This window comes from Callospermophilus lateralis, chromosome 10, assembly GCF_048772815.1.
Source record: "Callospermophilus lateralis isolate mCalLat2 chromosome 10, mCalLat2.hap1, whole genome shotgun sequence".
In the NCBI taxonomy this organism is placed as follows: Eukaryota; Metazoa; Chordata; class Mammalia; order Rodentia; family Sciuridae; genus Callospermophilus; species Callospermophilus lateralis.
In genome coordinates, this window is record NC_135314.1 from 3,457,674 (window position 1) to 3,599,470 (window position 141,797).

Sequence of the window (141,797 nt, forward strand, 5' to 3'; positions counted from 1 at the left end):
AATCCCCTGCGTCCCCTGAGGTCGGCTCAGCCCAGAGCCGTCACCAGGGTTGCCCAGCATGTTTGTTTTTGTAAGCTGAGGGCAATTTATGATTCTCCAAAAACAATATTTATGAGTCAGAGAGGCGTGAAATATGAGGTGGCTGGAGTGACAGGTGGATGGACGTCTGCTGCAGCTGAGGGCCCCTGGCCTCTCTGCCGGCACTCATTGCTTCTGGATAGTCAGAGGTCATGGGAATCCTGAGCCCAGGCCACCCTTGACCCTCAGTCCAGCTCTGCCTAGGCATCTGGGTGGGGGTGATTTTCCTGCCCTGAAAGGAGAAGCAGAACTGGAACAGGGATGGACTGGCCTCCCGCAGCCAGGACATGTCCTTACGGAAATTTAGCAGAGAGACATTCCTGGGAGCTCTGTATCCCGGCAGCCTGGCCACATGGCCTCTGTGCAATAAAGGGTTCACTCAGAGAGGTGAGGTGCTCAGACCCTGCCCACTCTAAAGGACTGCAGGGTCCTGGACTTGACCTCCAAGCCTGATAAGAGCGTGTTTGGACACTGGGTCCAGCCACCGCAGGTGGTGAGCCTGACACCAGGATTGATGGGATCAAGTGGTTTTCAATGCCTGAGGCTTTGGGCCTCTTTGGTGTCTGGGGTCTGAGAAGCTGGCCTCTATAGTAAACCTGGGCTTGCCTGGCAATGCTCCCTCTGGGTTGTCACACGTCACTGCTGGGACAATCAAGTGCTATCTGAGGATCCCACTAGAGAGGGACTGGAGGCCGAATCTGTCCTGGCCTCCTCCCTGTGAGCATTTCAGCTGCTGACTGTAACCTGTCCTTTGTTACAGAAGAGGGTGTCTTTCAGGAGAGTCGGCTGTCCTCAGAGTGAACAGGGGACCCTTGGCACACCCATCTCTGCCTTGAAGAGGCCCTGGCTGAGCTTCTGGTGGAACAGGATGCAGTTCGTTCCTGCCCTTCATGAGAGGAACTTGCCTCCAAGCTTCCCCGTGCTGTTTCCTAGAAGGGAGCAGGTAGCTTGGGCTGGAGAGTGGCCAGCGGGGTCCTGGTCTCCATGGCCTTCTTTCCCTGATCTGAGACTCCAGGTCCAGGCAGACTCAGCCCAGTCCCCAGAGAAGGACAGCAGCACTCTTGCCTGGTGTTCTAGGGCTCAATCCCAGGCAGCCTGATGCCCAGCTCTTGCAGTGAGCCAGGCCTCTCCAGGCCTATTTCTACCGTCAAGTTGGCTGTGGCCACCTGTCCTCCAGTCTATGTGCCTGCCACCACCTGTGGATGACCTGGGGTAAGGGTTAATCTGAATTGCCAACTTGATTGGAATTAGAGATGCCAAGAACTAAGAGGCTTCTGGATGTGTCAGTGAGGGTGAGTCAGGAGTGATTGGCATGTGGGACAGCCAACTGAAATGGAGACCCTCCCTAAGTGTGGGCAGCACTGTCCAATAGGATGGAGGCTTGGATGGAATAAAAGGTGGAAGAACAGGGGAGCAGCAGCAGATGCAAGCTCGATTCTTCCTGAGCGGGTTCTTGATCACTGCTGTGATCCTCTGAGGATGTAGGACTCCTGATTCTTCACTCCTCCAAAGGGGACTCCGCCAGTGATTCTCCAGGGAGTTTCCAAACGCCTTCAGTCTGAAACGGGGGTAGCACCGTTGGTCCCCCAATAACTTCTCCAGCAGCGAGGGTGCTGAACAAGGGCAGGTTCTGGACTGATCGGCACCAAGGCCCCCGGGACCAGCCACTGTGTTCATGCTGTGGCATCTTTAATAATGTCCCTCTGCCTGGGGGAGCAGAGACTTCTCTTGGACTGCGCAGCTACTGGTCCTCCAGCTCTCCAGCCTGCAGACGGCCACTCTGGACTGTCCAGCTTCTGATCGTGTGAGCCAACCTAATAAGTCCTCCTGCTATAATCATACTTCCGGTTGGTTCTGTCCCTCTAGAGAGCCTTGACCAATACACCTGGTGGCTCCTTTCCTCTGCTGTCTCTCTGGCTGAGGGGTGGGGTCACATGAGGCTGCACCTCCATGTGTGGTGTGTGTGAGCTGCCCAGCACACACGGAAGGTCACCAGATGTTAGTGCTAGAAATCTTGCCTGTGCCCATACCAAGGCTGGGTCTCACTTGCCAATCCCAGCTGCAGACCTGGCAGCTGACTGCGCTGCCTCTGAACAGGGTCCCTGACACCTGCCTGCCCCAGAAACTCTGCTGTTGGCTCTTTACCAGGTGGGGCGGCCTGGACACTTTCTGTAGGACACCCCTCCAGTGTAGTGCCCCCATGTGCCCTCTGACTGGGGGTGAGGCTTCTGCTGAGGACTGGGCTCTGCCTACAATCAGGCCATCCCCAGGCCTTCCTCACAGGGCTGTTCCACCTGGCCTCTTCTGGGGCAGGTAAGCAGGGGACAAGGCCAGGCTGATGTCCAGGGAAGGGCAGGGCTACCAGACAGTAAGCTCAGCCTGCACCAGGAGGTTGGACTGGCACCACAGTGTCACCCCAACAAGCTCCTGATGGCCCGACGCTCTGACGAGGGTGGTGACAGCTCCTGTGTCCACTACTGTGACCCTTTCCACAGGTCAGACCCGGAACTCAGGGAGACAAGGATAGTTCCTTCCAACACAAAATCTGTAAGAATGTGTGGCTAAGAATTCAGAACCGGTCAGCATGGGCCAAAGTGACCCAGAGCTGCCAAGGCAGTGGGGACTTGAAAGCCTGATGTCATCTGCTGTCAGTCAACAGTCAAGAGGTGGACCTGGGCAGGACCTGTGGAACCGTCTTTGGGATCCCAATAAAACTGGAGTGCAGGAGGGGCACGCCACCCCTCTCCTCTCTGGGAGGGCCTGCTCTCTCCCTAGAGAGTGTCCCTCTCCCTTTACTACCCCTTTGGTGAACCCATGCCTGTCACTCTGAGTGACATACCTTTGATCTTTCTGACTTGGTCACAAGAATTGGGGCTTAAAGGGGATCTTTGTGCTGTCTCAGTTTCCCAGGAGCCCCCAGCCCTGTAAAAGCCCCCCAGCAGCGAGGGTGCTGGAACAAGGGCAGGTTCTGGCCAGGTCTGTCACAGAGGGACAGGGGCAGGAAATCTCGGTACTTCGCCAGGCTGCCCTTTCCTAGAAATGGAGAGGGAAGAGCTTCCTTCCCTTGGAAACCCAGGCGGGAGAGCAGAGTCCACTGGCACTGCCCAGGCACGCGCTCCTGGTCACTCACAGTGGCTCAGTTGTACCCTCAAAGTCCAGCATGGCCTTCTCAGCTGTTGATAGGCCTCCCAGGCGCCTCCAGCAGAGACAAAGCCCAGCACCCAGCAGGCCTGAGGAACAATGTCAGACTCAGACAAGAGGCTCAAACCAGGCTTAAAAGAAGGAGAAACCCGGGCTGGGGTTGCTACAGAAACAAAGGGACCCTGCAGCCCTGGTGCAGACCCTGGCTTAGGGCTCTATCTAGTGGCCATCATGGAGAGTTGCAGCCAAGGCCAGAGGACAGCGAAAGGTTCCAGTGATTCTCCACCTCTGTGGGGCCTTCACCTCCAGCAGAACCTCTGCCATCAGACCCATCACCTCCATCCACCCCATCAGACCTTTCACCTCCATAAGACTCCACCTCCATCACACTCCATCTCCACCAGACCCTTGGCCACCGAGTGAGTCACAGCCTGAGATCTTGGGCCCAAGGTGGTGTCTGAGGGTCAGGACTTCCAGGGACACAGAACCCAGCAGGAAAAGACCCCCAGCCTCAGGGAGCCTGAGGACCACCTCCACGCCTCAGAGGTACTCTGCACTGAATATCCACAGAGGGCCTCCTTCCCTTCCCACGGGACAGAGGGACAGCAAGGATTCATGACCACGGAGTCCTGTGTGTGGGAAAAGCTGCTGTTTTAGTCAGTTCTTCCACCTCTGTGATCAACAGACCTGACAAGAACAATTTTAGAGGAGGAAGTTTATTTGGGGATCATGGTTTCCGAGGTCTCAGTTCAAGATGAGGCAGAATACCAGGGCAGAGGGGGACAGGGACAAGAAATCTTGGTACTTCACCAGGCTGCCCTTTCCTAGAAATGGGAAGGTGGAGGAGGACAGCAGCTCAGGACATGGCACCAGGAAGCAGAGGGAGAACTCCTCACCAGGGACGATATATACACCCCAAGGTCCACCCCAGGACCCCACCTGCCTACAGCTAATCCCTATCACGATTAATGTGCTGATTAGGTAAGACTCTCATAATGCAATCTTTTTTTTTTAACAATTGACTTTATTTATTTATTTTTTAATATTTGGCAGACACAACATCTTTGTATGTGGTGCTGAGGATCAAACCCAGGCCGCACGCATGCCAGGCGAGTGCGCTACCGCTTGAGCCACATCCCCAGCCCCTCATAATGCAATCTTTTCACCTCTAAACTTTCTTGCGTTGTCTCACATGGGAGCTTTTTGGGGACCCTTCATGTGTGAACTATAACAGCTGCATAACATCTCTGAGTCCTCAGCCATTAAGGGAGAATGCTCACACCCAAGGAATTAGCACAGGGTTGAGTATGAAGGTATCTGCATGGTCCCACACCATCTCCACTCTGTTATGGGGTGCCCCCAGGGCCACTCACTCTGGGAGGGCATCATCTGGGGAGTCTCCAAGGCCCTGAAGTTTGGTCTCATGGCGTTTCATTGCATAACCCAGGGTGACGTCTACATCAGAGACACCCAACCTTCCTCCTCCTTCTGTTTCAGTGCTCTCTGGGCTGGGTCCCTTGAGCCATGCCAGCAGAGTCTTGAACCGGAAGCTTTAAGCTAGACACAATGCACGAGCTGAGAATATCCCTGCAGCACCTCTGTGACTCGATGGTCCCAGACCCTCCCGTGTGGAAGCCACCTGAGCATGTGAGCATTTCCCTATTCCCCTTCCTCCCACCTGCTGGGGCTTCCCTGGCTTTACTGCATGTCGTGGTCACAGTGGGGTTTCTTCTGCTGGGTGTGAACACTTGGGAGCAAAGACTTCATCTCATTCTTCTTTTCTTCCGGATGTCAGTGTAAGAACGAGGCGTGGTAAGCGTTCCTTGGTTAGCTAGATGGCTGCGTGGGTGGGTGGAGAGAAACATGGACAGATGGATAGACAAGCAGGTGGAGAAAAGACAAGTAGGTGGGTGAGTGGGTGGTGGATTTTCGCAGGAGCAGAGACGCCTCTTAATGCTTGGTGATGGGCACATGTGGACAGTAGAACAAAAAGATGGACGGATGGATGGATGGATGGACAAGCAGGTGGATGGAAAGATAAGTAGGTGGGTGAGTGGTGGGTGGGTGGCCCCAGGATTAGAGGCACCTGTTACTCCTCAATGATGGGCACATACGTGGACAGTTGAACAAGATAGATGGGGGATGGATGGATGGACAGAAGGATGGGTGATCATTTGATGGATGAGTGGATGGGCCAGATAGGGACACCCCACAGCATCCTGCCCTCGCCTCTCAGCTCCTCCCAGGGCTCCCATCAGCTGCTGGTGGAGCGTCTCCCTTCCCCTGTGCTCTCTGGGGGCAGGGCTCAGCCTTGCTCTATTTCGTCCAGAACACTGAGCTCAGGGCCTGGGACACTGTGACTCTAGTGGCACCCCTCCTCCACAAAAAAAGTCTTAACTGGGCCTCTCCAGAGAGCTTCCCCAGGGCTGACTTTAGGACTGTCAGCAAAAGAGTCCAATGTGGATAAACTTCCTATTTTCCTGTTGCTCTATTTTACTTGGCCACTGGCCGGGAAGATACCTGCACTCCAGGTGCTGGACACCCCTTACTAGCTTTTCACAAACATGTATCCAGTATAGTAGTTTGTAGAAATGTGCAAACAAGGCATCTGGCCTTGAGCTGGGCTTCACAGAGATGTCTACATTTCTAAGATAAGTTACAAATGGGCTCCATGGTAACAGCTGGCAGGGGAGGGAAGAGAGGGGAGAAGCAGCTCTCCCCTTCTCAGGTGTGGGCCTTGAAGGGTTAACGTGCCCAGAACAGTGAGAGAAAAAGCTGCTTTATGTGAACTTCTGCAGACTGTGAACTTCTGAGCCCCTCCCCTTACACGCTGGGTATAAAGCTCTGAAACTCCCTGAACTTGGGGTTCAGGGGGATTGATTGATTACAGCAAAAGCTGTGCCCTCTGAACCTGGCTGCAGCCAAATAAAACTGTCTCCTGCTGTCTTGGGTGCCCTGCCTGTCTGTCCCTGCAATATGACTGCTCAGGAAGAACTTGTCAGAGACTTGGGTGTGGGAAGTAAGAAGAGGGGAGATGGAGTTTTCACTATTACAGAAAACACAAACAAACAGAAGTAGCGTCTTTATTGAAATTAAGTAAAAACTGAAGATGAAGGATGGGGTTTTAAAATAATATGCCAACTACTTTATCTGAAATCCACCCAGTCACAGAGCTCAATACCTGGGCTTCCTCGCTCTTTCCCAAGAAAAGCAAACGGCAAGGTCTGTGGTCATGCCAGAACCTGCCAGAACCAGCGATGAGCTCCTGGTCTGCGCAGGAGGCCGGCCGTCAGAGCACACCAAGTGAGCTGAGATGGAGAGGCCAGCACACCGTCACTCGGGTCTCAGCGTCGAGGCAACTTACCCTGCTTGCTCAAAACGGTCATCCACACACGTTAGCTACTAACTGTTCCTCTTATTCTGAGAATGCCCAATAAATCCAAAGGCTCCATTCCCAAATATTGCGTAGGAGTAAGAGTTGATTATATTCGGCAAACTGACTGTCAAGAATTGAAATCAAAGACCCTGTTATCATTCTAAGTTCATGGAAGGAAAACACGGAACTTCTAGATGTTAGCCTTCCAGCCAGTTCTACTTTGTTTCAAATAAGGGGGAAAGCAGTGTCTCTTAGCAGAGGGTAAAGGGGGAAACCTAGACTAATATCCTTACATTCTAGACCCATTTCCTTCTTTATGCATCTTATACCCTAAGTGCACACCTATCTACCCCTTCTCTGCCTCCTCCTAGAATAACAGGCACAACTCACCCTCCCGCAGGGTGGATTACATGAGAACATGGCTAGAACATGGCTAGAGCACGTTGCAAACATAGAAGAATGGTGTGCGTACGTGTGTGTATGTAACATCGTTTTTACTCACTAGGACGATTTTCATATTAATAGAGTACCTTCTGCGTTACTGTTTTGTAAATAAAAATGACCTGCTACGAAGGCGGAAGAAATTGTTAGAGTGTGTATACAGCTATTAAAAATAGCATGAGCAATGCATTTAAAAGATGGAGCTATTTGTAAAAGAGCTTCGCCAGGACTGTCAAGTGTCTCTGAAATGTGAAGAGCCGTGTGATTGACAGCATGCTGGCCGATGGCTTCAGTGAGCCAGGGTCACTTGGAGCAACTTGGATGGTGGGGGCCAGGAGGGCTAGGGATGTGCAGGTGGCTTGGGTGATGGAGGGGTGGTGTCTGGGCTGGGCTTGAGGGCCAGGGCTCTCCCAGCGCTCTGCCCACATCTCCAGCAGGACAGCCTCCTGAGGGCGGAAGGGCCGGCTGTCATCATGTCGGGGCTCTTCCTAATGCTGGCACAGAGCACCCCACGGAGTACACGCCTGCTAATGCTTGACTCACGGTGACCTGCGTGGGGAAGGAGGACACTGGTCAGCTTGCATGCCGGGAAGGAGTTCACAGAGTGGCCCCGGAGTCGGCAGGCTCCACACCACCGCAGGTGGAAATATTCTTTTGAAAATGTCCAAGCTGTTGAGTTCTTTCTTCCTAAAGAACGCAGTGAACACCCTCTGCCCAGCTTGCTGCTGCATTCGGCATTGTAGGTGCCCTCAGGCGGCCCCAGCACGAGGCAGGGGTGCGCAGGCTGCCTGCTGATGCTGTGCTCTGTAGAGCTGTGTTCAGATCCTGCCCAGGAGGTCCATGTGACAGACCAGAAAGGCATCCTCTCCTCAAAGCTCTGAATGTTTAAGTCACCGGTGTCCCACAGTAGGGGTCACACAGTGACCCATCCCTGCACAAAGCCTGGTCCCTGTGAGAGCAAGTTTTCAGGGACATCACTGAGAACAGTTCCTGGTGGGCCTGGGGTGCGCCCGACCCACCCTGGGGGAGGCCCTGGGCTGTTTCCCTTTCAATTCTCATGCTCCGCGTGTGAGTGGACTCGTCCCACTCCTTTACAGAGGAGGAAAATGAGGCACAGAGAGGCTTGGGAGCTTGCCCCAGGCGGCCCAGCAGGGGAGTGGCAGCACTGGGATTTGGGGCTGGCGCCTGGGGCTGCTCTCACCACCCAGCATCCTGCTGCCTCTGGACTCCTGGGGGCAGTGATGCCCCATCAGTCCAGCCCATCATTGATGTCCTAGTCCATGTCCTCTCCCTGGCCACTGAAGGTTGCTTTTCCAGGAGGAGAGGGTGTGTCTCCTCAGGGAGCCCCAAACGGGACCTGCCCAGACCTGCCCACTGCCAGGCCTACGTGGTCGTCACCCCGGGTGATGGGGGCAGGACACGGCCGTGGGTGCCTTACTCCACACCCACCTCCAGGTCGGCGGGCCTCCTATTCAGAAAACACCTGGTAGCTGAAGTTGTCCGCCTGGGTTTTGAAGCTGTATTTTCCAGTCAATTTCTGGTAGCGCATGATCAGAAAGGCCGCGGCCCCCGCCACCATGGCAAAGCCGGCCACCACGATGAGAACGATGTGGCCGGTCCCCAGGCCTGGCTTTGCACCCAGAGAGGCACCTGTGGGGTGAGACAGGCACGGGTAAGAGACCGCCAGGCCTGGAGGAGGCTCCTGTGGCCCAGCACTGAGCACTGCTGGGAGGTGAAGGTGTGTCCAGCGCGGCCCGAACGGCAAGTGCTGCCCGTGTCCGCCGCTTCTCAAAGCATGACCTGGGTTTGATGGAGCCGAAGCTGGCAGAGGTGAGGCCTGCAGGAGCCCATGAGCTGCCACACACGACCAGGCGGGTGCAAAGCCTGTGAGTGCAGTGAGCACAGCTCAGCCGCCCAGCCTCCTGGACATGCCCTGGCTGGGAGGGCAGAGCTGGCCGGCCTGGGCTGGGCCTGCCTGGATCCACCAGGCCAGAGAGAGGTGCAGCCTGCTCCTATCTGGTGGCCGCCCACGCACACCTGCCTCCTCCAGGAGGGGAGAACCCACACTCAGGGGGCTCAGACGCCCAAGTTTGCAGGGGCACTAGTCACAGCAGCCACAAAGCAGAAAGAGCCCTTGTGTCTCTCAACACATGAACGGGTGGGCCAGGGTGGTCCAGCCCCACAAGGGAACACAGCATGGAGAGGGGAAGCTGACTCGCTGCAGCAGAGATGAAGTGGACGAGTGACAGGCCAGGGCCACACGTCACACCGCCCGTCCACAGGAACTCTCTGGAACAGGCCCGACCACAGGCAGAAAGCCAGGGCCCTGAGCAAGAGAATGGAGAGACAGCTGGGGGGCAAGGAGTTGGCTTCAGGGGTGGAGCTGGGTTGAAACCCGAGAGGAGGTGGCTGTACCGCGTGGTAGAGGCACCACATGCCACCGCACTGTGACGTCAGTACCTCTGATCGGTGCTCTGTGGACTTTGCCACGCTGCCTGAGAAAGATGCCAGCTTCTGCCAGCCCTCAGCCACTCTAGCACCCCAGGGACAGACCTGACCACCTGCCACGAGGTGGCCCAGCCCGTGGGCACGCCATGAGCAGAGGTGCCCAGAGCAGGGTCACAGCTGCGGCCACATTCCCCTAACCCTGCCGGGGTGCCCCCGCAGCACAGCTGGACGGCGTGGCTGGGGATGAGCCCTCCTGGGAGGCCAGGGGTGATCTCGGGGCAATTGCCCGAAGTGGTTGCTGCTCTGGGGCTCCCACTGCACAGTGGGGTGGGTTGCTGTCGGCAGAGTTGTCCCACTGAGCTGCTAGGGCTCCCTCTGGGGTCCCCGGACAGCGAGCCAGCTGCAAATGGACAGCCATATCCCCCAGGAACAGGAACACTCTGGAACCCCCTGCCCCCTGCCTCGGCCCTGAGCTCCCAAGGAACTCCAGATTCCCAGGCCCTGGCCAGCCGTTTCCCTGGACAACTGCAGAGCTGACCCTACATTCAGATGCCAGGGGCACTAGAGTGGGCGCCTCCTTCCTCTTGGGCCAGGAGTGAGGGCTCCTCTTGCTGGTACAAAGGGGCCACATGCACCAAGGATGCTGGAGACCAGGACAGAAGGAGGCGGGCTCCTGCGAAGCTGTGGGGCCAGAGCCAGCCTAGAGTGTCCACCCAACAGTAGCCCCTGTTCCACTCCACTCCCCAGCTGGGTTTCTGTTGCCTGCACCCAAATATTCCTGACTGACCCACTAGGTCAGGCTGCTCAGAGTGGGGTCCTCAGGCCAGACTGCCCCTGGTTACACAGCCCGGGAAGAAGGGCTCTGGGTCCATGCAAGTCGTTAGAAGGGGAGAGCAAGCCCTTAGGAATGTCTGTCCCAATCTGGCCCATGCTTCGGCAGTGTGTCCTGTCCTCACCTCTTCAGCGGCACGCGGGTCATGCAGGCAGGGCGTGTGTCGGTGCAGGGTGCATGAGGAACTCAAGTAACTGCAAAGACACTGAACTACTAGGGCTTTTGTAAAGGGGACAGAGAGGGAAAGTGTCAAAGACCCTCCTATCACCTTCCCGAGCAGGCCCAGGAGGGACAGGCCTCTCCCAGCTCAGAGTCCTCCTCAGTCTGGGGAGGCCCAGCCTCCTCACTTCTGAGCAGCCTCAGTGATTGTTCCAGACCCTCCCACTGGGCTGTGTGTGCATGCTGTGACCATCAGCCTCCTACTCTGTCCACCACCTCTAGCGAGTGTGAAACAGGTCGGCCATCTACTAAAGCAATGGCCATCAAGATTTCCAAAAATTCTGATGGTGAGGGATTATTTGTGGGTAGCACACACCTAGGGAAGGACAGAATGGATTCTTCCTTACACGGTCACTACCCTGTGCCATGTGCTGAATTGTGCCACCACAAGACACCTCCAAGTCCCAGTGCCGCAGGGTGAGCTGGTCTGCAGGTAAGATGTGACTAGGGAAGGCGAGGACACTGGGATTGGCGGCCCAGCCCAATCCTGTGAGTGTTTTGCTGAGAGGATGGCCACGTGGAGACAGAGACACAGGGAGAAGGACACGGGAAGACAGAGGCCAGCCAAGGAACAGGCTGCGCCTCTGCCGGTCTCGGGACAGCCCTGCTGGTGCTGTGGCTCCAGACCTCTGGCCTGGAACTGAGAGAGGATTTCTGTTGTTTTAAGGCCCCCATACCCAGGAGTGGAGATTGTTCCAGCAACCCAGGACACAAGAAGATCCAGAGTGGAGTGGACCTGCTAGGAGCCAGCCCAGCTCCTTGGGAGCAGACAGCGGTGGCCCAAGAGGTGGAGCAGAGGGCAGCCCATCCAGGCAGCAGCGGTGCAAGCTCACACAGCCCCCATCAGGAGGCCGGTCTCGCCTCTTCCCAACAGTGGAGGTGATGGTGAAGGCAGAGATGGAGGAAGGTTCCGGAAGCCATCTGGCCTCTGGGCTCTCTTCACCCCTGCAGGCCCCCATGGTGCTGCCACTACATGCACTGTGGCTGGGTGGCCAAGTCCCCACTGCTGCGGGATTCTGCTTAAATGATTTTCTGTATGTCCTGTGGCATTATTAACCAAAGGGAAGCTAAGACTGCAAAGAGCAAGAACGATGAGCAAAATGGACCGTCCGAGACCTCGTTTTTGAGCTGACCTGTTACACTCTCTCTGTGCTGGATGTGCCAGTGCCCTGCTTCCCAGTTATGAATGGCGACAGCTACCGCTGTCCAGCAACTTAGACGGCCAGGCTCATTGTGAAGTGGGAGTTGTTATTATTCCCAGTGCACAGGTGAGGAAAATGGGGCTCAAGGGAATACCCAGCATGCCCATCACCAAGGGCCAAAGTCAGGAAGTCCACAAATCAGCCTCACACAAAGGTTTTGCTTCTCCTACAGCCCCATGGGACACCCACAACAACCTGATGAAGGCAGGACAGTTCACTACAACGTCCATCTTACAAAGGAAAAGCAGAGGGCCTGCACATAGTAGATGGATGAAATAGTAAATGTGTGGATGGATGGATGAGTGGATGGATGGACAGATGAGTGGATGGATGGACGGATGAGTGGACGGATGAGTGGGTGGATGAGTGGATGGATGAGTGGATGGATGAGTGGATGGATGGATGAGTGGATGGATGGATGAATAGATGGATGGATGGATGGATGGGTGGGTAGATAGATGATAGGTTGATGGACAGATGGGATTCAGGAGATTTAGTAATTTCCATAAGACTTCCCAACTCATACATCATAGCCTAACAATCATACTCAGTTCTACTAATTCCAAGTCCAAAATTTTTCACACTAGTTACTAGTTTCATACTAGTTTTTAAGGAGGGTGTCCCTGAAGTTGCCACCACTGTCCCTGGGCCTGTCACTGGCCAGAACTCACTCCTATGGACACACCTAGATGCCAGGGAGGCTGGGAACCAGATTCCCTCCCGGGAGCTGTGAGTCAGCTACCACCTGAGCTCTCTCACTATGGAAGGGAAGAGAAGAAAGTTGGGGACATCTGACGGTTTCTGTCAAATGTCCTCAAACAACAAAACCATTACTTTTTCAAAACAATCTGATCAAGCTGGTGCAGTAGCGCCCGCCTGTAATCCCAGCGGCTGAGGCAGGAGGTTTTCGAGTTCAAAGCCATCCTCAGCAAAAGCCAGGTGCTAAGCAACTCAGTGAGACCCTGTCTCTAAATACAAAACAGGGCTGGAATGTGGCTCAGAGATCAGATGCCCCTGAGTTCAAACCTTAGTAAACAAAAAAAAAAAAAAAAAAAAAAAAATCTGATAGATCACATTTAAAAAGAACTCATTTTCCTGAAAAACAGATTCTGAGACTACGTGAAATGTAATTGGCTGAGGAAGGTTTATACCGAGGGAGAACGGAAACACTGGGCTTCTTTTTTTGCATCTTCTGAATAAAACAGCTTTTTCACACACATAAAGAACTGGACACCACCTGTTTACAGCCTCCCCCTTGAGCCCCTTCCCCTTCACCCACCATATCTACCCAGGCCAGAAAACCTCCCTGCTCCCCACGGCCAGCTGAAAACAGCCCTGTTCAGCGGTGTCTGTCTCCAGCTCTGACTCCCCAGAGGCTGGTGACACGTGGAGAGCCATCCCGCTGGCTCACAGGGACCCAAGGATGAGCTCAGCCACCGCTGTTTCTGTGACCACGGGTCTGTTAGGAGACTCAAAGCTCCGCGTTTGGAAGCGGTTGCTCCCTGAGCTCCCTGCTGGTTAATGGGGTCTTTTCCTGTGGACTCACCTTGTGCCCGAACGAGGGGCCCCCAGGACATCTGCTGCTCTGCAGAGCCTCTACTGCTTCTCGGTGACCGGAAGTCACTGCAGCTCTGTTGTTTGTTTAAAGGAGAAAAGGTCAAAATTAGTGGTGCAACACCGTGGGGATTAACTCCCTCTCAGGGAGGGCGGTCACCTGGGAGAGTTCTGTCCTCTGGGTCATCAGGTCACTGGTGGGCAAGTCTAGACGGGGCATGGGAGCAGCGGGAGACCAGAAAGTGGCTCTTCCCAGGTGGGACGTGCCTGGGTCAGGAGGAGCAGAGCACACCAACCAGGGAGGTGGAGGACCCTGGCCCTTGGACCTTCCCACCAAAGTGACCACGCCTCAGGGGAGGCTGAGCCCCCATGCCTCCTCCAAAGGCTGCTGCTGTTTGTCACTGCTCCTCTTAGTGCCGCTGCCTGTGCTGGGGCCTTGGGCAGTCAGCTCACTCTGCCTGCCATGGGTGGCTCTGTGTCCCCCAAAAACGCTGACTCCTAAGCCCAGCGCATGTCACTGAGACCTTCTCAGGTTCAAGTGGCTCACCGGGCTCTAATCCTGTATGGCTGGTGTCCTTATGAAAAGGGGACACCTGGACACAGACAGACACGCACAAGGTAGAACCACGTCTCCAGGCCAAGGAAAGGCTGGGGCTGGGAGGGCCTGGGCAGAGGCTCCCTCTCGGCCCCAAGAGGGAGCAGGCCTGCCGACACCTCGAAGTTGGACTTCTGACCTCAGCTGAGACAGGGGGCTTCTGCTTCGTCCTCTGTCCTGTTTGTGGAACCTTGTTACAGCACCCCTGGAAATGAATGGATGCCCTTCTGAGGAGCTAGGGGAGACCTATGTCAAGGTCAGACCACACAGAGCACAGGACTGGGCTTCCTGCTGAGAGAAACTTGTGGCTGGTGACCTTCTCATGACTTTGGGGACCGAATGGTCCAGGTGGGCACCTGAGTGTACCCCCAGCACCTGTCACAGGGAATCGTCTGCTCCCCGTAGGACAGTCTACTGTTTGAGAAAAGGTGGCATTAACTCAGTTGGCGACATGGTGCTTCTTCTCTTATCCACGATCTGCCAACAGGCATGGGTGGAGCCCAGGAGCAAGCACATCCTCCAGAGGAGAGACGCCCCCGCACGTCGTCTGAACAAAAGGCCCACAGAGCCGGCCCTCCTCGGACAGCACGTAACCACACACGGGGGTCACTTTGCCTGTGACTGGTCTAGAGAACAGCTCTGAAACTCAGGACTGCAGAGCACCTTGCGAATTCAATGGTGTGAGGAAGGGAGACGTAAAGCTATTCACACTCCCTGCGAGAATGTTGGGCACAGGGAAGGGAAAATCTACCACTGCGTCTGATATTTGGTAATGTTCGTCAATGTGGAGAGTCCACACCAGGCTAAGGAGCACTTCTGCGCCTAAGTGTTCAGCTGGCCACCTGGGGGAGGGGCTTGGGCTGCTGGGACAGCTGGTGAACAGCACAGCCTCAAGGGTTGTCCAGCCAGCCACATACCCGAGGTGCCCAGCTCTCCCTGGGCCTCCGCTGCACTGCCTCCTTCCAACACCAACCTGCAGAGCCCAAGGTCCCCAGTCCCATGCCCCTGAGCCCCAGCTCTTATTAACAGAGCTGCTTCCTCACAACAATTCGAACTTGTGCCAACCGTAAGTCAAGGAGCACAGACACTTACTATCTTGCACGTGGCTCTGGGGGACTCCACGCAGACACGCAGCCTGCAGTGCAGGTAGACCACGGAGTTATTGATGAAGGAGAAGATTCTCAGCTTAAACTGGGCCTTGCTGGAGTTGCCGTTCTCGATCACACTGGTGTAGGTGTTGGGGACGGGGCAGCTGAGGGGGAAACGGGGCGTCTCAGCACACGCAGGCCCTGCTGGCCCCTCAGGGGGCTCCCTCGTGACTGTGTCTGTCTGCGTCCCCCAGGCCCCGTGGGAGTCACCAGGTCCTCTGAACCAGGTTGACATCAGCGTTGGCCTGGGAATTCCAGGAGTCCAGCAGGCGACAGGCCAGGCGGGCAGCGGGTGCAGCACCCCCTGAGCCCTACCTGTTGTTGATGAAGCTGAAAGTGATGGGGTCCCGGGCGTTGCTGGAGGGGGTGGCCCAGCACTCCGTGAGGACCACCTTGAGCTTGCTGTTCTGTCTGCAGAGCCCCACCTCGATGGTGATGTCTTCGCTGGTGGACACACTGCGGTTTGGAGGGATGGGAGAATCTCCGATGAACAGCTGCATTTCGGTGACAAAATTCCCAGCGCCATGGAGGTCCTCCAGGATGGCGTGAACGCTGCAGGAGGGAGCGGCACTCAGAGGGTCTTCTGCCACACCCTGACCCATGCTGCCTCCAAAAGCAACTCCAAAGAAGTGCAGAAATCGATAAGAACCCCTCAGTAGAGCAGATGGGGGCTGTGGGCACAGATCAGCCACCTGGGTCAGCCCCCCACCTGTGTTGGCAGAGACTCCTGGGCAGGTGCAGCGGGCAGAGAGCCTCACAGGAATGGAGCCCCGGGGTGCCTCGGGGAGGCTGGGCCTCCTTGCTGCTTGACGAGGGGTGCATACTTAGCTCCTCTGGTCAATCCTAAATTGGACTGAGTCAGGATTGGGGAAGCTGACAGTATTAATCAGGCCCCAGCCACTGTTTATTTATATAGTCAACCGCAAAGAAGGGTCTCAAATGGTTGAAACCATAAAGACCCCTAAGATCAAGGTGCTAGGGAGCAGCTGGCGCCGCGGAGTGGCCAGGGCGGCCTGACACTCACCCCCACTGTGGGGCGTAGCCCAGGGAAGTCAGGAGGTCATTCCGGAAGGCACAGTGGATGGGGCTGAGGATCTTCAGGTGGTGGATGATTCCCTCGGGGGACAGGTCATTCCTCAGCATGGTCCTCACTACAGTGTTTGTCACATTCTGGGTACAAACAGGGACGTAAGTGAGCTCCCAGGGTCCAGAAGGCTCCTGACTGAGCTGTAGGCCTCGGCTCTAGGTGCTGGGGGTTCTTTTTAAAGCTTACCCCCAAAAGAGTAAAACCCCTGATGACCGTTTCCTGAAGTAGATTGCCAAAGAGAGCAGGAAGCCTTGGCTTCTGCCTCCAGCCGCGTCCCCCCAGAAGCAGGCACAACCCGCCAACGGTACACAGTCCTTTGCATTGGTGCAGAGAAGTCCCCAGGGAAAGCTTGGCTCCTGGAGACCCTCAAAACCTCTTGAGAGGTCCTGAGCTTGGAGCAGGCAGGGATGATGGATTTCCCTTCCTCAGCCCTGAACCTGCTGAATGCAGCTGTCACACCAGGTGCTCAGCCGACTGAGAACTCAGGCCTCCATCTCCAGGCCCCTCCACTGTCCCCGTAGGAGACACTGACTTGGGGGGCACCAGCTGGCATATAAAGCACACCCACGCACCATGGTGGACACAGGCCTCTGCTGGTGGCACTTAATGCCTGCTCTGTGGCCAGTGCTAGCTTAGGCCTGAGAACCCGCCGCCATCTGCCAGGGCCGCCCGCTCACAGGAAGGCAGAGTCCTGGCTCAGGACGGGGCTGCGGAGAGCTGCCGGGCTCCCCTCAGCGGCCCACTCCCCACAGCAGCCCTGAGGCTGAGGCTGCTGCTCGCCTCCCTCCGAGACCCCCTAGATGAGTCTTCTTGAGTGTGTGAGTTGAGGGCTGGAGGGGGCGTGGGGGGTGTTCTCTGCAGCCACTGGGATCCTGCAGGTGGCTCCTTACCAGGGGCTTTGAGAAAACAGTCGTGCTGGACAGACACCGAGCCTGCATACATGCACACTCCGCAATGGCCTCCACTCTCCCGGCTGACCACACCTTCCTGCCCCTCCAGCCCACTCCACACCCACCACCATGTTGTCCCCTGAGTCTACCTCTCCTGTCTTTGTCCCCACCTGGCCTCCAGGGCCCACCTCACTGGACCCACAGACCTGCTGAGCCACCAGCCTCAGCCCTAAATTGGAAACACTCCTGGGCCCAGAGTCGGGGGACTAAGTGTCATTTGCACCTGCGACACCCAGTCTGCTCAGGTGTTGGGAGGATCAGGACGTGTGGCCCTCCCCACCTTGAATTGCTTTCCAGGCCTCCAAGGACAAAGCCCAGGCCCCTGGGCTCCTGCCCTGATGTCGGAAACTGCCATCTCTCGTCTGGCTTCCCTGGCAAGGACGTCCTTACAGCCCTCAGCTCCTCGGTCAGCTGCCGCACCCCTGCCACCGTCCCCTCCGTCCCACCCCTCACACAGCAGTCCCAGGCCTGCAGGGCAGTCCACCCTGCCAGGCATGCTGCCAGCCAGGCCCAGCAGCCGCTGGTCTGAACCACAGCTGACTCCCCTGAGAGTTTTCTGTCTCCTTAATGCCACCGCGGCCACCTCCCCTCACCCCATGGGACTACCTGGGCCTTCCCTTTCTAAGAGGAGACCCTTCCCAAAGGGCTCCCCTTGTCCAGTGCCCTCCCTGCCAGAGGCCCTTTCCCACCCAAAGCCAACACAGGCACCCAGTGAAGACGGTGGCCCTCCACAGGGCTGAGGAATGGCCCTGTACCCCGGCCCACCTGAGAGGGTCCCTGCACCCCTGCATCTTCTCTGAGTGGCCAAGATCCTGCCACAGATGGCACATTCCTCCAGGGGCCAACCCCACGCCTGGGCTTGGCCCTCGGTTGGACTCAGGAGGACCCAGCCCTTCCCCAAACAGGCTTCGTGTTGAAACGGAGAGAAGAGGGAGAGAGTGGGGGACACGTGGACATGGAGACCGCCTTCCAGGAAGCAGGACGTGGGCCCAGAGGTGCCCATGTGGACCCCAGGACCTCCTGGCCCAGAGTCACCCAAGGGGCAATGTGCACGGGGATGCGAAGGTCTGCAGCCCAGGAGGACACTTTCCCAGACCACGTCCCAGTGCACAGCCTTGAGGTCCCCGGAAGACCTGGAGCCATGTTCCTCTGACGGAGTCACTCTGACAAATGCCCACAGCCCCACCCCCACAATGGACATGCACACTCACCCATATACACACACTCACTGACAAGCTCAGCTTGCTTGCCCACGCTCACACTCATACATGTGTACAGATACATCCACACACAAACCACACACACACTCACATGTCAGCAACACACTCTGACATGTTCAACTCACACACACATAATTGTACATGGGCCCACCTACACCTATCTTCCCATTCATGCTCAGATTCATGCACACATTTACACACACCCTTGACACATGCAGCCATGCACTACAGACATGCACACTTGTGATGTTTACATGCATGTACATGCACACACCCACACACAAAACAAACTCCTACATTCACAAACATGCCCATTTGCACACACACATACACAGCTATGCAAATTTACATACATGCACACAGATACATGCTCACACGTGGATGTGTTCAGACACACACACACATTCAGCCACTCACACACAGGCACACCTGTGCACACCCACAGATGTATCAAACACATCCACACATGTGCACACACTCTCACACACACAGTCAGTGCCTGCACAATTTGCTACATTTTGGATTGGAACATCCATGTGTTGAAGGCCTGGTGCCAGCCCACGGTGCCACCTGAAGGGGTGGAACCTTGAGGAGGTGGGCCCCCAGGCAGGACGTGGGGTGTGCCCTCCAAGGAGGTGTTAGCACCCAGCCCCTTCCTCTCTCTTCCTTTGCTTCCCAGCTGCCACGAGGCAGCTTGCTCCACCATGCGCCCCCACCATAGTGTTCTGCCTCGTCACACGCCCAAGAACAACGGCCAGCCACAAACTGAAACCTCCAAAACCATGAGCCAAAGTAATCCTTTCCTCTTTTAAGTTGATTTATCTCGTGTATTTTGTCACAGTGACGGAAATCTGACTAATACACATACACTCATTCATACATGTCCATAGGCACATTCATATGCACATGTACACTCGTAAATGTTCCCATTACACACAGGCTCACCCACACATGTGCTCATACCTGCACACAGGGATGTTCATTCATATGTGTAGGCATAGTCACATGTATGCACACACGTGTGCACTCATGTACACAAACCCACATGCACAGGTATATTCTTACACATGCACATGCTTGGCACATGTGTGTATTCATGCATAGGTGTGTTCACTGTATGTGCACTCACATGCACTTGCATGCTCACACATATACACAGGCATATTTTCACACATGCACATGTGTGCACATGTGTATCTGTGCATGTGCATAGGCACATTCACTGTGTGCATATGTACACTCTTGTATGCTCACATATACACATAGGTGTATTCAGACCCACAGGCACTTGTCCACACTCACATTCCCACACGACACCTGGCTGTCCTGCCTCCTACTCCTGCCTCTCCCTTCTGCCTGCAGTGGGACAACTCTCTGAACCCTGACTCAGATGGACCCCAGGCCCTTTGCACCAGAACCCTGCAGGATGGAGCTCACATCTCCTTCCTATTTCTTTGGTGCAGGCTGGGCTGATCCTGACCTCCATTGCTGGGTTCCCTTGCTTAAAGTCAAACAGCTCAGCAGCCAGGGTCTTGCCTGGCCCCCCAGACCAGACGCCAACCCTCCCCATATTGAGGACCCGCTGACTCACAGACCCTGCACCCAAGTGTGCATTCCATGTCAGAACTTACACTTTGCACCAGGGTCCCGCACTCTCCCCAGCCGGCCACCAGGAGCACGTGGGTGCTGTTGCTGCTGCTCACGTTGCAGGAGGGCTGTCCCAGGTACAGGGAGGACTCGGGGATGGCCTCCTGCTGTAGGAAGCGTCTCTGGATGGCGATGGCCACCTTCTCAATCTCGCAGAGCACCCTGACTGCACCCGTCAGGTTCAGCCGCGGGCGCAGGTCCTGGGGGGTGGGCCTGTCACCTGGCCTGAGCGCAGCCCTGGTCCCTGCTGGTGTGGGGGGCTGCTCTGGGCTGGGGGCCTGGGTCAAGTTGCCAGGAGAGCTTCCTGCAGACACAGGGAGACCAAGGGTAAGGGCGGGCTTCCGGGGGGCTGACCTGGGTGGGCAGACAGCTGGGGAGTCACTACATCCTGCAGCAGCCTCACAGGGAACAGCCGGCTGAGCCACAGTGGCACACGGCATGCTGTGCCAGCCAGCTTTGCACTTTGCACAAGGGGTGCCTGTGGCTAGGGACCTCAGGGGATAATGCAGGGATGTGCCAAGCCTGTGGCAGGGAGTCACCTGTCCCGGAGGCTGGAGGCTGGCCACTAATGGGCCATGAAGCCTCCCTTCAGGACCTCATGCCCCTCACCCTGGATTCCCTCTTGCCCCAAACACTCCACTGGAACACCCACGAGAACCAGGAATCACGTCAGGCCTCCAAGGCGTGCATCCGTTCTCAGGTGCCAGGGAGGCACCCCAGGCCCCAGGCTCCAGTCAGCGGCCTCACACCCTCCTTCCCAGCCCTGCTGGCCCCTGCTGGCCTGGGGGTGACCTTCCTTCACTTCGGTGGGGCTCACCTGGTGCTCTGCAGCTTCGCCCCCAGGGTGTGGAGCAAACTGCTGCGGCTTCTCCAGCAGCCCCCACACACACCCCAGCACCTCGTCCTGCAGCCACCCGACTATGTGCTTGGACCTTGCCCACCTTCAACAGCCTCTCTTGCTCAGTGACCCCCCAACACACCCTGCCACGCTGCCCTCCTTGTCATGTGCCTCCTTAGCTGCTCCTTAAGACCAGCCCCAAGACTCCTCTTCCGCAAGCCCTCCCTGAGCAGGCTCTGGTCGGAGACAACTCGGTCTCTGTGCCTCCTGCTTCTACCCTAAGCAGAGCATGTTGCACTCACACCCCACGTGCACACAGGAAATTCGCCCCAGGACAACAAGCCCACTCATGAGAGTCCTTGAAAGAACAGATTGTGGGACAGTGTTCTGGAAAGGGGATCATGACACTGTCACCTTCGCAGGGTCTTCCAGAATATTCCACGTGGAAGTCTGGGGTGCCTCCCTGGCAGCTGCAGGTGAAAGACCCAAGGGTGTTCCGGCAGGATGTCCCCGGCACACAATCGTCCTCCTGCCTCTCACACTCGTCATAATCTGCAAGAGTTTAGGGAACAGAACAGGAAACATCGTGGGGCCCACGGGTGGCGGTAGGAGAGGCATCGCCAGGCTGATGGCTCACCACGGCCCCGAGGGGAGAGCAGGTCCTCAGAGGCAAAACTGAAACGACCCCAGGAGAGCACACCACATGCATGTGGCCAGCTCTGGAGGGCACGGGCTGCTGGGGTGGCGGGGAGCTGCTGTCGGGGCGTCTGCAGAGGCTGTCGTGCAAGGGGGAGGGTGCCAGCAAGGCAGGATCGTTCCCCAACCTCTGGAGAGAGCCAGCAGCCAGGCCCCCGATCTCCCTGCGCCCCAGGCCTGTGCTTCCTGCCCTTCCTCCTCACACTTGGCCACTTAGCTACTCAGCAGCAGGCCTGCTGCAGAAGTTGGGGGGAAACAGGAAGGCAGAGCGCAGAACCCAGCGCCCCCAATTCTGCGAGCTGGCTTATTTCCACCTGGTCTCTTAAGACAGACTCCAGGCCCCATGCAGCCCAGTGGTAGAGCACTTGCCTAGCCTGGGAGAGGCCCTGGGTCGCAGCCTCCACCGACACCAAGCATATTCTGTCTCTTTCCTTCCCCTGTCCTTCCAGCACCTTCCACCCCACCAAGCCTCGTTTCCATCATGGACAGCGGCATATGCCAGGGACATGATTTAGTACGCTTCCTACCCCAGGACTGTTGGAGTTCCAGCTCTTTGCTTTTAAAGTGACCCTGAAGATGAATGTGTTGTAAAAAAAAAACTGAGGGCTGGGGACCTGGCCCAGTTGGTAGAGGGCTTGCCTCACATGCACAGGCCCTGGGTTCAATCTCCAGCACCAAAAAAAAAACCAACAAAAAGATGGTCCCAACTGAGCCCTGAGAGTCCTAGAAGTGATGCTCCGAAGCCAAGGTGGAGGGACCCCTGTGCAGCACTTGGTGTCTACAGCTGACTGATTTCTGAGAAGGGGGAGCAAATTCCACCCCCAGCAACCCCTCACGCCTGCTCATGGCGCCTTCATTGGAACTCACACATTACATCACGAAGATTCTTTACGTGTCATTGAAGGTGACCCTCTTTGTCAGTCACTTGCGTCTTCTCTTCTCTATTTTCTCTTTGGGTCCCTGGTGCACCTATCTACAGGGTTCTTGCTATTTATCGTCTACTTGTGTGATCTCTCTGAACTTAGGATATCATTCCTCATCAGATTACTGAACATTTTTTGCTCACTTTATAATGGTGCCTTTATCTTGTTTGATGTAGAAGATTTGGGTCTTCAGGGCTGGGGCCTGACCCACTGATACAGCCTGGCTCAGCACAAGGCCCTGGGTTCAACCCCCAGCACCTTAGGGAAAAGAATTGTGTATTTATGTAGTCAAGGATTTCAGCCTCTCTTCTGGAAATCCAGTTTTCTTTGGTAAATTCTTCTCATTCCAAAAAGTCAGAAAATATTAATCCTCAATTAAGAAGTCTTCAATTTTTCATACATGTGACTCATAGCCACTTAATATTCCTTTTTTTTTTTTTTTTTTTGGTACCAGAGATTGAGCCCAGGGGAGCTTAACCACTGAGCCACATCCCAGCCCTTTTTTATATTTTATTTGTCCAATATTTGATAAGATATTGCTGAGCTGCTTTAGGACCTCGCTAAATTGCTGTGGCTGGCTTTGAACCTCAGCCTCCAGAGCCACAGGATTATAGGCATGAACCCCCGCCCCCAGCTCATCGTTTCTTCTCAAGCAAGATCGGAGGAAAGAACCTCTTGTCTCTTTGCTCTGCTCTTCTTGCCCCCTGCCCCCACTAGGATCTTCTGGGAGACGCATCTCCCTCGGTCCACCAAAATGGGCAGCAGGGGCAGGGCAGAGCGACTGCTGAAGGTGGCACAACCCTGGGTCTCTGCAGGTTCACCTGAGGGTGCTTCCAACCCTTGAGCCTTAGCAGTCACGGAGGCAATGAGAGAGACGAGGAGGGGCCATCCATCCCAACTCCCAGCTGGTTTGGCGGAAAGACCACAGAGGAGGCTCATGGGCACATCCCCCCAAACCAAAGGCAGCAGCCGGGCTCTTGCTGCCCCAGTTCTGAACCTGGGGGAGGTCCCCACAGTGCCTAGCCTTCACATACCCCATATGGAGGCACTGTCCCCGCCCGCTTCCAGCAGAGACGCGTTCTGTAGGGCACAGAGGAACGCCACAGACACCTCCCTGACATCCAGGTCCACGGCCACCAGCAAATCAAACTCCACCACCACGCTGCCGTTGGTGACGCTCGTGACGTCCACTCGGATCCCGCCGGAGTCCATGTGCTGACGCAGGGTGGCTGGCAAGGGGTCCCTCACCTTGAGATTCAAAAGCCATGTGAGAAAAGTGGCCTGCTGAGGACATGGGTCACTGGTCCTAAGGGCAGCTCCTCCTGGGGTCCTGCCTGGTTGCACGGCCAGCTCACAGCAAAACTGTCAAGGCCACAGGTTGGTTCTGCGCTCCTTTCCTGTCTGCAAGTCCCCAAGCCAGCCCGAACACCTGGGAGAGTCTGTGATCCTGAGAAGGGTCCTGCTACTCCCCCAGACCCGGCGGACAGGTCAAGCACGGAGCAGGAACACAGGAGAGGACCCTGCCTGTAACATGGGGGCTCAAGGTGACACAGAAACCTACAACTCAGCTCAGAGACACAGAGAGCAGGAGCCTGAGAGGTCATAGGAGCCACCAACCCTCTGCTCCTGACACTGTGGGATGCCTCCCCTTCCTTCTCCCTCCGTGTGAGCCCACAGCTTATCATTTCCTATCATTCTTCCCTGAGCGGGCGCATCTCCAACATTCCCAGTAGGACCCACAGTTTCCGCCTCTGAAAAGCTGCCTTTAGGTGAAATTACATGTCACACTCTGTGTTATCCCATTCCAGCTCACCATGGTCAAAATGCCCAGAGAGACACAGCCTCCCAATATGCTTTAGTAGTTCATGGAGTGTCAGCCTCTGGAAAAGCACCCCAGGGACCGTCCTCGGAGAACCATGAGGTGCAGGAGCCCAAGACACCAGCTCATGGCTTCACTTCCCCACCTCCAAGCCACCCAAGATGCAAATTCACTGTCACCTGTCAGAGGCCAACTCCCCCAGAAAGCCCGTCCCCACATCTGCCTGGTGACCTGAATAGCTGCTGTCACTATCGTACGGATGTAACAGTTGGATTCTTCTGACCCCTGGCTTCTGTGGGGAGGTCTGCCTAGTCCTGAGTCATTGTGACCAGGCCAAGTGGATCTCAGGCCCTCCCAGGAGAGGATGATGAGTCGGGTGCCTCTTTAACCCATGATCTCCATGTTCTGCATACATCTTGTCATACAATTATTTGCTATCCTGAGATTCCAGATTTTAAAAAAAAAAAAAAAAACAATTATCCTCAAACACAGGCAAAGAAGGAAATAGTTTAAGGGGAAAAGATTAACCAAGAAACCTAGGGTGGAGATGTGGCTGCCTGTCCCTCCTTGGGCCACCAGGCCACCTGGAAGGGTCAGTGTATATAACTACCCCTGTACCTAGAGGAGGTGACGCTCACCATGGAGCCACCACAGGAGCTGGAATCCCAGAATAGCAGAGGCAGGACCCCAGGTCCCCACAGCTCCACAGGGCCAGCTCCCAGAGCCAGCGGCACTCATTACCAGCTGGGGTGCTGAGGGGTTGAACCAAATCACCTGTCATACCCACCACTGGGTGGCACTGCCAACCCCTCTCTACTCCCATCCAATTGCCACTAGAGGGAGGAGACGGGTGGAGAGGGTGAGCGCCTGCACCATCCCTTCAAACCTATGTAACCCTAACCAAAACTATGGAGATCTCTCCCCTTGCTAAGTGGGAACAATATGCCTTTAAAAAAGAACACTCTAGGGGTGGCAGGGATGAAGCACAAGAAAGAGTAGGAGAAATAATTTTTGTAAGTGCAGGTGACCTAGCGCCATAGCAGCATTAGTCATAACAGGCAAGACGTGGAAGCCAGCCAAGGTCTACCACGTGGTGTCTGCACAAACAGGATGTGGTCCTTCCATGCAATGGGACAATATAGCCACAGAAAGGAGTTCCAAGAATGAACCTTGGAGACGTGGCGCTGAGGGAAAGGAGCAGACACAGACGCCACAGGTTGTGAGCTTCCATTCCAAGACAGTCCAGAACAGGCAGTCCAGAGACCGAAAGCCCAGGAGTGGTGTCCAGAGGCAGGGGGAGGCAGAGGGGAGTGACTCACAGTGGTAGAGCGTTTCTCTTAAGGATGTTGAAATGATGTGGAATCAGATAGTTAAGGTGTGCACTTTAAAATGTGAATTTTAAGTATGTGAAATAGATCTCAGTTTTTAAAGTTTTTTGTTTGTGTGGCTGTTTTTAAGCAGGGGAGGGCCTTTCTGCTCCACGGGGTCCCACAATGAATAGCAAACCGTGTGAAGCCAGGGTGTGCAGGGGACACAGTGTGTCTCCCTTCTCCAGATGGTGTGCTGGTCTGGTGGACACCAGGGCCATGCCAAAGCTTATAGTCCCAGCCACCTTCATATAAAAGGTCCCCTGCAAGTCTGATTCCTGGTTGGATGAGGCTGGAGCGCCCTTGGCCTCCCAAAAGGACAGAAGGGCCTGCCGCCCACTCACCCTTCGGAAGAAGAGCTCCAGGAAGCGCTGGTGCTCCGTGCTGCTTGAATTGCACAAGGATTCTGAAAACCTGACGTTTGCTAGTCTGACTTTGCCACTGAGTTTCTGGGCGGCTGCAGGATGGAGAAAAGACATATTTGGAACAGCAATGCTGCAGGTCACAGACTGTCATTTACATCTCGTGGCCATATTTCCATGTTGGCCAGAACACCAAGCCAAGGCCAAGCTGTGCTCCACAAAGAAAGAACCAGCCCGACAACACAGACACAGCCCACGGGGCTCCAGAGTACGTGGACAAGGGGAGAGCCTCCAGGGGCTGCAGGACCAGCTCAGCCCTGCCACTCTTCCTGCACAGCTGTCTCCCTCAGGGCTGTCACCTGCAAGCCAGGACAGCTTTGAGAGCAAAGGGAGACTCCAGCAAATAATTAGGCCAGGGCTGCTCTGTAGACTGGTGTCCCAGGAAACCAGGACACAGGGCTCTGCTAGGCCTCTGATGAGAGCCTGCACCATGGCAGGGAGCCGAGGTCTGGATTAGTCAGTGTCCCCTCCCCTCACAGCCCCTTGGCTCCAGGGTGTGTGGCAGTCCCACTGTGGTGCCATCTGAATCTCTGCCCTCTATGGGCCTTCTAGGAGTACACCGGACATGACTGTGCCCAGGAGCACTGTCCAGAGGCATCCTGACTTTCAGCACTCAGAAGCATCCCTCCTTGTTCAGGCCATCACCAAATACTTGTGAAGCCCTGGCTACACACCAGGTGAATGGGCAGAGAGAGAGAAGGACAAACTTCTCCTCTGGGGGGCTTAAAGGGTGTCCCCTGAGAGCTTCCCGGTCTTTCTACACACCACAAAGCGGTTCAGCTGCACATTCCTGGATGAACCCCAAGCCCCATGTCCTGGGGCCATTGCTGTCACTGCATCTGAAGGCCATGAATCCAGAGCTGTGACAGGTGGCATATGCAAGCTGATCTGAAAGCCATCAGACGCAGGACAGGGACACAGGTAAAAACGGATGTAGACCCAGCCTCAGGCACGGGGTCGCATGCCCATGTACATTTTGTCCCTCCAGAGGAAGAGAGAACCTTACGGACCCAGCTTCAGCTCTCAGACTCAGAGGACACCCTGCCTGGCCATCCAACCAACACTGACCTCCCTCTTCTGCTGGCCATGAACTCCCACAATGAGCACCATTGCAAACCACGCTGCTCTCTCACTTTCCAGTCCAAGGCTGATAAGCGTTTTGAATTAGACCCAAAAAAGTGCTAAGCTGTTCTAATTGCACCACAGTAGGTCATCTCTAGCACCCCCAAAGATGGGACCCTCCACCCTGGAGACCCCGCATCAATGCTTGGGAAGCTCCCTGAGACGTGAGGACTACCTGCAGTTTCACACAGGTGAGTCACATGCTCAGAAAATATCCAGGTGACAGGCTAATGAGGAACAGAGAAGGTCATCTGACTGTGTGCTTATGGATAGGGACCTGCTCCCGCATGTTGGAGTCCATGCTGGGCACCACTCAGTTCTATCCCCATCCCTCCGCCTGTGGCACTGGGCTCTGGGGACCACTGGTAGGTGACTGGCACCTCTCCGAAAGCCAAGCGCACAGAGTTGAGGGAGGGGACAGACCAGCACCACGAGCACTTCCCTGCTATGTACCAGAGGGCACAGATGGGCAGCACTGGGCACGTTCTGCAGAGCCACCTCCCTGCCACGGTCAGGCCAACTGCCTGAGGCACCACCTCCTGTCCTGCTGACTGAGTGGAGTGAGAGGGACGTGGAAACCCAACGGCCCACTGGTCCACCGGGCTCTCGCCAGCCTTGGGCTCCTGCCATCGCTTCACCCTTTTCTGACCCTCCCTTTAAGAACAAATGGCAAGGGCTGGGCCCACTCCCCTGACGATGACGTGCCCTGGTGAAAACACCTGGCGACAGGTGATCTGAAGCCCTTACCTGTCCTCACTTTCAGGTGTGCTCTGGCACCTTCTTCCCCACACACTTTGGCCACAATCTCCACCAGGTGCAGGATGCCAGGCTCCAGCCCCGACACAGTCATGCTTGTGCCTCGGGTCTCCAGGCCCGCGGCAGGGCTCCGTGGGGAGGCCAGAGAGAGCCGGAAGGTGGGGTGCAAGGTAAGGTTCGCCACCCATGCCAGGTGGAAGCTGGTGCTGGTCACATTGGAGACCGTGACCCTCTCGATAGGGACAGGGGCTGGGAAGTGGAATATAAAGGCCAAAGCGGAATCAGTCCAGGCATTCTTAGAGAGGAGGACCTCCCGACGCCGAGAACCAAGTCCCGTCTCCAGCCTCGTTCGGTCCGTCTCTGAATATCTGTGGAGCACCTGCTGTATGCCAGGGGCTTCTCCTCTTCTCCATGCTTGACGCTTGTCCCCTGAGAGCCAGCAGGGGGAGTGCTGGCCGTCCCAGCACCACCCCAGCACCCCTGGGGCGTCCTCGCAGGGCCTCCTAGCCTGGCTCTCTAGAACTGCACCCCTGCCCCCCGGGATGATAGGAAACAGGTCCTGGCTTCGCTCTGTTCTAGAGCCAGGTTCAGCCACAGCCCTTGGTCTGTAACTGCCCCAAATGAGGCCTCTTCAGTAGGTGCTGGACAGCTCCTCAGCAAGGCTGCCCACACCTGACCCCAGGTGGACATCCCTGGAGGCATTGCTGACCTTGAGAGCTGCTCCAACAGGGAGCCTGTGGCTCCTGATGGGACAATCCTGGCCCACGTGAGCTTGAGAGTGAGCTCCACCAGGAGCTCAGGTGGCGGAGCAAAGGAAACACCTGGCAGAGCTCACACTCAGCAGTTAGTCCAGGTTGCTGGGGTCCAGGGCTGAACCAGCTCTGCACTCCCACAATGCAGATGCCAGTGTAGCCTCTGGGGGGCTGTCACCACCCAGGCCTATTCTCTGCAGGGAGCAACTTCTCTTCCGGGCTGTCCCCTGGGCTTTGTGATGACTAAACCCTCTACTCACAGTGTGGCTCTGTTGGGGGGTGGGGTGGTGTAGCACAGCTGGTAGGTGGTACAGGCAGCTGGGAGTATGGGAGAGCTGGGACACAACATGGCCAGGTGAGGAAGAGCTGGGGGTGCAGAACTGCTAGGAGGCTCCACAGGACTGGGGCACATACAGTGTGGGGTGAAGGAAAGCTGGGGTGCAGAGTGTGTGTGCTGTAACACACTGAGGGCTCTAGCAGCCGGGGAGCAGAACACTGGGGATGGTGGTACTGCTGGCACCCAACACTCGGGGTCGCTGCAGCAACTGGAGGGCGACACACGCCGCAGAGGCTCTTGCCCCAGCTGACTTCTGCCCCAGCTGCTGCACACAGGGGCCCTCAGGCAGAGGAGAGGAGAGGGGAAGGCTGGAGATGGGGGGCGTCTCTCTTCCTAACTAGACCAGAAACTACCATTGAGGTCCCACTGCTCTGGGCCTGGGTCTCCTCCTGCGCAAGATGAGAGAGAGGGCCCTGCATTTTTAGCAGACTTGGGACACCAGGCTCTGGCTTGGTCACCTGAACACACATGGGCTGCCAAGTTCCCCCTGGGGTCTCCAGCCTCAGACAACTCACCACAGGCAGGGGGCTCCAGGGGGGCAGGAATGGGGGTCGACGCCAGGTCTAGCCAGGGAGAAGGCCCAGGGTCCTTGTCCTGCAGTCTTGTGGCGTTCAGAGCTGTCTTTTGAGTGGGGTGCTCCGCAGGCACAGGCCAGAAGAGTGGATCCATGGTGGGGCTCCCCCGTAACTGTCCAGGAGGGTCCAGTGGGCTGTCCATATCCCCATGAGGGGAGACATGGGTTGGCCCAGGACCCCTGAAGGAAGAGGTGCTGGCCACCGCGCTGGTGCTCCCTTGGCTGGTCCCCAGGCCCAGGGCCATACTGGGCGCCTCCTTCTCCACGCCTTGCCCTGTGCTATTCCTGTTGTTCCCGACTGTGCCACTGCCCCCTCTCCTGGGTGGGGGTCCTGGGGTCTGGGCCTGGCTTGCTGCCAGGATGTCCCATGGATGCCTGGGTCTGAGGGACAGGGTGGTTGTCCCTGTGCCGAGGGCTGAGGCTGTCACCCCTGTTGCTGCAGATAGTTCACCTCCTGTGGGGCTCACCACATCACCTGCAAGACACATCCGCCATCTGACACCAGGAACATCTGAGCAAAGCCCCCCCAGTTTCCCCCACAACCCGAGTCCTCCCTGCGGGAAGACACAGCCATCCAACAGGACTGCCCTGCCTCCCCAGGGACCCCAAAGGGACACAGGCTGACTCTATGGCGTTTAATGGGCCGTGTCAGCAAGATGGGGCTTTCTGTCTGCAAAAAGGAAGCTGAGACCCCCAAAAGCAGACAGAAACCCACCTGGGGGCTGCAGACCCCGGGCCAGAGGCAGGGCCTAGTGCTCACAGGCCTCAGATGGACCCCCAGGGCTCTGACCCCCAGGGGAACGGGACAGTTTGCCCAGTTTGTACTCAGAGTGGGACTTGGTGCTAGTTGCTCTCGACTCTAATGTCCACATTAGATAAGTAAGAGAAGTGGGAGACAAGCAGTGGACACCTCAGAAGGCAGGATGGACACTGAATGTCCCAGGAGAGCTCCCCCTGGCTAGACCTGGCGTCGACCCCCATTCCTGCCCCCCTGGAGCTCCTGCCTGTGGTGAGTTGTCTGAGGCTGGAGACCCCAGGGGGAACTTGGCAGCCCATGTGTGTTCAGGTGACCAAGCCAGAGCCTGGTGTCCCAAGCCTGCTAAAAATGCAGGGTCTTTCCTACTCCTCCTTCCTGCCACACAGGCCTCAGCATGGATGTCAGGCGTGGCTGGGCCCTCCACTGCCCACACCCTCGTCCAGGGCAGACGTGGCAAATCACCACAGCATCTAGAGTCTGCAGGTGGCTCCCCCTGCTCCCTGAGCAGCACTCTGGTGGCCCCTGCACTAGGACTTGGGGCCGAGAGGTGGAGGAGCAGGGCTCAGAGGCCCCCAGGCCTTCGTCCAGCTCACCTGGGCTTCTACTCCCTCTCCAGTCTGAGGCCTCCCGGGAGAGAATCCGCCTTCCCAGGGGCTCATGGTGATGGTGGGTTCCTGTACCCCTTCATTTAAAAAAATCTATTAAATTAAATTTCACAACTACACTGGCATAAAAGTGGGCAGAACCCAGGCTGGATTGGTTATTGCGTAGATTTACCATCATGTTATTTTCTTTCTTCTGGTTTTAAAAGAAAATGAAAACATTTCCATGGACACTTGCATTAGCTTGCCCTCCCCGCCCAGGTCCCAGAGCGGGGCTGGGGACACGCACCCTCACAGGCCCGGCCAGCCCGGGAGGGGTTGGCGTCCCTGGTTGTGCGGCACTGACAGGCGTAGGAGCCCTCGAGGTTGATGCAGTCGGCGGCCGGGGAGCAGTCGTGCTCCGAGCTGTCTGCACACTCGTCCCAGTCTGCCGGGGACAGGAAAGACAGAGCCAGTGGGAAGAGGGCCAGAGGGGCCCAGAAAACAGGAGGACACGGGCCAGACACTTCCGGACTGTTCTCCCGGGGGACAGGCAGAGTCTGCCAAACATCACAGAGTCCAGCATGGATGTCAGGCGTGGCGGGCCCCTTCCAGCAAGAGCCCCTCCTGGAAGCCTGACCTCCAAGCTGACGAGCAGACCGACAGATGGACGCCTTGCTGGCCTTCACCTGGGAATGGTGGCTCTTTCAGGTAGGCGTGAAGGCATTGCTCTTAGATATCCCTTTGGGATCACCATTCCTTCCTCTTTCTCCCACCTCCTCCTTTCCACCCCGGGGGCTGCCACCCCATCTTCCACTGCTCTAGTCAAGAATGTGCTGGTCCCATGCTCTTTAACACAAGCCTAGACGGGCACGAAGGAGATCTTAAGGAGCAAACCCTCACCTGGATTTCTGGCCAGGAAGAGCCGGGGTCAAGGGTAGTTTCCCCATGACCCTACAAGTCTGTGCTTCAGTCCAGAAGCCTCTCTGTGGGTCACTGCCCACAGGGAAACCTCTGGGCTGAGAGGTCAGCTGGGGATGGGGCCTGCTGGCCAGGGAGGGCTCTGAGAGGCGCCACCTCTACTAGAAGGGCAGCCAGACCAGGAAGTATGCGGTTCCCCGGGGTGGAGGTGGGCTGAGCAGAGGCCAGGGAGGGCCAGGCTGCCCCGTGTCTGTGCATGCTTATCGAGCTGCAGGTGGAGTTTCCCAGGAATGCAGTGACCCAGCCCAACCTGCCAGAGCTCCGACTTGGCAGGGGCTGAAGCCAAGAAAAGGCACTGTTTGGTCCTGGCAGCTGTGCGGCTGGGGAAGCCCAGCTGCGGTGTCTCAGGTCTGCCTCATGCTGCCTTCACAGAGGTCAGCCAGGTGGTTACCTGCTGCCACAGCTACAGACCACTTACATGTGGCCTTCTGGGTGACTTTGCCATCACGGCACTGCCAGAGCCACATGCCTATCTGAAGTGCTACTGTCCTGAGCCACCAGGCTGGGGTCGGAGCCAGGCTGGATGGGAGCAGGCCGTGGAGGGGAGCGGAGGCCCAGTCCAGACAGACCACCAAGCACCTGGCATCTATGTTTAGTGTGCAGGGACTCACCTAGCACGGCTGCCCGCTGCTGGCGGCTCACAGGAAGCCCAACGCGTGGGCAGTGCTACTCAGTCTCGTACAGAAGCCAGGGCCAGCCGGCTCCTGGCACAGAGGAGAAGGCAGGTGTGCTGCAGAAGGAGCTGTGGGGGCTCTGCACCCGTGGGCTGGGCAGGTGAGGATGGGCAGGAGCCCGAGCAGGGGCAGCACTCTGCTCCCCTCCGTCGCCTGCCCAGGACATGGCAGACTCAGGACGGACAGGCTAAGGGCAAAGAAGAGGTCCTGACATCCAATGGCCCCACGTAGGCTCCTGTCAGCCTTCAGTGTCAGGATTGGGACACGCTGACCCACGGGCAGCAAGTGCTCCAAAATGACCTGGAACGTTCCGGCCACTCCACCAGGATTACTTCCTGAGGAACCTGAGCAGACACCGTTCCTTCCTCCCAGGAGTGCCAGGTCTTGTCACAGAAGGCACGGTCTGTGCCCCTCCTGGCCTGAGGTGGGGCTCTCTCAGGGTGGGGAGACCGACCCCCACAGTGGTCTCCAGCCTCCCCGGGGGAGGAGACTGTATCCTGTAGTTGTTCTGCTGCTCCAGTGTCCAGGGAAGCCACTGGTTCCTGAGTCAGAAGACTCTGTCCAAGGCAGGGCCACCTCCCCTGACAAAAGACAGCCCAAGGCCTCGTCATCCGCAGACCAAAGAGACAACTGAGGGGGACACCCCACAGTGACCCCTCAGCAGGAAATGCTGGCTCAGCAGCCTGCTGTCATGGGCACTTAGCAACGTCCAGGGGCTTCCGGAACTTCTAGGGAACAGCTGGGGGGCACTTCAACTGACTTAGGGGATATCAGAAACACAAGGCCCGTCCGTCTTCTTCCCACCTGTGTCCTGTGGTCACCATAGCAACAATCACCAATCGGGCAGCTCCAGTTCATCTCCCCGTTCTGGAGGCCAGAAGCCTGCAATCCAGGCGTCAGCAAGGGCCAAGCTGACTCTGGGCTTTGGGGGACCCTCCTGCTGCCTGGCACAGCTTCTCCTGGCTCCAGGAGTCCCCCTCACCCGGGGGCGTCCCTCCAGCCTTCGTCCTCCCATGCCCCCCTCCCGGCCTGCGTGGGTTCCTGCTTTCTGTCTCTTTTGAGGACACTTGTTCTTGAATTTAGGGCCCACCCTAAATCTAACCTCAGGATGATCTTATTCTGAGCTCCTGTCCTTAATGCCGTCTTTAAACAATTATTCCAAACAAGGTCACATTCTGAAGTTCCAATAGCCATGACTCCTAGGGTCATGGTTCAGACCACTGTGTCCCTCACACCCAAGGTCCATTTGACCAAGATCTGGAGTAGCCTGGCCCTGGTGCCTAAGTCAGGGGAGGCAGGGCTGGATCAGCTGAAGATTTGTTCTCAGGGAGGGGCAGGGCATGCACTGAGGACCCTGCTACGGGACTCCTGCTCCTGCTGACCCTCAGCCCCACAGCCCAGCCAGGCAGGACCCTGCAGCACATCCATCTCTGAGGGCACCAAGTGAACCGAGTGACCCCCAGACTAAGCACAGGACACCAGGAGTGGCTTCAAGTACATGTGCCATGCCCCCCTGCACTCCTGGGCAGGGGAAAGTTGGGGCGGCCAGCACACCACTGAGCTCAAGGGGGTAATGTTGCTCCTCCTAGGCCCAGCGCCACCGGGGGATACCATTCCATGGTTGGCGTCCAGCTGAGGCCCAGGGTGCAGAGACTGTGTCCCACTGTGGGGTCAAAGCCAGGCCCTGCTGGGAAACAGCAAAGCTGGCCTCACAGTCGACGCCCTGTCTCTGCCCTGTCTCTCTCTGTGTCTCTGACTCTGTGTCTGCCTCCACTTCCAGTCTCTATGTCACTGGCTCCATGTCTATGTCTTTGTCTCTCCCTGTCTCTGTCTCTACCACTATCTTTGTCTCTCTCTCTCTGTGAGGCTCTATGTCTCTGTCTGTCTTCATCTCTCTTTATGACACTTTTTATGTGTGTCTGTCTCTCTTGCTTCAAGGCAACATCAGTAAAATGAAATGGCATGTGGGCTAATCAAATAGGCCCACGGGTAAACTTCCACAGACACCTGCAGCACGGGCCCTGACCAGACACAGGGAATGCCCATTCCCTGCCCCCAGGTGGACCCCTGGCCCCATTTTCCTCAATATTCGGGGCCTGCAATTAACAAGAGGCACCATCCAGAGGGAATAAGCCCTGTCTCAGAGTGCCTTCCCTGGGCACCTCCTCCTACCTGGAGCCATGAGGAGTGGGGTGCAGAGTGGGGGGCCTGGCCCCGGCCCCTGGTTCTTATGGAGAAAAACAGATAAAAAATTGCTTTCCTTTACTTTATTTCCTTTTGGTTAAAGAAAGATTGACTCAAAATAAAGTCTCCTAGACCACAACCACACTAGAGGGACATCCTGGCGGCACAGTCCCGTGCGTACCTTGCACAGCCGTCCCCTGCTGGTCGATCTGGAACACTGTGCTTGAAGGCAGAAGCTGGAGCAGGGGAGCCAGAGTGGAGACACCCACTGGAAACTCGGGGTCTTGCACTGTGAGCCTCAGCTTCACCACCACGCTCCCCACCTGGAGAGACGCCATCTGCATCCTCAGCTTCCCACGTCGGTAAAGGTCACAAACTGCTGGTGGGAAGGAGTTCTCGACCTAGCCAAGAACAGGTGACAGGGCTCAGACATGGCAGCAGAGACACCTCTCAAATCGTGTTTTTCCCTGAGTCAGTCGAGCCTGACCTGGTCTTATTGGAGAACCCAGAGTGACCTCTACAGTCAAGCTTCCAGACCTGCAGCATCAGATGAACAATCCACTCTGGATGTTCTGAAGTTGGGCATGCAGGTGATTTGTATATGTGGGTGAGAGTGAGATAGACTGTTGGATTTATTGAGGGACTGATCGATTGACAGAGAAGAATACCAAGGAACAGTCTCCATGGCTATTTGGAGCTGTCCCCCTCATTACTGGGCTGTGTCTCCAGAAAATACACAGAGCCAAGGGCTCAGGGTCACCTATGTTTTAACAAAGAACACACCAGCCTTACCTCCTACCTTCTGCCACTCAGTTCCTGTGAGCTCAAAGAAATTAACATTGGAAAAGAGTTTTCTAAGAACCCTCAAAAGCTAGTTTCCCCCTGCAGACGAATGCTGGGAAGCAGCATTCTGTGAGGCTCCTGCATTTCCACACATCCTGCAAACAGAGGCATTAACTGCCCTTTTGTTCCAGACTGTCTTTCTAAGGGGGTTTATATTATGAGCAGCCTTGGGAGACAGTAATGGTGGCTCCCTCTAGAGCAAAGAACGCCCTGTTTACTGTCCAGTATAACAAAGATAACATCTCCTTCTGAAGAAAGGCTTAGGCATTTTTGCATGCAGCCTATTATAAAAGATTTAGGTTCCCTAAATGTGGGGTTCCTCAGCTGTGACCTGGACCCCCTTTATGGGCATCATCCATCCACCTGTACACCCAACAGAGCCAAAAGGGCCCAACATCATGCTCAGGCCACTTGCAGTTCTGGGAATGACAAGGGCTCTGTCTCTGACCTAGCGATCTCTTGTCTTTTATGACACTGTGGCAGGCCAGCCTATTCATTCACAAGAAAGATAAAAGCTCAGTCCTTTCATAATTCTTGGTGATTTAGTAAGCCACTTCCTCTCCAGCTCAACATCTATGGATAGATGGTATTTAACACTGGCTTTGACTCCCAGGCTGTGCACTGGACGTTCCTGTTAGCCACAAGGAGGAAGGGATGTTGAGATGATTGGTAAATGCTTCCCTGGTAAAGCTACGCCATTGCAGAAAGACAGGTTCCCAAGCAGATGCTTCAACAGCAGATCCAGCTGTGTGTCCAAGTGGTGTAGACCTTGTAATCAAACACAAATTCTGAAGGCAGATTGTTCAGGGACAAGGTTGGGTGGGGTAAGCCATTACTGTGTGATTTGGGCTTGGCCTGCCTAAGGCTGCAGTGACATGTGACTTTTCCATGACCACAGGGGAGGAGCTGGTCATATTGCCCTCCCGTGGGTAGTCCTTGCCCAGAGGACACAAGGTGAGGAGTCTGGGACCACATCTGGCTTTACCTCTTGCAGCAGCTGTCGGGAGAAGTCCCTGTGTTCCACGCTGCTACAGTTGAGTAGCTGCTCCGTCAGGTTGCAGTTCACGATCCTTATTGTAAGTCCAAAAACCTGGGCATCTGAGACAGACAGTGGTGCAGAATAGCTGAAATCCTGGGACTCAAAGTCACCTGCTTCTCTGTCAGTTTTCTAGAAAGTCTTTTTTGATGAGGAAAGATTTTTTTAAAAAATAGATCAAGGCATGAACCTTAGATTGAGCTCAAACTGGGAAATTCGATTTACCATGTTTATATCTGCAAAGGAGTGAAAGGACTGATTAACATAAGCCACACTTAAGGCCAGGATAGGAACACTGAGGAGCCAGGTGCAAACCCCACAGGCCACTCCAACAGGAACTGGATTCAACCAGCTCCTGTGGGTAAGAAGGCCCCTTCAACTATCCTTCCCCAGGGGGCTGCTGCTTCCCTTTGCCCTCTTCAGAACACAAGGCCCCACCAGGTTCTTTGCTGCATCCCCACCCAGGCCCCCAAAATTAGGGTGATAAATTGGCCCCGGTTGCTGGAATCTTCCCGGTTTCAGTGCTGAGAGCCCTGCCTCTGTCCTGTGCTAACTATCATCAGCAATAAAGGTTGCTGTTACTCTGATGCTGGGAAAAATACTCCAAATGGGACAAGGTGACTCATGTCACTTTCATCATGAGAGTAAAACTGACACGTGCACAGTCAAAAGGTCAAGAGCATCGGAAACAGGCCCTGCTGCCTCTCTGAGTGCTGCTGAGTGTGGACAGCGGCCAGCTGACCCCGCCCTGGCTCAGCTCAGTTAGCAAGCTTTAGGATCAATGAGGTCATCACGCTGTCCATCACCTGTGCACACCAGGATTGAGGGCACGCAAAGCTCACCAAGGATGTGAACAGACCCCTGACCCAAACAAGACCTCCCAGGAGGCCCAGTGCACCCCTGAAGCACACACACACACTCCTAGGATAAACATTAGGCTACAAATCAGGCTCAGGAAGAACTGGAACAATGACTAATAATAAAATAGAATTATAACAACATGCTGTAATAAAAGTTATTCAACATTTGCAAATTATTTGTAGAATTTTCCCCTTTCATATTTTTACACCACAGTTGATTGGAGGTAACTGAAACCCAGAATGTGAAACCCCAGATACTTCCAGGCTGAGCCCCCCATCTTAGCAAGAGACCCCCAGGCTTGGCCCTGGCTTTCGGGCCTTGACGCGAGCCCCTCCTACCTCTGCCTGGTCAGCATCACAAGATGCAGTTGCTGAGCCCTGAGGACTCAGATTGCATCCAGAGGCTCTGGGTGACCGCTGCTGCAGTCTCACCCACCCAACGTGCAGATGGCACAGAGGCCACATTGGAAATGCAACGTTAAGCGAAGAGAGCACTCGAGAAGGTCTCTACCGACAAAAGGCATTTTGCAACATAAAGAAAGAAAGAAATCAAGGCTGGAGAGTGGAACAGGCTGACTCTTCAGAAGTCTTCTAGAACCTTCTGAATTACCCTTCCCTAGCATGGGAACATAGATATTTTTTTCATGAGGGCCTGGGGTGGTGGGTGGAGCTGCAAATTCCTAACATCTGCCCCAGGGGAGAGAGCTCTGCATCACAGAGGGCGGCCATGGGTGGCGCATCCCAGGTGAACTGGAAGGAGTGTGAATAGCAGATGGGTATGAGAAGATTCCCTGGTCAGTGACCATCTCTCAGGCCTCGGTTTCCTCCAGGGGAAAAGAGAGGCCCCTCCCCTTGTCCCTGGAGAGATGGAGGGGGGTCCTGGGAAACTGGAGACCCTGCGCCACGTCAAGGCTGGGGTTTGGGGGCCTCGGGGTGCCCACCCGTGTGCTGGGATGACTTTGCATGGGGTTGGCCCTGAATCTGTTCATCAGGGGCATAGACCGAGCCATCAGGGCCACTCCTTCACCCACAGTCATAGCTGTTGTCGCTGCATGGATCTCTGTGCACTGGACAGACCCCAGCAGGCTCCTTAGGAAGCCATTTCCGTGCTCACCCTGCTCTGAGCCTGACCCCCAGCCTGGGGCCCCCATTGCTCCAGGTTGAGGGCACACACATGGGACACAGGAGTAGAATGTCTCGGATGCACTCCTCACCTCACAACCCACAGCCACAAAGGCCAGCCTCGGGGAGAGCGCCCACCCTGATACCTAGCCAGACCACGGTCTGCATACTACCGTGACCCCCCAGGGTATGGATGAGCAAGCAGAGCTGGGCAGGCCACCTGGTAGACTGGACAGCCACACCAGCCACCTCCCAACACTGAGTTCTAGCTGTGAGGGTGTCACCTAGGTATGGGGAAAGTGGCCTCTGGCACAGGGGTGTGCACTGTGTCAGCACACGTGTGTCACATGGGAAGCGGGGCTCATGTGATTGTCGAGACTTGAGCGTGCAGCTCGGCTCTGATGGTGGGGAGACATGTAGACACCCTGTGGGAGCGAGTGTGGGGACAGCTGCCTGCTTCCCCACAGCCGCCATCCTCGTGTTACTGCATTTGGCCTGTCCACTCAATGACCCCGCATGTGCCACAAAGGTGGTCCCCAGAGAGCCCCAGGCCGTCCCCTCAGACGTCAGAGTGAGCCCTGGAGGAGACACGCAGGGGAGCAGCGGAGCCTGTGGAGGGCCCGTGAGGCAGCCTGCCAAGCTCTAGGAAGCTCAGGGGGACAGGGAGACTGCAGTTAGGCAGTGACCTCTGGTGGCCTGATTACGGGAAGAACAACATGATGTGCGGGGACTGCGGAACTGGGATAGCAAGACAAGTCCGCAAGGTCACCTGGAGTTCTGGCCCGGCCTTACCTGTCTTGACGGTCAGCCAGGCGGAGACGTTGGCCCCGCAGCCCTGGTAGCTGGTCTTCACACCGTACAGTACCCCGGCCTCCAGCCCAGCCACCTCCAGGCCCAGGTCGCTGGTCCAGGCGCGTCTGAGCACCAGCTCACCCCGCTGGAGCTGGACATGGAAGGTGTGGTTCTGGGTGGAATTCAAACCCCAGGACACCCGGAAACTGCTGCTGGTGACGTTGAGGGCCACGTAGTCACGGATCGGAGGACAATCTAGGGCAGCATGGGTGTGCACAGGCCTCAGGGAGGGTGGTCCACCCTCCCTGCAGCAAGAAGCCCCACCTCCATTCAGCCCAGTGCCGAGTCCAGTGGGCCAACGCAGGATCACCGTGACATTTTTCCCAACCTTGAATCAAACCTGTTAGTTCAAAAAAGAGGCAGCAACCCTCTCCCTTGGAAACATCCTACGCAGGGCCCAGGCCCTGCCAGGGATTTTGGAAGGTAGTTCTGGATGGCTTCGTGATGCTGGGTATTGAGATGAAGGAAGGAGAAAGCGAACAGAAGCCTGGGGTTCACGTCGCAGCCCCCATGTCACTGAGCCAAGCTAGAGGGCCCCCGACCCAGTGCTCGCGGTCTACACCACGGCTCTGCACGTGTGGCTTGCGTGTGGTTCAGAATCAGTGGTTACCAGGAGGCAGAGCACCGTGGGGACTGTGGCACAGACAGAGACCGTCTTCATTGAGGCCACTGCCGGCGAGGCTGCAGGGCTGCGGCCAGGACCCAGCACCCACCCAGGGCTGCGGGCCACAGGACTCCTGTGAGCCTGATGCTTGCACAGGACTTCTGCTTCCAGCCAGTCGTCCGCTGGACCACGGCCCCATCAGGACACAGCCCTCAGGGGTCCAGCAGAGTCTGCTCCCTACCCCTTTGTGCTTTCCTATCGAAATCCAAGCTTCAGGGAGCAAAACGCCAACGTACCGCCCGACATCTATTCTGGTCCTCAGCTAGAATTAAAGCTCTATTTTGGGTGGGAAAAGCCCGGCTCTCCGGCAGCCATCTGGGAGTGGGAACTGCATCTAAAGTAGGTGGCCTGCAGGCAGGCAGCAGCGTCTTCAGGTCAGAATTTTAGTTCTATAAAAAGCATCAATGAGGACACTTGGAAACAAAAATTTTTGTAAAACCATAGTAAAGAAAATAAATTTTCAAGCTACGCAATTCCTCAAAGCCCTTTGTGTAGGGACTCATAGAATACACACTTTCTAGTATCGTGAAAAAATTCTGTCCTTCCCAACACATGCAGACGCTTCTTCTCAACAAAAACAACAAACCAATACAACCCAGTTCCCCTTTTTGCCTTGGCTGCCAAGAAGCCCAGAACCAAGCTTAGTGCCCCGTCACAGTCCTGTGACATGGCCCTGCTGCCTCCTTCCAGCCAAGCCACCAGGCTGCCTTTTATAATCCCGTGTGTGTGTCCTTCCCCTTGGGGAACCTCACAGACCCTCCTCCAAGTGGTGGGTACAAATGGCTGAGAGGCCTCCCTTCCCTCTGCCTGGGATCAGGATCAGTGAACCCTCCCAGACTCTTACTGCTTCCTCACGACATTCCTAGAATCGGGAAGCATATTTTTTAAAAGACCTGACTCTTCTTTTACTGGATCACCCAGTGGTTTTCTGCGTTTTGGTCACAGAAGTTGATGTAGACACTGAGGTTCATCCTTGATGATGTCTTCCTTTGCAGCAGGAGACACAGGGCAGGCTTCCCGGTGGGCAAGGTCCTGACTGCTTCCCTGCAATCTGGGTCCTGACAATGTAGGCCTCCCCCCAGCTCCACGGTCCCTGGAGCCCCGGCCCAGCCTCTGGCAACTGCACTGCACATCAGTCGGTTCCCTGGGAGCACATGTCTCACTCAGAGACTGGGGAAGGGCCACGACTTCTTTTCTGAAAATCTGCTGCACATTCTGACGGTCCAGTCAAGACAGGAGGCACCAAGCACTTTTCCTTCCCGTGGTTGGGGGACCAGGTGCGGCAGGAGACCTGATAAAAAGGAAAGTGGGGGCCCAGGGCCAGTCTGGAAGCTTGAGCAGCAGCACACGGTCCCTGTCTCCTTGTTGCTGCTTGGAAATCACAACTGACATGCAGCAGAAGATGACCTATCTGTACTGAGGGCCACCCTAGAGTGTCTTCTGAGAGTGTCTCCGTGCAGAGTGGAATGACGATGACGTGAACGTTTGCAAAGGACTCAGAGGGTGGTGTTGGGAAGAGGTCTGGGAAGACCATGCACATGGCACCTCTTCTAATAACATACGCTCAGTCTTTCAATGAAAAGCCAATGGGTTCTTGGACTGTTGGGTTGAGGCTGCAAACCTGGAACCTTGAAGGCTGTGAGACCTCAAGGCATCCACAGATGGCAGCTTCTGTGTTCCTGTGTGCAAATGAGCACTAGGAGAAAGAGAATCCCTTCCCACCCAAAGAAATGCAGCCCCTAAGGCTAATGCTACCTCTGAATATTTGTGCAGCTCCTTCTCCAATTTATTGGGAAACTTGCAATTTTCCCCGTTCAAAAGCTTTCCACCAGCAACAGAGGCAGTTTCAGAGGCTCGAGGTTTTTTGAGCATCTACTATGCACCCACACTGACACAGACACAGGGAGAGCTACGTGATGCCACAGCACTGCCTGACAGGCCCAAAGAAGAGTCCTCCCCAGGCAGCCTCCAGGGGTGCAGGGACACTGCCATGGAGCTGGGAGTTCACTCCGGTTGCAAGCCTGTGAGGTAGAACAACACAGGCGTGCCACACTCAGTCCAAGCTGTCACTGTGCCAGACATGGTGCCCCATGTACTTCTTGCCACCATCCCAGCTAAGAGGCTCTTCTGTGACACCATCTCATAGAGGTGACCAGAAAGGTCAAGCCCTGAGTGGCAGAGCTGTTGACTTGACAGTTCCCTGCTGACTCCTAAGCCATTGGCCACGGTTGCCAGATAATGATCGAGGAACTGCCGGCTCTCTGGAAAAAGGGTCTTTGCAGGTGGATGTAAGCTGAGGGTCTTGAGATGGGGGGAGTGTCCTGGATTGCCCAGGGTGGTGCTAAGTGCAACCGCAAGTGTCCTTACGAGAGGTAGAGGGAGATTTGACAGTCAGAAGAGCAGAGAAAGACCTGAAGACAGTGGCCCTGAAGGCTGGTGACGTGGCCACAGGCCAGGAATGCTGACCGCAGCAGGAGAAGGTGGGAGGGCAGGCAGAGACGCTCCCCAGGAGCACAGCCCCGCCCAGCCCTGCTTGGGCTCCGTGGGACCTGTTGGGACCTCAGGCCTCCAGCAGTGTGGGAGACCTCGTTCCTGCTGCGTAAGCCACCTAGCTTGTGGTACTTTGTCACAGCAGCCACAGGACACTCAGGAACCTCCTGACTCTGCTTCCAGAAGTGTTTGAGGCAGCTGTCCCGTGACTGGCACAGCACACAGGAGGAAGTTCCTCATTTTGCTATAAAATGACCAACTCCTGACATCCTGAGCTAACGCGCCTCTGCGCTCTCCCCTAACGCTGCTCCTTCTGCACCTGGCCTTCTGTCTTCTGGGATAAGCCCCTGGAACTGGGTTTGAGGTCCCTCATTAGCCAGGACACCCTCCTCTGCTTATCCCAGCTTTTCCTTCTTAAAATGTGACCCCAAATGTCACCACTCAGTCCTTGACTCCGGGCATGGTCCGTGGGCAGGGGCAACCTGGATCCTGAGACTGCAGGCAGCGAGGTCCCTGCTGCAGGGCTCTCCCCACCCCATAGCTGGGGGCATATCCTGGCCCTGACCCTCCTCTCAGTGGGGCACCTCAGACTCCTGTCTGTGGGCCTGGCTCTCGTTGCTCCCAGCAGCTCTACTCTCCAGCTGTTCAGGAAATTGTGCTGGGACACAACTGTCATGGTGTGTGTCAGACTCAGTTCCCTTCCCCCTGGGCCTGTCCGCCTGGCACCTGACCCTCATGAATACAGAACCAGGGGGGATGGATCAGGGCTGAAATCCTGAGCACGCCACGGAAAGATGACTGGAGCCAAGAGCCTGGCTGGGGCAAGCCTGGGTGGCCGCTCCTCGCCAGCTGTGCTGCTGCTGCCACTGACCCCCCTGCCCGCCAAGCCCAGGTTCAGGAGACCCCTCCTGAGGGAGCTGGACAGCTGGGGGCCTCCAGTTGAGGATGGAGGCCAGGGGAGAGGGACCGGTGCCTTCCCCCAAGGTGGACCACGCTCCTGGAACATTAAGTGTGGACTGTGGCCATTCCTCACGGGTTTTGGTAAGTTCAAGAATACAGCTGCCTTGTGTCATTAATTGAGTGACGAATTTCACAAGAAAAATATCTGAGATTTGTGCTGTATTTTCCAAGGACTGTACCTCTTAGCCATTCCAGGGGATTGCTCATTCAAATCAGCATCTAAATTTAAAACACATGCTGTTTCCTTAGCAGTGTGCGACTGGAACTCCCCCAACTCTGGTCTGGACGTGCTGGAGCTGTCTGTCCTGCCCTGTTGGAAGGGAAGCGGGGCTGGCGGCCTTCTGGCAATGCTCTACGCCGGCGGGCTCGGCGGAGTTGGGCTGGCAGCATTGCTAACTGTAAATAGAGCCTGATATTTTTCCAGATTACTGTCCAGAGAAAAAATAACCGTATCCCAACCCGTGTTCTCACTAAAGGGGGGATTCTTGACCTGGGGTCCACAACCGGGAAGTCTGCGGAATCTGCGGTTCCACACAAGGCATGGGGTGCATCTGTGTGGGGTGCAGCTCTAATGAGACCCCCAAAGTCATGAGCTGCGGTGGCGGAGGAGTGATTGATTGCCACAGTTGGGCTGGTCGGCTCTTCCTTCCTTCCTTCCTTCCTTCCTTCCTTCCTTCCTTCCTTCCTTCCTTCCTTCCTTCCTTCCTTTCTCTTTCTTTCTTTCCTTCTTTCCTTCCTTCTTTCCTTCCTTCCTTCCTTCCTTCCTTCCTTTCTCTTTCTTTCTTTCCTTCTTTCCTTCCTTCCTTCCTTCCTTCCTTCCTTCCTTCCTTCCTTCCTTCCTTCCTTCCTTTCTTTCTTTCTTTCTTTCTTATACCTGGAGATCCGGGATTGGCTAGCTCCAAATTTCGTTTAATTGAAACAGCCAACGCAGCTGTGCCCTCATATCACCGTCCACACCTACTTCAGGGGCTGCACCACAGGGTATGTAGCTGCCCAGCTGAGCGCTGTGTGAGGGCCTCACCCTGAAGCCATCGCCTGACGATGCTACTAGAACGCAGTGGCACAGAACTACCGCAGTGCCCACCCCTGCACCAGGACACTTCCAGCAATGAAGAGGGCACAGGTCTCTTCCCCTGCGCTCCCTCCTGTCAGTGGGTAGAACATTCCAGCTCAAGAGGACTGACCCTGGACCCCTCCGTGATAAGCATCAGCCCCTACAGGACTGCAGAGTGGTGGCTCAGACAGAAATAGGCCACAGTCTCAGGGACACCCTCCAGCCATGCAGCCCGGGGAAGGTCAGGCCGGAGGCCCTTAGCCCCTCGGGTCATTCCTCACGTGGCCAACAACATGGCGAGCAGCCCTGGGGCCCATCTCAGAGCCAGGCTCATCTCTGCTCCTCCTTCCCTAGCCACCAGGAGGTCAGCCAGGCCTCAGGGCCTTGGCCATGTGTGGCATGTTCTTACAGGGGACACTCTCTAAGCAGCCCTCCTGAACCCCAAGGGACACTTGGTGTCCCTCCATGACTGGTATGGAGTGATATGACCACCCAGCCTGCAGGGAGAGGGAATGACGGGGACAAAGGAGCCCAGGCACAGTAGAAGGGGGTCCCTGCTGCAGAGCCAACAGAGTAAGATCAACTAATAGAATGGAACAACCCTAACAACACACTATGATAGAACCCTGGGATGCTTTCTCTGTCTCCATCAAAGTATCTGACTGTATCACATTTGCCCTTCTTGGAATGATGTGGGACGGCACAGAGCCACATGGATGAACGGGGGAGAGTGACATAGGCATTGTGATGTCACTCGACTGTTCCATGAGGGTCCCTTGAGCACAAACCCTGCAGCACTGTGACAGGTGGCCTGAGAACTGAGAGGGCCACCCAGTGACTCGCGGGGGGCAGTGCATACAGTGCGGAGACACAGGACAGAGGCACTCCGCCTCCTGGGGGATGGAGTGGGACGGATGGCTCATCATGCTACTCAGAAAGGCTCATAATTTAAAATTTATGAATTGCTTAATATTTTCAGAATGTGGCTGATCACAGGTGAATGCAAACCCTTGAAAGTGAAACCAAGGATAAGGGGGACCACTGTGTACAGTTACTTCTTACTATAAGCCCTGGGCTGGCAGAAGCCAGTCACATACACAGCACCTGGGACACCCCAGCCTCCGATGTCCCCAACAGGACAGAGCCAGGCTGTCCCTTCTCAGTGTCTCTGCCAGCACCCAACACACTTTCTGCCCCTAGATTGCCCATGCAAAGCCAGGGTCAGTGCCAACTCTTGCCTGTGGTCCAGCCTAAGCCTCATCATGCCCTCCCTCTCCAGGGACTCAAGACCATCCCACTTACACCAGCCCACACCTGCCAACCTCGGGAGGTTCCCCAGGGCGACCACTGCCTGCTGGTGCCTGCTCCTTTCACCAGCACTGGGACAGTGGGTGGCACTGGACAGACATCTGCTAGATCAAGGAATGATTGCGAGAGTGACCGCCAGGAGACCTGGGCAGGTGAGACAGCACAGGGAGGGTTCAGCCCTCCCCTAGACCCCAGCCTTGCGCACGCCATCTGGGGAGCCCCGTCTTACCTTTGCCCGTGCCATTCAGCTTCTGCGGAGCCGAGGCCAAGGAGTCCTGTGGGCAGACGCACTGGTAGGAGCCCTCCCCGTTCACACACAGCTCCTCTCCAGAGCAGGCATGGAGCCCATCGTGGGAGCACTCGTCCACATCTGGGAAAGAGGGGTCAGGACGGCCCGTCACATACCTCCGCCCTCCCGCGGGGCTCCACACGTGTCCTCCCAGCTGCCCACTGCAGGCAGGGCTTCACACCCTCACCAGGCACCTCACGCCCTGGGCAGTCCCTGTGGCCCGAGCACAAGGCTTCAGGGTTGGGCTGAGTCTGAGTGAGTGGTCATGAAATGATGGACCCCAGAATAAACCAAGTGCCTAGGCAGTTTTCTGAATGAGAAAGAAAATTGGAGCCACTCTGGATGTTCTGAGTGGGCCTGGCACTCACGGTGGCCCTGTCATCCTCCCATCAGGCAGACACCATCCCCCGGAACACTGACCTCAGGGCAAGGCCGCTCTGTGCCCAGGACAAAGCCAGGCAGAGCTGGGCCCCTTCACAGGAGTCTCTAAGCACCAACAGGAATTAGCTCACGCATCACCCACAAAGCTCAGACCCCCCTCTCTTGGCCACATTGTGGGATCATTAGTCTTTCCCTCTAAGGCTCATCTTTGTGCAGTTACTTCACATCCCATAGATGAGATTTACTGAGCTACCCTGTCGTACAACTGTTCCACTTCATTCTAGAAAAAAACCTTGCTTCCTTACACCCTCCCCAAACCACCCAGTCAAATCCACATCCTGCAGTAGGTTTGCAGCCTCTCGGGGTAAACCACTTGCTCGCCAGGTGTGCTCCTGTGACCACTAGCTGAGGGCGTGGTCACGACACCCCAGCACTCGGACCGTTGGCCCTGCGCCAGTCTGGCTTGGTTTCCAAGAACATCCGTGCCTTTTGCCATTACCGCAAAGAAAGGTAACGCAATCCCCGGAGTGTTCATGGCCCCTTCAGGCTGACCTTCGGCATCCCAGACTAAGCTTCGTCGATGGGAGCAGCCCCGCCCAGGGCCTGTGAGCTGGACCATGCTGCCTGCTCCCGCCTCAGAAAGGGTTGGACTGGTCCCGCCTTTTGCTTCTGTGCCATGGCGGCTGCTCATGCTGCAGGGCCAGAGCTGGGCGGCTGAGACAGAGACCATGTGGCCTACGAGGCCAAAAATATTGACTCTGTCCCTTTTCAGGAAAACACTTTGCCAACCTCTGTCATCAACTAAAAAGCACCCTGTCATTTCTCCTGGAATCAAGGCCACAGCTGAGGGCCTCAGCAAGTGAAAATTCAACTGTGCACAAATCCTGCTGATGGAGCCTCCTGGGGGAAAGACGTCCTTGTGAAGGTGGGAAGGAGGCCAGAGGGAGACTTAGGAGCCCAAGAACTGGAGGAGCATACTCCTGGAATGTGCTCTAGGCTTTGCTCAGGGGCCCCTGGACAGAAGGAGAAGCCTCCCAGGGAGGAGGGAGGCTTGGAGGAGAGAGGGGAGGGAAAGTCTCAGAACCTGTGCTTGGGAACCTGAGTTTAAGCTTGGCTTAGGCAGAAGGAGTTCAGATGGGCCCCACCACCCACCACCGCCCACCTCCACCCACCACCGCCCACCACCACCCCTGCGGGAGGAACACACTGGGCATGGGGATCCCTGCCTGCCAGTGCGCAGGACTGGTTCTGACCTTAGCTAGCCTGTATTTGGGCCACTAGGGCAAGAAGACCAACCTTGCACCTGGATGCTGACCACTTCATAGACACGCTTCACAATGTCATTCAGCATAGAGGAGACCTTGGCCACCGGCAGGAGCCGAGGCAGACCCAGCAGCAGCCATGACAGTGTGGTGGAGGGGTCCTGCCTGGCTGAGCTCAGGTAGTGCACAGCGGGGTCCAGCGGCTGCAAGGCACTGGTGACCTGGAATCAGAGCATCAGAGAGGACAAACTCTTCACACCGACAGGGAGCCTGAGGTGGGAGGAGCTGAACCATGTGCACACACGCATCCCCCGTTCTGCTCCACAGAGAGTGCTGTGGCAGGACATCTGTACCTGTGACCCTCCCATGAAAGCCCTGCAGACCAGACTCACACGGCCTTCGCAACAGCAGTGGTGGTGGGCTGAATGGTGCCCTCCAACTTGCACCCCTGGCCCCGACTGTGCCCTTATTTGGAGATGGTTTTGCTGCAGATGTCACTTGTAAAGGTGAGCTCCTCAGGGCAGCCCCATTTTGTAATCCTGGGGTCCTCATCAACAGTGGAAACTTGAGCCCAGAGCCCGACACAGAGGGAAGGCGGTGCCGAGGAACACTGGAAAGGACGCCACACAGCCCAGGAGGGGCCTGGAGCCCTTGCAGTGCCCAGAGGGAACCGGATCCCCAACACTCTGATTTTGGACTTCCAGCCCCTAGAATGGTGGGTCCCCTTTTGCTTCTCGATAGACCTTTGATGGCAGGTGGGTTGCATCTCTCTCTGAAGCTGGTATTTTATTGTTGTTGTTGTTTTTGGTACCAGGGATTGAACCCAGGAGTACTTAACCACTGAGCCACATCCCCAGTCCTTTATTTTATTTTTAGTTAAGTCTCACTTAGTTACTTAGGGCCTCACTAAGTTGCTGAGGCTGGCTTTCATCTTGTGATCCTCCTGCCTCAGCCTCCCGAGCCATTGGGGTTACAGGCATGCACAGGATGCCCAGCCTGAAGCTGGTATCTTTAAACTGAGAATTCCAGTCTGGTTCAGAGCCAGTCATTTGGGAAGTCATGAGACATCCCCCTCCCTGTCCCGCCCTCAGCTCCTCTCCGCCTACCACCCACCAAGGAGCACAGAAGGCGCGTGTGGTTCTGCAGCCCGGGGTCCACATGCTGCAGGTCCTCAAAGTCCACCTTCACCAGCATGGTCACGTTGTACCAGCTCACCCGGCTCCTCTCTGGAGCTGCACCTGCATCTGGAGATGAATGACAGTGAGTTAGGACCAGGGCAGGGCTGGCCACAGAAGCCACAGTGGGATGGTGTTGGGGTTTGTATGTGAGGTTCCCCCAAAAGCTCACACGTAAGACAATACAAGAGGGTTCAGAGGGGACATGATCAGGTTGCAAGAGCCTTAAACTAATCAGTGAACAGATTCCTGATGGGATTAACTGGGTGGTGGCTGGAGGAGGTGGGCATTGGGGGCGTGTCTCTGGGGCATATAGTCTGTATCTGACCAGTGGAGAACTTTCTCTCTGTTTCTGATCATCAAGTGAGCTGCTTCCCTCTGCCCCACTCTTCACCATGATGTCCTGCCTCACCTCAAGCCCAAGGAATGAAGCTGGCCTTCTGTGGACTGAGACCTCTGAAACCGTGAGCCCCTAAATAAACTTTTCCTTCTCTGCAGCTATTCTGGTCAAGTCTTTAACTCATAGCATCACAATAGCTGACTAAACAGGTAGGGTGAGGACAGAAGGCCAGAGGGCAGGAGGTCAACCTTTGCACTCCCCTCCCTCCGTAAATCACCTGCCCACAGCTCCTCTCCCTCCCGTTGACCATGAAGACCACTGGCCCCAACCTGTGAGGGACTGACAGGTCAGAAGGCCTAGGAGCCAAAGCAGTGGAATTTGAAAAGAGATGCAAGATGCAAGTGTATGCTGCTATCCTCACCAGTATAATGTTGCACTGATGTATCAAGTTATTAAACACTGGGCCATGATTTTATGGATTCTATTTATACTATTAATATCAACCAGCATAATACATAATTATATATTACATAATATACTATATAATACTGTATGTAAACCATATTATAAATACTACAATATATAGTTGAATAGTATAGTGAACACAAAATATTTAATAATACTTGATACTGTTTATACTATTCCTTTATGGCTATATACTTACTAATATGACTATATATTGTATGTGATTCTTATATACATTTATTTCACATGTTTCCCTAGCTCTGAACACTGGCCCACCCATGCTTCTAGGTATAACCTGTGGTTAGGACAGAACTTTCCAGACCAGCAGCCATGGCCAGTCAGCATCTGCTCTTGGTGTTGGGAGAAAGACTTGGGTTGCTGAAACCTCTGCTGAGCATCCAGCCCTAGCTTCCCATGCAGGAGCCCAACTGCAGCTGCCAGGAGACCTGGGTCTCTGCCCAACAGGAGTGCCTCGCCACTACAGGGCACTGAGAGCCCAGCTCTGCCCAGCGCTCCTGCAAGCAGATCCGGGGAGGTGCCCACCCTGCCTGCACTGGGGCTGCTGCTGCTAGGTGCCTACCCGCCCACCCCTCCTCGTGAGACCCTCCTCCTAGCAGCCCTACCGTGAGGTGTGGGAGCCACACAGTGGTGGCCCCCTGACCAGGGACAGCACTTCTGAAGCCCAGGGCACTCAGTGTCCAAGCTGCACTGTGAGGTGGGTAGCTGTGGCCCTGCTGTTGGGCAGACACCAGGTCTTGATGCAAATTCCCCAGACCGATTCAGGGCTAAGAGGAAAGGAGAATGAAGACAATTAATGATCTGAAATCTTAAAAAAAAAAGAAGGTTCTTGGTGAGCTGTGGGCACTGCATGTAGAGGTGAGCCCCTCCTGTAGTTCCCAGGTCTCACAGCCTGGGACCACCTCCAGCCCTGTTGGTTCTACCATTGCCTGGCCATAGGGCTGCCAGGGCAGATTTGGTGGAGGTCCTGGGGCCTCCTTTTCCTCTGACCTGCAGAGTCTGGGGATGGTGGCTCTACACCCTCTTCCAGGACCCCATATGGCTTCCTGTCCCGATAGCTCCACTCGCTCGCTCATTCAGCCACTGAACATCTACTGAGCACTTACCAGGCATGGTGCTCAGTGCCTGGCCCATCTACCCTTGAGACTGTGTTCCAGGGGGATGGAATCTGCAGGTGAACCTACAGAAGGTCACATAGGAGCAGAGCCTGGGATAAGGTAGGAGGGGGGCGGGGGGGTGGGGGGTGTCAGGGAAGGCTCTGGGGGGAGATGCAGTGCCTCTGTCTGGCAAGCCAAAGGAGCCTGGTAGAGTGCCCTGTCGACAGGAGGTGAGGGAGTCTTGGACCCTCAAAGGGTCTGTCTGTGGCCAGGCAGGAGGCTCAGCGGGGGCAGAGACCCTGTGCCTGAGTGGGGGCCCTGGAGATTTGAGCCATCTAGTGATGATGGGGACACTACTGGTACCCCCAGTCCCTCTGATTACTCTGGCCTGCTCTGTACCCCATCTCCTGTGACCCTCAGTTTGCCCTGGAGGCTGGAGCTGCCTGGCTTCACGTGAAAACCTGAGGTGCTTGAAGATCCAACAGCCAACTTCTCCACGTATGGCCAATGCTGTGAAATAGCCCCTGGGTGCTGCACCTTCCCTTTGTCCTCCTGCTTCCTGGGGGCACAGGACACGTGCTGGTCTGGTCCACATTGTGGAGGCCCTTCTGCCTGCTGGGGAGCAGCCTCAGAAGGGAGGAAGGCTGTCACCATGATTCAGGAGGGATGCGGAGGCCAGGTGGCAGAGAAGGTGAGGAATCAGACCGGATTTATCAGCTACAAGCATCTCCAGGATGTGCCAACAGACAGGGCGGAAGGTGGGGTGCAAGAGAAAGAGGAGCCTCAGGGAGCCTCCAAGGCTGCGGACCTGGGCACCCACCTGCCTCTGGTCCTCAGCTGGGGATGCTGCAGGAAGAGTGGCAGGACCTCAGAGTCCAGCCTTGTCCATGTGAAGTCTGAAAAGTTACTGGACACCTGTGTGGAGATGCACCTAGCAGTGCACACCCCACCCCATCAACATGAGGTCAGCTGAGGCTGGTGGCTGCAGAGCCCAGGGCCTGTTAGCACAGCGTGTGCTGTGAACACGGCCTGGGAGTCACTCCTGGCAGAGGTGGGACCGCCAGGACCGAGGGAGCTGCTGTGGGGGCACAGGTGATGTGAGGCCAGGGACAGAGGGAGCCACCTGCAAGGACTGGTAATCCTAGTGACCAGGAGCTCAGTAATGGGGTGGGGTGGCCATGGTGGGCTTCTCGGGGTCCTAGCAAGGGCCAGGAGTCCAGGTAGATGGCGTTCCAGCCACAGGAAAGCAGGAGAGGGAGGAGAGGAGAATCTGGAGCCCAGGGGCTGAGCTCCAGGAGACACTGCAGGGAGACAGTGGAGCACGCACTGATGTCCAGGAGAGCTGGACCTGTAGCGGGACAGACCTCCCCAGCCAGCCCGGAAGGCGGGCCAGACTGGGGGGCAGCCGTCTCATTCCCCAGGAGGAATAAAACTGAGATGGGAGCCCGAGGAGGAACAGGGCAGCGGGAGGGCAGCAGAAGGCAGGAGAGAGGCAGTGTCAGTGCCAGGAGGGCTGGGAGCTCAGCCACCCACCCAGCAGCCGAGGGCAGGGGCCATGCCCCCTGCAGGTGCTGCCCCAACCCACACGGCTCAAGCCTGGAGGCACTAGAAGGTGTGTGTCTTCATCATGAGCCCCCAAGGGCCACGAAGCTCTGCAAGTCCCATGGGTAACCAGGCTCTGCAGCTGTCCCCATGAGGGTGGGAGGCAGGCGATGAGCCAAGGCTAAGGGAGGCCTCCAGGGGCTGTGGCCCAGGTCCATTCTCCTGGGGCTCCACAGATGTTTTACAGAGCAGAAGACCCTATTCCTCTCTTCTGTGGGGAACACCTCTCCAAAGGTGGCTGTGTCTGCCAAGGCAGAGCAGGGGCAGCTGAAGCTCTTAACGTATGAGGGTCCCCTGGCTCTCTGTCGCCAGGAAGCTGCGGTAGCCGCTTCTGGCTGTGGGATTCACATGGCTGAAGTAACTCCCTGCTTTCTGAGTCGTCCTTGGCTGTACCTTGGTGTCCTTGCCATCCAGGTGACTGCACTAATGTCTCCAGGTCCCAGAGAGAGGGCCAGGCCAGCAATGGCTCTGGAGTATAAGAAATGGATGTCTGGGGGCTGGGGTTGTGGCTCAAATGGTAGCGCGCTCACCTGGCAGGCACGAGGCACTGGGTTCGATCCTCAGCACCACATAAAAATAAAATCAAGATGTTGTGTCCACCGAAAACTGAAAAATAAATATTAAAAAAAAAAAAAGAAAAAAGAAATGGCTGTCTGCACAGGCCAAGGAGGGAGAGCGGGCTCCCTGCTTCCTCCCTGCAGTGAGTGGCAAGGGCCTCAAGGCCCAGCAGACGTCGGAACTGAGTGTGAGGTGGGCTCCTGGGACAGAAGAGAGGCGAGGCAAGGTGGATGACCAATCCAAGCAACATGGAGTCCCATGCCCAGACCCTGGCCTGGGACAAACCACCCAGTGACACGAGGAAGCTCAGAGGCGTGGCAGGGAGCTGTGTGCCTTCTTTGCCCCTCTTCCATCAGCCTAAAACTGTCCTCAGCTAACATGTTTATTTAAATTTAAAGAAAATACAGCCCACCCCCCAAAACTGGCTTCCAGCCTCGGCCGCCTGATCATGACGGCGGTATTTTGGTCCAGGCCCTGCGCCTCTGTTTGACTACTGGGAATCCCCTCCCTGCCTCCACTGGTGGCTCACCCAGTGCCCTCAGAGGAGCACCAATGACTCTAACTTGGTCAGAAGTCAAGAATCTCCTTCTCCCTCCCTAACCCAAGGCAAACCTTGAAACGGGGCACCCGGCAGCCCAGGTAGTCCTGACTCAGCGAGATGACGCTGCGATTTCCGTCCAGGCAGCAACATCCCAGGGGCTGCGGAGCCCGTTGCCCTGTGTGGCATCCTTTCCTGCCTTATTCCTCCAGGGCCCTGGCCATCATCAGGGAGGGATGGGAGTTAGGGGGTCTCCTGGTCCAGTGGGGTCCTGGCTTGCCCAAGGAGGGGAGCTTGCCAAGGCCTTGAACCCATAGAGTGAGCCGTGCAGAAGCCAGGAGTCCCTGGACATGGTGAGCTTTGGCAAGACGCTTGGTCCCACTTCTCAGAAGGTACCCTGATACGTGGTCCTACTGTGGGAGCAGTGTGTGTCCCTTATGATTTTCAGCATTACTTATGATAATAAAAACATGGGGAACAACTAAATGTTAAGCAATCAGAGATGCATAAGAAGCACTGCTACGTCCATGGAGGTGGTGTGCAGGAGCCACTGAGTCAGGCAGTAGATAATACTTATCGACATGAAGACGCCTGGGCCGCCTGGCCAGGGGTGAGGGTGTTCTTCAGAAATCCCTGTCTGGGGCCACCATCCTCCATAAGATGCCCTGCCTGGATATAGACCAGAAGAAATCTAACTGGGGTTATTCTCGGGTAGCGGGCTTTGGGGTAATTTCCGTCTGTTCTCTGTGCTTCCAAATTATTTGTGCATTCATTTTTGATGAATGGCCAATGGCCGTGCATTCATTTTTGTTATTACATTTTTTAAAGTTTAAATCAAAAAATGTGACTTATCATTTCCCAGCAGTGCTGGGCCCACAGGTGGAAGAGGCATTCAGGCATCCCACGTGCTGATGACTTTTTGGATGCCGGCATCCAGGGCAGAGAAGAGAAGGGAAAGTGGCATTTTGCTGCCGCCTGGGGACAAGGTACTGATGCAAAGGCACCAGGGCAAGAGGCTTTGCCCGAGAGAACATGTCTTTGGGCTTCTTTGTCCCTCCCACCGTCCACCTGTGAGGTCCAGCTCTGCACCAGCTTCATCCTGGGCAAACCCGAGCTGCGGGTCTTAGCTGGGCTGCTCGAGCTCTACACGGCCAACCCACCATGGGTGGCTCCAAGTGGGCATTCACAAAACAGTCATGGAGTGACCCAGAACGCTGGGCAGGGCTGGGCTGCCCATCCACATCCATGGTGTAGATGTGGTGCCCACTGGCAGCCTCAGGCCACCAGGGCCTGCCTTTGAACAAGAGCTGGGTAGAGATCAGTGCTTACGATGGTCCCTCACAGAGAGAGGGAGCCACGGTGGCCCCATGGGTTATGCTATACGACAAGCCCTGGCACCAGCAGGGACTTTCCCGGGGGAGAACGCAGTGTCCTTGGTGCCCTGAAATGTTCCCCTCCCACCATCACCATGGCCACTGACCTCAAATGCTCCCCAACAGCAAGTGCAGCTTGGTGAACCAGAAAACGATGGTGTGAGGCCAGAGACTTGGGGCCCCATCCCCAGCCTGCCCACTAGCTGCCAGTCCTGGTGAGGTCCCTGGCCTCTCTCTGGCTGGGTTCACACCAGGCAGAGCTCCTCCTGAGTGACAGAGGAGCAAGGATCTCCTATCTGGCCCGTCCCTCCAACACCACTGACCAATGCCCATTTCCTCTCCTTTCTTTCCAGGGTCCTGTCTGCCTCTCCGGGTCCCCTGCTACTAGAGTAGCGCTTCCAGGAATCAAGGGGATCATGAATTGTCCTGCCTCACAGTGCCTCTCTCCCTCTCCCCCAGCCATCCTTACCTGCCTCACCCTGCCTCACCTGCCACAGGGTCACCTGCAGCTCCCCAGAGCAGCACTGTGCCCACCTGAGACTCTCTAACTAGAACACTTGTACCCTCCCCTCACCCTGGTGAGTCTCTAATTAAAGGTCCTAATGCTCTTAAAAGGGGGCCAAGGCCCCACAAGAGGCCCTTCCAGATGCTGGTTTGCTGAGGGAAGGTGGGGGCAGGTGGTGGGGAGGGCCAAGCCTCCAATCTTCCCTTCCATGGGGATTAGCATGTGGAGCAGAGCAGGGCCGCAGGTGCCCTAGGCAGGGCTGGAGGTGGGAAGGGGCTGAGGATCGGCCTCCCTTGGGGCTGCCTCCCTCCCTCCAGCTGTGTCACCTCACTAGTCCTGATAGCAATAACAAGTCAGAAGAAGTGTAGCAGATGGGACAGGGCAGGCCTGTGCCAGCCTTCAACGGCCAGATCATGAGCTCCATGCCATGATCTCTGAGCCACAAGGCCTTCACAGCAGGCTGGGAACGCAAGGTGACCCCAGCCCCGGGAGGTGTGCAGGAGCAACTGCGGTGGGACTGGCTGGCCACGGTTGCCCACGAGCCCTGGAGACAGGAACATGGAAATAGGGCTGGGGTCTGGGCACAAAGGGACTCCTTAGACCCCATCACTTAGTGAATGGACAGGGACACCCTTTCCCTGCCCGGTGCTGGCCCTGAGTCAGCTGGCCCTGTTTCTTCTGCAGAGGAGGCTGATGGTGGTGGTGCTCACCAGGCTCCTGCTTAACAGGCATCAGTCCAGAGCCTTCAGCCCTCTCTACACCTGGCCCTCTGAACAGGACAATGGGGAAGTGTCCACCACCCATCCTTGATGATGTTGCACTGGGGAATTGGGGGCTCCCAGCCTGCTGGCATACTGGCCTGGGCCACAGGAATTGGTCCCTTGGGGCCCTTCTCGGGGCCCCCACAGCTAGTGCTTTCTGCCCTGGGCTGCTGCCCTCGTTTCCTGGGTGGCCCTGCTGACACCTAGCCGGAACCCCTTCCCACTTGCCCTCCCCAGGGCGGGAGAGGACCTTCTGACTGTACGGAGGCTCACTCTGATCTGATCCTGACTCAGAGCGAGCAGCACCACCCACGCACCCTGCCTCTCACACTCCCTCCCGGAAGAGGTCATCTGAGCCCTGCCTGGCCCTGCTGTGGCCCTGGCAGCCACACTGGTCGCCTTGGCAACAGCCACCTCTGCTCACAGCAGCAGCTTCACACTGCAGGGTGGAGGCAGGAGGACGTGGCCTCTGGGCAGTGATGGGGGAGGCCTGGCCTTCCAGCCCACCGTAGGGTTCAGGCTAGGACGTGAGCTGGAACTCACATCACCTAACCATGACCTTCAAAAGGAGAGGACTGTGCGGCTGGGGAGGAGCCTGCACAGCCTCCGAGCTTGGGCAGGTCTACAGCTCCCAGGCCCTGGGTGTGCCGTCCAGGCTGAGGACCACAGAGCCTCCGTACCACCTGGGAACAGGCCGGGAAGGCCAACTCTTGCCTTTCATCATGACCCACAGACTCAGAACTCTGGGGGTGGGGCCTGTGACCTCCTTCAGATGACCCTAATGCACAAGACCTAAACAGTTCAGTGCTGACAGCAGGCACATGACAGTCCCAGAGACTCCATCTCTGCCCCTGCCACCGCCCTGCACCCTGGACTCACACAGGACGCAGTAGAGGCCGAGCTGCTCGTAGCCCTTGCAGCAGTCGGTCACGTTCCTGGACTCGGGGACCTCCACCGTCAGGTACTGTGTCCTGTAAACAGTCTTGGGGCACCACCTCCATGGGATCCAGCCCCCGCAGGATGCGTGGACAACGTGGGAAGTCTGGACAGCCTCCACCCTCGGGACGCTTCGGGTCTCCAGGTAGCTGCACAGCTGGTAGCTCAGCAAGGACAGGCCTTTTTCTATGAGGGAGTGGGCAAAGAGGTGGGACCAAAGCGTCAGATCAACGTGGGTTACATGGATGGCCACCTCTGCCACAGCCAGTGGATAGGATCGCCACACTAGAGCCGCTCATGTCCCGCCACCTGCCCAACCACAGCCTTGGCCTCTGTGCACCAAGAGTCATGGGGTTTGCGCCAAACTGAAAGGAATGGTGCATCAACACCTGTCGGCAGGCTAAAAAACCCCTCTTAGAGTGAGCCGCCACCCAGGCCACTCCCACCTCCCGGAGCCAGGGCTCTGACAGTGAAGATGCTGAAGAAGCAGAACCAGGAGGTCCCGTCCCGTTGACTACTGCACGTTTCTGGTTCTGCAGTGTAAAATCTCGTGCACACCTGACTCGTGAGCCTCAGGCTGGGCATGTGGGACACGGGTAGGCAGCAACTCCCTCCCTCCTACCAGGGGCCTGTTCAGGCCAGGCAGAAGACAGTGACAACTTTTGTGCAATAAAATCCAATAATGATAAATAACAAACATGTAGCCACATGTGAAACGTGCATACATGATGAAGTTCACTGCAACTGTCACTATTGTCATGGAGGGCGGAGGGCACGTCACCCTGTTCTAGATGGAGCCTCCCACTGACCCCGTCAGGCCCTGAGCATCTCTGCCCTGGAGCCTGGCTCCTACGTGACGCCCATTGATCCTTTGTCAATCTGAGTACTCTGTTCTTGAGACTTAGGCACAGGTGACATCTGCCAGCTCTCTGCCCCTTTGTCATGGTCTCTCCCCAGGTGGCTCCTGGGACTTCCCCTCTTCCCAGGGAGCCTCTGTCACCTCATGTCACTGAAGTTGCTTGGGGGGGATTGTGTTCCTCCAAAATATGTTCAGGTGCTAACCCCCAAAAGCTCAAGAGGTGACCCTAACTGGAGATGGGCTCCCCTCAACTCCCATAGCACCCAGCAGGGGCTCTGTGTGCTGGACTCAGATATGGGCTGAAGGAGTGACTGGCCGGTGCCCGCATCTTCAGATGCTCAGCCTCAAGCTCTCCGCCCCACTAGACTACAGCCTGTGGGTAGGGCCAATGCCACCACTTATTTCCCTCCAAGAGCAACTCGGTGGGTTGCTGGGAGGAACTCATAGACGGGGCAGAAATTATCCTAAGAAGAGCAACTGCCTTTGTCCCCACCCCAGGATGGCACCTCTGAAGACACCTGCCCTGGACGTTTGGGTGACTCACAAACATGTAGATAGTGAGAACCAGTAAGAAATGGACAGAGCCAGCCGTGGACTGGCTGTTGGAAGGGGTGTAGCCTTATTCTGGGTGGAACCCCGGGGCAGAGAACAAGCCTCTCCAGCCACAGAGGACAAGCTGCCACCTTCCTGGGGGATGCTGCATCCCAGTCACCCTCCTCAGGGGACTCGGTGGGTCAGGGCGACCTGGTTGCTCCTCTGCCAAATGTAGGTCCAGTCTGTTCTGGAGAGCACAGAGCCTTGGTGACATGGGAGGGGACAGGAGAAGTTGGGGTTGTGGGGGGCGGGGGTTGGCCAAAAGTTCAGATATGACTAGGAGAGGGTGAGAGAGTGGCAGAACGAACCCAAGCTCAAACTCGGTGGCCATGCTGAGCAGGACGAAGCCCCAGGTGCCCAGCATCAGGTGGCTCTAGAGGGTTTCACCTTCACCTAAGGTGAGATTCCACCGAAGGCCACAGTATGTACTGTTTAGAGAGCCCCCTGGCTCCACCTGCTCTTTATGGGTCCCAGCTAATGGCCAGGCGGGCCCTCCAGCTGGCACATGTGTGTGCACATGCACATGCTCACACAAGCTCATACATGTGCACACACTCGCACACATTCACAGGCTCTCACTCACCATGTGCGCGTGCCGTGCGTGCGCGCGTGCGCGCACACACACACACACACACACACACACACACATGCCCACTCCTGTCTGCAGGGAAGCTGTAGTTGATTTGGAGACAGCGTGGGACTCTTTAGACTCCCAACTGAGTGAGAGAGTTTTAAGAGGAAATAATTTTAAAGCTTGGAATCTCAATTTCTTGCAATCTGTGTTTCAGAAATCCACGGGTTTCTGTTTGTCTGCGGTACTGGGCACGGAACCCAGTGTGCTAACTGTGAACTCTGCCCTGAGCGACACCCCAGCCCTGCAGCTCTACAAACCCTGTGTCTCCTGAGGCTCCTGCCTATGCCCTTACCCACCCCTCACTCCATGGCAGTAATTCTGCACTTAGGAGCTAGGTGGCGAAGGGCAAGCCCTAACATCTCTGGTTCCTGGGTCCTGACCTATGATCAAGGACTTCAATACCCTGAGGTCCAGGATAATCTCTAAGAGCTTGCTGTCCCCAACTGGGTCCAGGATCTACCACACCTTCGGCACAAATGCAGTTTCAGGCCCCACCCTGCCCCCTGCCAACTCTGAATCTGCATTTTAACCCCAAGGATCCCCAGGACCCCCAGAGGCACACTGGCACTGAAGGAGCCCTCTTTCTGGAAGCTTGCAGGGTGCTCCCCTACCTATGTAGCTTGGCCATCCAGGAGCAGGTCCATCCCTCATAGAAGACACGGTGTCCCCATAGGTGCCATCCTCATGAGACCCTCTCCCAAGGAGCCCCTTCCTCAAAAATCACCCAAGCTGAGCCCAGATGCCTCACCTGTAAAGCTGCTGGCCTGGCTCAGACCCACCGCACTGGCCAAAGCCAGCAGGGCCAGCCCCAGGGTCATGGGCATCCTCGGGGGCAGGGGCCACGCAGGACCCAGGGCTTCCAACGCAGCAGTCTGAGTCTTTGGAGGGGCACTCAGGGCCTGCGTCGCCTGGGCCCCAAGAAAAGGCCCTCTGTCCCCTGTGCTGCTGGTGATGGCAATGGCTTCAGAGGGAGCATCTGCTGGGAGCAGTCCCTTATGCCTGCTCATCAATGCCCGCCTGCTACCGCTGTTTCCCTGGGGGCTCCTGCATGTCACAGACTATTCTTGCTCCAAGCAGATGGCATCTTTTAGGAAAGGTGAGCGGCCAACATCTCCAGTCTCATCGCTGAGTTCCATCTCATTGTTACCCAGAAAATGCATTGCAAACCCAAATCTGTGTCCCCCCACCAAGTGCAAAGTATTCTCTTACCCTATCACTGCAAACTGGCAGGAGAAAACAGCATCAAATCAAAGTGGTACATCAGACTCAGAAAGGCACCCTTCACACAGCTCCACAATACAGCTCAGAAGTCATGAGTGGGACTTCACCAGCCCCACCAGACCCTTCTCCTGGGGATCGCTGGGCTGTGCTCACAGAGACGCTCACTATCGGTGATTGGAATGGAAAATCACCTGTGGAACAGCCACAAGTGGGGGAAAAATGAATTATTGCAGAGGATGGAATATTAAAGAATCGGGAAATGCCCACCATGAAGATGTTTTACCAGCATTAAGAAAAAATGAGCACTGTAAACTCAAAACAAAAGTTCATACAACTGCCTACAGAAAGAAATCAACCCCAACCTTATATGAAAGTGGATGAAACCCAGAGAAGATCAAGGGAAGAAGAGAAAGCCTGTTGAGGTGGGGGAATTATAGGAGGCATTTTTATTTCACTAACTGTCATGTGAGATGGATTTTTAGATTTCATGTCAAACTCTCTCTAGCCCACAAAGCCTTTGCGCTCTTCGTAGCTTGGTATTGAAAGCTGTTGGCTTCTTGGAGAAGACCACAGGGTAGGTACAGGGGCCCCTGGCTGTCCCCTCTCCCAGGGGCCTTCCACCTGATGCCCATGCCCACGTTGCCATGTCTTCTATTCTCTGTGGGTTCATCTCCCCGACGACTCACTGCTGCGCTTGCATGGCTAATGGCTGAGAGTCAGATGCCATGGCAAGAACTTTAAAGAGAAGCTGGAAATAACCACAGCCAAGGGCCCTGCACAGGGGTTCCCTGGAGGACAGCAAGTCCCTTTACAGAAGACCCGAGTTTCGTGAAGACCAACCCGTAGACTGTGCTGTAATACAGGTTAAAAATAAAGAGTTTAATAAGGAAAGGATCGATTCTAAAACTCTCATGTTCGAGGAAATTAATTTGATTGACATTAGAAGAATAAATAGAAAATTAGGGCTGGGGATGTGGCTCAAGTGGTAACGCGCTCGCCTGGTGTGCGTGGGGCGCTGGGTTCGATCCTCAGCAACACATAAAAATAAAATAAAAGATGTTGTGTCCACCGAAAACTGAAAAATAAATATTAAAAAATTCTCTCTCTTCTCTCCCTCTCTCTATCTTTAGAAAAAAAAGAAAATTAATTAAAATTTGAGTAAGTCTGGACATTTAAAATGCAAGCTGAATCTTCTTTATAATACCACACTTACCTTCTCTCGGGAAGTTTGTACAACACAGGAAGTTTCCATAGCATGTGGAGGTGAATCAGGGACAACATTAAAGTTTAAAAATCCTTTTCCCTGCAATTCTCTACCGCCCTACAGCGCAGGTCCTTCACCAGGTGGGTTCCAGGAAGGGGGGCCGCGGTTCAGGAAGGCACGTGGTGAGGGAGGGGACCCCAGCCTGGCCCCCTGCCTCCCACGCCACTCCATGGCCTCTGGTCCCTCTGGAGAGAGCACTGCACCCTCCAGCCCAGCACAGGGAGGGCAGGATGCCCCGCTGAGGACTCGGTGGAGTCTGGAATGTCCTCATGCTTTCTCTATGGTTAAATGCCTGTCGCCCAAAAAGAACCAAGTTAACAGTTTCTAGCTGTTAACTAACAGGTCTTCCTGTCAATCACTCCTCCATAAAGGCCCAGCAAAAGGGGTGTGTGTGTGCGCACATGTGTTGGGTGTGTGCGTGACTGAGTGAGTGTTATTCATGAGAGTGTTATTGTGAGTGAGTGGGTATGAGTGAGTATGAGAGTGCGTGTGTGACTGTATGGGTGTGTGTTTGTGAGTGTGGGAGTATACATGAGTGTAAGCATGTTTGAGTGTATGTGCAGGTGTGAGGTGTGGATATGTGAGTGAGCGTGTGTGAGTGAGGGTGTGATTGTGCTCTGTGAGCCCAAGCTCAGGCACAGATGACGGCGGGAACTTTCCACTTTGCCTTGTTAGGCAAAGCAGCTGCACCCTGTGGCCAGGAGAGAAGGACGGTCTTGTTTAGAGTCAGCATGGCCAGGTCGTGTCCATCAGAGAGCAGCATGTCCAGCAGACAGCCCAGCGTCCCGCTGACCCAGTGTCCACACGCAGGAGAACAGGGGAAGCCATGGTGTGCAGTTGAAGGGTTCACACACACCCATGCACACACACAGGCTTGGTCCCACCAGCTCCCTCACACACTGACACATGCTCACAATTCACTTTCACACCCACCAATGCTCACATACACGCAGCTCTCACACGTGTTCACACTCAGAAGTCATGCTAGCTCGTGCACGTTTACACACATGCCTGCTTGCTCACATCTGCACACACGCACAGACATAAGGTGAGGAAGGGCCTGCGGGCCCTGGACAGCCTCAGCAGAGGCCGCCATGATTCATCTCCTCCATTACGGGGAGAGCATGGGTCCCACTCCCTGACGGCCCGTCCTCACCTGGGGTCTGAGTGCTGTGACCTGTGTGTGCTGACTCAAGTGTGTCCGCCCTGATCGTGTCCCAGAGACGGGGACGAGCACAGCCAACGTGAAGTCCTCCCACTGGTCCGGGCTGGGAGGGTGAGGAGGCACCACTAATACCTGCAGCCTCCTCTGGGATCCTGTCCCCAGGCAACACACAGCCACCTTCCCTTGGGAGAGGAGGGAGGGCTGCCGAGGTGGGGGACGCCAACCCAGAGGGAAGGAGGAATGGCCGGCAGCAGGTCCATGCGAGGGAGCTGCCCTGGCGGAAGTGGGGACTTGGAGACACCTGCGCTGTCCCGACTGCAGAGGCCCTTGTCCTACTGGAGTCCGGGAGCAGGGGAGACGCAGGTGGAGGCGGGAGAAGTCCCCTCTCCAAGAGCTCAGCAGGCGGGGCTCATTTCCACGAAGCACTAGCAGGGCAGGAGAGTGGCAGTGATGAGCCAGACAGCAGATTCGTGAAACTGGAAAAGTCTGGATTCGGAGGAGGCCTGGACTAAGCTGAGCCGGCTTCCCGCCCACCGCAGGCAGCTCCCTGGCGATCACAGGCACCAAGACGGGGCTTCTCGGAGTACAATGGGGGCCACCTGGGAGGTAGCCTCCAGCTCCTGGCAAGGCTGTCACAGATTTCCTGGGGTCCTCCTTTCAACACAGGCTCCCTTCTGGGTCAGCCTCTCTCCTGAACTCTTGTCCCTGGTCCCCTGTGCAGGGAGTGGGGGACAGATGCCAGTCCAGGCCCTGGTGTGACAACTGTGACACCTGCCCTTGCTGTGTCCTCCAGAGGCTCTTGAGGGAAACTGCACCCTCAGAGCCACCTGGGGGGAGGAGGGCTTGGCAAGGTGGTCTGGAGCAGGTGACCCACGCCACGGGAGGGTAAGACGACTTTCTAGATATGTTCTCCTCTGCCCTAAGGAAGACCCTCCTTCTCTGGTTGTAGCTCTGAGACACAGCTGGGCGCACATCCTCCACCTGGGCAATGCCACCCTGCGGCTACAGGGAGGGGGAGCGAGCGGCCGGGCGGGAATCACCGAGTCTATGGAGTGGTTCAGCCCAGCTCTGGCCCCAGAGGTTCCTGTGCTGGAGTTCAGTGCCCGGGAGCTGGTGTTGAGAGGCAGTGGATCTCCAAGAGGAGTGGCCTGGTGGGAGGTGGTTGGGCCATGGGGCCTCCACCCCTAAGGGAATTCATGTCTGTCTTCAGGAAGCAGGTCAGGGACTCGGCCCTATCCAGCAGGCTCTTGTGGAAGTGAGGCTGCCCACCCCCAGGCCCCTCCTTTCTTCCTGTCTCTGCATGTGACTCCTCTGCATATGCTCCTGCCAAGTGCTGCCACCCACCATGCTGTGTGTGGCCCAGGATCCTCACCAGAGGCCCAATACCTGGAGCTTCTGGCCTTGGAATTTCAGTTTCCAAACTGTAAGCTAAATAAACCTCCTTTTTTTTTTTTTTTAACTCAACCTCCAGTATTTTGCTATAGCAATAGAAAGCAGGCTCACCATGCCGCAGCCTCTAGTCTGAGAGGTATGAATATCTCCACGGGGGTCAGGTCCAAAAGCTTCCATCCACCTGCCCTGGGGACTGATGGGATTTGGTGACAAACTGTCCCACTTCGCCTTGGACTCAGGCGTCTCTTAGAATGAAGAGCCTTCACCACCTACACCAGAGTCTTATGGACACCAGGATGGATCAGCCACAACTGAGAAGCTTCCTAGGAAATACCAATGCCCAGCTCCAGCCTGGGGATCTCAGGGTGGCATCTGGGGGGACTCCAGAGGCCTGCAAGTTGAGAGCCCTTGCCCAGTCAACCCAGGACTGTTTGCAATGGAAAATGGAAGGGAGACGCCCTTGGTCAAGGTCACCTAAGTAGCAAGATGAACAATAGTTCCTACAAAAAATGTCCAGGCCCTAGCTCCTGGCACCTGGGAACTTGAGTTTATTTTGAAACAGGGTCTTTGTGAGCCATCCCCAGATTAAGGTGGACCCTAAATCCAATGACGGATGTCCTCCTAGGAGAAAGGAGAGGGAGACGAGATGCACAAGGGACAGGAGGCAGGGAGTGGAGGTGCGTCCACAGTCCATGAAAGGCAGGAGGGTCGGCAACTCCAGAAGGCAGGGGACACAGAGGGACAAATGCACTTGGCGCCTCAGGGGGACCAGCGCTGCCCACACCTTGGTCTCAGGCCTGCGAGAGAACAGAGCTCTGTTGTTGAAGCCTCTGTGGTGCTTTGTTATGGGGCCCCAGGACGCTTCCCTGTTGGTCAGAGGCGTGGCCTCCTCTCAGTCCTGGTACCCTGGGATGGCGTCTTCCCACCATGACCTCTTGCTCAGCCCCACCTCCCCTCTTCCACATGGGGCCAGCCCCCAGTTCCAGGAAAGTTCACTTGGGGTGAACAATGGGAGATGCTCAGTGCGTGTGGGACTTGTGGGCGGACAGGTGTATCAGGACCCGCGTTGATCTGAACTAACCTGGCCGTGGCCTTGGGCCTGGGGGCGCTGGGGTGGTAGTGTGCGTGCGTGGCAGGCTGTCTCAGCAGAGATCTCCACGGGCTATCAGAGAGTCGATCCCTGGAGTCTCTGACCGCCCAGCTCTCCTCTCTCTGCCGGCCACACTGTGAGGTCCTCCCTTTGATCCAGGGTGTCTGCCCCCCTCTGGCCTGCGAGGACAGGTGTGTACGGGGCTTGGAGCACCGTCCCGGCCACTCTGGCTCAGGGTCCCTGTGGTGCTGAGCACAGCCCTGCCCCCTTGTTTGCGAGACCTCCCCCACTTCCATCTGGACAGTCTGCCTCTTGTGGCGTCCATAGTGCGTGGTTTGGGGAACATTAGTTGAGTCGGAGAGCCTTTATCCCTGTTGTGTGGTCCCAGGGTTTGGGGCAGCAGCCTCAGCAGGCCAGAGGGAAAATGCCAGAAGCCCAACTCTGGGGGTAATCCAGAGCAGACCTGCCCCGTCTGCCCACTGCGTGCCATGGCCCCACGTGGGCAGAGGCAACTGGTCCTGCAAAACAGCAGTGCAGGGAGCCTAAGTTGATGTGGTTAGAGTGACACCGATCCTGTGGATTTGCTGTGACGACGAGCCCAGAGCCGCCTTGGAGGTGCAGCTGGGAAGGGTTGGTCCTGCCCACAGTGAAGGGGGCCCCCGGCAGGAGAAGGCACCGCGGCACCGCCTGCCCCCGCAGTGGTCAGGGGCTGCGCCCGTGTGGGATGGAGCGAGGAGACTGCTCCGTGGCTGATTCTCAGGTTAAAAAAGAAAGCACACCTTTTCAAGTCGGGCTCAGCCTCGGCAGTTTCAACTTCTGGAACAGCTCAGAGGAGAGGCAGAAAACAGGAAGCGAGAGCTGGAGGAAGGGTGGCGGTGGGGAGGCGAGATGCAGCACACCCACATGGGAAGACCGAATACACCAGAAAGGGGGCGGTGGCGGCACCTGTGGGACTTCTCTCGGATGAGGAGCTCATTTGCTACCTGTGGGGGGCGGTCAGTGCTCTGCCCCGGGGCTCACGCCTTCCTGAGCATCCAGCCCGCCTTCCTTGGGCACTCCTGGGCAGTCGGCCGTGGGCGGGCTCACTGAGTCCCTGGAAGCCTTTGGTGATCAAACTGTGGCTCCCAAAAGATTCGTGTGTGGCCTGACCTCCATACCTGTGAACGCGGTCTTCCTTGGGATCAGGGTCTCTTCAGATGTGACCAAGTTATGATGAGGCCACACTGGAGTAGGGTGGCCCTCTGGCAGTGTGGCTTGGGTTCCTATAGAAGAGGGAAGTAGGGACATAGCACCCAGACAGCAGGCTGTGTGACAACCGGAGGAGCCTGGAGCAGGGCCCTGAGAGCCAAGGGGTGCAGAATGGCCAGCAACCAGAGGAGCTGGGGGCAAAAGGATCCCCCCGCACCTTTAGAGGGAGCAGAGCCCTGAAAACACCTGATCTTGGGCCTCCAGCCTCCAGAACTGTGAGAGAATGACCCCCTGTGATTTAGGTCCCAGTTTCTGGAACTTTGCTATGGCTGTCCCAGGGGCAAGACTAACAGTGAACATAATTCCAAACCATCGTGCCCAAGAGCCCATGGCACCCAAGCTGGGACCTCCAGGAATGGGGTCAGCAGAGCCTTCCTGAGAGACAGCCTCAAAGGCCCTGGGGCTGGGAGCCTGGTCCACACAGTAACAAATGGAGCTGGAGCCCGGAGCACAAGGCTCTCGTGCAGCTGCAGACTACCGAGCCAGACCGGCCCTCCCCCGCCTCCCGCCAGGTCCCCAGGACCATGTGGCGTCTGAGACCTGCACCGTTCTTGAAATGGACATTGAGGCAGAGTGCCAGCAACAGCAGGCCTCAGTCACCTCCAGTGCCTTGCACAGGTGCTGCATTTAGGGGCAGGGGGTGGGGGGCAGTGACAAAGGACCGAGGCCTCGGTGTCACTCGGGGCCGAGTCAGAGAAGGTTGACTTGAATTACAGCAGGAGGAATTCAGGTCAGATGGCGAGGACTGTTAAGCCCTGGAATGCCTTGCCCAGAAGCTGTGACGAGGGACGCTGCCCGGGGAAGCCCTCCAAGGTCCCCGACCTCTGCACCTGAGACGGTAGCTTCAGAGGAAGGGCAGCTCCTCCAGGACCTGATGACTTCAACAGCAGGTGGACAGGTGATCACCCAGCTCTGAGAAGCACAGCACGGCCACGGTGTGTGGACAGAGCAGGACCAGCCAACCCCATGGATGCAGGTCTAACCTGACCACCTCTCACGTTCTGAGTGGCCTTGGAAGGTCTTGGCCTGGGTCCTCGTCTGCAAACAAGGCACCATGAGGCTTACTGGCAGCTGGCACTGGGAGCCATCATTCATGGACCCCGGTGTCATCCCTGCTCCCCAGAGGAGCAGCTTCCTTGCTCCCTCCGATGATCATGCTTACCTTATGACGTGTGCGATGCCAGTCACCAGCCAAGTGTGAGGCCCCAGCCAAAGACACCTTGCCATTAGCTAACTTTCAGGAAGGCAGGCAGGAGGGGTGGAGGGTGAGCCACGCTGGACCCAGAGCAGAGCGGGCTAGCACTGCAGGAACTGTTTCCACGGGGACTACAGCAGGGGACACTAGGCCTGAGCTAGGTGGGTGCTCACAGTGGCCCAGCGGTGGTGAGTGGGTGACAGTGTGGATCTCAGAGCTCAGATGCATGGAGGGAAAGCAGGGCTGGGTTAGGGGCCGGCCTCGGGAGGTCCTCCCGGTGGTGGGGCAGGAACCCCGAGCCTGGAAGGCTGAGTGGCAAGGGTCATCCAGGGACCCTTGGGTAAGGGGCAGATTCACAGAGCCAGAGCAGAGGCAGAGCTGAGCCACAGGGACTGGTCCAGGTCCACAGCCAGCTGAGGTCAGAGGCCAAGTTCAGCCTTCACATGAGGGCCCGACCTGAGGCTGACACTCACGAAGGACTTCAGGCCGTCAGTCAGGGTCACACCAACAGGGGACGGTGCTGATGCAATCAACCCAGTTCCCACACTGACTCCTCCCGCTGCCCACCTGTCCTGGCCTACAGGGTGCTCCCCACACCCAAGGCATGTGGCTCCTCACCTCCTCACCTCCTTGTCCCCTTTGTCCTTTGTCCTTCACAACAACCTGGGCAAGATTCTCCTTGCCCTGACGGATGGGACAACACAGGAAGGGGAATCATGACCCAAGGTCATCTCCTGGTGCCCAGCCCAGGTCTGGTATGCACCAGGAGAAATGTTGCATAAACTGCCCGGGGTCAGTTCACAGGCACATTGGGGGATCCCCGAGACAGGCACACATAAGAGTGTCTCCCAGACAGCTCTCCCACTCTCCTCATCCTCAGGGGGCAGAGTTCTCAGCCGAGCCACAGCGGGGCCACCCGGGACAAGTGTGGCCAGAGGGACAGGCAGTGACAGCTCACACAGGCTGCGTGTCCATCCAGTGGAGATCCCAAGTGGGGAAAGTGGCTCTTAGCAGGTCTCTTCACCTGCTTTCGGAGGGCATCCGAGTGTGAGCCTGCTGGTCCCTGCTGAGAAACCCATGCCCTGGGGCGCCTTTGGTCTTTGATGTCATGTTATCGTGTATTTAAAATTCCTCAGGGGTGGCTGTCCCCTTGGAGCCGACCACTTTACAAACCACTAACCTGGAATGACTCCCCGTTACGCCATGAAGACTGGCAATGACTCACTCAAACCCGGCCTCTGCCTCTGCCCGCCTTCCCCTCCACCGCCTGCTCTGAGTTTCCAGCCACACGGAACGGTCAGACGTCAGAGAACCAGGACCGGACGCAGGGCTGGCACCACACATGGGACTTTTTCTGGAGGAGAAGAAGGCCCACTGGAAAAATTCTGAGCAGGAATTTAAACATAGACCACCAACGGAACAAGATGAAGAAGTCTCGGCTGGAGACGCACCCGGCGGCCAGAGATGCCCGCCAAGGACGGCCGCGGAGGCCAAGGATTTGGTTGCAGGTTCTTAAAACTTGGAATTTCCTTCCAGATGAGCTACTGCTTTTCCATTTTCCAAAGGTTCAGAGGTTTTGTTAAGAAATGCATTTGAAGTGAGTTAGGAAAAACACGCCCTTTCCAAAAGCCCCGAAATCTGTGAAGAAAGCCCAGCGCGGCTCTCCTGGGGAGGGGGGTCTCAGGCCTCAGGGCCAGCATTTTCAGAGTAAGTGGGAGAGTGTTTACCAAGAGCGTCCCATGGTTTGGGGTTTGTATAAACAATAGACAAACTGATGAGAAGCCCCAAATGGAAAGACCAGCTTGGAATGTCTGGCTGACCGGCGAGGCCAAAGAGAATGCTTTTCCATCCCCAAAGGAAGGGGTCACATGCCCGAGCAGAGACTGGCAGGTAGCCTGCTGGACTCACTCAACAGAAAAGAGAAGACCAACAGACTGGGGGGAAGAGAGAAGGAAGAGAACAGGCAGTCGAGGGCGGCAGTGGTTGGAAGAGTGTCCCCTCGACATTCATGTCCACCCAGAATCACAGGGTGCCATCTTATTTGGAAAGAGGGCCTTCGCAGAGATGATTATGGTAAGGACGGTGATCCTGGACTGTGGTGGGCCCTGCCCCCAGTGAGTGTCCTGATAAGAGAGTGGAAAGGGCCCAGGGCGCAGGCAGAGAGTGGGCAACTGCACACCCAGGACCCAAGGCCACTGGCCGCCGGGAGAGCAGAAGGGGCCCTCAGGACCATGAGCAGCAATGCTCGGGCCAAGAGCGAGACCTGGTTCATGGGAGACCATACCTCTGGAGGCTCGAACCGGTACAAACACATCAAGCAACTCGCCCTCAAGATCACCCAGACTATTCTGAGGCCACTGTTGGGCAACCTGGGGGTGTAAGAAGGTGAGCTCGGGCCGTCTGAAATTCTGTCCAGCTTCCCAGATGAGAGTCTTCCTGCGGCCTCTCTTCCTGGGTTCATCATGGCATGCAGGAGGAAGGCAGCTGGCCCGGTCAGCTCCGCTCGTGCCAGCCCCAAAACTGTGGTCATGGTGACCTCCACCCTTCCAAGGGAGGGTCCTAGCGAGCTCTGTGGAGCATTCTAGAACTGAAACCTCAGGATGCAAGATACAACCTGATTCAGTCTCTCCCTTGGTTAATTTTATGGGTGGCCTTTGGTCATCCACTGTATCCTCTTGGGAATGCAGTATCTTTCTAGGAAGGAATCGAGAGGGGAAGGGAGGAAGGAAGGAAGGAAGGAAGGAAGGGAGAGAGGAAGGAAGAGGGGAAATGAGGGGCGGTGGTCGGCCGCTGGAAGGCTGGGCCAGTCTGTGCCTCCCGTCTGTTCCTCACAGAGCTCCCTGGCTGTCTTTAACCACAGGTCCAACTCTGGGGTTTTGTCCTGCAAGCTTATCACTATCTGTGCACCTGGGAACTCCAGTGGAGACATCTGTGACTGGCCCTCATGCCTAGGAACCACCAGAGTGAGATCTCCTGCCACCTGCAACACAAGACCCCACACCTGGGGAGAAAGAGCAAAGCCCCTACACCACCTGCATCTGGCCTGCTTGCTGCCCAGCATTCCCACACAGACATCCCAAGCACCAGGCCCTGACTTGTCTTCCTGCTCCCGACACTTCAGGGTTGTGCCTGTGGTCCAATGGACATCCTGCTACCAGGCAGTGCTCTTTTGTTTCTTTCTGGGCTCTCCTTGCTCCTCCTTCCCCTGTCTGAGGCCTCTGGTCACCCAGGCTCACAACCCCCTCCTTCTCCCCACTGGTTCCTCCCTAGGGAACAGGAAACACCCTTGTGCACAGGGTGGGACATGGAGGGACATGGGCAAGGCCTGGGCCCCCTGATGCCCACCCTGCAGCCTCCCCCACAGGATAACCCCTCTAAAGTGCAAGTCCTCGCGGGTGGACCTGCCTGGACTGTGACCGATGTCTACCCAGGTGATGGACAAGACACATGCGGCAGGGCTGCAGGGTGGAGTGGACTTGGTGCTGCCCGTGGAGCAGGTCCCCAGAGAAGGCGAAAGGCGACGGCAAGTGTTGAGGGGTCGCTGTGCAGACGCAGCATCTGCTTATTTGGGAGAGATCCAAACACTTACCAGGGGACGATGGCCGAAGTCAGTCCTCCGAGGGCTTTGGCTCAGTCCAGGAGGAAGATTCTCAGCTGAACGTGGTGGCGAGCTGCCTGACTGCAGGAGCATTCCAGCAGGCCTGCAGCCGCTGCAGCAACAGCTGGGTCTGGAGCATCAGGAAGGCTGGCGCCACACAAACTGAGGTTTTGGGGGGCAGCAGAATGGACCCTGAAAATGGGAGAAATCCCAAACGGGAAGAGGAAATTGACCACAGGGGGCAGGAAGCCCCAGGGACGGGGCAGCAGCAGGCACTCTGCACTGCCTCACTTCAGAACACAACACCCAAGCTGTGCTCACGTGGCACTCCCCCTGAAGGAGAGGCCAGGGCCTGGGGACATCACACACCAGACTGCTGCTAGCATAGGTGCCCCCAGTCCATTGACTTGGAAGCCTTTGGTCCAGGGTCATAAAGAAGGTGAGAGGGGCCCAGGAGCCAGCCCATGGCACAAGTTCTCTGTGTGCACTCCGGGGGGTGCTGCCTGGCTGCTGTGGCACCATTCCAACTGTGGACGTTCCTTAGAGGCTGTGTGAGACAGAGGTAAGAAGTGTTCCTTGAAATTAGCCTGGGGCTAACTTCCAGTGGGCCCCAGGGTCTCACAGGAGCAGTCTCTGAATCCTGGGGGCTCACACCTGGGCTACAGAGATGATCAACTCTGTGACCTCAGGCAACAAAAGCTCTTTGGCCTCAGTTTTTTGGGGGTTTTTTTAATCTTTTGATAGAAAATTGGTGAACTAGGGAGTGATGTTGGCCAAATCCTACTGTTAAACTGTGAGCATGTACTAATATGTACAACAAATCCCACCACCTTAGGTACAGCTAAGATGCACCAATAAAAAACATGGAGGAAAATCAGTGAACTAGAGAAAGGGAGGTAATTGACAGGGCAAAGCACATTAGTTCTTGTTCACATTTTCCCAGGGCAAGAGTTCCCCCTAAGAGAAGTGAGTGAGCCCACCCCAAGCTCCTTCATGGCAACACGTGAACAGCTGACCCCTGAGAGGCAAACAGGTCTGGAGGCCAAGGGCAGGAGGACCAGCAGGGGCCCAGCAGCGGCCAAGGTGGATCTAGAAGCAGCACAAGCTTTGGAGCACTGGCTCCTGATGTGGAACAAGCCTCAACAAGGCCCCTGAGGGTGATGGAAACGTCCACCTTTGGTTTTCTGAAGGTGCTGAGCTGCGTCCAGGAGGGCTCCACCTAAAGCACGACACCAGGCTGACCCAGAGCAGCTGCAGCCCACAGACAGCTCTGGTGGCAATGAACGACGGTACTGCCATTAGTGGTAGAACCACGCTGACCCTGTGCTGGGGACCTCGGAAGTGACAGCCTCCAGGTGTGACCTCAGGGCAACCTCTGGGACAGCCTGGCTCTGCTGTGTCACTGACATCACTGTGCACCAAGTCTCCTCTTCTGCAGATGAAGGCAAGTGTCCCAGATTGTCATTACACCGTCACTATCAATGCATTCAGGCAGGCAACACCTCCCCCAGTGTCCCATGGAAAAATCACATGAGTGACCCAGGCCACGTGTGGTTCCTTAAGGGTGTCCTACCTACCTGTAAAGCATGCTGGACATTTTGCTCTTGGTAAAAGATGTAATGAACTTAGTAAGCTTTTTGAAACGTCTCCTTTTTATTTTGCCTCTTTTTGTTTGTTTGTTTTTTAACACAAAAGGCAGGATAAAACGACCTTACCTTTGCTTGTGGTCCCCGGCTCACATCCGAGGTGGGCCGCAGGATATTGCCTGAGAGCCGGTCAGGACGCTGCGCCTGGCTCAGGGCCTGCAGAGTGTAGCCAGAAGCCAGCACCTTCTCACCTCTCACTCTATCTGCACCGCACAGGCCTTCAGAGAGCCGAAGGCACATCACGAAAGGACGTTAAGGGAGGGACCGACACCACTCTGGGACAAAGAATTACTATTCAGTATGCAAGGACAGAAAAATCAAGTCAGAACCTGGGAATTCACAGCTTTAACCTAGCTGGCAAGTTTTCATTTCTTCAGAGTTAGAACAAAATTTGTAATTACACCTCTGATCAAAGAGCCCGGCCAGACATCTGCCCTTCAACACAGAAGCAGCCCTAAAGGCAGGCTCAAGAGCAGAGAGCCAGGTGCCGCCTTCTTGTAATCCAATCGCGGAACAGGCTGTGCAGGATGCCGTGGCCCCGTGGCCCCGTGGCCCCGTGGCCTACACCCCGAAAGCAGTCACTGCGGCCACTTGCCCTAGAGGAGTGTGAGGAGGTCAGCCAGGGAGGTGCCTTGTCACAGATTCTGCCTGCTGATAAAGGGGAAGGATGTGTGGATTCTTAGCCTTTGAATAAAAGTCACCTTTATGCCACTGGCTCTGGTTTTATACTTTACTAAAAAAATTAAAAAAAAAAAAAAGGTAAAAATGATCCTTCCCCTTATATCATTGTGTGAAGACAGCTAAATGCACTGTCATGTCCAGGGGAAGGTCCTGGCAGGACAAAAGGTGTCATAAAGGGCATTGTATTGGATACAGCGGTGGATTGCCTGGGATGTGGCCATGCTAGTGACGTAGAGAATATCAGCGTTCTTGGATACATATGTGCCAAAAGTATGGAGGGGGTGGTGGTCTGGATCTCAAATGTCTCTCGAAGGCTTGGGTTGTGGAGGCTGGTTCCCAGTGTGGCAGTATTCAGAGGTGGGTTTAGGAAGTGATTGGATCCTGAGGGCTCTGATCTCACTGGTGGATTAATCCACTAATGGTTCATAGATGATGGCAGTATTGAGAGGTGGTAGACACTTCAGGAGGTGGGGCCTAGTTCAGAGAATCAGGTCACCAGGGATATGCCCTTGAAAGACATCTGGTCCTTGGTCTCCCTCTGTCTCTGCTCGCTCTCGCTCTCTCTCTCTCTCTCTCTCTCCACCAAGATGATCTGCCTCACCTCCAGAGCAATGGAGCCAACTGACCATGCACTGAGAGCTCTGAGGCCAGGAGCCAGGCCAATCCTCCCTCCCTGGGTCTATTTTCCCCAGTATTCTGTCATAGCAACAGAAAGCCAACAGCAGATAAGAGCCAGATGTCTGCAACCTCTTTCCAAATTGTTCTTTCCCCAAAATTTAGGCACAGACACACATACTGTTTATTTTTTTAAAAAAAAAAAAAAAGGTAAAAATGATCCTTCCCCTTATATCATTGCCGCTGTGACCAAAAGACCTGTCAAGAACAATTACAGGAGGAAGATTTTATTTGGGAGCTCATGGTGTTAGAGGTCTCAGTCCTTAGATGGCTGACTCCATTCTTTGGGACTGAAATGAAGTAGAACTTCATGGTAAAAGAGTGTGGTAGAAAAAAGTGGCCCAGGACGTGGCCACCAAGAAGCAGAGAGAAAGCGCCCCACTCTCCAGGGACAAAATGTATTCCCCAAAGGCACATCTCATTGGCCTGCCTCCTCCAGCCACACCCTACTGTTACCACCAGCTAATCCCCATCAGGGATTATTGCACTGATTAGGTTAAAAGTATCACAACCTGATCACTTCACCTCTAAACTTTCTTGCATTGTATCACACATGAGTTTTGGGGGGACGCCTCTTATCTAAACATAACACATACACATACATGGGCGCACACACATGTGTGAAGAGATGTGAACATAGAGAAATATGCTTAGAGATTATATTAGAGAGAAGATGTGAGCAAATGGAGCAAGATGCTAGCCCCTGGTAAAGCTGCTGAAGGTAAAGGAATTTCTTTGTATTATTCTTGCAACAATTTTCTAAGACACAATTTTATACCACAATAAAAAATCCGCAGCATTTCAATGGTAACACCACGTACCCGGGCTCATCAGAGCTGGCCCAAGGGGACTGTCATGCGGCAGGAAGGAATGTGCTCAGGGCCAGGTGCATGGACTTGTGTACCCAGACTGGTGGTCACCTGGTTCTGGGCCGGGTGCAGCCTGGTCCCTCAATCCCAGGACCATTCCCCTGAGTTGTGCAGTGGTAGCCCGAGCTAGCGCCAAGCCCCGTGACACCCAGACTCAGAGGGTGTCTTCCCCCTCCTTGTCCCCACCAGAAGGCCCACAGCTACCCCACTCGGAAGCAGGACCAGAGAGGAGGAAGCAGACACCAGCCACTGTCACCACAGGTACTTCCCCTGACACGGTGGCTCACCGGCCTCACGCACCCTCGGGCCCACAGTGCTTGATTCCACAGCTTTCCACCCCCTTCACTCCGGGTGGTTGAGCTGGACACCAGTGCCGTCCTGGACCCACAGTAGAGTGCCCGCCGTTCATTCAGGGCTCCTTGGGCTCCAGGAAGCAGTGGGCAGGGTGAACAGCCCACTCACCGGGACACATGAGGGCTCTGCAGACGCCCAGGCCCCTCGGCCCTGCCCCAACCTTGGCTCTTCTCTTTTGAATCAGACCCTGGTACCCTGACACCCCCACCTGCACCCCACTCTCTGTGCCCTCTCTGCAGCCTGACGGCCTCCTAGCCACCCCTTCCTAGATGATGGATACGCCGGTCTTAGCCTCTCACAGATGTCTTCCCCTGTACCCTCACTCCTTGCCGTTGCCAGACCAGACAGATGTGGCTCCATGCTGATCCGTAATGACTGTGTCCAGAGCCTTTGGTATAGCGCGAGACGGAGCCGAGAAGCTACTCCTGGAGTCAAGGAGAATGAGGGCCGGGCTCTTCCAGGAGTGACCCAGGTCACAACGTGAGCATCCCCTGGAGCTTGTGCACCATGCTGCTGAGTCAGAATCCATAGTGTCATAGGCCTCTAGGGGACTCCCATGTCCACTGATGTTTAAGAAATATTGGGGGAAAAGAGGAGGAGGAAGAAAGGGGAAAAAGTTTTTATCAAGGTGTTAGGCCCAGGGAGCCATTACTAAAAGCTCAGACACAGGTTCTCAACACACACCCATAGCATGTCCCACTCCATCTGTCCCTGGGCTGTGGCATAGAAAGGTGATTGCCCTCAGGCAGTCGTGGAAGGGAGCAAGCATTGCACCAAGTGACCCCAGAGCCCGCACAGGAAGCGGCAGCCCTGTCTCCTGAGCATGCCTCCTGTCACCCTGCCTGTGTCCCCCCAGACAGTCCAGCACTGGCAGGCCACACGGAATCAGCACGGAGCAGTCCAAGAGCAATTGCCCCGCCAGGGGTGGGGACCTGCCACTGAGTGGTCCTTTGCCTGGTTGTAAATCTGCCCTGGCAGAGCCAGCCAGTGACCTCACACCTGGTCTGCATCTGGACTTTGTGGTAAAGACCTAAATAAAGTGAGGTGAGGCATTTCCTCCGGAGCGTCACTGAGACAGCGCAGTACTCAGGAAATGCAGCGCAGCGGTGATGACTTCAGAATCTTAAAATGAAATCCCGCCAGCCAAACCGAACTCCCCAGGTCTCTTCTCAGAGCTCGACTTTGCTTCACTTAGCCCGAGAGCCTTAGACGCATGACAGGTCTGTCTGCAGGTGAGAGACGGCGAGAGCCCTCGGAGCGCCTGCAGCGCACTCATCTGGAGTGAGCCCCGGAAGCCCACAGTGCCCCAGCAGATGTGGGAGCCAGCAGCTCCTCTGCTGTTTGGACCAGAGGCATTTAGCCCCAATTCTGGTTTCCCAGAATTCTTCCCTCCCAGCACAGCCTCTGGGAAACCAAACATTGTCCTCACTGACACAGGCTGAGTAAACAGTGCCATTCAAGGTCCCAAAGCACTTCAAGTAAACATGGATGAGAAGTTGCCAGTTTCCAATTCCTGACCTTTGTTTTAAGGACAAATTTTGAGACCATGACCCCCACCCAGCCTTGACCCAAATCTGCCGAAATGGCTTGTCTTTTGCCTCTGCATTTAGGAACAAAGAAGGACGATAGTCAGGTGGAGGCTGAGCAGAGACGCTGTGTGAATACCTGGGCTGCTGCACTTGGGGCTGGGGGATGCTCAGCCAAAGGCACCTGCTGTGCCACCTCAGGCTTGCAGGGAGAGGACATCGTGTGGTTTAAGCAAAGGTGGGCTTGAAGATTGCAATGGTGTATCTGTAAAAAGGCTCCCAACGCTATCTCAAGTCACAAGCGGTGGTGACTCTGGGTCCTTTGGGAAGTCAGGACAAGGATGAGGGATATTACCTAACAAGATGAAGTGCTGTATAGAAGGCAAACACTTCTAATTCTACTTGGTCTAATTCTTTAGCTTACATATCAATTAATGTGCCAGTCAGCTTTTCATTACTGTAAAACAATACCTGAGACAAATATACTTAAAAAGGAGAAAGGTTGATTTTGGCTGACAGTTCTGGAGGCTTCAGTTCACAATTAACAGGCCCTATTACTTTGGGAACTGAGGTGGCAGAGTATACCACCAATGGGAGCAGAGGAGCCCTGTTCATCTCACAGCCAGGTGCAAAAGGAAGGAAGTAGAAGAGGCCAGGGCCCCCCAATCCTTTGCAGAGGACACACCATGACCTATTGACTATGCCCCCGCTCCCGAAGCTCCCAGCACCTCCCACAGCACCACACTGGGCACTAAGCCTTTAACACTTGGGCCTTGGGGGGACATTCCAGATCCAAGCCACAGCAATTAGCTTCCACTCCACGGTGGTCTCTGAGGACAGCAAGGGCCATGGAGCTGTTTGAGGTGACTGCCCTCTGCTTCCTAATGAGCTCATGCTGCCCTGTCCCTCTTTGCTGCTGGCTGAGCAGCAAGCCTCCTGCCTCCTGCGTGCTCCCATGGGACGTGTCCTGGGGAGGACAGCAGGGGTCATGCAAGGCTGAGTCAGACCTGACCACATGCAGAGCTCGTAGGGGTACATGCACGCACACGTCCCCACTTCAGCCGCTCTGTGCTCCGCACCTCCAGTCCCGGCCACCAAACCTGGTGCATTGGAAGGCTGCTGACTAGACTCCTCTGGGCCCTCCCCCATGTCAGGCCCCTGTGCATGCAGGTGCATGGTGACAGACACCAGGCACAAGGGACCCTGGAACTCAGTTATTCTAAGGGGATTTCACAAGATGGGCTCCTAGTGGGCGGGGAGGGGAGAGTGTCAAAAGCACAAGGGAGAGTGTCAGAAGCCTTCAGGTGGGCAGTGAGTGAGCCCTCTGTCTCTCTCACCAACTCTCAGAGGAGCAGCAAAGGGAGAAGGCAGTGGACATGCCTGGGCCTAGCTGTCCAGGTCCTGGAGCACAGTGGTGGTCAGCCCTGAGGGTCTGCTCTGGGACATTTCCTTCACTCTGTCCCTGCCACCTCCCACTGCCCCACCCCAGTCAGTCTCTAAGAGGCCTCTGCACCCACAAGTCCTCCCACAGGCAGGGCCAGGCCCTCAGAGGCCCAGGGCAGTATGGAGAGGAGAGGGGTCCATGAGACTGGGTTCCCTCTCCCCAATGGGAAGAACTACATTGTGTGTGTGTGTGTGTGTGTGTGTGTGTGTGTGGTGTGTGGAGCTGGGGATTGAACCCAGGGCCCTGTGCATGCGAGGCAAGCACTCTACCAACTGAGCTATTCCCCAGCCTTCTAATGGCAGACACTAAACAGAACCAGAGGAGGACGTGGAGCAGGACTGGGCAGAAAGACAGCCGAGCCTGAGACAGGTTGAGCCTGGACCTCCTCGTGGACGTCCCAGAGTTCTTAAAGTCTAGAGGGGCACAAGGAAACAGCACCTCCTCATGCACTGGGTTATCAACACCCGAAATCAACTTCTTCCTCCTCCCTCCTGCCAAGCCCAGGCAGCAGCTGCCAGGCTGGAGTGCGACCAGGTGGTGGAACCCAGGGTGACGGCAGGAATGGGCACATCCAGTGCTGTCGCCTCTGGCTCCCAGGGAGGCCTGTTCTGGGGACAGGCGCACTTGCAAGGCTGAAGCAGGGACTTCAGAAGACACCCCAGCTGAGCAGGCAGGTGGTGAGAATGGGACCACACAGGCCCGGGGTTCTCAAAGTGTGCCATGTGTGGGGTGTAAGGTAGAGACCTAGGAGTGGGGTCCAAGGTCACACGTGGAGCTTGGTTGGTCATCTGACAAGGGCTGAGGCCCTCAGGAACCAGGAATTGCCTGGGAGGGAGTGGCTGCAGCCTGGCTGCCTCCTGAGCTCCCAAGATACAGAGAAGCCCCACCCTCGCCAGCAGCCTCAGGCCTCGAGGCTCCCCAGTCCCGGCCTGGCCCTTCACTAGCTGGCTGACCGGGCCCAACGCTCTGCGCCTCAGCTTCCTGGGGCTGCAGTGAGGCTGAAGAACAAAATGTAGTCCCCAGCTACGTCCAGGACCAAGGGAAGCCACGATGTAAAAGTACTTTGTAAAAAGCCTTCTTTGCTGTCATGATTGTCAGTCTTGTCGGAAGCACCCATCAATGGCACTGAGGTGGGCGGCATGGAGAAACCCTGGGGAGGGCGATGTGCACAGGCCTCACCCTCCATGTGGTGGGCGCCCTTCTCTCCCCAGCCACAGTTGTCAAGTGGTGTCGTAAGCACCCTGGTGGTCTGGCCTTAGGCCAAAACGAGAGAGGGCTCTGTCTTGGAGGGGACATGGTCAGGAAGGTCAGTCCATAACAGAAGGTAAACAGAGGCTCAAATGCAATGGCCCTATTGAGAATCTGGAGTCCTCTGGCCTCCCCTGCACCTACCTCAACAGAGCCTCTCTGGGCCTCCTAGGGTGAGGGTTCCGGCCTTGTTACCAGGGACCAGTAGGGATTGACCTGCGGCCCACCTGAGCCCGCTGGACAGCCCCACCAACGAGTGGCCATGACAGGCAGAGTGAATGTGGTCACACCATGTTGAGCAATTCAGGCCCAATTCTTCTCTGGGCTACAGTCACGTCACAAGCCCGGAGCGTTAGATGAAGGTTGACTGAGCAGAGTCCCCTCGTGCCCCTGGCTCTGGACTGAGTCATGGCACAGTGTCTGCCTTCATGACTCAGCCATCAGGGAAGCAACCTGAGGCCATCGCCCAGGCGAACCCCGTCACAGGCCCAGGAGCACAGGACCCCTGCAGGCACCTGCTTCCCCCCCCCCCAGCTCAACGTACCTCTATCTATTTCAGATCTCACCCTGCGGGGAGATCTGATGGGTGTCACGGAAGAGATCTGCTCAGGACACAGCTGGGGATCGACCTCAGGTGCAGGCATAGCCCGTGGGCCTCCACAGCGTGGTCCAAGATGCATCAGAAGGCCACCCCACCCAACGTCCACCCCGACTGGCCTGCCTCTCCTCCTCTCAGGCTGAGGGCCATGGCAAGGTGAGCTTCCGGCAAATTAATTTAGACACAAGTTCTAACATGTCAGAAAAATGCAGCTCCCAAGGTTTTGTTATTACCCAAAGACAACAGTAAATTCATGGGTCTATTCACCCAAAAGGAACTTACCACAGGGCGTCGCAGCCGGGATAAAGCGTTTTCCCTTAGAAAGTGGAGGTGCACTTACCCATGCTTTCATGAGCCCATGGACCACAGCACACAAGGACAACTCTCATTAACAACTCTCAGACCCCAGGACAAGGACTTGGGTAGAAAAGTGGATCAGGGTGACGCAGGTAGCCCAGGCGAGGCCGGAGAAGCACCTCACTGTGGGCAACCGCAGCTCCCGCACGGGGCTGGCCGAGAGGCCCAGCAGAGTGCATCCAGGGCTCTGACCAGTGCGACTGTGTGGGAGGAGGGGCTGCAGTGTCGCCTCCAGCTCCCGACACTCCAGGCCTCACCTGCGCTCCCTCGGCTCACCCACCAGCAGAACCAGAGGACGTTCTCCAGGGAGACCCAGGCAGGGCCCCCAGGGGTGCCCTGCAGGGAGGGCTGAGGCTGGCACTCACAGCTCCACAGGGTGGGCGCTATTTGGTGTCATCCCCTGCCAACCGTGAGCTTCCATTGAGCTTTCATTGTGCGTGGGTGTGAAGGTTCCCGGGAAGGGCTCTCCTCCCCTCTGCTGAGCTCCATCTCCGCCCCCCTTCCTCACAAGCCCAGATGCAGGGGGCACCTGCAGGAGGAACTCACAGTCCCTCCCCCCACGCTCTCTTCCCCACTCCTGCCCATCTCCTTAGGGGACTGTGCAATTCTCTGGTGGTTCATGCTGGACACGGGGCACCTTTGATGTCCCCATGTTCCATCAGTCTGCATCCTAGGGATTCAGCCTCTGAGCCCTTCTCCATCCAGCCCTCGCTCTGGCCCAGGCTACTCCCTTACCTCTGCCCTGACATGAGCAGCCACCTCCTCATCGTGTTTACGTCTCCACTCAGACCACACTGTGCACACTGCTCCATGCACCAGGCAGTCTGTGCCAAGCCTGGCCTGAGCCAGGGGAGGCCCTGCTCTAAGCCCTGGTCCTCCTCACACACCCATCGCCACAGCATTGAGCAGGTTTGGAATTTTGCATTTGGTCATCGCCTGTCTTCCCCACGAGGTCGCACACTCTTTAAAGGCCAGAATGACCACAGAACCCCTGACCCTGGAGCCAAGCTGACACTCAGCACTCACCTGGTGAGTGCATGGAGGAGTCCCATGGAACGGAGGAGGTGGCTGAGCCGGGTCTCAGAAGGGAGGGCTACACAGGGCACCATCAGAGCTGGGCCTCCAGGTGAGCCAGGGCTCAAAGCAGCTGCCAAGCAGGAAGCAAGGCCTTGCCTGCTGGCTTTGAAGTGTGAAGGGGCAGACGCCTGCTGGGCCTGGCTGGAGGAAGGCAAGGCTGGCCCAGGGAGTAGGTTCCGGCTCTGCCCCATTGCCGAGCAGCAACTCTGCCAAGACATCAGCCCAGAGCCCAGATGGCAAAGCCGTGCCTCAGTGAGGCGATGGCCAGCCTCCTTATGCAGCTGGAGGACCAAGGCGAACCCCACAGACAGAGGGGCTCCCTCAGGGGTCAGAGCCACAGGAAGCAGCAGCTGCCCACCTTCTGCCCTGACTCTGACCTCCGCTTCTGTGTCTCCTTCCCCGCTCCTCCTGGCTCTCCCTTTCCCTCATCGGGACCCTGCAGTGGCCCTTCACTTGGTCACATCTGCAAAATCCCTTTTGCCACATAAGGTCTCATACTCCTGGGTCTGGGGAGGGGTGTACACACCCCTGGGAGGGGGTCATTCTCTGCCACAGCATTTGTGAATGAAAAGCATTTGTGTCCTTGTGTTCCAGAAAGCAGGGGACAGAGCCAAGCAGGGCGCTTGCTGGGCCCCACGGCTGGGGCTGCAGGAGTGCAGGGAAGCAAGTCCTCAGGAAGGGGAGCCCAGACAGCGGGCGTGGGAACACCAGGCAGGGACTGCATGCAATGGGAGGTGTCCAACCCTCCCCAGCAAGGGCGGGGCTTTGCAGCGCAGCAGAGGCAGGATTCCTGGCACACTCTGGAGGGGCATCTCCGCCTGCAGGGCCATCTTCCTCACTGTGGACGACTCCCCTCTGCCCTGGTGTGAGCAGCCACCAGCCTCATCACCTCATCACCGTGAACCTGGCAGGACACCAGGACCTGAGGGCAGCAGGAGCTGTTGGGCTTTTCCACCCTCCAGGATCCCAAGACTGGGGCTCCGAGCAGAAGGACCGAGGGCCAGGGTGGACTGGGCGGGATGTCAAGTCGGGAGCACGAAGCTCATTGGCAAGTGGAGTCCTCTCCCATGCCACCAGCTGTGATGTGGCGTGCTGCACATCTACGCTTCTGTCACATGTGTTCTCAACCATGCACTGCACGGCTCAGGGCCCTTAGATCTGCTGCGGGGCTCGGGCCTCTCTTTCTACTTGTCCAGGGAGAACCAGCGATGGGCCTTGGTCTGAGCCCTGGGGCCAAGGAGTTTACAGGGAGATCCATGAGGCGGGTATGGGGACCCTGGTGACCCTGTCACCCCCAGCCACCTCTGGGCAGGGCACCTGCACCGACCTCCCCCTGTTTGCCCTTGGCTTCGAGTTGTCCCAGCTCTGCCAGGGCATAGCTCACCCCAGGCGACTGCTCTATGCAGAGGGTAAATTTGGCCCCCTCTTGGCACAGGGGTGGAACTCCCTGTTTTAAAACGAACTTTCAGCCAAAAGCCAGGTCTAAGCAGAGCAGTAAAACCCAGGTCCAGGAAGGGACCGGGATGAGGAGGCTCCCCTAGACTCTCCCCTTTGAGATGGAAGGGGGTTCTGGCAGGTCTACTCCGAGGGAGGCCTGGCAACACCTAGAGAGTCAGAGAGTGTCCCAGCAGAGCTCCTCAACGGAGCAGCCCTGGGACAAGCCACAGGACCTAGTATGTCATGGGCTGGCTAGGAGAGGAGCTCTGGGCAGCCAGAGATGGGGTCGAGCCCACTGCCAACCTCACCTGGGGGGACCCCAAGAGAAGAGGCTGAGACCAAGCCTGCAACCACATCTCTTTTGTGGACCTGACCAGAGGAGCCTCTGGAAGCCACTAGATTACCTCATCTAGTGGCTTGATCCCTAAGACTGGAGACAGGAGACCATCTTAGAATGAAAGGTCCCAGGCACACAGCATCAGGCAGCTGCTTTGAGGTGGGCCTTCCAGCTTGGCCACAAACCCTCGGGTCCCTCAACCTCATCACCTCAGCCTGCCCACTGGGCCCCAGTGCTGGCCGCACCCTTCCTGTGTCCCAGGATCCTGCTGCAGCCTCTGCCTTGTGGCCAAGGGAGCTGGGCTGCTGCCTCTCCAGGGTGCCTTCAGACCCCCTGGCCCACGGCCCAGCCTGGTCTCGCGGTCACCACCTCTCCTTCACCCCTCTTTCTGTTCCAACTCGTAAAGCTCCAACTGACGTCCTAAGTCACTTGCTTCAAAGACAAACCCCCGTAGATGCTAACATAGATTGAGATCCGGTTAAGCCAAAAACAAAACCACAGAGAGCAGGAGAAAGCTACTCACGGCGTCCCCTCTTTCCTGTTCCTGAGGTCTGAGGCTGTCTGCTGAAGAAGCGCTTCCTCTGCCTGGCTGGGGGCTTCGGAGCAGCCAGAAGAGCAGTGCTCAGGGCTTTCGTCTCCATCGTGGGCTGAGGAAGGACAGCCACAAATTTGGGAACAGAAAGGACACTTCACTTATCTGAGTTCACCAGACCCATAACCCAACTATTCTCACACCCTGCAAGGCCAGAAAGGAGGGAGGCGTTTCTAGGTGTCAAAACAGGCACACACGCTGCTATCATGACCTCTTGGGACGGAGAAGCCTTCCTTGCTCAAACCACAGAAAATGTTGTAATTTGATTCAGTTGAGTGCAACTGACAGCTCAGACACAGGAGGATCCATCTCGCAGCCCGACAGGTCTGAAGCGGCCTGCGGGCCAGTGTGGCAGCTGAGTGAAATCACCACGCACCCCTGCTCCTGCTGCTCCTGCTCTGCTGTTCTGTCACGTGTGCTCCTCTTCTCAAAGTCAACCCACAGAACAAGATAGCTGCTGAGGCTCCAGCATGGCATTCACATTCCAGTAAATAGAAAGAAAGTAGCAGCTGCTTGCAAGAGAAGTGTGCCATTCATCTGAAGACCTCAGAATGCCCCCAGTACATTTCCATGAACATTTGTTTGACAGAATATCAACTGGGGGACAAGCAGGCCAAGGAAACTGGGAAATGTGGTCTTTTAGCCAGGCATATTACCACTCCAAATAAAACCGAGTTCTGTTACTAAGAAGGAAGTGGGAGCGGAGGTGGATGCTGGGGTGGGCACAAGTAATCTGACACAGGAACTTATCCTGTTCAAAGGAAAGTCTTCATCATTGATGTTCCCTTTCTTTGTTTCCATAGTTACTGCGTGATGAGTCCGAGTTGTAGCTGGTGCTGAGAGCGCTGTTTCCCAGGGTGTGAACTGTGGATAGAGCACTTGCCAGCATACCTGAGCCTGGGCTGTGTACCCAGTCCCCCCCACACACACACACAAACCCAGAGCAGTTCCCACATCCACACCCAGCTCCTGAGCTGCCCACGGTGGCCAGGCACTGATGAGCACTTACTGCACAACAGCCCACCTTGACCTGCCTTGGAGCTCGCCGTGGACTGAGGGTGGGGGATGCTTCTGACGACTCCACCGTGTTTATTTCTAGGGTTTCCATAACAAGAAGCCACAGCTGAGGCTTAAAACCCGACGTGCCTCACGTTCTCTAGGTTGAAGGTCCCAGCTCAAGGTGCCGCAGGGCTGCTTCCTCCCGAGGCCTCTCTCCTGGGCTCGCAGGCAGCGTCATCTCTCTGTGTCCCCAGGTCACCTACTGTTCCTGTCTGTCCTAGTCATCTTTTCCTGTAAGGACATGAGTCAGATTGGACTAGGGCCACCTTAGTGACCTCGTTTAACACTAATCACCTCTTGAAAGACCCTATCTCCCCAGAGTGAGGACTTCGACGTGTGACCTGGGGGCACCACTCAGCCAGAGGTGCCCCTCGAAGCCGGCAATGGCCACGTGCTGTTGGAACAGGTGCTCCTGACTTGCGGGGCCACGCGTCAGGGTCTTCGCAGCGTCTCCTCCCCTCGGCGGCTGCTCTGAAGAGGGGCCTCTGTAGGCCGTCATAAATGGAGTGTCCCACCACCAAGCTCTGGTGTTTCCTAAAACAAAAGGCTGATTTTAGGGAATCTGTCGTCCTGAGAGCAGCGCAGAGCTCCATTGGGACCACCTATTCTAGAACACTCTTGCAGTCCGCCTCCTTGCTGGGGAAGGAGCTGCAGGCTGTGCAGTTTCACTCCTTTCTTGGTTTCCCTGAGCCAGGGCCACCAGGATGTGGCCTCCCATTGACACAAACGGGATTACAACCGACGGGTGCAGTCCCAGAGACTGCAACCAAAGGCTGGCAGCATGGGGTCTCAGACCCCTGTGTGAATACCAGACAGGACAGGAAACAGATGGGGATGTTGTAGGACAATGGAGGGTGCTGGGTACCCCCATGACATCGGCGACCGGTGGCCCCAGGACCAGTGGCTGCAGAGAGGTAGAGATTGGGGAAAACCCAAGGCCACAGCTCCTTACACTGGTGGGCCTGGCTGAGCGCTGTCCTGCAGGACAGAGAGGAACCGACACCTGGACCGGCTCTGACCCTGCTCCCCTCTGGCCGCTGGCTTTTCAAGACTCACCAGCTTTGGGAGTCACACAGTTAGGCAACCTGTCACCAGGGTCCCGCAGGCTTTGCTGCAGAGGACACTTCTGTCCTGTGGGTCATGATGGTAACGGTCACCAGGGCCACTCTTCAGGGAATCCAGGGCCCATTTTGATAAAACCATGACTCTTTGCTGGAGCCTGTTCAGGTGTCTGACAGGTGACTCTTTGACACTCAGGTCACACTGATGCCGCCATTTTGAAAGTGGGTGCAGGCCACCGGCCACTTCACCTTTCCCCACCTCAGGCTCCTGCCTCCTTACCCCACAAACATCCCGAACCCTCACCCCCACCCCAGGGAGGCTGATCCGACACTTGGGTCCTGTTTTAGTCAGCTTTCTTGCTGCTGTGACCAAAAGACCTGACAAGAACAATTTGAAGGAGGAAAGGCTTATTTGGGGGCTCACGGTTTCAGAAGTCTTAGTCCATAAACAGCTGGCTCCCCTCTCGGGACTCGAGGTGGCAGAACATCGTGGCAGAAAGGTGTGGCAGAGGGAAGCGCTGGAAACATGGCACCAGGAAGCAGAGAGAGTCCCCTCACCACTGACAAAATACGGACCCCAAAACACACCTCAAGGACCCATGTTCTCCTGCCACACCCCACCTACCTACAGGTGCCACCCAGTGAGCCCCTCTCAGGGGTTTATGCACTAAGTAGGTCAACATGCTCACACCCCAATCATTTCATGCCACACCTTCTTGTGCTGTCTCATACATGAGCTTCTGGGGACACCTCCCATCCAGACCCTAACAGGAGGGGCAGAGCCACACAGGAGCCAGGCTTGTGGCAGCCAGCTTCGTGGAGATACAGGCTGCTCCCCCACCCCAGGCCCTTTGGCCTCTGCTGCCAACAGCTCCCTCCCTCGGCACCCCTGGTGCACTTCCCTGAGGCGTGCCTTTCCAGAATGCCCTCTGGTCCGAGGTGCGTGCCATCTGCCCAGGCCGCTTGCAGCGCCTGGCTTCCTGTGCTCAGCACAGAGCTCTGAAGGTGGCCACATCCTGTGTTGGCAATTCTTCACCAGGCAGTAGTCCACCACGTGGAGAGGGCCTGTCTCCTTACCCAAGAGAGCTGGGAAGGACCTCTGGGCTGTTTCCAATTTGGAAGTTAAAGCTGTTCCTGGATTAACACCTGGAAGTGACCTGCTGGGTCCCGGCAGTTTTTATGCAGAACGTCCAGCTGGCAAGAATCCGCCCAGTTGTTTTCCAAAACACTTGCCCCACTGGACCTTCCCACTAGCACCACATGAGAGCCCAGCCGCTCCACATCCTGCCAACGTTTGGCACTGGGTTGCCAAACTTGGATCCGCCAGTCTTACAGGTGTGCAGGGGGTCTCCTTGTTGCTTTAGTGTGCATTTCCCCAGTGACGTCTGCATTCTTCTGTGCTCACGGCCATCGTATCTTGAATTGGCAGCTGTGACTGTGCAGCCTGTTCTCACAGGTATTCTCCCCACGCCAGCTGCTCACAGGAGACGTCCTCTCTGCTGCTGCCCTGGAGGAGCTGAGCTCGGTAGGACACGTTGGATGACAGCCACCCTATGGAGGCCTCTTGGGGACAGTTCACAGCACTCTTGTGGATCACACTCGGGTGTGCTGTGAAGGATGTAAAAGCCCCCATTGATGTGGCAGGCAGGACTGTGTAAGTCACCTGCGTTCCGCAGGCTGCCCGAGTGGGGGACATGTAAGTCACCTGCGTTCTGCACCGCAGGCTGTCCTGAGTGGAGGAGAGCCTGGTGCCACACAATTGCACATTAGAGTCCCCAGAGCCTGCAGCTGGGCTAGGTGTGGCCTCATTTAGCTGGCTTCACCAAGTCTGATGGCAGCAGAGGCCACCCACGGGGCTGGGCGAAGAGCAGGGCTGGACCCCAGCTGATGGCAGCAGCCTCACTCAGGCCCACCACTGAGGCCTGGCTGCCCTGGGCTCATGCCTGCCCTCTGACGCCCTCTGACGCCCCCTGATGCCCCCTGACACCCTCTGACGCCCTCTGCCAAGCTCTCTGTGCAGCTGGTGTAGCCACCTAGCTTGAGCCTGGTGTGACCTCCACCTGGCTCCTTCACAGCCTCTCCTGCTGCCTGCCAGATGCTCCAGGCCAGTGCTTCTCAGCTGGGGGGACACTGCACCCCGTGGGGTCGCTGGACTATGTCTAGAGGTAGCTCTGGTTGTTGTGACTGGGAGGGGCGCTATTAGTATCTTGTGGCCAAGGCCCTCTCACATGAACCCGCTGGGCACACAGCTCAGGGCACAGCAGGGCACAGTCAAGTGTCACCGAGAAAAGGACTTGGGAGGAGCAGGGGGAGCTCGGGCACTGGCTCCATGCCCCACGTGCCTAGGGGCCAGTCATTACTACTGTGGCCTAGTGTTACCGTCACCTCCTTCTCCTCCTTATCTTCATCAGGGAGAAAGCAAAGGAAAGGGCCAAAGTGAGGAGGCAGGGGCACACTAGCGGCCACGTGGGTGTGGGCATGTGGCACGGACCATCAGGGCCCAATCAGCACCTGTGCCAGATTAACTATATGCGATGGTTAGTTTTATGTGTTGACTTCTTGGGACCACGGTGCCTAGATATTTGGTCAATCATGATTCTGGATGTTTGTGGAGAGGTGAGTTTTAAAGAGATCTGCGTAGCATCAGCAGACTTTTGAGTAAAAGAGATGACCTGCCACTGTGTGGGTGGGCCTCATCAAATCAGTTGAGGGCCTTAACAGAAAGATCGGGGTTCCCTGAGGAAGAAGAATTCTCACCAAACTTCAACACTTGCCTGGGTCTCCAGCTGCCAGCCTCCTGTAGACTTTCCAAGTTCCATATCTCATAAGCAAATTCCTTAAAATAAATCAGTCTCTCTCTCCATGCACACATATAAAGATACACCATATGTATTATTTTTCTTATAAAATGGCTTGGCAATTTTAAGTGACTGATGCTTCATTATTCACATGACACTGGCTACTTCCCCCTCGTGATGTTTTTTAATTTCTTTGAAACAGAATTGCCTTGTGGGCATGGGTAACTTGAGCAACTGCCATAAGGGACTATAGTTGTTAGCTTTTTTGCTGCTGTGACCAAAAGACCTGACAAGATCAATTACAGGAGAAAAAGTTTATTTGAAGAGGGCTCATGGCTTCAGCGCTCAGTCCATAGATGACCACTCCATTCCCTGGGGCTGCGGTGAGGCAGAACATCATGGCAGAAGTGTGGAGAGGAAGAAAGCAGCTCAGGACATGGCACCAGGAAGAGAGAGTGCTGCTGACCAGGGACAAAATATACACTCCTGGAATCTCAGCCGCTTGGGAGGCTGAGGCAGGAGGATTGCAAGTTCAAAGCCAGCCTCAGCAACTCAGTGAGGCCCTAAGCAATTCGGTCTCTAAATAAAATACAAAAAAAAGGGCTGGGGATGTGGCACAATGGTAAGTGCCCCTGAGTTCTATCCCTGGTACCAACAACAACAACAACAAAACAAAAAACATACACACACGCACACCACCCCCCCAAAGGCATGCCCCAATGAGCCACCTTCTCCAGCCAGATACCACCTGCCTACAGTTGACACCCAAACTTCAACACTTGCCTGGGTCTCCAGCTGATTAACCCTATCAGGGGATTTATTCGCTAATAGGTGAATTGAATTGTCTCACGTGTAAGCTTTTGGGGGACACCTCACATCTAAACCATAACAACAATCATCCCTCAATCTCTATGTGGGACAGGTTCCAGGACCCTCTTGGATACCAAATTCCACAGAGCTCAGGATGCTTGAGTAAAATGCATGAGGTTTGCATGTAACTTATACTCGTCTTCCCGTGTGCTTTAGACCACCCCTGGGTTTCTTATAACACCTAATACAATGTGAGTACTATGTCACTAGTTGCCACACTGTATCATTTAGGGAATAATGACCAAAAAATCTGTTCAGTACAGATTTTTCTTCAAATATTTTCAATGTGCAGTTGATTGAATCTGAGGATATGGAACTCACGGACAGAGGGCCACCTGCCTGTCTAAAGAAGAACCCCACTGAGAATGGCTGTCCCATCTGCCCAGAGTTGGGGTGTGTAGCTACGGGGTGGGGAGCCAGAACACAAGTGAAAGCTCAGGTGTGCATGCACCTGCCTCCTGGGAGGAGGACCACACTGGCGGGGTCGGGGGAAAGGGTACAGGAAGCCCCTTGATTTGGAGCAGAACATGGGAGAAGTAGGGAGAAGGCAGCTGGGCAGGGCTTCAGGTCAGAGCTAAAACTGGCAGACAGAGTCCCAGAGGAGAACCAGCACCCAGGCAGGAGATGACAGCAAGACCAGGACATGTCCTCGTCCCTGTCCAGCTTCCATAGATCCTGGAATACAAATGACTGAGACGAATATTTGTCAAATGAACAAATGAATGAAAGAACCCCGAGACATCAGACCATAACGAAGTGTCCAAGTGCTCACAGCTTACTTCCTCTGCTGTGGTCACTAGCTCAAGCTCTTGCAGTGGATCCCCAGAGAGACCACGATGTGACTTGGTTTGGTGCACAACCTCTCCATTAAGCACCAAGAGATGTTGCTTGTATTAGTTTCCTGAGAGAAAAGGGTTTCCAGACAGGGTAAAACAACAGGCAGGAGATGTGCCAGTCACCTGAACTGCAGTTAGCCCTGCCCTGTGAGCCATGGCGGTCAAAGAGCCTGAAGTGAGTTGGATCAGCCCCATCCTGCATCCCTTGGCTAATGCAAGAGAGACAGGACACTCCTGCTTCACTGTTGAAATTCCACCTGCCCTCCAGGTTTTATTCTGAGTCTCCTGCTTCCTGATTCTCCAGTCATTTCCCCACCTCCTCCAAACCCAGAGCCAACAGCTTGGTGCTTCCTGCTGGGGATCAACTCCCAAGTTCTGGAGTCTCTGTGAGTTGGACTGGTGATACAGGCCCCCACTTTGAAGCCCAATGTGGTTGTACGAGTAAACATGGGCCAGTGTGGGAGAACACCAGCGTGGGCACAGGGACAGAAAGCTGTCATAACTTAAGTGTATGCACAGGCTCATAACAAACCTCTGCATAGTGGGCCTGTGAGAGGCCTGTCCTGGACCTGGGGAGCTGCTGGGTGCTGCTCTGTTTGGAGGGTCGAAGAAGAAACTGCAGAGCAGCACACATGCTGACTAGAGGCCTCTGAAGGTGGACCAGAGGTTTTCAATCACCTGCCCTGCAGACAGGACAATGCTACACTCAGGGATCATGTGCCCAAATAAAGAACAACCGTAAGGTCTATTGGCAACGCGAAATTCTTCTACAGAGTTCCAGTTTTCCTGTGGAAGGTTGTCGGAGTAGTTAGTGCCAAGCTCTGAAAGGTAATTTAGTCCTGATGATCAATGATTCCACATTTGCCCCATTATTACACTCTGTGATCAATTTTGGGGTCCTTCTGTCAAAGGATAAAATCACTAGTGTAATGATCCTGGGATTGGGCAACACTTTATTCCATACGAGAGAAGTCGTGGCCGGCGGGACCAGGCGAGGGAGGCTGGTTTTACAGACAGGGAGGGCTTGAGGAGAAGCAAAGAGCAAAAGCAGATTGGTCATTGCAAAGTCACTCTGCCTGAAGGCGGGGGCAGGGAGCAGGTCACCTCAGGTCACCTTTCTGGAGTAGTGATCAAGACCGAGGGATCCTCATCATCACACCAGTTGAAACTGGCCTGTCTGGGAAACTTGGTGGTTTTCCCTCTGACCCTTATTCCCAGTTTCAGCTGGTGATTTGGAACTTTAGCATAAATGTCTCCATTTTGATTTTTAGCCTGGCCTGTAGGGCCTAGTGCAGGAGCCCAATCCAAGACAATGGCCTCCTGTAATTTTTATTTAAGATTTCCAACCTGCCCAAATTTAAAAGCACTTCAGCAAGCAGCCTCTACAAACATCCTACCTTTGGATAGAATTTCTTTGAATCTTTCTATAAGTACTAATTTTCACTTTCCCCAGCTTTTATAAATGTGAAAATATGATATTTTGAGCAAATTCTATAAGTTGGTCATCATACAAGTCAAGCAGGTTGTCTTCGTCTTACAGCCTCTTTGTGGGTCTGGATGTGGTTTTCTGTCTCCCCAGACTTGGAGCACGGCTGACTCAGCTCCACTTTGCCCCTGGCTCCTCACTCTTCATGCCCGGACACGTCCACTTTGTGGTGTGCTCTCCACATCAGGTGGCTTTCCTTTGACATGGTTTCAGTCCCGAGGCCAATGTCTAGCCAGTAGAAGAAACACTAGTCTCTCTAACTCTTGTTCAGAGCCTCCTTGTGCCAGGGACTGTGTTAGCTCCTTAGCTTTATCATCTCAGTCCTCACACACAGCCCACAGAGGTTGACTGCAGTGTGCCCACTTCACCAATGAGGACCAGCAGGTACAGAGACCTGCAGGGACCTCCGGGAGCTGGCCTTTCCCCTGAGGACTGACCACCCCACATCATGCTCTGAATATGGCACATCTGCCTCTAGGTGCCCCCTTTATGGCTGTGTCCCACACACACTAGCTGTGCCTAGAAAAGTCCCTACGCTACAGCTCACGTTCTCCATTCACTCTAACCAAGGACACTTTCTTGGTTCCTCCTTTTTCATTTCAGAAGTAAATGGGGCTTCCCAGGCTCCGGGTGCACCTTCATTACTGCACAAGTTCCATGCCTGGGGTTAGAAGGCTTTTCCACTGAAGGCAGTGTGTCCCCGCGGTGCAGCCAGACCTGCGCCAGTCTGCTGTTCACGCTTACACTTGCTGACAAATCACTGGCATAATGTCTGCTTCTGTGTGTTCTCTGTATTTTAGTGTGTCTTTGGTCCCATTTGAATGTCAGTGGCATGCTGATACAATGCCTGCTGGGCTGGGCATAGCCCAGTGGCAGAGCATGTGCCTAGCTGGTATGAAGTCCTGGGTTTAATCCCCACAGCCCAAAACAAAAACAATTAATGTCTCTACTGTGGCTGAGTTGTTTTGTGGCCACTTGATTTTTCTTGGCACCTCAACCCCTAGTGAGCCACCACTGTGCTGGCCGGTATGAGACCGTGAAAGTGGCAAGGGCTCTCCCTTGCAGCACTGGGAGGAGGGTCTGCTCTAGCATCCAATTCTGATGACTGACCTCAAACACCTGGGAGAGAACACAGGGCCTAATTTTAGATTCTTATGCTGCTGATCAGACAGCACAATAGAATCTCGATATCCATACCAAGATCTTCCTCCCCATTTGCTGGTGCATAGCTCCTAAAATGTTGGAATCTGAAAAGTGGTAAGTGAAATCTTTCTGTGTACTAGTGAGCTGACTGCTGGCTGGCGGCCCCCAGGGGCTTCAGGATGGGGGTGGGCATGGGGAAGATGAAGGTAGGATTGCAGGGAATTTCAGCCCCAACCACTAGGGAGGGGTTGGGCAGAAGATTAAGTTGATCACCAATGGCCAATGATTTACCAGTCATGCCTATGTAATGAAGCCTCCATGAAAACCCAAAGGACAGGGTTTGGAGAGCTGTTGGAGATGAACACAGGCAGGCTCCTGGGGGCAGCACCTCAGGAGTGATGGAAGTGCTACACCCCTCCCTGCACCTCGTCTTCCACAGTTATTCATCTGGTCCTTCAGAATATCCTTTCCGATAAACTGAAAGTAAGTTCCCTGAGTTCTGTGAGCCTGTCTACCGGATCAGTTCAAGGTAAGCAGAGGTTGTGAGAACCCCGGGACTTGCATCTAGAACCCTCAACCTGTGGGACCCACCGCCACTTCCAGGTAGCTGGTGTCAGAACTGAATTAGAGGACATCCAGCTGTGCCCACTGCTGCAGCTCTGATTGCTCGGTGTGTGGAAAACCCCCGCACATCTGGCATCAAGAGCATTCACTACCATAGAGTGGGAAGAGAGTAAAGTCTGACTCTCCTGCAGACACGCTATCATGACGGCACCAAATGATCACTCCAGTGCACTGATCACAAGGGAGCACGAGATCTGAGAGGGAAGTCAGGCGTCACAGGACTGCCTAGCGGGGCCACCCTACTGTCCTGGCACATGCTGCTATTACCTCATTTCTAAAATGTAGTTGATTTTTACGAGGTAAAGTATTGGGCATACTTCCAAGTGTTATTTGGAAACTCTAGACTTGCTACAACCAACCACATGTAAAATGAATTCCACAGGAGACTAAAACCACGGGGGACGACTTGGTGGTTCTCCATCACTGGCCATTCTCACCCAAGAACTTTCCAAGTGCTGGAATTTAACCGTCATTAGCTACCTTGAGAAGAAAGCACGGTGGGGGCAGAGCACCTATTTTTAGAAGTGGTGACTTCACAGGTATGGGAGACAGACAGTGCACCAAATCCACTGAGTCACCTCCACCCCGGGAGTGGGGCACAAGGGCGGCTGCTCTCAGTTGAGAAAGCCGATGAGATCACTGGGCCCAGTTTTTAGGAAAGTACTCCGTAAGCATACTTCAGGTGGAAGTTCTGCAATATTTTATAAAGTCTTGTTCCAAAATGGATGTTTTAAGAAAAATTTGAGGGTAAACATGGATTGAATTTATAAGTACACTAAATTAAAAACAGTTCTGGCGATGAAGTGCAGTAGACACGTCAGAAGTGTGCACCACATTTCTCTTCTCAGTGAGGGACTGACACAGAACCAGAGCCAACAAGCTGACTCTCACCAGCGCAGGGGTAAACTCTAAAGTCTCCATGACCCGAGAGCAAAAACAGAAAACCAAACCAAAGGCCACTTTCATCTCTGGTGGTTTCAGAAAAGCCTGGGGTCAATCACTCAGTCAGCATTTTGGCCAGCCACTGGTTATGTGTGCAGCACCACATGAAGCTCGGGGTCCAAACCCAACAGACACACTCCGCTGCTCTGAAATGCCACAGTGGAGGAACAGTGACATTTCCCCTGTAGACATGTAGCAAGAGCTGCCTGGATGAACGTTCTCTGGTGAGTTCATTGTCTTCTCCACAGCCTAGGATCTCAGCCTCAAATCCGGAGCAGCGACTGCCAGCTCCCTGCCTGCCCAGGAGTCAGCAGGTCCTTTGTCAGGGAGAAAGCTGGACCCTTGGAGCTGTTGCCATTGCACAGAAAGTGGTTGCTGATGACCCCATCTCCATCAGGCCCTGGCCAGGGCACTCCACGTACTGCAAGGACAAGTCCTGGTATTGCCATTGTTGGCCACAGTCCTGCCCAGTGTCGGGCCTGGGAGAGGCGGGCACCCCCCGCCCCTCAGTACAAGAGGCTCACGGCACTCACCACTTGCATCAACAGTTCCCAGAGGATGCCCATTCCTTGAGGGGAGAGATCATCTCTCCCAAAACCTGCTGGGGGCGTTGTAGGGACAAAGGAGGCAAGGCACTGAAGACAGCAGGAAACAGTTTTATTTGGCTACAGCCAGGTTCAGAGGGCACAGCTTTTGCTGTAATCAATCAATCCCCCTGAACCCCCAAGTTCAGGGAGTTTCAGAGTTTTATACCCAGCGTGTAAGGGGAGGGGCTCAGAAGTTCACAGTCTGCAGAAGTTCACATAAAGCAGCTTTTTCCTCTCACTGTTCTGGGCATGTTAACCCTTCAAGAACCACACCTGAGAAGGGGAGAGCTTCTTCTCCCCTCTCTTCCCTCCCCTGCCAGCTGTTACCATGGAGCCCATTTGTAACTTATCTTAGAAATGTAGACATCCCTGTGAAGCCCAGCTCAAGGCCAGAGGCCTTGTTTGCACATTTCTACAAACTACTATACTGGATACATGTTTGTGAAAACTAGTAAGGGGTGTCCAGCACCTGGAGTGCAGGTATCTCCCCAGCCAGTGGCCAAGTAAACAGGGTGACATGAAAATAGGAAGTTTATCTACATTGGACTCTTGCTGACAGGCCTAAAATCAGCCATGGTGAAGAGGGCTTTTCTGTGGAGAAAGGGGGTGCCACTTCAGGGGAACAATCACAGCAAAGGCACAAGAGAGAACCTGTTCCCTCTCTCCACACTGTCCTCTTTACAGAATAAATAATTTATCAATGGCTTCCCCGCTCACACACAGGCCTTGCAGCAGGAGCCCTTTGCTTCCCAATTGCTCCAGGTTAGACACACATTTCTCCTTTCCAACTCATCTAATCAAAGTGCTGTGCTCTGGATTCCCCCCTTCCCATTAAGAAGAAAATGAGATAAAGGGCTGACCAGTTAATGAACTCAACCAACTATATCTGAAGTATTTCAGAGCAGCTTGACATATTGACGGTCACAGACATTGCTGTTGGAAGGTTCCGACTTCCATTCTTCCTCTTTCTGGTCTTTATGAGCCTCACTTTCTCAGCATGTAGAATGGGAATCATTATTTCTAAGGAACAAAGTGGCTGGGAGGATGGGTTCACAGTTAGGGGCACACAGCAGACACTTGTTAAAAAGTAGCTGTCATTCTTCACCCCAATCCAAACACTGGAGACAGGAGCACCCATCTTTCTTTACCAAAGAAATCCCGTGGTGCAAATTTTAAAGGAATTATATTCCTCACTTCCTTTCATGATAGAAACTTATAGAATAAAACAGAAGAAAGAGCATCTAAATCCATGTTCTTACCGAGCACAAAGTTTGTAATCAAATAGAATCACTATTGCCATTACACACACACACACACACACACACACACACACACAAGTCCTCTCACCATCTTCCTCAGGGCAAAAGGGTTGCTAGAAACTGCTGTGGAGTTGTTGGTGCTATCTGGTTATTATCAGCGAGGTGCTGAGCTGGGGACTCCAAGGTCCACCTGTAAGGCTATGAGGACTGGTGGTGAAAAGTGGGAGGCGAGGCCCTTCAGAGAGCAGCAGCACACCACTGGTGGGGGGGGGGTGTCCTCAGCTTCATAGTCTCCCCTACCTTTTTTATGGTAGTCTTTAAAGGCAGGGCTTCCTGGTTGTGAGATCAACACTTGACACAACCCAACTTCACACATGCCGAGAGTACCAAGGCCAGAGCCTTCCAGTTCGGGGCCTACTTGTGTCTGAAGTGGTGGCCACACAGAAGAGGCCATTTTCACAGCATTCTATCACTTACCACCTTCCTTAATTTCCCCCACTTTCCATTCCTTTTTCTGTCATTTATTTTGCAGAAGTCACCCCCAGTTATTTACATATAGGAACAGCGTTTTCATCTGCAGCAGGCTGAAGAATGACCCTGTGAATACCAGGTCCTGGTCCCTGAAACCCGGGGATCTTTGCAGATGTGGTTAAATTCAAAATCTTGAGCTGAGGAGAGTATCTGCATGGGCTCAGAATGCCTTCTCAGCTTTCCATGAGAGGCAGACAGAAGAAGGCAACAGTTACCATGGACATGGGAACGCAGTGACACCACCACAGCCCAGGAATGCCAGCTGCTCCGAGAGCTGGAAGAGATGGCAATGGACTCTCCCCACAAGGTCCCCCTGACACCTTGACCTCAGCCTGGTGATACGACTTCAACGCCCACCTCCAGAACCATGGAAGAACAGACTTGTGTTGCTTTAAGTCACCACATTTGGGGTAATTTGTTGCAGCAGTCATAGGAAACTGATCCCTACCCTCTACTCCAGCCTAGATTTTTTAAGGGACTACTACACAAACCACAGCCTGGGCAAATTTGGATCTCCATATTTGAAAGCTCTGCATTTTAAATGAAATGATAATCACAGCTGAGTAAAACTTCCCACTTCCAAATATGGAGAGGCTTGTTTTAAATCCCATGCAGACTTCCCTCCCCCAACTTATGAAAGGCTGTGTTTGTTTGGCAGAAGAAATGCAGACAAACTGAGTTTTATAGAATTACTAACACCACAGTGTTGGACACCACTGTAAATCAGTTTCTAAGGAAAAAGGCCAACTAGCCAGATCAGCTGGCTCAAAAGCAACAGCCCTAGCAACAGCCCAAAGCTCTGGGACACCACACCATAGGAGCACACAGACCTTTGAGCTGCCAAGAAGAGATGGGTAAATGCTGTGGTGATGTCAAGCCCAACAGGAGATGGCTTTGGTCTAACGCTTGTAAGAGAAATCAGATGTGTCATTCACATTGAATCCAGGGAGCTCGGAGAGGAGGAGGGAGTGAAGTGGCCTGGGTCAGGCAGAGAGAAAGCCACCTGGCAGCACTGGCCACGGCCTGTCAAGTGCTGAAGCTTCAGATCACTGGAAGCCATGGAAAGGTGGTAGCAACTAGAAAGCAGGTTGATCATCTCGGTGCTTAGGAAGAGGAATCTAACTGAAAATGGGTTAAGTGAGTGGGAAGAGAAGGAAGCAAAATCGAAGCTGGAACTGGGTGGAGCAGCTAGATTGGCCAGAGGGGCTGGGAGCCCGGAACAGCCTAAGCAGCACTGTTGAAGACGGATCCAAGGGACGTTTAAGAGGTAGACTGTTAAGACTAGTGCCAGTCAAATGCAGAAATTGAGAGAAATAACTATGTTTCTGGCTTGGTTAACAAGGCTGACAGTCCCTTTAAGTAGGGTAGAGAAGGAAAGAATAAGCAGATTATCAAGTGCGGCTCTGAGCTTGCTGGTACATGACTGTGGGCCATCCAGATGGCAATGTCTACCAAGATGGCTAAATGATGTGTGCTCTTTATAACTGAATATGCGTATGGGGCTAGAGATTCTGCTTGGGGTGCTTCAGGGCATGGGGAGCAGATCACTCCATATAAATACAGAAACTTCTACCACAGGCTAAGCCCATGCTGGCCATGCAGCAGACAGAGGAGGACACACAGTCCGGGGAATGAGAGGTCCTGGCAGGCAGATCCAACAGCAGCTGCACAAGTGGCACTAGCGAAACCTATACAAGGTGCTTACACAAGTGTTAAAAGGAGGCTGAAAAGGAACTGCAGGGGTGGGGTGAAGAGGTGATAGAATCCTGGAGCAAAATGAAACTGTCCTGGATGGTGAGAGGGGAGAGATCACTCAGGTGGAGGGCATCACCTGAGCCAGAAGCAGGAGGCCCAGCAAGATGGGCTGGGGGTGGGAGCAAGCTGTGAGGCTGGTGTAGGTTGGAGTCTGAACTTTATGCCAAGAACAATGCAGAACCCTGAACACTTGAGTGAGGAGTGCCACCATGCCTCTCGCTTCTTAAAAAGACACTTTGGCTATAAAGTGAGTGAAAAAAAGGGAAAACTGGAGGCTCGGAGAGCAATTAGGACACCAGGTAAGCTGGAATGAATGGCTGCATTGCTAGAGAAGCATTTAGGAGGCAGGATGGACAGGACTTAGTGACGGGCCCAATCTGGAGGTTAAGGGGGAGCCCAAGGATGGTGTCCAAGTTCCAGCTCAGGTAACCAGTGATTGTCCTGGGATGGATGAGACCCCCCAAGAGCAAGCATAACAGAAGAACCAAGGTCATAGTCCTTAGGAAACTGGAGATGAGCATGGGCAAGGGCCGAAGAGCCAACACAGGAGGGTGAGGAGCAGAAGAGAGGCAGGAAATACAGGACACTGAGATGTTAACTGCAGCCATGGAGTTTGAGGAAGGAATTGGTAAAGTATCACAAGTCAGAGGTCAACTGGAAGGTCAAAGGTTCAGCCAACTGGTGATCTGTGGCTTCAAGCAGATACACCAGTGTGCATCATGTTGAGGTCGCTTAGAAACCAGCAGGGGAACAGGTAGCCAGCTAGGGAAACACCATGGGGCAGTCACTTTTGGCACCAAGTATAACAGAAAGCCTGGCTTCCAGCTCAGGCTCAGGCCCTGCAGCTCCATATTGGTTTTCCTGCCTATAAAACAGGGATAACATAAGGCTCACTTAGCCTTTTACAGGGTACCCTTAACCTCAAGGCCCTTCGAAGCACATAATCACTGCTGCTTTCTAAATACAAGGCCACAGTTTGCTTTACCACCCCACAGTTCAATATAGAAAAACATTCTTTAAAGTTCTTAAGTAGGTGTAGGAGAAAACTTAGGATGCCAGATTCTTAATATTAACAGTCATCTCAACATTAGTGAAACTAAACAAACAAAAGATCTATTAATTTGGAGACAAGGTTCATCTGTACAAACCTAATGCAAAATTATTTCTCCCATATACTCTTCACTTAATACACTATTTTAATCTAGGATCATGTGCACAAACTCAAACTTCAAAAATTAGTTAAGGGGGCTGAGATTGTGGCTCAGTTGTAGAACACTTGCCTCACATGTGTGAGGCACTGGGCTCAATTCCCAGCACCACATAAAAATAAATGAATAAAGGTTCATCAACAATTTTAAAAATATTTAAAATAAATATTTTTTAAAAGTTAATTTTGAAAATTAACATATACCGGAAAAGTATTAATTAAAGCTGACTTTAATCCAGAAAATCCACTTCAATCCAGAAAATTGAAGGATCTGTTCTAGAATCTCCTCTTCATAACATGGACTCCTGGTCCGTTCTAAGCTTTGGAGAAAATGTCAAGCTGTTCTATGTAGCTTGTCTAAACTAAAGAAGCTTTTTTTAAAGCTGGCATTTACAGTCTGGCATTGCTATCTAGTTTGGTTGCAATTGAAAGTGAAGTGAGTCTTCTAACAAATGGAGCTGTGATGTTCACCAAAAACCCATGCTACATGAGAACTGGGGTTGCAGAGAGTACGCTGTTTCCTCCTGATCACTTAATTCAATACTTGCTTTTAAAAAAGAGGCTCCTGTCTGTGAAAGCGTGTTGGACAAGCCTGACAAGCGGGAGCGGACACTGCTGCAGGGTCAATCTGAAGCCCTAACTAGTTTCCTCCAGTTCTCTCCTCAGCCTTCCTCTGGCATCTTGACATTTCAGGAGGAGAAAATCGATGGAAACGGGGAATGCAGTTCTCCACCAGCTCCGCGTCCTGGGGCTTCCCACGCAGGCCTCGAGGCGTCCGCTACAGCCAGAGGGCCACCTTGGCACGGCCTCCGCCGGCGCGTCGCCACCGCCCGCAAGCTGAGCGACACTCGCGGCGCCCGACGTCAAGGTCCCCGTGCTCGGAGGGCTGCTGGACCCCGACAGGCTCAGCGCTGCAGGTCCGAGGGCTGCCCGGACTCCTAGGGGTGCGCCGCTTCCGGAAGCCAAGACTCCGAGGCGGCCCCGCCAGCACAACTGCGGCAAAATGTCCGCAGCGACCACGCCGGCAGCCCTCCGTCCCCCACCGGGGACCCGTGCGCTTCCTCGCCGCGGCCCCTCACCCCGGCCCAGCCGCCTGCCCTCGGGGACCGAGGAAGTAGGGTCCGGGCCGCGGCGGCAGGCGCTGGCCCACGCAGGTAGCAGGGTCCGCGCAGCTCAGGGCGCGGGACACCCGCACGGCTCCCCAGCCCCGCCCTCCGGCCCCGCGCCGCGCACCTCCCTCGCTCCGCCCCCCGGCGCCCGGCGGCCAATCCCAGCGCCGCGCACGTGACGAGCGCTGCCTGCGATGACCTCATCCCTGGTGTGGGATGACGTCAAATTCAAGATGGATGGAATCACAGCGGCAGCGGCGGCTGCGGCGCGCGCGAGCCGAGTGTGAGCGGAAGGGGTGCCTGGCGTCTGCCTCGGGGTTGAAGAGCGGTGAGTAACGGTCACGCCCCTCGCCCCGGAGAATCGCGGGGCCCCGTGGGGGGCTACTGCCTCCCCGCAAAGCGCGGCCTTTCCTGACGTAACTCTGAGGTGATTTCTCTCCCCTTTTTCCTCCGCCAGCGGGTTGCGGGCTTCGGGCACTTCTGCGCGTGCGCTGGGCCGCGGCGTTCACTGAGCATGCCCGGGCTCCCACGTAGCCGATTGTGCCTTCACACCGCGCATGCTCCATGCCCGCACCTGGCCTCGCCCTCGCCACCGCGCATGCGCGGCCCCTCGCCGGCCGCCCCCTTGGTCCCCGCCGGGCTGTCGGCGGCCGCGGCCCCGCGGTGGCGGAGCGCGCGCCCCTCACGCGGAGCCGTTGGGACACCCTAAGGGCTGGGCGCGCGCCCCTGTTCTGAGCTGCTCAGGCTTGGCGGGGCGGTGGGAGTGGGTTGCGGTGGTGGGACCCGACACCTGCCACGCCGGGAGCGTGACAGCCCCGGGGCCAGGTTGACCCTTTAGCCCTGCGCCCCCAGCGGACGCCGGCGCCTCGCGACTCCGTCCTGCTCGTCCAGAGACCCCAGGACCTGGTCCGGGGCTTTCCGCGGCTCCCGGGACCCTCGCCTGGCCTTGCTCTGCACCCAGGCAGCGTCCTCCGGAGACGTTCCGTGCCGGTCTGCAGGGTCCGCCCTGGGGCCGCGCACTGCCAGTCCCCAGGTCCCTGGCTGCCGAGCGGCGCTGGAGCGGGCGGACTGGTTGGCTGCCTGCTTGCCGCTGGCAGAGACCTCGTGCTCGAGCTCCCCAGCTCTGCACCTCTGCATCCGAGGGCATCTGTTACAGCATAGTCCAGTGATTGTTCACCAGCATGACCCTGAGTCACGAGTTACCGAGTTTGTGTCATGTTCCTGGCACCTTGAGGGTTAATCCATTTTAGGAAGATTTATCATTGAAAATTATTTTTTAAAAACGATTCCCCCTGAAGGAGTAAATCCCACCTTCACCTCCAAACTTAAAGTCATTAAGTTTGACTTTGCCCCTAAATATTGCTGTTAAAGAGAAAGTTGAAATTTGAGGCATTGGTTTACTTAAAAGTAAGTTTCTGTTTAATTAATTATTCCTTTTGACACCATTTATTGAAAGTATAGAGTACTTTATTCTGTGGAAATAAAAGCTGAAGAAAGTATAAGCCTTCCCCTGAGAAATTTACAGGATTATATAGCAGGGACTATTACACAGATACACTGCTAAGGGAAAACTAAAAATAAGGAATGAGGGACTAAGTTGTTAAAGAAGCCCCTGGTCTAGAAGGAAGTAACTGAGGGGTTGAAGGGCTAGGTTCACAGGTGTCAAGTGATTGGCCAAAAGGATAAAGGAAGGAGAAGAGGTCCCTGGCAGAGGACAGCTCCTGGCCAGCAATGACCAAGCTCTGCAGGAAATGTGTGGGGGACAAGCAGATGTGAGGGTGACCAAGCTCAGCAGGGAATGTGTGGGGGACAAGCAGGTGTGAGGGTTACAGGTGCTGAGCTGGATCTGTTGGTTGGCACCAACAGGCTGGAGTGCAAAAAGTCTGAGCAGACATAAAGATGTGGGAGTCATTGTCCACACAATCTCAGAGAAAGCACTGAAAATGTCTGGTACTGGGCTCTGTAACAAAGGTTGGAGAATTAGAGGTGAGCAAGTCTGGGTCTTGAGCCTTGAGTCCAGTGAGTTCTCTTTCTGTACAGTACACAGATGAAAACAAGAGCTCTTCCTTTCAGAAGTTTCCTGAGGAAATAGATACAAGCAGATCCACTGAAATAGTTGGGGATTATTGCAGAGGGATCTAATATTGTGGTAATTGAAATGACTGATCTGCTGGTTGGGGCAAATTGTGGAAGCTTTATAGAGATAGTAACATTTCAGCTGAATCTTTCTGTAGACAGTAGCCAGGTAAAAGAGAGGCAGGAAAGCTCTTTTTAGGAGCCAGAAACTGGGTATGCAGGTTTGTAGGGTAGATGGTGAGGAGAGTCCAGTAAGGATGCAGATGTGAGTTGAGAGTGTGAAGAATTTGCATGCCAGTCTATAGTTTCAATTTTTCTGCAGAAAGTAACAGAAAATAATATTCCAAAGCAGCTTTACTTAAGGAAAACAAAAAGTATTATTACCTCTCCTGTATTTCATTGGAGTAGAGTTCACAAGAATCAATATATAGTTATTGCTGAGCAGGATAGCATGTCTGGCATTATCAGTTCTATGTTGGAAATTGGCAAGGCAAGTCCATGAGTAAGCACTACACAAATGATCTCCACCATGTAAATGATGAAGGCATTGAAAGGAGGAGTTTGCTTATTGTAAGCCAGAGTTGTCGATGAAAGTGTATTAGTTTGCTTGAGCTGCTGTAATAAAGACTGCAGACCCTGCAGCTTAAACACAGTTAAAATTTTCTCAAAATTACAGAGGTTGGATGACTGAGATCAAGGTGTGTATAGGGCTGGTTTCTCTGTGGCTTGCAGACAGCCTCTAATGCCTGTATCCTTACAGGTTCATTCCTCCATGTGTGTCTGTGTCCTGATCTCTTTAAAGGACACAATTATAGTGGATTAGGGCATATTGTAACTTATTTACTTCTTAAAGACCTCATCTTCAAATATGATTGCTTTCTGAGGTGCCAGGGGTTAGGATTTTAATCTAATTAGGAAACATTGCTTTTATTATTTGTTTCTAACCAAGACAGAGGCTACCTGTGTTCACAGTGGTCCTAGGTCTCAACTAAATTGTGTGTGGCACTTTCTGAGGGTCCACTGCGCCCCTAGGCATTGCACTCATATCACTGTGTTTTTCCATCAGGGTGCTTAGTGCATCAGAAGTTTGTCTTATTTGTTTGTTTTCTTATTTATCATCTAATTTACCTCCCTGGATCGAGGGGGCTCTGTTTATTTTGAGAACCCCTATATTTTAGATACATGCAACCATGCCTGGCACATAAAAGGAGTTTAGTAATAAGCTCAGTTAATAATAGTGATATCTAGTGTATATGTTGTGTGACAGATCAATGCTTGTTTTAGGAAGCTCCATCTAGCAGCAGCATTATAAAGCATGGATTTGGAAGGCATGACAGGAAAAGTGAGTACCACGTGGAAATATATTAGTTAGGGTTCTTTAATAACCAGAACAGAAACTAACAGGCTGACTTGAATTGAAAAAGGAATTTATTGTAAAGATACAAAGTTGCTCTTGGGGTTGAAGGAAAAGCTAAAAAAACAACAACAACAACAACAACAAAAAAAACCCGAAAACCTTGGGCCAGGAAGGTCAAAGCAAACTAATTCCAGGAATTCTGAATCAGGCACTAGTGGGTTGCATTTTCAGGCTCCTGCTGAGGTAAATCAGCTTCATTCATCTGTAGGCTTGTCATTCTTCTCAGGACCCATGTTCTAGGGAGAAAGTTTCTAATTGGCCCTGGCTTTGGGGTGTGTGTCTGCAGCCATCAGACTGTGCTCACGGGACAAGTGTTCTTCCAAAGCAGAAATTAAGCGACTATTCACAGGAGGAGGAGGAATGGCTGCTGGATGGTCAGAACAGACCAACTAACTGCCTGTGACCAGAGGCCACCCTGGTGTGGTGCAGTTAAGACCTGAACTGCACTGGGAAATCATTCTGCTGGTGGTGACGGAGAGTATGTGTGCTTGAATCAAATTCAAAGCCAAGAGAAGAGACAGACATTCTGAAAATGTGATGGAGTGGAGTACAAGGTAGTAACCTGACCCTCTGGAAGGATTGGGTAAGCTAGTCTAGCATTGAAATCTGAGGAGCTTTAGGTGTTTTCTGGATGTCTGCATTGTCAACAAGTGAGTGATAATGAGAATGAACTTCAGTGCCAGCTTCCTGTTACCATAGAATAGTAAAATCAAATGAAGAGAGTTAGGCTAAATCCAGCAGTGAGGGTTTGCATGTGAACTGTGTGTTTTATTCCAAAGTCAGTAGGTGCACTGGGTGTTTGCCTGCGCTACATGCATTTCCTCTCTCTCTGGTATCATAATTAGGATTATTTAAGCAATCTCCAACATTCCAAAGGATCATGGTTCCCAGAATTCCATTTTAAGTCAATGTTTGCAGTGTTAAAAGACATTTTCCTTTAGAACTGTTAGTAAGAGTTCTGGGCTGCCACGATAATTTATAATGCTCCTTAGCTGTGATACCAGCCTGAATTTTAGTCTCTGAAACTTGAAAGAAGGTGGGATTATTTTGATTCTTTTTGATCTCCCTCTCTCGCCCCTCACTTAACCTCCTAGTTTTGTACTTGGTGCCTGGCTATGCTTCATTTTCTTCTGCTTCTGTCCCCAGAATGCTCTGCTTACCTTACGTTTGTCACCTCAAAAATCTTCATTCCTTGCAGCTGTTCTGACATTGGTATAAGGAAGAAAATGATTGCATTAAATTAATTTACTTTTAAGATATGGGTGCCCAGACTTCCTTAGCATTTAGTATTCTGAAGGACTTGGGGATCCAGCAATGAAGGGCTTTGTGGCCATTCTAGGGAACCGGAACTTGAGGCCAGGCAAGCTTTTGAGATCCCTGTGTTTCTGGTGTTTGTGGTAGAAATGTGGAGAATAGAACCTTTGGTGTTACTGTAACTGGCAAGGGAGTATGAGTCCCAGTCCTTCCCTGATGTTTCTGCTAATGACTCATCCACTGTCCTGCCCCCTAGCCACATTAATAGCTTCCTGAAATCCCATTGCTGTTATACTCTTGGAATTCTTTATCACACTGTTGTCTGTTTAACCACAGGAATGTGAGCACCTGGAGAGCCAAAAGCTGGCCAGTTTGCTCACCCCCCATTACCAGCACCTCTGTGACATGCAGTGTGGAGCAGACCCTCAAAACAGGGGGGAGAGGGGAGAAAGATGTGTACTTGTAGATGGGACATGTTCTATAGACCAGGGCTTCATACATGTGTTGCTTTGTTTGTACCTTGCAGAAGTTCCATGTGGTGAAGGTAGTGCTCACCCCGTTTAATAGGAAACTAGATCTCAGAGAGGTCCAAATGGTCTTTAGAAGGTCATCCGCCTAATAGGTGGTGAGTAACTATGGGAAAGGCTTTTCCACAGAACTGTCATGCCTCCCATGAACTGTTGACCATAAAGATGCTCTCATCTTGGACTTTCTAGAAAAAACATAAAATAGAAGTGGTTTAGGGGCTGGGGATATAGCTCAGTTGGTAGAATGCTTGCCTTGCATGCACAAGGCCCTGGGTTCAATCCCCAGTATCCCCACCCACCCAAAATAGAAGTGGTTCAGGCAGAGTTTGGGAAAATATTTGTGGGTGAGGATCCCAAATGGTCAGTGAATCTGGTTTTCTGGGAGGGTTCCTTGCAGCTTTTTTGCTGCTTATAAGCAGCCTTTTCTTCCACCTATCATCCCCTTTTAAGAGCTCCCAGGCTTTCCAGCATGGCTGAAGTGATGGAGCCTACATGTTGAGTTAGTAGAGGTGAGCGGTGGAGAGGGAGTGGGCTGTGGACACCAGAGGCATGCTGCATTTTTATGTGAGATACATGGTCTTTGGTAGGTCAGATTTCCTGATCATTCATAATTAAAACTTTCAGGAGAACTGGAGTCTGGTGTGCCAGCATATTTACTGTTTCTGGATCAGAAAAGTGCATCAAGGAAGAAGTACCCTCAACAACATAGCTGGCCTCTTCTGAGGGCCAAATAGGAGAGAAATGAGTTTTGAGAATTCAGTCTGCACTTCCACCAGCCACAGAGAAGTTTGTTAGATCATCTCATGATGCTCCACGATTTCAGTTTCCCTTTTTGCCTACGTTCTCAATGAAGCATTTTATATTTCACTCAAGTTGTTAAACTCAATAAATAGATAACACCTACTGTGGTTAAAACACAAAAATCCAGAATGTTAATTGTCTAAAAGCAAGGGCCTTAAATGAAGGCGAGGAAGTACCATAAGCTCTCCTGCCCCCTCTCCCCCGCAGCTTCTGTCTTCTTTTCCAGCCTCATAATCTCCTGCCCCACATGTACCCTTCACTCTAGCCAAAAGAATCCATTGCAGCTCCAGGGCTCTGTCTTGTCTCTTGATGTTGCACATGTCTCTTAAAATGCCCTTCACCTTTCCTGCCTGTCTCCTCACCATGTTCCCTGATTCCTTTCCTGACGGTCCTCTCACCTGTTTCCGGTGGCCACAGCCTGTACTGGGTCCCTTCCTCTGCCACCTGCATCCTGGACTGCGTTGATCGGTTGCCTTGTCCTATTGCTATGCAAGACTTAAAACTCCAGAAGGCAAGCTGTGTATGATAGTTGACAACCTCCATGTTTAATAGGATTCTAGCACATTCTGGGTGGATGCCCAGCCACCAGAAACATATACTGTAATGATTAGAACCCATACTCTGGAACCAGACTCCCAGCCCCACTACTGGTAACCATAGGCAAATTTTTTACTTCCAGTGCCTCAGTTTCCCCACTTGCAAATAGGGCCGTGACTATCTAGCTCAGAAGATGATGTGAGAATTAAAAGGAAACTATAGAGACAGTATGGTAGAGTGTTAAGAACTCAGCCTCTGAAGCCTGCTCTGCTGCTGCTTATTTGTGTGGTATTGAGTAAGTTACTTGACCTTATATGCCTCAGTTTCCTTATCTATAAAATGGGAATAATAGTAGTACCTATCTCCTAGAGTTACGTAAACAGTGAATTATTGTATGAAAGGTGTTTACTTTCATGTATGTGGAAGAGTAAGCACACACAAGTATTAGCTATTTTTAAGCATGTAGTGAGGGTTTGAGTGAGTATAATGGAAAATAAATATTGTGATGTTACTCGGTGTGTCAGGAACTTGGACATCCATAGCCCCTTCGTTAGCAGACAGTCTCATTGATGACTCTAAATGGAGGTTACAGTCAAGTGAATAATTTCACACCCCAAATAATTTTCAGGACAGAGAATATTTATTTTATAGCTTAATTCTTACTTTATTATTGTTCCCTAATTCCAAGATGTTTTTGTTCAAAGAAGATAGAAGCCTTTGGTCCAAGAGATTGGAAGTAGTTACTTAGAGCAAAAACAGGGACTATGAAGAAAGGATAAAGAAAGAAATCTTTCTAAACAGTGAACAGCAAGATGAATATTGCTGTCTGGCAGTGGAGTGCATGTGATACATGGAATAGCATCATTTGACTTCAAAGACACAACAGTCTCTGCTGACTTTACATACCTCCTTAACCTGTGCCTGTGGATGCAAGTTCTCTTGGTGTCTTGGTTTGGATTCACCCAAAAGCAAACCTTGATATAAAGGTTTAACATAGAAGTTCATATGGGAAATTATTCCAGAAAGCATAAGAAAGGGATAGAGCCAGCTGTGGTGGCATACACCTATAATCCCAGCTGCTCAGGAGGCTGAGGCAGAAGGATCATGAGTTCAAAGCCAGCCTAGCCTCAGTGATTTAGTGAGGCCCTGTCTCAAAAAGGGGCTGGGAATGTGTCTCAGTGACTCAGTGGTTAAGCACCCCTGGATTAAACCCTTGTCCCAAAAATGAGGGTGGGGATTAGAGAAGGATCTTCAGAAGAGATGTATGGGGGCTGGGTTATAGCTCAGTGGTAGAGTGCTTGCCTCACACTGTGAGGTACTGGGTTTGATCCTCAGCACCACATAAAAAGATAAATAAGATAAATAAAGATATTGTATTTATCTTTTAAAAAAGAGAGATGTATTGATGGACACATTGTCATACACATAAAGTGTATCAGAGCTGAATTCCTTTAAAAAAAAAAATCTGAACTCCTGATTTCTCTGTCAAACCCCATGTCAACTAAGGACATCCTTCTGGCTGTTGTGGCAGAATTCTTAGACACATCCTAACTCCTTCCCTTCTGCATTCCTACAGTCATTCTATTAGCAATCCTAATGGCTTTGCCTTAACCTCCACTGCCACTACCTGGTCCAGGCCACCTGGATCATGGCAGCAGACTCCTCATCAGCTCCAGTTTCCACTTGTGTCCTGTGCTCTGTGGTTTATTCTCCATGCCATAGCCAGGGCTATTATTTTTTGGTTTTTTTGGTAGAGAATAAAAAGTTTGAGAGCTCACTGTTTCTTAGTCCATAGAAAGCCAGCTTCATTCCTCTGGGCTTCAGGTAAGGCAGAATATCATGGCGGAAGAGTGTAGTGGAGGGAAGCAGCTCACATGAAGATCAAGAAGCAGAGGGAAAGACTTTACTCACCATATACAAAATATATACACCAAAGCCATGCCCCGAATGCCCACCTGCTCCAGCCACACCCTACCACCTTCAGCTACCACTCAGTTGATTTCTATCAGGGGATCAATTCACTGATTGGGTTAAGACTCTCCACCCAATCATTTCTCCTCTGAACCTTCTTGCATTGTCTCACATATCAGCTTTTGGAGACACCTCACATCCAAACCATAACATGGCCCCCAAAAGCTCACAATCATCTCACAATGCAAAATACATTTTGTCCATTTCCAAGAGTCACCACAGTCTCTCAGACTCAGGGCAAGCTTGCCTCATGAGCTCCTGTAAAAATCAAAAGCAATTTACAAGTATCCAATATATAAAGGTACAGAGTAAACATTTCCATTCACAAAATTTGGGGCCAAGAAAGGGATAGGACCAAAGCCAGACTGAAATGCAGCTGGGCAAACAAGTCCTATAGCACCACATCCAGCATCTGGGGCATATGGCATCGTGATGTTCTCTCCAAAGGGCTTGTGTAGCTCTGCCCGTGTGACCATGTTGGTTGCAGCCGAAGTGGCCTTTCTGTTGGCTTGTCTCTTCAATACCTGCAGCTTTCCTACAACGATGTCCCACATTACTGGTATTCTTAATCTCGGGGGTCTCCACTACAACTTTGGCTTCCTCCTCAAATCTCCACACATCACTCTCAGAGGCTGCCTGCAGGGACTCAAACCCTGGTGCACTTTTCCAGGCCTCAAAGCCTAACTGAAATTTTGGTGGAAGCTTCCATGACCCCCTAATTCCAGCACCCTGCAAACCTGCAAATCCAGCACCACGTGGTTGATGCCATGGCCTTCTGCCATCTTGAGCAGTAGCCAAGCCTCCAGGGACCCTGGCTGCAGCAGTCTTCTTGTACAAGAATAGAGTAAGTAAGCTACCCAGGCCCTCAGTAAGAGGGCCTGGGTAGCTAACTTACTGAGGGCCTGGGTAGCTGAGCATGTTGAAAAATCTTCCTAGGCCCCCTTGTACAAGAAAGATATTCCACTGGTCTCAAGAGAATTTTTGCTTTTGCTTCCTTGAGTCTGAGATGGATATGATCTTGCCAATTCCTGAGATACTCTTAAGCCATCTTTCTTATCGTTTCTGGGCAAAGCCTTTAGCATTTTAGTGGTGGTAATGTCTTTAACAACTGCAGCTTTCTTGGCACCAGTTTTACTCCCACCTTTCAAGTCCATGTTTTTCAAGTCTTTCTGCTCCACTTTCTGCTATTGATTATCACAATAAATTTGGCTAAAAGCCACCAGCAATATCCATGCCACCACCTAAATGTTATGCAGCCTAGAAATTTCTTTTGCCATATTAAGAAGTCTGTGGCTTTTAAAATCGGCCTCACAGTCTCAGGACACAGGTAAAATGCAGACAACTTCTCAGCCAGAACATAATATGAAGGGCCTCTAGTCCATTTACCAATAGTGTCCTCCTTTTCCTCTTAAACCCTCTTGAGCCCTGTCTTCACTGCCCACGGTCCTATTAGCACGCTGGTCTTCTGAGCTCCCACCATAATCAGCCAGTAAGCTTAAACAACCTAAAGTATTTCCAGCTTGCACTACTAAACATCTCAAATTCCTCCTACCAATTCCAAAAAAGCTTAAAAAAATTCTGAACCACATGGTCAGGTTAGACACAGCAACGACCCCATTCCTGGTACCAATTACCAATTTGTGTTTTATTCAGCTTTTTTTTTTTTTTTTTTTTGCTGCTGTGACTAAAATTGTAGAGGGTAAAAGTTTATTTGAGGGCTCATAGTTTCAGAGATCTCAGTCCATAGAAGGCCGTCTTCATTTCTCAGGGCTTGAGGTGTGATAGAACATCATGGCAGAAGAGTATGGTGGAAGGAAGTGACTCGCAGGATGATCAGAAAGCAGAGAGCAGCTATTACGTTTCTGATTAAAACAATTCAAGCTTTGTCATTTCTTTGCTCAGTCTTCCAATGGGTGTGTGTTTCTCATTGTGAAGTTTCCCCAGCAGCCCACTCAGCCCTGTGCAGTCAGTTTGTCTCCTTCTTGCTTCTGGGATGTCCCCATCCTCGGCTCTCTGGCTCTTTTGCTCCAGCCCTCCCTTACGTTGCTTTCCTCTGCTGTGATGGCTTCTTTCCATATATTCAGGCTTATCCCTCATTCCTCAAGTTTTCTCAGGTGCCATTTTGTTGAATGAGTGAGTGGCATGAGAGGTTTCTGGTACCATTTGTAGTGTGTTGTAGGTGCTAAATAAGTGATAGCAATTATTTGACTCTCAAAATAGCATTGTGCAAGCCGGGCACTGTATCCCTGCGGCTCAGGAGACTGAGACAGGAGAATCTCGAATTCAAAGCCAGCCTCCGCAATGGCAAGGCTCTTAGGAACTCAGTGAGACCCTGTCTCTAAATAGAATACAAAATAGGGCTGGGGATGTGGCTCCTTGAGTGCCCCAGAGTTCAATCCCTGGTACAAAAAAAAAAAAACAAAAAAACATTGTGCAGAAGTAGCTATTTATTGTCCCTATTATTGTCCCTATTTTATAGTGGCAAAAACTGAGAGGTTAGCTAGCTCAAAACAGTGTCAAGCTTTCTTGATTGTCATCCAAGGGAAGGAATGTATTTCACATTTCAGCCTAACACAGGGTTACTACAAATTGCCAGTACAAAGCTGAGTCGATACCTGTGACATTATAAGCTTCTTTTCCTTCTGACCTTTGTAAAAGATGAGGTTTCTTTATACAAATAGTTGTGTGGTTCTTAAAGTGAGGCAGAAAATTAAAATGACTGAAAAGGAAGGGAAGATATCTGTCAAACAGTCACAAGTAGAAGAATGAAGTTTTACCATTGACTATGAAATGACGGCAGCATGGAGGGAAGGGAAATCTGGTACTCTGCCCCAGGACTGGTTTGTGGCCCAGCTGAAGTCATCCATCCTGGAAGCACAGCCTTCCCTCTGAGTCAGCATTGTGCCAAGGAGTGAAAGTAGGAGTGAGAGGTTGTGTGTGGCAACTCACAGACTGCTCTCTGCTGGCACTGCAGAACCTGGGCCTGGGTTGACCAGCCAAGGCTGGCGCCCTGGAGCCAGGAGAGAACCTGTAGAGGTGCTGGGGCTGAGTGCGGTTCATCTGCAGAGTGCTCTCTCCAGAATGATGAGACTGTCACAAAGTTCTTAATTACTTTGGATCCATTCTGATAGTAAAAGTAAATGTCATGAGTGTGTGTGTGTGTGTGTGTGTGTGTGTACACGTGTACTTATTTTATTTTTGGTGGTGCTGGGGATCAAGCCCAAAGCCTTGTGCATGCTGAACAGACACTCTGCCACTGAGCTATATCTCAGTCTCATAACAATATTTCAAAGAGAAAATGACATTATAAAACCAAAGAGATGAAGTGTTATGAAATTCACATGAAGAATCGTGGGGAGCCCAGCATTGCCTCTGTAAGAATGCCTCTCTCTGCGTTGAGAGCACGAGAGAGTTAATCTGGACCCTTTTCTTTGATACTGAATTAAGTACCTATTTATCCTGCAATTCTTGAAAGTGCAGTGCATTAGTTGAGCACTTATTATGTTTTAGATGCTGGCTCCTGTCGTCTTTGCCACCTCCTTCAAGAGGAGGCAGCTTGACTCCTACTTCACAAAAGGCATCCAGCAGATATGCCTGAGGACATTGGCTCACAGGGAGGAGCTGGCACCCAGAGCTCACACTCACCCACCACACTCATCCACTTTTAGATTTGAAGAGAAATCCAGTGTGAAACCTCAGTTCAAATCCCTTAATTAAGTTTAGAATCAGACTAAAGTTTTCTTTTTTTCCTTTTAAAATATTTTTTTTAGTTATAGATGGACACAATATCTTTATCTTATTTATTTATTTATTTATATGTGGTGCTGAGGATTTAACCCAGTGCCTCATAAATGTGAGGCAAGCACTCAATCACTGAGCCACAATCCCAGCCCCAGACTGAAGTTTTCTTGGTGGTACTGTTGAAAATGCTATTTGGTTAGAATAGTATTCAAGAGATTTCAAGGTAATTTGTGTTTATTAAAAAAAAAAAAAAAAAAAAGTTCCTAATCTTTAATGCTTCTAACCTTTGTTAAACACTTTGGTTTACTGCTAATTAGCCCAGATTTTTCTCTTTCCAAATCCTTACCCATTTTAAAAGTCTGACAACACCTGTACTTTGCAACCCATTGGTACTATTCCCATTACATACAATATGCAATAATAAAATTGATTTAAAATTATAGACTTCAAAGGATTTAGTCATTCATCCTTGTTCTCCAAATTAATGAATAAAACAAAGCATCAGCTGAATGAGGATCCTGAGTAATAAACTTTAATTTTCAAGTATCACTTCCATATATACCTACCAAGTTTTAGCAGTCTTTGTGTAAAGTATAGTCTTGAGTTCCTAAAATTCTCCAGTTGTAATGACTGATGATCATTCTCGACCAGGAAACAGTGTTTTATATTTTTACTGTTATTTAAGTAAAGTTATTCAGAAAGCTTCTGTCAGCCCACTCTGCTGAACACTGGCGCCTATGGAAAGACAGCTGGCTCTACCTGCCCTGGTGAGTCTTTAACCACAGTTTTGGAGATAATTCTACTTTCTGTTTTTCAGAGAAGCCCGAGCGATGGAGGGGTTGCTGCACTACATTAACCCAGCGCATGCCATCTCTCTGCTCAGCGCTCTCAACGAAGAGCGCCTCAAGGGGCAGCTGTGTGATGTGCTCCTGATTGTCGGAGACCAGAAGTTCCGAGCTCATAAGAATGTCTTGGCTGCCAGCAGTGAGTACTTTCAGAGTTTATTCACAAATAAGGAAAATGAGTCGCAGACTGTCTTTCAGCTGGACTTCTGCGAACCAGACGCCTTTGACAATGTGCTGAACTACATCTATTCCTCGTCCCTGTTTGTGGAAAAGAGCAGCCTTGCCGCTGTGCAGGAGCTGGGCTACAGCCTGGGGATCTCCTTCCTGACCAACATTGTCTCCAAAGCCCCACAGGCCCCCTTCCCAGCCTGTCCCAGTAGAAAAAGAGTGTCCATAGAGGATGAAGAGACCAGTTCTCAAAAGAGAAGTGTCATCGTGTGTCAGAGTAGAAGTGAAACACAAGGGAAAGCTGCTGGTCAGAATCCACCTGATCTGAGTCATGCTTCCCGGCCCTTACCAAGTATTGCAGCCAAGACCAGTACCAATAAACCAGCTCCGAAGCCAACAGAACCACTGCATAATCTGTCATTAACTGAAAAGAGCTGGCCAAAAGAGAGTAATGCGGGGTTTGCAAAGTCTCTTGAGCATTCTGGGTCTTTGGATGACTCCAGTAAAAGCACCTTGGTGAAGAGGAATGCAGTGCTGCCCTCGAAGCCTCTGCAGGACAGAGACACCGTGGACGATAAGCCAGGGGTGAGTGGTCAGCTTCCCAAGGGAAGAGCTATAGAGCTGGCCTTGACAAGACCACGGCCGCCTGTTTTGTCTCTCCGCAGCTCATCAGAGACTCCCTATCTCTTAAAAGAAAGTAACAAAGGAAGTGGTCAAGGTGAAGATAGGAATTTGTTGTACTACTCCAAGTTAGGCTTAGTAGTCCCGTCCAGTGGGTCTGGTTCTGGAAACCAAAGCATTGACAGAAGTGGCCCACTTGTTAAGAGCCTCCTTAGACGGTCATTGTCAATGGATAGCCAGGTTCCTGTCTACTCACCCTCCATAGATTTGAAATCTTCCCAGGGATCATCTGCAGTGTCCAGTGATGCACCAGGAAATGTGTTTTGTGCTTTATCGCAAAAATCATCTTTAAAAGATTGTAGTGAAAAAACAACCCTGGATGACAGGCCTCAAGTGCTACAACCACATCGCCTCAGGTCCTTCAGTGCTTCTCAGTCCACAGACAGGGAGGGGGCCTCCCCGGTGACTGAGGTGCGCATTAAGACTGAGCCCAGCAGCCCACTGTCAGACCCTTCAGACATCATCCGCGTTACAGTGGGAGATGCAGCAGCAGCCGCAAGAGACCTGCCTCTGAAAACAGAAGATGACCACAAGGACATGAGCAGGCTTCCAGCAAAGAGGAGGTTCCAGGCAGACAGAAGGTCACCCTTCAAGAAGGCAAAGGCAGACGAGCAGGGGCCTCTTGCATCAGAAGATAACTGTGAGGACAGCACAAACCCTCCCCTGGACAGAGATTTCCCAGATTCTGACTTGAACAAAGACGAATTTGGTGAGTTGGAGGGGACAAGACCAAACAAAAAATTTAAATGCAAACATTGCCTTAAGATCTTTAGATCAACAGCAGGTCTTCACCGCCATGTTAACATGTACCATAACCCAGAGAAGCCCTACGCTTGTGACATCTGTCACAAGAGGTTTCACACCAACTTCAAAGTGTGGACACACTGTCAGACCCAACACGGCATAGTGAAGAACCCATCACCAGCCTCTAGTTCCCACGCAGTTTTGGATGAGAAATTCCAAAGAAAGCTGATTGACATAGTGAGAGAGAGGGAGATTAAGAAGGCCCTGATCATTAAGCTGAGGCGCAGCAAGCCTGGCTTTCAGGGACAGAGTAGCTCCCCAGCACAGCAAGTCATCAAGAGGAACTTGCGCTCTCGAGCCAAAGGAGCTTACATTTGTACTTACTGTGGAAAGGCGTACCGTTTTCTCTCTCAGTTTAAGCAGCACATAAAAATGCACCCCGGAGAAAGACCCCTCGGAGTAAATAAAGTTGCTAAGCCAAAAGAGCATGCTCCTCTAGCAAGCGCAGTAGAGAGCAAAGAGGTTTACCCGTGCCGCCTCTGTAATGCTAAGCTCTCTTCTCTTCTAGAGCAAGGCAACCACGAGCGCCTATGCCGGAACGCCACCGTTTGCCCTTACTGCAGCCTCAGGTTCTTCTCGCCCGCGCTGAAGCAGGAGCATGAGGACAGGTGTGAGTATAAGAAGCTAACCTGCCTCGAGTGCATGCGCACCTTCAAGTCCTCCTTCAGCATCTGGCGGCACCAGGTGGAAGTGCACAACCAGAACAGCATGGCCCCCACTGAGAATGTCTCCCCGCCAGCTCTGGAGCACAATGGTGAAGTAACAGCTGCTTCTAGGCCCCAGCCCCAGCCGGAGCCTAATAAGGTAAATCACATCACTACACCAAAAGACGATAATGCGTTCAGTGACTCTTCAGAGCAAGTGAACTTTGACTCAGAGGATTCCTCCTGTCTCCCTGAAGACCTTAGTCTTTCCAAACAACTGAAAATCCAGGTCAAAGAGGAGCCTGTGGAGGAGGCTGAGGAGGAGGTGCCCGAGGCCAGCGCAGCCCCTAAGGAAGCAGGCCCCAGCAAGGAGGCCAGCGTGTGGCCCTGTGAGAAGTGTGGGAAGGTGTTCCCAGCCCACAAGCAGCTGGAGCGGCACCAGGAGCTGCTGTGCTCAGTGAAGCCCTTTATCTGCCACGTGTGCCACAAAGCCTTTCGCACCAATTTCCGGCTCTGGAGTCACTTCCAGTCCCACATGTCTCAGGCCACAGAAGAGACGGCACATAAAGAGGCAGAGGTATGCCCCGTCCCCACAAACTCCCCCTCGCCACCGCCTCTGCCACCACCACCACCCCTGCCTAAGATCCAGCCTCTGGAACCTGACAGCCCCACTAGCCTGCCTGAAAACCCCACCCTGGCCACAGAGAAACTGTTTGCACCCCAGGAGTCGGACACTCTTTTCTACCATGCCCCGCCCCTTTCAGCAATCACATTTAAAAGACAATTTATGTGTAAGCTCTGCCACAGGACATTCAAAACAGCCTTCAGTCTCTGGAGTCACGAACAGACACACAATTGAGAGACCCACACTTACCCGATATGAAATGGGAGGCCCCTCAATTGTGAACTGTCCTAAGAAACAAAATATTTTTTAAAAAATAATAATAAAGGTTGGAAATTGTTATGCTTGAATTTAAGTTTGGGATAAACTGACATTATTTAGAAATGTCCTAACTCAACTTCAGAAATAAACTCTAAAATATTGTGGTTCCAGACCTCACAGCAACAATGGGGTTTGATTTCGTTACTGTTGAAATTGGATTAATCTTGATGGATTGCACAATCCTCATTCCAAGGTGTCAGTATAATCATTTAATTGAGGTTTTTGGTTTTTTACTGATTTGTGATTAGTGGAATGCTGTCAGAGTATTCCTTCTTCTGCTTATTTTAGACACCTGAGTTCTAGTTAAATCTTAGCCATGTTCTTAAGGCCAAAATGTATCAGGAAGAAGTGGAGTTGTTGGCAGTATTGGTTTAGATCTTAGACACCTTAGCAATAAAAAATGATAAACCTCAACTGTAATAAGTTATCCTGGCACTTGATAAAAACAAATATTTGGTATTTTGTGGTCATGTAAGAACTTTCTTTTTCTATGAAAATTGTGAGAAATTTAAATCAGCAATAGTCACACTTAGATTTTTACAGAATAATGAAAACTTGCTCTCTGTCACTTAGTATATCAAATAACGGTCATGCTCCAAGGAAGATCAGAAATGAAAATACAATTTACAGGAGTCCACGCTTTCCAGGAGCTTCAGCTGCAACAGGCGTGTCATAGAGACCTCTGTATCACAGTCTAAATCAGACCTGCGTTGAAAGGACTGTGATGTTTGGTTTCCTCCAATTTATGTTGTCACAGATTGAAAGTCTGAGTATAATTGGAATAAAATGCAAAGCTGACATGGTACTCATTCTGAATTCAACATTAATGTGACAGGTAGGTGGGGACAAGTGTGTAGACAGATCCCACCACTAGGAACCAGTACAGCCACTCTACTATGTTCTGAACCACCACTTCCTTCTAGAGACCTCAGCAGAGGAGGAAGCCCCACCTTGTACTTCAGACGTACTTCCCAGGAACAATGTGTATGATACACTGTTCTCCTGCCTCTCTGTCTCTTATGAAGACTTCTGTTAGGATGAGTTGGAGTTTATAGTGGTTAAAATATCAGTAACAGAACCATCTGCTCTAGGCCACTACTTAATATTCAAACATACGTGTCAAAGCACTTATAAAGGGTCCAAAACTGATTTTTTGCTACTTATTTTGGTAATAGGGTTTGGGCTTTTGTTGTTGTTGTTGTTCTTTTCCTATTTTGTGACAGTTGTAATTAAAAGTCTTTTAGTAAGTGTTATCCAAAGTTCATTCAGGTGTTTCAGAAGGGAAAATTTTTATTTCACTTTTGGGGGGAGGGTTACATATACAAAAGAAATATTACTGAAACCACGAAATCCTTTGTAGCTAGTGATACGGATTAAGACTCCAAGTTTATACCTTTTTTTAACTAGGTATTCTTTCAAATTAGAAAAGTCAACTACAATGACTGAGAAATAGTTTTCAATTTGTGCTCTAATAGAAGAGAACTCCACCTATCAGTCTCATCATCAACATTCCATATCAATAGTGGGGGAGATATTCTTTTTATTGAAACAGTCATTTTTATAAAATACTAATTGACTTTGTATATTATAGAAATTATATATGAAAATTTGCCTTTTATCCTTTCACTTGAAAAAGCTATTAAAAATCCCCAAATATTTTAGTAGTTATTTCTATTTTGTTTTCAAATTTGATGAAGAAAGGAAAATAAAATTAGGTTGCAGTTACTGATTCTTGCCATCTTTATATTTTCTTAAAGAAATCTATGCATTTTACAGATGAAACTAAAGCATATGACCTTTAATGAAAGAGACATCATGGTGGATTATCGCATATGGAATTCTTTCCCTGTGGTCATTCTTACTCTGAGCACTAGCTGCCACTTCAGAAGAAGACAGTTGCCCTGACACCTACATGACTGTTGGCATATCTGTGATAACTCCACAATACAGAATAATCTTGGCATTGCAGATTTAGTGTCCCAGGACTTGAACCTTTATGCTACATTTTTGAAGATTTTTTAAATAATACTGTTAATCAGTAAAAAAATATTTTTGATCTCAACATAGGCTCTGCATATCTGTTAGATTTTAAAAATTAACCAGTGTTTTGTCTTGGTCACATTTTTTTGTCTAGGCAAGAAGTATAAGATTTCAAATAAAAATTTGAACCAAAAAACATTTATAATGCAGTTCTGGATTTTCTATTACTTTTTATAATGTACCTTAAAAGCATTAGGCTGAAAGAGTTTATTTTGGTGGTCAGAAACAACAACAAAAAAAATGCTTCCACTCATGTAACTATTTTAAATGTTAAGAAGTAAAATAATGAAGGACACATTAATCTCTTTATTCAGTAAACAGTTTTTTAAAGAATGTTTATCTCAGCCAGTAGGCAAATATTTGGTGTAATAAATTGGTCTTTCATCGTTGCAACTCCTTTAGATGGTAAAGATATTCTTGTAAATGTTTTTTCTGATTGTAATTAATTTTTGAAAAATGTAGAAAACTCATTTATTCCTTGTAAGTATTCAGGATGCCTGCTTTTTTACGCAGTGTGGAAAGAATGTAAAATGTTTTAATATATTCTTTGTTAATCTGAGAACTTGTTATTGAATCCTTTTATGTGAGGTAAGAAGGGAGTAACATAAAAGTGTTTTTTATCAGAGTAAGCAATGGAGGTAACAAATATTGTGCATTTTATAGTAATATTTCAAGATTAATAGAATATTCATGCTTAAGACTAGTTGGTATGCATTTATAATTTTACCAAAATGTTCAACTAGCAGTAATGGATGTTTTTGGCATTTGTGGGGAGATGTATGTTGTTCCTGTTTCTGTTTGGAATGGGTCATATAGCCTTCTCTCTGTAAAAATTTGTCCAACACTTAATTGGTTATCACCTAAATCCACACAAAGCCCCTATTGGTGCTAATGAGAGTAGCAGCTATGGGGCAAGAATGGAATGTGCCCTTCCCTGGAGTCCAGGTGGCTGTATCTGCCTGGCTGAATAGTCAGGGTGTGGAAGAGACAGAACAGACTTGAAGCTGGCCTTTGTTCCCTCAGATTGGGTTCTTGGGTGCATACACACCTGTGCAACTATAATTCAGAACTACAAAAAGAAAAAAAAATTTAATTTTCTTATATATAAATAATTAGGTGTCACTCCTAACAGATTTCTTGGTAAATTTCATTCAGTTAACTATTGGAATATTACAAGTCATTTTGTCAGTTTCTGATATCTCATTGGTGTTTTTTTAATAAACATTGATTTAAATAATGATAATACACGTTCTTTAATAAGTTCAAACACTGGCTACTAAGCTTTTTAAAGTTTTAGAAATACGTTTTCCTCTTGTGGCTCTAACACTTTAAGAAGTTTGATGTTTGCATGATTTCGAATGGGCTCTTTCAGTGTTTACCGGGGAGTGCTGCAACCTACGACAGGAGGAAACTCAGTGTTTAGATTCTGGAGGAGAAAGAGTGAACATCAGGTATTTCAAAAATTCCTTTCAGAGACAGGCTTTGGGGAACCAAAGCATTTTACTGTAAATCTTTACAATAATTGAATCAGAATTCTTTAGTCATTTGTTTGTACTATCTGAACTTCCATAGTTATTCTTGGTTAATACTAATTCTCAAAAGGTGGATAATTTGTTACTGACAAATACAAAACTGTCTCACAGTTTGCATTGAATATATGCTTATTGTTTAAAGAAAAATGAATGAGTGGTTTTGTAATATGTTTTTGTCGTTAGGCTTTGGAGTAAATCACTTTTTTTTAGGAATAAGCTTTTTTGGACTGAAAATTCATAGTAAAATAGAATATCTAATGTTAATCCATTGCTTACTTGTACCTAATTCTATTGTCTGTTCACTTTGCTTAAATCTTAACTAAGAATGATTGGAGTCAATAAATTTGTACTGTATTTTGCTTTGAGTCATGATTTCATTACGTTTTGCACTCTGATGGTAACAATTAGTAGCATTTGCATTTATGAAAGGAAGGAGAAAGGCCTCCTGTTGGGATAATATGGATGTCCACTTAAGACTTATGGGAGATATTTGGTTTTCCCCAGTTTGTGGTTTCTTGTAGAATCAAGTTTGTATTAAATATATGGTAATTAAAACTAGATAAGCAGCTACCTTGCTTGTCCACCTTTTTCATTTCTATTCAAAGTAGTAGCTTTTAATTCACCTTTTCCTTTACTTTCAAAGTAGTATTACTAATGTGAATGTGAGGGGATATGAATACCTAAAAAGAAAATGCCGTGCACTTTGCATTGGTGCTTCAGCACGGCAATTGATAGGCTGGCTCTCTTTCCTAACCTAAGGCTTCCAGCATTGTATTTTTCATTCTAGCAAGGCTTTTGGGGAACATGGGATGCGGCCTCTCTTTTTATTTTTATATTAGTTTTCCCGTAACAGGAGAGTGGAGCTGTAGGTATTTCACCAGATTGACTTGAAGACAAGGCACTAGAGCCAAGGGAAGAGGTGCTCATGGGCTAATGGATGCAAGCCCCTGTGCCATGGCTCTCACCTCCTTGTTTTCCTTTGTTGATATCCAAATTGGCCTATTTGGGAACGGCTGCCTAAAAGTGTCTTGAACACACTACAGGGGACAACGATTTTTAATTTTCACCCTTTACCTGCTGTTCAATTAGCCACTGAATGGATATCATTTTGTTTTAAAAAGTTTCCTTTTCTCTTAGAAATAATATCTTTGGGGGGTTTGAGTTTGTCGCACTCGTGTCTCATCTTCCTAGGTCATCAGCACACACTCATGACAGTAAATGCCGTAGTGACAAAACCACAACCCCAGTGTTTGGGACTTTCTCCTGCCCGAGGCTGAATCTTGGCTCAGTTCTTGATGAACTAAGAAAGGTGGGTGGCAGGTCTTGCTCGGGCATGGCAGATGCTGGAGAGGAGGATTCTTGTGTGATACAAACACCGGAGCATGAATTCAAGTGTCAGTTGGCTATGGCCCACATCTTCCACCAGGAGGACCCCTTGATTAGCCATCTGCCTTGAGATAACACAAACCTGCATTTTGCCCAGCAGAGTATCTTCAGCCCTACTTACTGCGGCTGGCATAATTTCCTCCAGGAAATGCTTCCTGGCCCTTTCCATTCACTCCTCTTCCTAGCCCAGAGTAGTGCTTCCTGACGGCCCATCAGTGCACTTGCTGCTTTCTGTTTCATCCAGGTCCTTCACTAGACAAGGAGGGGCCTGAGAGCAGAGTCCATTATTCATATGTTTCCAGGCCAGAAAAAAAGAAGGGGCCTATTAAGCATTTGAAAAACAATTACAACAAAGAAATCTTGGAGGTGGGGGACCACCAACCTATTTGTTTTTAGCTGGTGATAGTAGGAAACAGTAAATATGTCTGCATATATTCCCCAGATTTCAGTGCAGCTATTTAGTTAGAGATGCACAGTATATTTTAACTTTTGCATGGGTCTCAGCAAGCTCAAGGAGAATAGAAATGTGCCAGTGGCCAGTTTTAGATTGACAAGTCCCTTTATAAGTGACAAGCACTCATGTATTGCCATCATCGTTTTGACGTGGTGTGTGTGTCACTGGTGCTGCTGAAGTGCCCATTGGGTCACCTCAATGTATGTAGTTGCCTGATGAGGGCATCAGCTGGCACTGAGTGCTCATTGTAGGTGCAGCTTGGCAAGCTGCCTGTGGTGATGTTGTAGGACGATAACAGACCTGTCCCCCATGCTGTTGTTCACTTTTACTCCTGCCCCATTCTCAGGCAACTCGGTATCCTCTTGTCTCCTTCAATTTGGAATACTCCTCAGTCTCTGACTTTCATGGCCTTGATCGTTTGGACAACTATGAACAGATCCTTTGTTGGCGTGTCCCTTAATTGGAGTTTCCTCAAGAGTAGGCATTGTGCTGGGGGCCAGAATGCCACCAAAGCTGTGTTCCCTTCAGGTCACCCAGTGGGTGGCCTGGGTGCCCATCTGCCCTGTTACTGGTGTGATAATTTCAATCATTTCACCAAGCTTTTCCCTCTTCATAGAAATTTTGTGAGGAGTTATTTTGGGAGTACCCACTAATTTGGGCATCTGTTGATGTTTCTTGCCTGCAACGTTTTTATGGTCATTGCCAAATAGAGATTTCCTTATCCCACCATTTCTTTATTATTTGTGGGCTTTCTACTACAAGAAAAGAATGTTCTGTTATTCCCATTAGTTTCCTTGATCCCATGTGTATGTGATATGGATTCCTGTATCCTTCAAAGGGTTATAATCAGTTGCCATCATTTTTTTTAAAATTGATGCTCAAATTAGTCTAAATTTAGCAGTGCTAAGTTCAAACCAGTTTCCCTGACCTTTTATATGTGTCTTTATTCCTGTATTCTTATTTTTGGGCACAGGATGTTACAGGAATCCTCTCTCATTCTTTCCCTGCCATAGCTCTGAAACCAGCCTTGTCCCTAGGGAATCAGATTCCTTTTGGTGGAGAATGGTATGGGAACTTCCACCTGGACCTAATACGTGCTCATTGGAAACACACGTGAATGCCCCACCTGTCAGCAGTCAGACATGAAGGGAAAAATACACATGCATTCACATCTGGATTTAATTCTGAATCTTCTGTTGAATTTCTTGATCTGACATTGAGCTTAGACTCCAGTCCAGCACATAGGGGCTGCCCATGGCTCTCTGCTCCTGTAGGAGTTCCTCCCCTCAAGACCCTGGTTTCCCATATTCCTCGCACTAACTCATCTCCAGGTGCCTGGGCCCACCTTCCACACAAGCTGACCATCCGCCTCACAGGAATCTATCTGGTGGCTTTTTGACAAAGGAGGAAAGGTAGAGGAGACAGGAAGGACTATAATTGCTTCTTTGACTTATTCACCTTACAGTTCTATCAATTTTGGTTTCTCTTTGGGTAAATAAATGTAGAGGATTGATTTGCTTACCCCCCCTATCATTTTTTAAATGATCCTCTTTATGTACTATAAAACCTACTTCATTTATATTAATGTAATAATCGCTTCTTTCTTGTGATGAGTTTTAGTATTGTGTTTATTAGCTTTCTATTATTGTAACAAAATACCTGAGACAATCAACTTACTTAAGGAAAGATTTATTTTGGCTTATGGTTTCAGAGGTTTCAGTCCTTGATTGATTGGCCTTATTTCTTTGGGCCTGTGAGGCAACATCATGGAAAGAGGACATAGCAAAACCATTTGCTTCATGGATTGGAAGTAAAAGAAAAGAGGAAGAGGAAGGCCTGAGGTCCATCCCCTTCAAGGGCATACCCCCACTGACCTAAAATCTTCCACCAGTCCTCCTTTTACAGGTTTCCCCCACCTTCCAGTAGCACCCAGCTGAGGATCAAGCCTTGGCAGGACATTGCAGATCCAAAGCAAGCAATAATGGCTTTCACTTCTACCTATTTGTGTTACCATATGTAGTGTGTTTCCTGTAGTTGACATATATCTGAGTATTGATTTCTTCCCCAATCTGATATTCTCTGCCTTTTAATCAAGGTGTTTAGATCATTCACATTTAATGTGATTGCTTATATGGTTGGATTAAATCTCTTCTCATTTATTTCTCACTTCATCTGCTCTTTGCTCTCCATTTTATCTTTTTCTTCCTTCTTGCTGATTAGCTGGACATTTTCTGTGATTTTGTTCTCCTTTGCTGGGTCATTAGCTGTAACTTTGTCTTATTATTTAGTGGGCACTGCAGGGCTCAGGGCCTATGTCTTTCTCCATAATAACCAAGTATTGTCTCACTGTTTCTTGGCCCCACCATTTTCAGGGAGGAATTTGTTGTCCTTACCTATTGTCCCTCTACATGTCTTTGACTGTGGCTTCTCTTAAGCTTTTTTTCCTTATTACCAGATTTGTGCCATTTGATTGTGATGTATTGTAGTGTAGTTCTTGTGTTGTGTGTGCACACATGCACACTTTGGTTCTTTTAATTTCTTAGATTTTTGAATTCATGATCTTTTAAAATCAGAATCACGATTTTTTCAGCCATTTTGTCTTCTAGCAATTTTTCTTTCCTTTTTGTTCTTTCCTTCAAAGACTCCAATTATACATATTTTAGACCATTTCAAATTGTCCCATAGTCACAGTTGCTCTGATAAGTCTCTCTTTCTCGAGTTTCATTGGGTGGTCCCTCTTGTTGTGTCTCCTGGCTCACCAGCCCTTTTCCGTATCCTCCGTGACCGCCTGCTCATCTCTCAGCTCACACTGGGTTTTCATTTCTGAAAGTCAGATTTGGAGCTTCGCGTTTGTGCTCAGCATGTTCCGTCTCTGCTCTGACTCCTTGAGCAGGTGACACCCATCCTCTTGTTGTGTCTGTTGTTTTATTGGATGGAAGACGTGTGCAGCCGACTTGTGCTGAGTGCTGATCATTTTTGTACTCCTGTAATATTCTGGAGCTTTGTTGGGGACATGATTAACTTACTTTGAGGCAGTTCTGTCCTTTCAGGATTTTCCTTCCAACTGCATTCAGTGGATGAGAGCAGCAGTTAACCCAGGGTCCATTTTGCTTTTACTGAGGCAGAGACATCCCCGCCACGTATTGTTTTGGTAAAGGTGCACACTTTGGGTATTTTTCCCTCTGATCCTTCCAGGCAGTTCTTCTGCCAGGCTCGGGAAGTTTCCTCACATCCTGAAGACCCCAGGGGCCGCTCAGCGACCTCAGAGTTTGTTCTCTCCCGCCTTCCCCCTCCCTTCTTCCCAGCTCTCTCCCCACCTCAGTCAGAACCCGCCATCTCTTCTTCCCAAGCTCCACCGCTCAGTTCTCTTTCTCCTCTCCCAGTGCCCACAGTCCTTTGTCCCTGATGTCTAGTTTGTTTTAAAGATTATTCTTTCACTTATTTTGTCTGGAGTTGTTTCTTACAGGATGGGAAATCCAATCTCTATTCCCTTTTGGCTAAATGTGGGACTGAAGCTTTGTTTTCTTACTGATAGATCAACTAAAATGTCCCTGAACACCTGGCTACTGGACATCTGTGGATGCTGTGCCAAAGGTCACTATGGAAAATCCCCGAATTCCAAGCAGCTTATGTATGGTATGAGAGAATTCAGTAGAAATTTTCTCAAACTTGTTGAAACATCACGTATACCCATCACTCAATCTTCAATAAACTTATCCCCTCCTCGATCCACCATGGCCTGGTTCAGACAGGCTGTGGCCACTTCAGCACCCACTACCATGAAAGAAGATGGAGGGAGGTCGGAATGGAAAGAGACAGGCATTTCATTTCCAATAAGTACATGATCATGGATTTAGAGAATTTGTAGGAATGAGAGATTTATAACGTGGAAATGGCCTGTCTTGTGGGAGGCCTGGAGCTTAAGCATCATTAGCTTCACAGTACATCTGACTGGTTGTGTTGTTGTTGTTGTTTGTTTGTGTTTTGTTTTTTGTTTTTTTATTTACAGAGTGAAACCTCAGGCACAGCCCTTTACAAGGTTGTCATAATCCGACGTGGGTCCCAGCCTACCCTAGACAACCCTCTACTTCGACTCAGTCTCTGGATGACCTGGGGGCCAGGGGAGACTCCACAGTGGGAGGCTAGAGTGGTATCCAGCTTACTAGAAGAGGGAAGAATGTTCCTTTGCATTCTCCCCACTTTGGTGACAGAGTGGCATGTAGACTCTGGTCTGTCTGTCTGTCTGTCTCTCTCTCTCTCTCTCTCTCATGATGAGCACATCAGGAGTCACCTGTCCCCCTCAAACAGACTTTTCATGTGTAAGCGAAAGGAAGCAAGGTGTTATTCTAAGTGTTACCAGGATGGTTTAAAAGTAGGTTTTCACAGCATTGAAGTTGTATCTTCGCGTTGATTTCATACAATTTACCAAAAAACACTCTCTGTTCAGCAGATCAAAGACAGATTATTGAACAATGTGTAAAGTTGAATGTTACTATTTCTCTTGCATTATAGATTCTAAAGGCAATATCTGCCAGTTGGGAAGGATTCATTCCTATAGCTCCCTCACATTTTTGAAGTCTTTTTTGAATAGTGGGGGAATTTTGCCCTAAAGATTGTGTTAACTATCCTCCTGTTCTCTGGGTCTTCTAGTTCAGCGTTCCTGTACTTTCAGTATGCCTAATAAATTGTTTCTAAAAATTCAGAGGGATCCTCACTTGCCTTTGATCAATTCCTTGTTTCATGTTCACACTTCTCAGCACAAGCACACTGTCTTTAATCCAGCCAGGGATCAGGCAGCCCCTCATTGCTTCAAGTTTGGATTCCAGTCAGATCCCACTAATGGGAAGCTCCCGCAGCGGCAGCCTGTTTGCAGGGTATTCTTGGTGGAGATGCTGGCCTCCCATTGGCTGAGTCAGTAGCCCTCTCTCATCTGCAGCCCGCAGAGTGTAGGCGAGAGAGCTTGGGCCAGGCCTGGTGGCACACGCCTACAATCCCAGCAACTCAGGAGGCTGACACAGGAGGACTGCAGGTTTGAGGCCAGCCGCAGCAACTTAGTGAGACCTCATCTCAAAAAAGGACTGAGGATGTAGCTCAATGGTAGAGTGCCCCTAGGTTCAATCCCCAGAACTTACACACACACACACACACACACACACACACACACAGCTTGGTGTCTGTCCAGGTAGGACAATGAGGAACAAAAATAGAGGCAAATCGTTCTGTGGCTGTTCTCAAAACGTAGGCCAGAGCTTTTTCATTCAGCATATGTGAAGTTGAGGCTGGACTGTCCGTCCGTAAATCTCTTGGCTGACATCCTGACCTAACCCTCCAATCGGATACTGTTGGATATTGTCCTGCTCTGAACGGGAAGCTCCCTGGCCATGCTGAGTGCCCTGCTGGACCTGAGAGGACGGGGCTCCCGCCTCACTTCCCGGTGGTGAGGGAGTGCAGCTCTAACGGCCCCTTGACCTGCATCAGTGGTGCTGTGGCCTCTGCACAGGCCGGGGGTGGGTTTAGGACATTCAAAGACTCATCTCTTTATTTTCCCTTTCCTCCTGAGTGTTCCTGTCCAAGAGGGGAATGAACTCTTTCCTTCCTCTCTGAACCATCAATTTAGTTCCCTCTTTCTTAGGTGTCTATTATGCAATAGCATGAAAGCTTAGATGTGAAGGATTTCGTCCCATATACCTGATCTGTGACAAAATGCTTTCAATCACAGACTAGTATAATTTAAAGAACCTTTAGGGGCCATCTCTCACCAGAATTTAATACTTACATAGTCCATGTCATGTTATACTAATATATTAATTCTTTTTTAGTCATAGCCATAAGTTGTCCAGTTAGTGTGTGGCACAGAGGACCCTTAGGTGGTATCAAAATGTAGCCACTTAACCTAGAAATAAAGCAGTAGTTAAAAAAAGAGAAAAAAAAAATCCAGAACAAATAAATGAGTAGTCTCCAGATAGACTCTGAGTCTTACCCCACACAGACTGTGTATTAATCTGCTTTTAGTGACTATGACCAAAATACCTGACAAGAACCATTTAGAGGAGGAAGTTGATTTTGGACTCAGTTTCAGATGTTGAGTCCCTGGTTGGCTGAGTCCGTTGCTCTGGGCCTGAAGTGAGGCAGAACATCATGGCAGAAAGGCCTGGGGAGGAACTCTGTTCACGACGGCTGAGAAGCAGAGAGAGGAAGGGGCCACAAGGAAGAAACACCCTACCTGGGCAACCCCCAGTGACGCCCCCTCCTCCAGCTATGCTCCACCTGCCCACAAGAAGAAAGGAGAAATACCTGGGATGCAGAAATGTCCCTGTGCAGCTGCTGGTGTTGGGGAACAGACAGATGTGAGTGGTGGGAACATGGGGGACAGTTCTGTCAACAGGCCCACCCTGTTGATCCACACATGCTTTCTTTTAAAAAGCAATTTACCTGCAGCCCTGCTGGGCCTAAGTCAGTAGTCTCTGCTGCATTCCTCAGCAAACCACCTGTCATCTGCAGGAGAAATGCAGGCCCCAAATGCCCATAAGAAGGGCACAGGTTACCCTGGGCGGAAGGGAGGTTGCTGTGACCCTTACACAGACCCGATTCCAGAACTCGGGGAGATAAAGACTCCAGCCATGAACTCCGGAAGAACAGGTTCCAATCAGAAGTGGTCAGCATGGACCAAAGTGACTCCGAGCTGCCCTGGCCCTTTACCTTGTGCAGTGGGGACTTGGAAGTCTGATGTCATCCTGCTCTCAGAGAGGTGGACCTGGGCGGGACTCTCTGGAAACTTCCCAGGACCCAAAACAAAACTGCAGGGCAGGAGGGGCACGCCATCCTCTCTGAGAGACCCACTCTCTCCCTTGAGGGTGCCCCTTGTCCCCTTTTCTGATCCTTTTCCCGAGTTTGGAGATGAAACTAGATTCCCTGCTTCTGCTGGCAAATGGGGTGGCCAGGGCGCAGGCCTCGCCAGTTTCCTCCTAGGTTCCTTCCTCACAGACCTGAAGGTCAGAATCCACAGAGGAGAATGAAAGGGAAGAGTGAGAAGAGTAGGGTTCATCAGCATTCACCACTTCTGACAAGAGCTGGACCCCCCAGGAGGGGACCTGAGAGTGTTACAGACCAGTGTCTTCCGGGAAACTGAGCCATCAGGAAGAAACCCCAGCCCTCGCCCTCAAGTCACAAGATCACAGAAGGATTTCAGACATGTCACTCGGAATAACAGGCATGAGATTATGAAGGGTAGGAAAAGGGAACAGGGGTGCTCTCCAGGGAAGGAGCAGGTCCTCAGAGAGGACAGCATGACCCTACACTCCAGCTTTATAGGGAGCCCAGAAGGCTCCAGAGAGTCCCCCCAAGGTCCACTTTTGACTGACAGGATGACATCCGACTTTCAAGTCCCCACGGCCATGACAACTCTGGGTCACTTTGTCCCATGCTGACCTGTTCTAACTGAATTCTTAACTTTACACTCTTAGAGATTTTGTGGTTGGGAGGATTTATCTTTATCTCCCTTGGGTCTCTCTTATTATGATTGCCACATTTCTCCTGCAGATAACGGGGTTTTCTGAGGAATGTCATATATCCTGTCCACTTAGAGCCAAGCATGACTGCAGGTAAATTGCTTCTTGGAGAAGCATGTGGCGTCCGCACAGTGGCCACTGTATAGAACTGTTCTCTTAACCTCGTGTTCCCACCACACACATCCGACTGCCCCTGTCCCTTCACTAAACTTTGCTATTCTTTTACTGTCTTGTGTCTTTCCCCGAATGCTCTTGAGCAAGACCACAAGGACATGAGGGGAGGGGACCCGGACCGCGGGCGAGTCTCCTCTGCAACCCTGGGATTTCCCTGAGATTCCAGCACAGTTTCCAGTAGCCACAAGCAGTGCAACCAAGAAGGGGCAGTTCTTCCCTGAGAGCACCACTGTTCCCCTGCAGAGACTGCTCAGGGGGGTCTCTTCTCCTGGTTGGCTTTTGCCAAAGACGTGATTAGGAAATGAGGTTCTGTCTGCTTGAAGCTCAGGAGGCCGACGGTGATAAAGGAAAACAGTGTTATTCAAAGCTCATGGATGCCACAGCTTCCATGAGAGGGGACAGGGGGACAAAAAACACAGGAGATCTGGGGCTCGCCCTCTTTCAATAGCACCCCTCCCAGGCCTGAGTCTCTGCAGCCTCCTCATCACATCAAAGGGAACTGTGACCTCCTGTGGCCGGCGTCTGCATTGTCTTTTCAGGTAGACCTGTTACCCACTGAGGAGAGGGGAGGCCCTGCTGAGGGCTGTCTTTGGAATTTGGAATACCTTGTTAACGATGGGGGTGGGGTGCTAGGGGAGAGGTTAGGGGAGGGGAGGGGGACATGACTTTAGTTAAAATTTGTTCCTGAGGGGTTGGAGGAAATCATCTTGTTAAAGAAACACCTCCCAGGATTGCTGTGTTACAGATTGATTATTAGTCCTCATTTTCCATTTATGAGGTCAGAGCCCTTATAATCCTGTCTCCTCTCCAAGGCCTCACCTCCGGACACTGGTACAACCCTCCAGCACATGTGGGAGGACATTTAAAATCCAAGCCCCAACAGTCCACCTCTGGCCCCCAAAGGCTTGGGTTCACCTCTCAGTTCAAATGGCATGAGTCCACCCCAGAGTCAGTAGCTCCTGGGCTGCTCCAAAGTTTAAGACTGAATTTGCCTCTGAGACCAAGACAAACTCAGCTGTGAGCTCCTGTGAAAACAAAATAAAATAAGCCAGGCATGGTGGCACACCCCTGTAAGCCCAACTAACCAGGCGTGTGAGACAGGAGGATGATAATTGAGGCCAGCCTTGGCAATTTAGTGAGACCCTGGCTCAAAATAAAAAATAATTTTAAAAAATGGGCTGAGGATGAATCTCAGTGGTATAACACCCCTAGGCTCAATCCCCAGTGAAATCCCACCACACCCCCCAAAACACAAAGTTACATACTACCAAGATGCGATGGCACAGGATTAGCACTCTGTTCCCAAAGGAAGGAGTGGATTAGAGGGCAGAACTGGTTCCAGCAGTCGCTTGCCCCAGAGGGCAAGCATCAGCTCCTGGTGCTCCAGGTTTGGTGTCTGGGTCACAATTAGCATTATGTGACCTTATTGCCTTGAAGGCCTCCTGGCCTAGCTCTGCCCCCCCACCCCCCCACCCCCCCCACCCCCCCACCCCCCCCACCCCGCCTCCCTCTGTCTTTGGCATAGTTCCTGGCATTCTGACTTCCTGGGGGCTCCCCACAGCTTTGGCTGCACGCCCATATCTTCATGTGTCTCCCCTCAGGGGCTGCCATGCACTCCCTGGCCTCCCGTCTTCCCTCTGAATCTCGGGGAAAGACACCATGGTCCTTCGTTCTGCATGCCTTCAGAACCATGTGGCCAACCCCAAGATAGCCACCAGTGGAGCAGTAGCCGGGCCCACTTGGAACATGGCTGCAGTGCCCTCTGAATGCCTGAACGGCTCAACCAGGGGGAGCAAATCCACAGGAAGTAACTCTAAGTGTCCCTGTGCTAGCAGGGTGCTCCAGGGGTCTCTTCTCAAAACAAAGCCTTTCAAGTGAGTTTAAATGTTTTTTACCCTGGAGTCTGGGGAGTCTGGCCATTTCTTGAGGTGTCCTCAAGATGTCTTTCCTATGGTCCCATTACAGAGCACTTGGTGGTGGCTTCTCCTCCTCCTCCTCCTCCTCCTCCTCCTCCTCCTCCTCCTCCTCCTCCTCCTCCTCCTCCTTCTCCTCCTTCTCCTCCTCCTCCTTCTCCTCCTCCTCCTCCTCCTCCCCTCCTCCTTCTCCTCCTTCTCCTCCTCCTCCTCCTCCCCTCCTCCTCCTCCTCCTTCTCCTCCTCCTCCCCTCCTCCTTCTCCTCCTCCTCCCCTCCTCCTTCTCCTCCTTCTCCTCCTTCTCCTCCTTCTCCTCCTCCTCCTCCTCCTTCTCCTCCTCCTCCTCCTCCTCCCCTCCTCCTTCTCCTCCTTCTCCTCCTTCTCCTCCTCCTCCTCCCCTCCTCCTCCTCCCCTCCTCCTCCTCCTCCCCTCCTCCTTCTCCTCCTCTTCCTTCTCCTCCTCCTCCTCCTCCTCCTTCTCCCCCCTCCTTCTCCTCCTTCTCCTCCTCCTCCTCCTTCTCCCCTCCTCCTTCTCCTCCTTCTCCTCCTCCCCTCCTCCTTCTCCTCCTTCTCCTCCTTCTCCCCTCCTCCTTCTCCTCCTTCTCCTCCTCCTCCTCCCCTCCTCCTCCTCCTCCTTCTCCTCCTCCTCCCCCTCCTCCTCCTCCTCCCCTCCTCCTTCTCCTCCTCCTCCTTCTCCTCCTCCTCCTCCTCCTCCTCCTCCTCCTCCTTCTCCCCTCCTCCTTCTCCTCCTTCTCCTCCTCCTCCTCCTTCTCCCCTCCTCCTTCTCCTCCTTCTCCTCCTCCCCTCCTCCTTCTCCTCCTTCTCCTCCTCCTCCCCCTCCTCCTTCTCCTCCTTCTCCTCCTCCTCCTCCCCTCCTCCTTCTCCTCCTTCTCCTCCTCCTCCCCCTCCTCCTCCTCCTCCCCTCCTCCTTCTCCTCCTCCTCCCCTCCTCCTTCTCCTCCTTCTCCTCCTCCTACTCCTCCTCCTCCTCCTTTTGTACTGGGGATTGAATCCAGAGGGGTTTTACCACTGAGCCACATCCCTAGCCCTTTTTAATTTTGAGTCAGGGTCTCACTAAGTTGCTTAAGGTCTTGATAAGTTGCTGAGGCTGGCTTTGAACTCATGATCTTCCTGCCTCAGCCTCCCTAGCAGCTGGAATTACAGGTAGGCACCATCTTGAGGGTTACTTGGCTTCTTTTTAATGGTGTTAATCTTTTCAGAAACCAACATAACCTGAACTTTAAGAGGCTCAATTTCTGATCAAATTGCAGGTTTTTCGCATCATTCTGCTTTGCATTTTGTCTCAATTCTCACCATAAACCTGGACAAAAGCTATTTTCAATAATCAGACCAGAGCCTGACTGCTGTACTGCCTTGGAATGTCCTCCACTCAATCAATCAGTCCATCACCTTTACACTCAGTCACATGTTACTCAGTTACACTCAGGGCATGGACAAAATATAAACATATTCTTTGCCAGAATGTAACATGAATGGCTTTTAGTCCAGTTCCCAATGGAGTCTTGTTCCCATCAAGAACCTAATCAGCACAGTCTTTCCTATCAACATTCTGGTCTTCTGAGCTACCACTAGAATTGCCTACTGAGCTCCACTTACAGTATTGTAAGCTTTTTCTAGGCTACTTCTCCAAACTTTTCTAAATTCTTCCTGCAAACCAGTTCCAAAGGCTTCAGAACCACAGGGGCAAGTGTAGACACTGCATTGACCTCAGTTCTCAGTATCAGTTTTAACAAGAGACCTACAGACATTGCTTTGCACTGTGCAATCTGTGCAGGTGCTGAAGCCAGACAACTCTGACTCAGATCCATTCTCCTCCCATGTCACTGGGGACCTGACCCTGAACTTTGCAAGCCTCACAGTTCATGCTCTTTCAACAGTCTTTACTGAGCACCTACTGTCTGTGTGTCTTTGTGATAACTACTAAGGGCACACAAACCACTGAGATATAGTGAATCTGCTCCATGGTGTCATGCTAGCGAAGATTGCAGCCTCAAGGCCAGGGGATCAATTAAGTAAGGCAGAAGTTGGGACAGTAGGTGACATGGAGTAGCATTCAGTTTGTATCCTTTTCCTTTCATTTCTTCTCCCCAACCTCAGTCTCTGGAGACTGGCCCTCTGGATTGCCGAGGAAGGGTCTGAGGAGAGCCATGCTGGCTTGAGAAGTGCTAGTCCTGGCTTGGGGGGTGCTCCATTTGGGCCCCATCACATGCTTCCTTCTCTCCCCCTCGGATTCAGACTGGTTTCTAGGACACCCTTAGCCTTCAGGAAATGAGGGGCAAAATAAAAATTGATGCTTCTGGAATCTGAAAGAGGAGGAGAAGGGAGAAGGAAGAAGAAAGAAGAAGAATTGCGTGCACCTCCTCCATCTCACTGCAGTGGGGTGGAGACCTCGTTGTTCAGGGAAAGCAGCTGACCTGAACAGCAAGAGCTTGCTGCCTAGAAGGTCATCTTGGGAAGAGGCACCAGGGCCCAGAGGAGACCACGAGAGTCCCAGCAGGGAAGCGTGGACAGCTGAGCAAGGCGATCTGCACGCTGGCCCTGCGGTGGTGGCCCTCTGAGGTCCTTGGAAAGCGCCTCTGAGAGGTGAGCACTGGCCTTGCGTCTCCTGTAACTCACTGGTCTAGGTCTGCCCCAGGAGATCACATCTGTCATTTTAAGACCTGTGCTCCTCAAGAGTGGGGCCCGCCCTGCGTGGAGGTGGAGAAACCAGGGCAGGAAACAAGAGATGCCTGCAGCAACTGAGGCAGAGTGACGCCAGTGTCCACCTGTGTACAGCTGGGGCCAGAACAAGGCTGAGGCCACAGTGTAGGTCAGAAATACACCAGGAGCGGCCTCAGGCATTGACACTAGGCAGGACTGCAACTTTCCCCAGGTGTGACCCAGAACAGGGACCGCGGCACATTGCTGGCTGTGACTTAGAGAATGCTGAGTGGATGGACAGATGGATGGACAGGTAAACAGATGAGAACAAAGAGCCTCCTTTTCTTTGTGTACTAAATGGAGGAGTCAGGAAGGAAGTGTCATGGAGTCTCCAAATCGTGATATCCTTAGACCAGGAGGAGCAACGGCACACAGCAGAGCCCTGCATTCATGCCCTTCAGAGGGGTTGGCTCAGCAGTGAGGCCCAGGACCCACGTCACCCTCAGCTGCTCTCTCTCCGTGGCTCCAAGCTCCTCCAGTGCTGACGTCCATTTCTTGCTGCAGACTTTGAAGTCACACTGAAGTTGACCAAATTTGCAAATAAAAGCTGAGAGAATATCAAGGATCACAGAGGCAAAACAACCCGAAAAGATTAAACTTGGGGGCAGGAAAAGCAAGATCACAAAATCCTTCATACGTGGGTAGGAAGTGGGGTGGGTCGGCCCAGATCCCAGAGCATGTGGGGCCCATGGCCTGGGCCAGGACAGACCTGCGAAGGTGAGCAAGAAGCACCTTGCAGAGGTGCAGGGCCAGGTGCCTGGGGCGCACTGGCCTGGGTGAGGCAAGAACGGGACGCAGAGCTTGGTGGCCACCAGACACTGACCATAAAAGCAGGAAGGGATTTAAAAAGATGGAGACATGAGTGTGTAAAAGTGAAAAACAAATTTAAACACGGCTTACACACACACACACACACACACACACACACCCCTGATTCTGAGGAGCATTGTGTAGCTCCACCCTCAGCCCTGACCAGCCCTCGTCCCCTTCCTCTCCCAGGATGGCAGGTGGCTGTCAGCACCCAGGGGCCAGCCTCTGCCCTGGGACAGGGTGCCTGGGAGCCGAGGGCCTGCACCTTCTCCATCTGCAGACACTGCCTCTGGCCCAGGCTTATTTTTATAATAACCCGGATACTTTAGCAGAAGGTTTGCTTCTTTTTCTACACCTACTTGAGTAGTTCCCTTCTGATAAGGTAAAAAGTGTTAAAGTACGAAACTTTAATATTTAGGTTAGTATTAAAGTACTAAACCAGGTACCAACTAGAATAATTAAAAACCCAGGGACTGATGCAAGACACTTAGGAATGTCCCTGACAGGGGACAGCTGCTGAGTCAGGAGCATCAGGGAAGTGGCCTTGTGGTTGCCTGGCACAGTGACGTCTTGGGTTAAGCTGGGGACACAAACCCGGGCTGACGATGGATGAGTTTAAGACGCACTTCTTAACTAAGAGGCCATCTTCTAACTAAAGTAACCACCTCCTGTGTTTCCCAAAAGGCCAGAAATAGTCTTCAAACGTGTCATCTTCACATGGGCCTGGCTGGTGTCTATCTCCCAAGTCCAAGGGAAGGAAACTTCATCTTAACTCAGTAGAGCCCAAAGGCAGGACCTTTAAGGAGTAGTGAGCCTGTGGGGCTTTGGAGTAGATTGCTGCTGCAGGGGAGTGGGCTGGTCATCCTGAGAGGGGGTCAGTCATAAAGGGGTCAGGCCTTCTCTTGCCCTCTGCCCTCCACCACAGCATGCCAGCCCCATGCTCTTGGGTTTCCAGCCTCCAGAGCTGTGAGCAGCAGCAATGGCTACTGATACCGATCCCTGGGTGGCTTAACAGTGTGAAACACATGACCTTATTAACCCAGCTTGTCCCCTGGCCCTGTATGTGGACACCAGTAGGAACACCAGCCAACCAACAGATACACCACCTGCTGTCTCTTTGAAAAAGTTGTTATGTTTTTAGAGGTCTATTCTTTTGAAAAAAAGTAATGGATGAATGCTTAGATGTCTGAAAGTATTTGTAAATTAATTGTGAAAATGTCATAAACTTTTCTACACAAGTTATTTCTATTAAATGTTCAACTGAACAGGGTATTATCTTCACAACTGGTATGTATTAGAAGAAATGCAATCACAGAAGTATTTTCTAGAGCTAGCTGGTCATTTTGAAGAATGCACCATAGTAAGAGTCAGCAGTGGTGGCAATAGCTGCCCCCGAGGATAAAAGTCACTTCTTTGTATATTGTGTAATATATAAAAGGATATTACATTTGCCCAGTCCCCTATGTAAAGAACTGCTTATCTATATGTAAAAATTACCATACTGTCCAGTGGCCTATTTATAAGACCATCTGTATTTTCATTCTTGGTGATAATAAAGGATGTGTGAGATCTAGACTGTGATTTCCATTATTTTAATGCACCCTGTCAATTTTGTTGAAATACTTGAGACGTAATGGGTAAGAGCTGAAGGTAGTAACTGTGAGGAATTCTTCCTGGGTGGAGCTGAAGTGAGGTACAGGTGAGTGTATTTTTTTTTAAATTGTTTCTAATAATGAAACTTGATACAAGAGTGTTTTCAAATCTAAAAGGAAAGACTGCTCCAAGTGTCCGTGAATGCCAGTGTCTCTCTGTTCATGTTGTAGGTGCTCTGTGTACCTGAGGGTCACGCCTTCTGCCCCTGAGGTTCCAGCCTCCTGCTGCTGAAGGACTCGCCTCTGCATGTGAGGCTCTCACAGCAGTCCTGATGCAGCAGTGCACTGGGTGGCGCCTGAGGACTTACCTTCTGTGGAACATTTTCCTCCAACCTTTCACTGTGGCAGTTCTCACGCAGGAAGAAGCCCACCTAAACCCCCCAAAGGGCAGCAATAACACCGGCAAGTTTGTTTCTGACCATCTACAGTTTCCGACAGGGGTGGACGTGCAGCCTGGCTCCAGGGTGTGGCGGTGGGCAGTGCCCTTGGTCTGGGGAAGATGTGTTCCATACATTGCCGGGGACCGGCAGGTGACCACGAAGGGAACCTGACTGAGGACCTATTTCAGAGGTCCAGCCGGCCAGGGGCACAGGAAGGAGACCTCTGGGGGGAACACTGCTGCTGGAGAAGTCTGAGGGTGAGCCCGCCACAGCCCTGGGGGGAAGAGAGGCTGGGTGACAGCACAGGACAAGGACCCCGGACTCCCAACCCACACGTGCACTCTGCCTCACAGCAGGGGATGCCTCTCCATGTCCCTGTGTGAGATGTGGCCAGATCCCTGGCCGCTCACAGTCACCTTGCATGCCCACAAGGACCTGGAAGCCTCAGCGAAGCTTCCAGGGAGAGCTCCAGCGAGCCTGGGTTCCAGGTGGACGTTTCCTCCCGGCACAGAGTGGGGCTCCCAGGCTTGCGGCTTCCCTCAGTGCTCTGGTCCAGGCGGGAGCCCTCGGCATCAGGAAGCAGTGTTCCCAGCCCGGGCCTCTTCCTGTCCCACTGCCCAGGATCTCTCGCATTTGCCCTAGAGTGAAATAGAGCAGCTTCCCCAACTGCTTTTATCTTTAAAATAGTAACACAGTTTCCTTGGAGCCTCCCACTGGACACTCTGCTGAGAACAGCTTTGATGGACGTGAGCAAGCACAGCATTCCGATTCCCAAGTGTGTGCTGGTGGAACCTGGGGCTGGAAAATGTCCTCAAGACCAAGGTTTAGTGCTCTGCAGCCACTTTTCTGTGCAAAGGTGCAGTCACAGCCAATAAGGGGACTGTGTGGGCAGCCGGAGCTCTGGATACATCTGGCTCAAGGTTGAGCTGTGTCCACGAGAAGCATGGAGCCCTAAGTCCCAGAACTCTGGATTCAGTTCCTCACCTGCAAGAGAGCGACGATAACATCTGCCTTACCCACCCCATAGCATGGCCATGAGAGCTAGCATCAAATGTGCCAGTGTCTCACTCCTTTTCAGCATTAATTCCCTGAGGTCTCTGGTCACTTCTACTCATTGGCTGCTCCAGGGCCAGGGGCTGAGGTGCTGCTGGCTCGTCCTGCTCTTCACTGCGTGCCTTCCTCTCCTTGCAGGCTGTCTCTTGAAGCTGGGTTCTGTGAAGCCAGGAGTCTCCAGGGTGAAGGCAGTCGCCCAGTGTCCTGAGTGTTCATTCTAATGCCCTCTGCAGTAGAGGGCACATTTGTGTCCCCCCAAAATTTATGTTGAAACTCTAATCCCAACAAAATGTGGGGATCTGTGGGAGGTAATTAGGTCACGAGAGCAGAGTCCTCATAAGAGGGGACCTCATAAGAGGGGACCCCAGAGGAGTGGAGGCAGTTCCGTGGGGGAGCCACCCACCATGCCCAAGGCCTTGATTCCATCCCCGCAGTGCAGACCAAACACGAAAACCGGAGACCTCTCTTGCCCTCTTCTTGTCATGGAAGGACACGTGAGGAGGGGACTCTCTGCAGCCTGGAGGAGGGGCCTATCAGAACCCAATCATGCTAGCACCTGACCTCAGACTTCATTCACAGACTGTGACATAACTCTTGTCCCTCAGCCTCCCGGTCCACAGCAGTTTGTCACAGCTGCTGGAACAGACCAAGTCGCCACTTCCTCAGGACCATGTGCCTGACGTCTGAGCTGGTGCGCGTGGTGTAGGTGTACTGGAGCAGCTGTCCCGGCCCCTTCACTCCCAGAGCACCCCTTTCCAGGCCCCCTCGCGGGGTCTCTTCCTGGTGGAGTGTCGTTTTCACCTGCTCAGTGCTCATCTGCCTCAGCCCCAGGGACTGCCAAGCCTGCCCTGCCCTGCCCAGAGCAGCCCGGACACAGCATCCATAATTCACCCTGACTTTTCCTGTTCCTTCAGGGAAGCCTGGAGACGCCCCCTTTTCCATGGAGCTCAGCAATACTTTAGGAAGGCTGCTGGCCAGGTTCCATGCAGCTCCCTAGATGGGTGGGGAGGATGGTTCCAGGTTATTTTGTCCAGCATCCTGCTGGACACTGAGACATCAAGTTCAAACAACGACGGCAGAGCAGAGGGCAGGGGACCACTATGTGATGCCCCGCGGGGGCCCTTTTCCCCACCCACCCCCGACATGAGTCACATTCCTCCTACCACCTGGGGCCTCCGTGACCTAGAGGAAGAGCAAGGAGGGAGAAGCTGGAGCCACTTTCTTCGCGAGAACCTCGGCTTTGGCTTTGTTGCTCCTGAGATTGGACAGGGGAGAGGAACTGGGATCACAGGTGGCTCGATGCTGTCCCTCCCCAGGGCCAGACTCCTGAGGGCAACTCTTGGGGAGACGATGCTCCAAGAGAATGCGGTGGCCAGCCTCAGGCGCTCACGGACACAGTCACCCCTGCCCACTCCTCAGTATTGGGTAAAGTGAGACAGTGCCGTAAATCTGTGTGAGCGCACGTAAGAACCCTCTCCTCTAGTTGCACAAGCGTCACGCAGACTGCTGCAGGCGTGGCATGAAGGACCATGCGGGGGACACCTGGATTCCAGGCCCAGCTCTGCCCCAAGCCACATTCCTCGATGATTTGCTCAGCGTCTCCAAGCTTCCAAGCCACCACCGTCCCTCAGCGGGGTGGGAATTCCAGCCTCTTTCCGGGTATTGGGATTAGTGCAAGTGCTAGGCAAACAGAAGCATTCGAATTATCTGGACCAGATGAATTGTTGACTCTGTCTTATTGGACTACTTGGGGAGCCATGGAATAGATAGGCTCTGTCCCCAACAAGGGAGGCCCTGCCTCAGTAGTCCCTGACTGGACCTCTGCGCAGACCATCCCACCACAGAGAGCAATGCAGAGCTTGTCTCTCTCTTCCTGTATGTCCTCCTGCCAGGTCCCACTGCCACCTGATAAATCCCTACTTGCTCCATTTCCAAACAGACACCTCAGTTCCCCCAGGCTGAGTCCTCAACGGAGGGATTCCAGTGTCGGTAAAGGGAGGGGCCAGGGAAAATGCAGAGGAGAGGTGACGTACCTTGGAAAAGCATTTTTAAATATGGTTAAATATTTCCCCTCATAAGGATGCTCCTGGCCAACTGTCCGAGCAATCGCTCTCGGTCAGTGAGTGCCACAAGAAACTTACCTGAGCCTCCCGCAGAGACAGCTGCACCAGCTCTCCCGGCTTCATGCTC

The 141,797-nt window shown here is 52.8% G+C and overlaps 2 protein-coding genes and 2 non-coding genes across 5 annotated transcripts; 2 read left to right on the plus strand and 2 right to left on the minus strand.

Moving 5' to 3' along the window:
- Positions 1-8,504: 8,504 nt before the first annotated feature.
- Positions 8,505-60,121, minus strand: Umodl1 (uromodulin like 1). Its single transcript, XM_076868590.2, has 21 exons — positions 60,046-60,121; positions 57,154-57,396; positions 50,446-50,607; positions 48,956-49,074; positions 47,877-48,063; positions 46,140-46,280; positions 39,375-39,629; positions 36,550-36,662; positions 34,903-35,122; positions 31,193-31,330; positions 29,486-30,019; positions 27,873-28,130; positions 25,926-26,038; positions 23,430-23,643; positions 21,191-21,328; positions 19,923-20,242; positions 16,059-16,204; positions 15,350-15,586; positions 14,979-15,138; positions 13,284-13,368; positions 8,505-8,686 (listed from the first exon to the last, which is right to left on the minus strand). Exons 1-21 carry the CDS (start codon positions 60,119-60,121, stop codon positions 8,505-8,507), a joined length of 4,041 nt encoding a protein of 1,346 aa, XP_076724705.2.
- Positions 60,122-78,878: 18,757 nt separating this feature from the next.
- Trnaa-cgc (transfer RNA alanine (anticodon CGC)) lies at positions 78,879-78,954 on the minus strand. Its single transcript has one exon. It is a non-coding gene; the product is annotated as a tRNA-Ala (tRNA).
- A 22,860-nt stretch (positions 78,955-101,814) lies between these two features.
- On the plus strand, positions 101,815-121,913 carry Zbtb21 (zinc finger and BTB domain containing 21). Of its 2 annotated transcripts, XM_076868447.1 has the most exons (3): positions 101,815-101,906; positions 114,720-116,305; positions 116,909-121,913. In XM_076868447.1, the coding sequence occupies exons 2-3, from the start codon at positions 114,733-114,735 to the stop codon at positions 117,901-117,903; spliced, it is 2,568 nt and encodes an 855-aa protein (XP_076724562.1). In that variant the 5' UTR covers positions 101,815-101,906; positions 114,720-114,732; the 3' UTR covers positions 117,904-121,913. The 2 variants fall into 2 exon arrangements, with proteins under 2 accessions (XP_076724562.1, XP_076724561.1); XM_076868446.1 differs by having other exon boundaries at positions 114,720-121,913.
- Trnaa-ugc (transfer RNA alanine (anticodon UGC)) lies at positions 107,074-107,146 on the plus strand. Its single transcript has one exon. It is a non-coding gene; the product is annotated as a tRNA-Ala (tRNA).
- Positions 121,914-141,797: the final 19,884 nt, after the last annotated feature.

Excerpts from the sequence above, each read along its gene's own strand:
- Umodl1 (XM_076868590.2), bottom strand. The coding sequence starts at position 60,121 with ATGCCCATGACCCTGGGGCTGGCCCTGCTGGCTTTGGCCAGTGCGGTG. Across the intron at positions 50,608-57,153 it reads CGGCCTCTACTGCGTCCTGT|CCCTGAATCGGTCTGGGGAA; the intron begins GTGAGTCCAGGG and ends CTTTCCTCTTAG. Across the intron at positions 36,663-39,374 it reads CTGGCTGACCGTCAAGACAG|ATGCCCAGGTTTTTGGACTT; the intron begins GTAAGGCCGGGC and ends TGTCTGTCTCAG.
- Zbtb21 (XM_076868446.1), top strand. The coding sequence starts at position 114,733 with ATGGAGGGGTTGCTGCACTACATTAACCCAGCGCATGCCATCTCTCTG.